The sequence below is a fragment of the Calonectris borealis genome, chromosome 1 (genome assembly GCF_964195595.1).
Source record: "Calonectris borealis chromosome 1, bCalBor7.hap1.2, whole genome shotgun sequence".
NCBI classification, from domain to species: domain Eukaryota; kingdom Metazoa; phylum Chordata; class Aves; order Procellariiformes; family Procellariidae; genus Calonectris; species Calonectris borealis.
The window spans coordinates 110,005,955-110,150,133 of record NC_134312.1 but is presented as its reverse complement, the minus strand read 5'-3'; the positions used below and the strand labels follow the sequence as shown (position 1 = coordinate 110,150,133).

Sequence of the window (144,179 nt, the reverse complement as noted above, 5' to 3'; positions counted from 1 at the left end):
AAGTAGGTTCCAGCTGAAATGTTGTTTCTCACTTCAGTGTGGATACTGAAAGTTTCAAACATGTCTTTCCTGCCTCCCACTGAGTCACAAACATTACTTTAAGAAGAATCTTCCATTTGAATATGGATAGACTTCATAAAGGTCCATCTTCTTCTAATGGGGCAGAATCATCAAACATTGACGGTATACAATGCAGCTTCTAGAAAATATTGTGTCATGAATGGGGTACTCTCCCAAATGAGACCATATACCTCAACAAGAGAACTTGAAGAACATATTCCATACAGTTTTAGTTATGTTTTAATGCTTTTCAGAATCTGGACACCAGGAGTAAGCCTTCACTACATGATCAGACAGTTCTATCTGTATGTACAGCAATTGCTCAGCAGATCATTTGTGTCTCTGGATTACAGTGTGATAAACTTGGAAACAAAATATAACCCCTCATCCATGCCACATCAGAGCAGAGCTTTCAGTTACATTTGCAATGCCACACTGAGGGTTTTGGTAGTGAAGAACTACTACTACATAAGTTTGAGATATCATTTAGGCTTCACCAGTACCATCCCTCATAGCTTTAGATATTTTCATCAGGAAAAAATGCTGGAAAACATTTGACTTTACAATATTATGTATACAGATCTATAGCTGAGCATATGTTAAGATAATTTAAAGAGTCAGGATAATAAAATCGTGTTGGATAGATTATTTCTGCCAGGTGTTTCATATAAATGTTTGATTTTTCTCAAGGCATAATCTTCACATTTCAAGTTCGTGGGTAGCCTCACTTATAGATTTCCACAACAAGGCCAATCATAACCTAAGAAGTAAATATAAATCAACCACACTAACAATCTTCTCACAATCAAGTAAGCAAACAACTCAGCTCCCCGTCTGTTATGAGGAAAGACTATTGAGCTCTTGCAAAAACTCTAAGCTTCCTCTTCCAAGACCGGTTTCCAGTTCAACGCTGTTCCCCTCTTGGATAAAGCTCGTCGGCAAGAAAAAAAAAAGTTAAGCCAAAAAGCTGTCCCAAGTCTAGCCAACTCTATCATGGTATTTCTTGTTATAAACAAACTTTTGGAATCACAGATCAAAACTTGATATCTATATTGCTCTTTTTCTTCCCAAATTAACCTTGTGCTTATCCTTCAAACTCATTCTATACAACTATCTTTGAGGGATAAATTCTAGTTTCCATTATATATACACATACCACCATTGTAATGATGGATAGTATAAATAAACTGTAAGCACACATTCCATCTAGACTTACACTGATGTGCATTTGCTTGTAGCATTTTGTCAAAGACACTGCTGACACACGCTGCCTACTAATTAAAACACCACTCACCTACACGTAAGGATGATGCCTGGCATGCCCAATGGAAATGAAGAATCTTTGTCACACTTGCTCCTCCTTTTGGACTCGCATCCCTGCTTTGAAAGTAAACCTAGTATGAGACCTGGGCTTAGATGAATCCATCTTTTAACAAGAGTCTCTTACACATAGAATTTCCCTAGATTTTAGTCATTCTTGATTAATCTATATTTACATTTTTCAGAAAGACTGGTTCAGTTCTTTTCCCCTTCTTGCTAAAACAATCAAATTCCTCTTGAGATAGGCATAAAAAACAGCATCAATCTCTTACTTTCCTCTGCTGTGTTCTTCCTCTTCCTCACCAGCTGGACAAAGAATCATTAGTAGCATCAATGATGATGATTTTATAGGTAACCAAAGACTGTATTTGTGCTTTCTCTGTTAGGCCAGAAGCCATTCAGCACCTCAAGTTTTCCAGTCCAGCAAAACCTGTATCAGAACTCCCCAGCTCAGCCTCCATAGATTGAATTAATGTTCAGAGGTACATTTAGGTGCTCTTCCAGATACAGGTTTTCACAAGCCTCTTTGCCACTTTCCTTTCCCAGTTTACTCAGCCAGGGTGCATTGGTTCTTTCAATTATTGCTTCTTTAGGGGGAGGGTTTCCATCTCGTCTGACATCACAGGTTGTGACAATCTAGAAGATCCATTGTTGAGAGCCCTTTCCTAACCTTTGCCTATATTATGTTAATCTGCAAAACTCATTAGACTCCTTAGTAAGAGCCAACAAGTCCATAACTACACTAGATTGTATTTAAATTTGTCAAGGGAGAGTTTAACTTATCCTAAGATAACAGCAATTCTCTGAGTTATTAAAATGCCTACCTTCTTCATTTGTATTATCTTTTTGATCCCTTCTGTCTTACATTTTCAGACTTCTATCAAGTATTCTCATAAACAAAATGAATTATTATTTTACGAGTTTTCTAAAATACCTCAAAGTCTGTATTTAATGGAAAAAATAAGTTTGCAAAAAAGCAAACTATTTAAAATAGAGTGTGCCACTACCAATTCCTTATGTTGTCCTGAACTTCCACTAAAAGAAAGTGGAAGAAAAACTAAATAAAATAGGAGGACATTTTCCTTCCTTTTTTCTCCATAATAGAAGATTCAAAGATTAGTATATTCAAGATTCAAAGAACAGTGGAACACATAGTACTTCTGCAGACCTTAACAAAAGCACCTACAGAGAAAAACAACAGTTTTCTGCAGATGATAACTTCTTAGCGGCCAAAGTATTCTGCAGACGAGACCTCTGAACAGGCTGTCGGCAAACTCCTCTTGCTAAAGAACCCTCACACGCAGCTGTACCCACCACCCTCTGTGGAAGGTAATGCTTCCCGCTTCACTCGGCAACCCTTTGATGGTCCAAAACTCAGCACCAAAGTAAGTTCTCCAGACCACAAGAGAGTCACCTGTAGTAAGGGCATGAGCTCATATATAACTGGTGGGTCCACAGATGGGAGTGTGGATGAGGGCCCCACGTGGGGGCTGGTCAGGGCCATTAAGGCCTACTCAGGGCCCTGGTATAGAGTAAATAATAAGCAAATAGAGAATTCAGCCAGAGTCAGAAATTATAATAATGAAACAAAAGACATTACTAGCTTTGCATTAATTTCAAGACAAATGTTTAAAGAAGATCCTTGGGTAAGATACTGTGCTTTGGGAAGTATTAACTGAAGTTCTGAAGACTGTACTTTAATGATTTGAACATGTAAAGCTTGGTGGAAAAGAAAAGCACCTAGAAAAATGCATTAGTTTCAAAAAAACACAGAGAGTATATCTCCACTGGTTTTGGTACGCTATTCTCTAAACTATTCAACCAGTAGCCACAGGCATATCTTCATGTGGCCTAGGAAATATGCTTAGACAAAAGCTTCCAGAAGACCAAAGTCTTTTTCCACCACATCAAGAAGCCATGCAAAAAAGTATGCTGAAATAGAAGAGGAACTCCTAGTACTTGCACAGACCTATTTACTGGTTCAGTGCATATTTGTTCATCTTAGTCTTTAACAAGAAACAGAACACAGGTCACTGGATATTTTTTTCAACTAGGATCCAAATAGTATGACTTCATCTATTTTTTTCCCATACTATGACCCTATCACACAAAAGTTTTCACAGGAGAAAATACTCCAGAGTATTTAGAATAGAGTTGGTAACCAACCACCATATTAAGAAGAAAAGCTGATGATAAGAGCAATCTGACCTCATCCTGGCAACAATGTTAGTTGATCAAAGCAAGTCAGAGATGAAGAACTAACACATGAGACTTGCCAGTATCTTCAACTCCACCTTCATCGGTGGCGAGTGAGTCAACTTCCAGCAAATACGTTACCATATTGGCAGGACCGAAATAACCTTCATATGACTGATAGACTGCCTCTGAAAGGACAGCTGATTCTGATCCCTCGAGTACTTTAGAGGGCTGTGTTCCCCCAGTATCTTGAAGAACATAAAGTTATAAACAAATACATAGTCAGATCACAACATCCCGTATGTTTGTCTGCTTTTTTCAGTACATTCAGGCTATTCAGTAAATAAGCATTTGGAATGTAACAGTTTAAGGGTAGGAAGGGGAAAAAAGGCACCAATAATGACAACCACCAGGGCCATTAATCTCCTCAAAGCTACCTGCCAGATCTTGGCATTAGAAGCAACAGACTTGTTTTTTTGGAAAGGACACAAATACAGTACTGTGGCTGATTACTTCTCCAGATATATTGGTTTGGCTCTACTTATGTAGACCTCACTGGTGCACATTGTTCAGAAAGTAAAGTAAATACTTGAGAAACATGAATTCCTCATGTCAGATAATGGGCCTTTAAAACGATCAACATATTTACATAGAGCTTTTACGTTAGACGTTGTCACAGTTTATGTTGCCCCCAAAGCAATGGAAAAAAGGTAAAGATGAGAAGGGCATGAAATAGCACAGATTAAAAGAAAAACAAAACCCACAAACCTTCTGCAAAAATTAATGGGATGATATAAAACACTTCCAGCCAGTCAACAACCATTGCACCTGGATCTGCTCCTGCAGAATTTCTGATGGTAAGAAGATTAAAGATGATTCTATCCATGGCACCCAGACAGCCTTAAACTAAATGTTCCAGCTCAAAGGAATGTTCAACATGAGAAGGTGAAATAAAAATCCATCAACAACAAATGTCAATGCTTGGCACAGAGCAAAACCACTGCCTGACCTGAGATCAGGGACTGGAGCTCTCAGACATGTGGAGCTATTCAGAATTTAGCAGATATTCCTAGCCTCCTTTCCGTGAGGATTCACAAGGATTTCTTTGGAGGGCCTGGACTCATCTGCACTATTTTCCAGTTCAAGAAGGAGAGAATCAAGGACCTGTTTGAATTCCCTAATGAAATGTAAACTACTTATGAGACTTCCCACAAGACCACATCAGAAGCCAGAACTATCCTTCTAAAGAGCTGATCTTAAAATCTCTCTCTGTGTGTATGCTCCATATGCATGTGCACGTGTGTTTGTGTTTTAGAAATGTTGATTTATAATTTTAAGTTTTAATGTGATTGCCAGACAGAACCAGGATGTGTCGTAAGGTTAGGATAATAAACAAGGCAATTTCAGGAAAAGGTTTTTCCTAGCAGCAGCACGAGCCACGTTCTTATTTAAAACATCAGATTACACCAGATATTTCATTTTGTATGAGATCACCCCTATCAAAACATTACCATTTTCTAAAACAAAATACTGCTTTTCCTATAAGGAAAGGTTTATGTTAAGCTCTATCAACCTGGGCTGATGCAGTGCCTTGTACTATGAGGATCTTGTTCTTCCCTCTGTTGGCAGAGGCCTTTCTTGATTTTGAACTGTCAAACATAGGTACTTCTTGAATTGAATATACAGTCCAATCCCAGAGTACAGCTATCCCATATCTGTCATTTTATAAACGAAATTAATCTGACTTTAAACCTAGACTCTTCAAAATCCCAAAAGAAAGGAACACCCTAATACATCTTACACATAGATATGGAGGCTGAAGGCCTGCGTGGTTTATCTACCATAGGTTTTCTTCTTATTAAATTTTTTCTCACTGTGAAACAAATTATTTCAGCAAATATTAAACTACAATATTACTAAAACTACTAAAATAAAATAACAAAAACTAAATTCCAGTAAGGGGTGAAATAGCAGCAGGTGCTGTTTGCCCATGCATCTCCACTGGCTGCAGTTTAACTAGGAGTTTCTGGCCATGTTGCCCCAAGTCCCATGCTCTTCCAGAGCATTTGTGCAGGACCATCGGAGCATTATCCATGGACACAATGAGCCTGATGTTTCCCCAGCACCCCACCTTCTGCCTGTGCTTTGCAGCAGTCTCCTTACTTAGGTGTGCTGTGCATATCAAAACAGGGTTTGCAAGGGATACAGGTACAAGAACAGCCACTTTGTAGTTCCCAAAGCTGGCCGAGTCGGCTACCTGTTCAACACAGTCAAGACAAGTTCAGAAGCAGAGCTGTAGTCATGTAAACAGCTTTACTGATGAAAATGCAAGCGTGTATAAACTTCCAGCACTTTGAGGCTAGGCATCAGTTTAGTGGATGATTTGAAGATCTGAATTTTAACTCTAGATGTTTCCAGAAACAGTTAGAAGAAGAGCTAGATAACCTGAATCCTGTGGTGGGTTTAGTCCAAAGAGCCTATGCTTCCTCTGTAATTTTGAAAACCTGCCCCTGCTCCTGAAGGATAAGAGGAAGACTTTTTCTTTACTGTCAGAAAAATGTACTACTTCAGAAGGACTCGATAAAGCAACTCCACACTGATAATATCCTGAAAAAGTAAAGTCTTTGCCTCTGCAGCACACATAAGATCTCCCCTGTAATTTTGTTCTGTTTGTTGGATTTTAGTTCGCTTGAAAATAAAACATATAGTTACTCGGGATCTGCATGATACATGTTTGCCTAATTCATTTGCTACTCAGTATTTCCAGTTCAGGAGATTTGCTGAGATTTTTGGCCCTGACAAGTGTCCCTGAAAGGAGTACAGCTTCAGTAAAAGTCCAAATCTTTTCAAAAATCATAGTTTCACAGGCCCATAAGACACTGAGGCTGAATGTGATCATCCTAGACTCCCTTTCAAGGTCTCCCAAAGGAATAGGAAGCTGGTGTGGGGGTGAGCGGGAAAGCCTCCAAAGCACCTTTCCAGCTGCAGGTGGGCTGACGGGTCGCCTGGACATGCCACGTCCCTCTTGCTCGGCCACATGTGGGGCACGTAAGGCTCTCTCCACCCCTGACTTCGGTGCCTGCATAGGCATGGGAAGGGCCCAGACCAGTCTCTCTTTCAAGATGGGGGGGTGTGCTCACATGCTCTCTCTGTCCAGAGGCACAGAAAAATCCAGAGGATGTTGCAGGAGGAGTAAGAAACTCCTTACCAGTCCCATCAAAACAGGTTCGTGTATCCTTTCACTGAGACTCTATTATGTCTCCTTACTTCAGTTATTCCATAACATTATTTAACCAATTTTCATCATTTTAACACCATAAATTTGCATACCAGGAAGAACCAAAATTCAAGAACTTACCAGGCCCACATTCAGAACGGAAGTACAGATTGTTTCTCACCACAGTTAGGGACACACAGCTATTTCTGTGTCAGCCAAATCAACGCTCAGACATCCAAAATAGAAGTCTGAGAGTTTATTTCTATCAGTCAGCAATCCAACAGAGGGTTAACATGGGTTGGTTATAATTATATATTATGTGTATAGTTTATATATATATATATATATATACACACACATATATAAAAACTACATTACACTCTCTATATATAAAAGATACATGCATCTCTTAAAGCAAAGTCAAACCTGTCATCGGCTGAATGCTTAACACAGATATATTACTTTTAAACACACTTGCCTAGAAGAGAATCTGCACTAGGGAGTACTGGTATAAAAGCACACTGTATTTTGTATTTCTGTAGAAGATTACCTCACCTCCCTCCATTTCCTCCAAAATCTTGGTAGAAGAGGAAATTAAGGGAGACAAACTGAGCTGTGATGCTTAGGGAGTCCCTTGAATCTGCCTGTCACAGTTTTAAGCCTGCTCGGGGCCTCAGGGGAGTCTGGCGGTTCTTACTCCTCCTCTGCCAACCAGACAGTAACGGCCCACTGCTTTTATTCATTACCCTGAATGTAATGCACTAAATTTAACAAGTAACACACTCAGCGGGAATTTATTGGCCTTTTGCAGCATGATTGCAAGGTAGGATATGGATATGGATTCCAATTACTGCTGACACCCAGATAAGAGGAACAAAGCCTATAGATGATTGTTATTAATCAAAGGTGATATCTGGTATTACGAAGAAAAGAAAAAACAAACCAAGAATAATTTTAAAATACTTAACTAAGTATTTTTTTCTATCAAAATGTCAGCTGTTCCAAATAAAATTATGCTGGTATTTTCTAGCTAGGAATAATAAAAGGACAGCACATTACACAAAAATGGCCAGAAAGAAAATGTAAATAACAACAGTTATTGATTATAAAATGACATGCAGAAAATTCACATCCCAGGAGATGTAATACACCGTGAAAAGCCTAAAATAAAAATATGCATACGTTCACTGCGATAGAAGTATTTGTGATCACTAAACAAAATAAAAATTCTACGCAATATATTACAGAGAGCTGAGATTCATATTCATCTGACAGTATTAAAAGATGGGATAGGAAGAAATTAATTTTTCTTGTTCACATCTGGAGCTTAAATAAGTACAATATGAATGGGCAAAGACAAGCCAAAGACCACTGCATCAAAATTCCAGAAACCAGCAGATGTGAAACACATGTATACCTCTCGCAAACCTCTCCCAGGTGAGTACAGAAACTAACCACTCAGCTATATGTGATTGCATTAATTTCGTAACACTGCAACCACAGCATATTGAATACTATGGACATTCAGAGCAGTAAGAGGCGAAGAATTCGGAGTCACAGTGTTTAGAATTGCCATTCAGCTTGGACCTAGAAGATGAAAGTCCTTTCCAAGCTATCTAAACCATTGAGGTCAGCAGGGTGTGACTAGAGAGCCTGTGAAGTTTCTGATTACTATCTATTCCCAATATTCAGGCTGAGCACATCAGACGAAGAATATTGTCTGGTAGCGACTCCATTCCCTTTCCAAACCATAAGCAGGATGGATTACTTTTCAAAACCAATGAGTTAAAAAAGATGAAAATTTCCAAAAAGACACAACAGTACAATTTGCTTGAAATTCATTTGGTGTGCTATTCGCAAACAGGCTACCACGTATGCCTACAGATATGACTTATCTACCAGTTAAAAAATTAATCAGAAAAGAGGAAAATGATGTTGCAAATACCACACTGGCCCTTCCTGGTCCAACACTACAACTCCTTCCTGCTTCTTGAGGACCTATTGCCTGTATGCTATTTGTTTCCCAGTCCCTTCAATATTGGTAAAAGCCAATGTATTTGCCCACTGGGAGCAGAACTGACACCAGCAGTCGCCTCAACAAACCACCACGAACTTTTCAGTGAGACTCCCAGAAAGGAATCTGATGCAATGACTTGGAGACCTTAACTTAAAAGAACTTTGGCAATTCTCCTGTCCGTAGTTAAAGACTTTATTCTACAAGGCATTATTATCATGCTATCTGCATAAGACATAGCATATGTATAAAACTTACTGCACATATAACCTGTCTTAGCTTGCCTTTTCTGGGATGCTCTCTCTCACCTGTGAAAAGCCAGAGACCAGTTTGCTGATGTTGAGGATTATTTTTTTCATGTCTCTTGTGAGGAAAAAATGCCATAAGCAGATCAGTGATCATGTCTTACATACACAAGAGAGATAAAATACAAGTTATAAAGATTTACACATCTCATCAAATAAAGAGAGGAGACAAATCTTAATTTTAATGAAGGCAATTACTTAGTGAAAGAGAAAAGAAATCATGTTTTCTCACCTCATTTTTGCCATTTTACCTGGTATATGAAAGTGTTTTGAGACTGGGTACAGCAGGAGAGAGAAGAGAATAAATAGAGAGGAATAACATATTTTTAGGAAAAATTACTTTTTAAACACATCCTATATACATGATATATTGTATATTACATGGTATTTGCTATGTGTGTATGAATGATGGATTGTATGAGAGCATAAAATCATTTTTGCTGCATTTGATGCTGTAAGGTACTACTGATAAATATTTGATTACATATATACATGATTCCAAACTGGGAAACAGTTGGGTCAGTGATGCAGCCTTGGGTATCAAAGAGATCTTTTATTTTTATTAACAGCTCTAGCATTTTCTTGCAATATATGAAGTTTGTCACTGAGGCAGAAATGGAGGCAGCTAAAATTTTGATTCATCAGAGCATGCAGATACGTATATAGTTTTAAGCTTGAGAGTAGTGCTCACCAGAGCTTTGTAAATAAGGACTTTACTAAGTGATGACTTAGTAAACTACACCATTTTCCAAACATTGGCTTTAGAGAGCTTTTGGAGCCCAAAAGAAGGGTTACTTCTCTAGTCCCCTAGCTAAAATGCATGCTGGCCTTTTACAGTCCTTGCTCACAGTAAAATAAATGCACAGAAGCTATGTTTCTGTGATTGTGTACACATTGTTTTGTAGAGAACACGAAACAAATGCTGTTTCCTCATATTGCAACTCGATGCTTATATGGGAAAAAAACCCCAAGGGTGGCTACTGTAGCTTGTCAGTATTGCAACAACTGTTAAAACTCCAGCCTTTTGTTCCCAAATGTTAACGGCAAAAACCCAACATCTTCTGAATAAGATTACAATTTAAAATGGTAATGATACATTTGTCTCAAGAGAATTTGTATTCTGTCTGCAAATCAATCAAGATATGGTGAAACGATTTAGAGAGAAATCACAGCTGAATGCATAAAATCCTGGGAACAAAGAATGGTACCTGCATACAGGAGACAGCTGGCAATATCCATCAATGGACGGAGAAATACATTTCTCCTTAGTCTTGTAAATACAAAACCTCATCAATTCTAGTAGTTTCTGCTATATACGACACAATTTTTGTTTACAGCACACTGTCAGGAAAGATACTGTGCCCTCCATATTTTTGCTAGCACATACTGTGGACGTATATTAGAACCAGACTCTCATGACAGGAATAAAAATCATCGAAATGTGGATCAGGTCGATAACTTTAATGCAAAATATTATCTTCTCTTTTTTTTTTCTGAATTTCTCACAATGCTTTTAACACACTAATCCTTAAAAATCATTTAAGCAATAAGAGTAGGAGAAGGCATTGCGTTGGAAGGGAATAATTTCATGCCTCAGATGTGTTGTGAAGCATGAGAACGAAGAATGAGTGACTTCAGTCACCTGAGAGGTGCAATGATTCCCAGAAACACACTGCCTAAAGTATCTTAGTGCTATTACTGCATGGAAATTATTTTAGAAAAGGTCACACCCATGGAGCTAGTAAGAATGATTAGATATGAGTGATTAAGGTGGCAACCATACAGCCTATAATTCACTGTTTAATAAATAAATGAGTTCTCCCATCGCACTTTTAAAAATATAGTGCACATTTTAAAGATTAAAAAGAACCTCCTTGCTCAGGTGAAGTGCCACCCTGGCCAAGCGTGACTGTCAAAGCTCTGCTACAGCAGCTGAGAAAACTCATTGTTCAAGCTGCTGTATCTATTCCGGAAGACTTCCACGGCGACATTTATCCAAAACCAAAACAAGCGTTCAGGAGAGGCAAAGACGTTTGAGCCGACTAGAAAGGCGACCGCAAAGGTGAGCGTCGCTCTGCCTCACCAGCTCTGGAGTGCAGATGCTGGCCTGAACTCGGTATCAGCTGGGAAGCCATTGGGAAGCGCCCATTTCCCCTTCCCCTGAGGGACGCCTCTGCCCAGGCCCATCCCTGAGAGCAGCCACGGTCTTCCTGGGCTTGAGAGCGCCAAAGCAGTAAAGCTACGTGCCCCACCAGCACACAGGCTGGAGACAGCCGCGCTCTCTGGGCCAAAGATCAGTTTAGGCTGGGAGCAAATGCTTCACGCTTTGTTGTTCGGGTTTTGGAGCTTTTACGTCCATTTTGTTTCTTTTACAATTAAAAATCACTTCCGTTCTGCAGAGCTGAAACAAAACCATGTCTTATTTATGCAGATTTTGTATTTAATAAGAAAGAGGTTTCAGAAAATGTGCAAAAATGAAACTTTAAAAAAACCATCCTTCATTAGCTGGCTAACAGGCTGCAGTTTGGTTTGCTGATGCATCATCTCATGGATTTTACTACGGCATATTATCAACTGTCGAGTGGAAACAACACTCTGATTTTGGAAAAAAGAATCATTTTTCTTTTGAAAAAATTTGAGCCGTAGCTAGTTTCTTAAGTTATATTGTGAATCTAAAGCTTCATCTTTAAAGATCACACTCCTACTCTCGTTCTTGGTATACGTTGTAATTTAACCCTACTAGATACTGTAACAATATTGTCTTCCTTATTCATGTCAATTTATGAATTACATCATGCTTGACCATTAGTTTCAGGAGAGTTTTCTTTAATTTTATGACACTCTTTTTTGCCATTTGCCTGATAATCTAAGCAAAAAAAAAAACCAAACCAAAACAAAACCCCACCCTAGTATAAAATTTAAAGAACCAAAGGGGAAAAAAGTAGTTTCTGATTTTAAACCAGCATATTTTGTACTACTGGTAGTCTGTTATGGATCTGAGGAACTGATCCAAGTGTCTGAAGCACTTTTGACTTTGTTGTCACAATAAAATATTTATATTAAAGGACTTATTTTTTTCCCCTTGAAGTACTATTCAAAGTACCTCATAAGGATAAAAAGTGATAAGAAATCAAAAAGATGAGGCATACTTGAGGAAGTATTCTCACAGCCGACTCAAGGTACATAACTCAGACATGATTCCATACAACTAAGTTTAGCAGCCAACATCCGCCAGAGAGGCAATATGTAGAGGCAGGTTCTGTCAGAGAGTAGTAAAGAACATTTAATTAGGATGTATAAATTTAGAAGGTGCAAAGACTCCCACATTTCCAGCCACATTGTGCTGAAATTTTTTATCAGTAAAAACAAACATTTGCAGGAATGTCACAAAATAAAATTTGGGGAGGTTTTTGTTTGTTTGTTTGTTTCCATTTATTTTTTCTTTTGTGGACATGCTGTAAAGTCGGGCTGGGGGGGAAGTTTTAAACAGCAAAGAAAGTCTCACATTCAGGATAAATTTACAAGGCATTTACTGATTGCCGGAATGCAAGAAATGCTGTAATTTACTCCTTCTAGCTTGAACTTCTTCTGTTGTTCAGTTTTTAGCAATTGTTCTGGGAATAAACAGAAGCAAGTGTGTTGGTCTCAGCACCTGAGAGTAGGCGAGATCCTGCAAGTCTTGTCTTTCACATTAGAGAGCATCAGCTATGGAAGGACTTTGGGGACTCAGAAGGACTTGACAGCTTTGCGCCCTCTGGAAGAGCCTAATTTGCTGCCAGTGGTGGTAAACAGTAGATATTGTGGTGGGGAGTGGGCTTAATTACCTACAGTAAGGGTTCTTGATTTAAGAACTCAAGCTGCTCAAGCTGGAAATCATCAAATGGCAACAATGCAATCTTCCTGGTTTTTTTCCCTTGCTTTTTCTTCCCCCCCCTCCCACCCCTTCTGAGCTGGTTTGCATGCCCTCATTTGCAAATGATGTTGGGACAATGTCAGGTTGCTCTAGGCCAAATATTCAGATTTCTTATCTATATTTTATAAAACTTAATCCCACTGGCAATATTTGCTTGATTTCTCTAAAGGTTCCAATGAAAACACTGTTTCATTTGGCTTTAAACTGTGATCACAGATGAAACATTACAGGACTATGCCAGGATATGAGGGCCAGACTCCGAAACTAACTCTAAACAAAAACTGAAACTACTTAATCTGTTTATTGGTTATAAAATCTGCAAAAAAAAGGAAAATAAACCTAAAAAAAACCATTCAAATTGCTTACACAAAGAAATAAATTTTCAGTGATTATATTTATAATGGAAAATGTTCCCTTACAATGGCTTGGTGGTAAGTTTACTACTTTTTTTTTTTAAAGTAATATACCACTGATATGTTGTAACATGCTGCTGATGTGGTATCAACCAGCTTCCCAGCTCAGAGCTGCGGGGTCCCAGCCGTGGCAATGTTCATTAACACCCAGCAGTTGGATAATTTATCAGCCAGCCGGCACGCGGAGTTTCACATCTCTCTTCTGTAATTCAAGGGGGACCTTCCCCTCTGGCCCACTCCCACTCCGAGTTGAAGCCTTCAGCAAAACTTTTACGCTATCGTTGCGAAGAGGTCTAATCCACACTAAATATGCTAATCAAGAAATACCTCGAGGGCCTTTTTTGATCATTTTGGTTATACATATATGCTAAATCTGCAGCTTTCAGTGTTATCTTCAGTGAGAAGTCACTGTCTCTGGTCTATGAAACGCCATTTGCTTTGTCCTGTATAATAGGCAGGTTTTAAACATACTATTTTTTATCAACAAACACAGGCTGGGAGATTAGTTCAGAAGGACACGTTCCATACAAGCAAGACCGATGCCCCGTCTGAACACTTTGGCCTTCCAACCAAGAGACATCGCCACAAATAATTTGGAGGGGAGAGGGAAGGGAAGCTGAGGAAAAGTGTCCGCCATGCCAGCATCTCCATCCACATGTCCATAGCATGCACAGAGGATACCCCGGGTGCGAGAGCCCTGTGATGGATGACAGTGGAAGTCCATCAATTTTTGCAGCTAGCCTCTTTCTTTTATTGTGAGATTCCCCAGAAAGAACAGTGTCAATAGGAAACACAGATGGGGCGAGTCCCAGCAGCACTATGGTGTGTGCTGCCAGATAGTCAGCGAGAAGACGTAGCCCCAGAGGAACAGGTACATGACTCCTACACCAATGGTCTTGTGCTCCTCTGGAAAACCCTCTGGGATCTGCCGGCTTTGGGAGAGAAACCTCCCTTGCTCTTTTCAGGGTAGGAAAAACCTGCCTCATCCCGTGGACAAATTAAGGAAATTTCTGCTAGCAAAATCTCATGGAATTTCCCTTCAATCGATACCTTTTATTGCAGGTTTTTCCATAGGCAGACGAGGGGTTTATGCCCTGGCTTGAAATTGCTAAAACTGTAAGACCATGTTACCCTGCATACAAACGCTGGAGAAGAGCACGTTTGAGAAGTGCTGAAGAAAATGGTGGATCTTCCTCCTTCTCAGACCTTATTACGCGAGCTCGAGGGTCCGTCTGGTGAGGTGCTGCGCTGCCTGCATCCGCCCCGAGGCCTGGGTGCTGGGTGCTGACGGGCTCCGGTGGCAGGTGCCCAGCAGTCCCCGGGCTGGACCCCCCCTTCTCCCAGAGGAGAAAAGGAAAATCAAGGAGTTGCACGCGGAAACGACATGGCGGTTCCTCGCAGCTTTGCTCCATCACCATGGGTACCAGCCGAAGATGGGGCCCTGTGTGCTAAAACAGACCTCTTGTAAATATTTCATATTCCTGAGTTAAGCGAAAAACGCCTGCCGCCACCCTTTGCATTTCTATTATTTAAAGGGTCACTAATCAAGCAGTGAACTTACCTTTCCGACAAATCTACATACCAGGCAATCAATATTCATCTGGTGCTAGCGATACTCTTTCCCCCACCCGCCCAGCGTGTGCATGCTTGCCGGGCTGTCTCCCTCCTCGCTGGGGATTAGCACAGCCTGGGCAACGAGCCCCGAGGACTGACGAGGGTGTGCTGTGTCCAACACCCCCGAGAAAGTGTTTGCAATCGCCGCCAACCACCGCAGTGGGTACAGTAGTGGCGAGACTAGGAAGGGTTAAAGTTTTGTCTGTGACACTGAAATTGAGGCCAGCTGTAGGTCATATTCACGTCCCAGTCACAGGAAAATGAACCTGTGAGACAGAACCTAATTATCTGCTAAACCAAAAGCCAGTCTCAGTTCAATAACTTACGACAGAGCTGGCAGCCAGATATAGCATTGCCATGGTAACGCCGAAAAAAAATCCACTGCAGTAGAGAACAAGAAGGAAAAGAAGGAGACTGTAACCCTAAATATGCTGTAGCCATTTGATCTTGGACAAGTGGATATGTCTAAAGAGCCAGATTGCTACAACTGTCTATCCACTTTAATATCCTCTATAATTACTGAAATGAAAAATGCAATTACAGCGTGCTCTAAGCTAAAAACCAGGAGTAACTGGCTAACTGGGAATTAATTTTAGAGGGAACAATATCGGCTTCTTTCCCCTCTCAACACACACGGACTGAGAAGTATGTGGGGGCTGGAGAGCAGAGGCGCCTGCTTCCTGCTAGTCCAAAATCACTGCACGCCAATCAAACCCTTGGTTTTCCCTATCACCTTCCCTCCTCCCTCTTCTTCCAGCCACAGGCCATTACACACAAGGGAGAAGTTTAGTAGAGGAAAGCACTAAAGGTCCCACTTTGGTGACCATAATGTCTGAACTACGTGAAGTTATGGGTGACATGAGCTTACAGGTCTCAGCAAAACGTCCTGAGCACAGTCCCTTACACAAGACGTGCAACAGATCACAGGGCATCACAATGGACCCATGCTCCTGGGATCACGGGACGAGGGATCCCATCCTCCCAGCACGCTCCTATTAGGAGCTAAGCACGGCACTCTCAGGCAGCGCCAGTGCTGGATGTGGAGCTTTTCCCAGCTGAACCCCCCAGCAGCAAAACAAAGGACATCGTCCTTGGATGGCTCGCTGAGCTGGACAGGCGGCACACGTGCACACTCCAGCAGCTCGGCTGTGGATTGCCACCACCCTGCTCTTCCAGGTTCCTCGGCACAGCTGCAAAAAAGTTCACAAAACATCAGACACAAGCGCATACCAAACACAAAATCAAACACGTGTTTTGCAATACATAATTCAAAAAGTCATATATGCGCGTGTGTGTGTATATATATATGTGCACATATTGCTTACTGCTGTGAGGACCACAAAACCATGGCTGATCATTTTGGTCAGAGATGTGAATTTGGTGTCAGAAAGATCAGCAGTGATTTCATGAAAGAACATATATCTGTTTATGTGTGTGCATGTTGAAGACAGAGATTTTAAATGAAACGTCATGGTTAGAAAAATACAATTAAACCAAATAAACCACTTATTTCAGTCGGCACTTCTGTATAGGTGTTTCCAGCTTGCTGCCAGAGCTATCCGTGCTATCCAGAGCAGCTTGCTGAACAGCGAGACTTCACCCCCAGATGCTAGAAACTGCATGGTTTCAGGCTCTCACATAGGCATGCTATTCAGACTCAAAATGTTCTTCCCATTACAAATTTTATGAGAGACTTCTAAAAAAATAATAGCATTCTGGGGGGGTTAGGATAGCAAAATTATTTCCAATCTGAGAGTGTGATTAGGAAATATTATTGTCCTCATATTTTTACCCTGCACAGGCTTTTTTCCTTCTGACTGGGTAAATGAAGTCCAGATTTGGCAGTTCTTTTTCAGAAAAAGCTCTCATTCTAGTAATAAAGCTGTCTGAATAAGAAATACTCATTTAGGTATGGTGCCTTCTGAAGTGGGTTATGTATCAATTGCTACTGCACAGTGCTATATAACTAATGAAAAAAAGGAAAATTCATTCAGCAATATGTTATTGGTATTCTAGCTTTTTTTAAAAAAAAAGATGTAAAAAAACCCCAACCAACCAACCCCAAACCCACAAAACTCCACAGGCAACATATTATGTAGATCTCCAGATCTCCATATTGTTGAGACTAGCATCCTGACCTTGTAAATACTTACCATTAGTACTTCATCCAGTGAGTAGTTCGATTGAGGTGGTAGAGGTGTCTGGTATCTATAGAGAATTTGAGCATGTCCTTTCTATACATGCACAGGTTTTGTTAGCAGTAACGTCGATCAAAGGGGGACCACGGTATTATTTTCAATGGGCCAGCCTGACACTTGGCATAAGTGAGGTCTGCTAAAGTCAGTGGGCCTGAACCTGATCATGCTGGTCATGAATTTGGCCTCATTTTCATCAGGGAAAATATAAATGACCTTGTGCTTTTCTTTTGTTGAGCTCTGTATTTCTGAAATGTTAGCAACTTGCTTTTCAATCAGCCCCAGAATGTGCTGAGTCTCTTCAAATTGTGTAAAGGATTTTCAGGAAAATGTCTTCTGAAACTGCTGGAAATTGGCTTTAATGCACTGGGTTTCAGCTTTCAAGGATCTAACTCAGTAAACTGATAACTCATTTTTGAGAGAAATTTTCTAACAATGCCTCTGAATCTTTACTATGAAGAACGTGCTCACAAGAAATTCAGAGGCGTGCAAATAATGCAAAAGAAGAGAAAAACTATTGGGAAAAGGTAACATTCGGTTCAGCACAGGGAACAGAAATTCTGCTTCCATTTAAAAAAGCAAAACAAAAAATAGCCTGGTCTTCACACATAGGATAAGGAACAAAACCTTGACTTTGCTACTCAAATGTATTTGTTTCCCACTTGAGCCTGCAGACACTCTGAGACAATATTGCCCAAAAGGGTGGACTGCCCTTTCCCTCTCAATTACTCGGATCTGCTGCGGAAAGACAGGCTCATGCAGAGGCTGAAGCAAAGGAGAGACTCCGTCTGGGTCTGCGGTACCGCTGCGCAACGGAGCTGCCTCTGTTCGCTGTGCCTCTGATATGGGCACTATTACAGCTGGAGCTTTTTCGGGAAAGGAAGCAACCATCCTCACCTGTGATGTTAGCAGCACATTTATCACTAACAAATCTCTAGACTCGTTGCAGTTATGAAAAGGGTAAACTAGAGTACTGACAGTGTGTTTACACAGCTGAAATCCAACGTGTGCCTCGGTTGTTCTTCTGACGATTGTAGAAAACAGTAGGAAAAGACCAATTAATGAAAAATGAGAGCACCGTTTTGTCATGGCAAAACATTAGAGTCGGCTATTGATTAAAGAGTCTATCTTTTAACACCAACATTAAAAAAATAAAGAAGAAATCGGAAAAAGAGAAATCGTGATCTGACCATTATAGCAGTAACAGTGATCAAATGCTGGCTTGTGACTGCGTATGAAACTGGCTAACATAAACCTGAGCTACACGCAAGTATCCACTGACATATTTCACCACGCTGTGCTTTCATCCAACTTCCCCCTGAAAATATAAACTCCAAAAATGAGACTGGTTGCAATAGTCACACTGGGATATTTTAAGGGAGATGATACCTTTCTGAACAAAATATGTAGTTTGTGAAGTTCATGAGAGTCCGATGGAACGGGACAGGTAACACAGGACTCAGTTCCCTACGTGTAGGTGTCTGTTGCCCTTTGTGATGCCTTGGCGTATCTGAGACATCTATATGAGGCTGGCAGATATGTCACATGGTCCCTATGGACTTGCAATCTTCTGGAATGGCACCAGTAGAATGCCCTAAAGCAAATGGCATGAGACATCTATAGCTTCTCTACGTTTTCTAAACATTTCTAATGACTTATGGATCCTCTGAAGTCCCAAGTACTAAATTTAGCAGTCGCTATCACGAGGACAAGTAAGTTTTACTGGTTCTAACACATGACTGAACAAAAACTACGGGTGAGCCCCAGAGGAGGTGTCCCTCAGACAGAGGCGGAGATGGTCGAGCCCCTGCACTACAAGATGCTCGCAGGGCTGAGCGGACTGATGCCCCGCGCCTCTCCAGAGGGTTTAGTAGCCTGGGCTTGGTGCTGCGCTAACCACCCCACAGCGTAGCCAGGTTAGAAATACGCACTGGGCACAATGGCTACCTAGACCAAAAGCTTATTTGTCTTCTGAGCTGACTATAAAGCAGACAGCTTGCTTTTCCACTGTATTGTGTAGTTATATATCCCAGTATCAAATAGGGGAAAAGTGCTGCCACCCTTATTTTACACAGTTTAAATGAGTAGGCAAAGGGGATAGCAATGGAGTTGTCACCTTCTTTGTCATAGTCATACCGGGTGAACTGGATTTTCTTACATAGAGGGGTCACTACTGTGCTGAACAGCTGACATTAAATTCAAAGGTTCTTACTATGCAGTCAGGTCTGAAAGACATACCAAGTAACCATATGAATCCATTTTGATTGGCCTCATCAACCGTGTAGTATGTCCTAATAAACTGGCATTATACAACAGAGTAGCTTTACTTGATCTAATCTTCCTAAAATCAGCACTTACTATTAGATGTTAAATTTTGGTTATGAAATAAGAAGTCAATGACTGTCTTAAAAATGGGGACTATGAATTACTTCAGATGGAATCTTTAGTAAAATCCTACAATTTACAAATTATGATGCTATAGTTACTTTAAAAAGCTCACGTACAGTCTACATGAATCATCCAATAAAGCTGCTATACTAAAAGCTAAAATCTCTGTTTAAACTAAACAGTTGATATTTAAACTCATGTTCCATTAAAAATATGCCAGGATAGTTTTGCACCATGTTAAATGATACACAGTGAGGCCACTGGATTTATTTCTGCTTTTGTTGCAGTTTTTAGATCCTGAGCAAATTAGCTAAATATTTTTTTTTTTTGCTTAAATCTAAACAGAACCTTTCAGTCTATTAATACAGACGATTTAAAATCTTTTCTGGAGCTAGTATCCTACTTTGATTCAGTCTTCAATGTAAATTTTTCATCTTGTTCTTGAAACCCATGGCTCGGTAGGTATGATGTTCTGACAAGGGCTGCTATGGTGAGAAATGTCCTCCAGCGTGCATTACACTGTCCCCCGTGTAATTTGGGAATATGTTAAGTACAAAAGGATTAAGCTCATAGCATGGTGCTTTTCAGGAGTGGAACTAGTTTAAGTAAGTGTTTTGTAAGGATGGTGGCCACTCTTCAAAATGTTTAAATTTGATGATGACATCCTAATAGCTGAAGCCAATGACAAAAGCTCCCCTTGACTTTAACAAGGCCAAAGCATTCCTTTATGGAAACTACAAGGCTGCAAGATGCCTCTGTATTCCAGGGCATGATTTGCACTGATAAAAACAGTCATGAGAACATCACAGTGCCAAATGTCGCAGTTATGATCTAATCCACCTTAAAATCTCTCCATTGTACAGAACAGTGTGTGGCTGGAAAGGTTTGCCAATAAGCTATATGTATCAGAAAAAAACATTGGCCCCAGGTAAAATCTGTCATATAACTGCATATTACAAATTCTACCTGTCAAGAAAACACTTAGAGAAAACAAATTAAATGAGCATAATGACGCAGGTTGCAGAGAGTTGTTGCGCCTTGGAAGTCCATGCAAACCACTTAGACAGGGCTCCAACATTTTCTCAGTCCTCCTCAGTCACAAATGGATCTGCAGAACATGGAGATATGTGTAATCGAGAAAAGATATCATTGTTACGATACCAAAAGGCTTCATACAATTAAAGCAGAAGTGATTAAACAAATGCACGAAAGAAAGGAAGAAATTCTGCCAAGGGTGCTTAAACAGGTTGGTATCACCTATTAGTCACTGCATTGCAGTCTGCGGGAGACAGGAAAACACCACAGAGAAGTATCGCTATACTTGTCCTGATCTTATCCTTTTCCCTGGGCATGTGCGAGTGGTTATTGTCAGAGAGAAAAGATTCTGGGCTAGATGCTAGTGAATTGCTGGATTGTTAGCATTTCTTTCCACACCAGCACTCTGTCTTTTGCTGCTTCTTAAGATGGACTGCGATAAAGCCGACGGACAGTGTCTTGACAGCACATAGCTATGGCCTTTGAAAGGCGTTTGATGCACTAGGGCTGTGTTATACATGCATGGTTTTAATGAGGTTCTTACAGGTTTTTCAGGAGTATTGTGCAGCAGGCAAGAGAGAGAGAAAGAGAGAAAAATCCTTACCTTTGATTTCACACCTGTTGCTATAGACACCGCTGCATGTTTCACACTATCCTGTTTAAGGGGCTTGAACATGGAATGACCACCAGACATTTTTAATCCTCTGTATGCTAAGGACGTTTTTCCTTTTGCAGCTTCACACAGGAGTGTATCTGTTGGCAAATTTAGGCACAGCTTACTCGTTTGGCTTAGATTCTCATATACGCATTACATTATGCCACCTCCCCCCCTCTTTTTTAACCAAAGTGTCCTCCAGATTGTTTTGTTTTGCCAAGTAAGAAAACTGAAATTTTGCAGAGTGTGGTAGCTCCTCATGCAACAATTGGCAAGAATATTTCAGGGTCATTTTTGGACCTTCAGTCACTGCAGGTCTGATGCCACCACAAAACCTTCAGCTGGGGCAGTGACTACGTGCGCTACCTCGTCTGCGACACGAGGGAGCTGCCCCACAGGCAGCCTTCCTCCAAAAGAGCTGTTATGCTACCCATCAGACAGTTGGAGCAAGGCAAGTCTTGGATTGTATTTACTTACACTTGGTAGTGCAACAGTACCATGGGTGCTACAATCACTAAGCTCATTCCCCTCCCTCCTTGAATGGGGAATATCTTGCCTTTACAGTACATTCTTACAGATCAGGCAAAAGAAAAAAAAAAAAGAGAAAAAGCAAGTTCAATTCCATTCGCATGGGGTTTCTTTTTCCGTATTCAAATAATAAAAAGTGCCGTGGAGATTTTTAGAAATTCTGGGCCATTTTGGGTTCAGAAAGGCAGTTACAAGCATGAAAATTTATTGCACAATGGGAAGTCCTGCTGTACCAGCGCTGCCATGCCTTCAGAGCACCCCACGGGCATTCACGTCCAGGGGAGCAGGGCTGTGATATCACATGCTCTGAGCCGTGCCTTTCCTTCCTTCCAGTGCAGGCTAGCTGCTGCCTGTGGAGGTGGTAAAAAGGTAAGGTAGTTAAAGTTGCACCGTCAGCCAAAGGAGCTGTGCCCATCACCTTCAACAGGCTGTCAGAAAAGGGAGTTTCTTTCCCACGCCTATGTGGAACCAGGTCCCGTGATGCACTGCTTACACGTGCATATTTCTGTAATTTTAAACTGTACGTAGGAAACGAAAGTCATTGTATAACACAACTAATCATTTATCAAGATCATGGAAATTCTGAATAAGACACGAAGAAGAACAAGACCAGGTTTGGAGTAGTATCCCAAGATTTGTGAAATGAAATTGATTTCCATTCAAATCAGGTCTTTTACTCTTCTTGAAAATGTCAAGGTGTCAGCCTTGGCCATTACCAGACTGTGATTTATAGTTGAGACAAAGTGATAATACTCAGGTGACTGTCTGGAACTGTACTGCTGTGTCTGGAAAGGCTACAGATGACAGCCATCTCCTTTCTTAACCAACTTGCATTGCTTATCTAAGATCAGCCTTCCCACACCCCTCCTCCCCAAACCCTTGATAGAAAAATGATAAAACATATAGGCTTGAAGATTTACTGAGATCAGACAAATAAGCCTTGTGAAGGGAGTAGGTTACAGAACATCGGAGAAACACATTAAAAATAATCCTTTAGCTAGCTGTATCCTAGCTGCTTGGATGAATACCTGTAAAATGTGAGACTGATTGCCTGGTTTCAACACATGGGTATGTTTTAATCCATCTGTAGGATCTATTTCTGTAACTCGAGTATACTAGAAGCACAGAAAATGCTGAAACCAAGTAAGTTTTCAAATAGTAAGAATAATACAGCTGCTGTCATTTCCTTCTGAAATTAAACACAATTTATCCAGTAAAAAGATTAATGGAGGTTAAAAATTACCTGGCTAATATTTAATCAAACACTGATGAGCTAATTCTGTTATTTCTCCCATTGACATAAAATTTTTCTTGAATAAAGGCAACAGAAGTACTTAACAGTTTAGGTGCTAACCTCCTACTAATTTTAGATGGAATTAGGCATCTTCAAGTAGCTCAGACAAGCCTTTTTTCAAATCTTTTTTTCTCTTTATTCCTTCAGCTGTACTTGTGGTCTCAGTATAGTGGAGTGAAGGAGACAACAAACAAGATACATGAGTAAGTCAAACAAAAGAAAAGAGGAATCACTAGCACAACTAATAATACCGTTCCTGACATCAGATCTCTCATTCTGGTATTAGTATTCGCAGAGGATCTTGGCAAAATGGGAAGGATTCAAACAAGAGCAAGCCACATGATCTGATCTTCCCAACTTCCAGTAAGACAGTGAAGACAATCTCATTAGTTTTTCAATGAAAATGCTAAGAGGTGAGAGCAAATGACCATTTAAACTGTCAGGAAAAGTTTCAGTAGCTGGAAGCTGATGCTAAACAAATGCCAATTAGAAATAAAGCCTATGTTTTTAATAGTGATGTAATAGACTACTGGGACACTGTTCCTGGGGTTATTATGGATTCTCTGCCATCCCAAATCCTAAATATACACGCTAACCAAACAGAAATTGTTGGTGTTGATGTGGGAGTTACTTGGTGAATGCTTTGGCATGTTTTATGGGGGAAGTCAGACTAGATGATCGAGTTTGCCTTGGCAGCGGACATGTGATATTTCTGCTATGTGTGGGAGACACAAGGGAGGAGAGCAAGAGAGGGGGTAAGGGGGAGGGGAAAGGAGGGACGGGAAGAAGGAGAAGACGTCTGGCTGTCTTCCTTGCCTAGTGCACGTAAGGTGCAAGCCTTGTGTGGGTACCATGGTTCCTGGTTCGGTGAACTGCAGATGGTACCCAGAAGCAGAGAGGGTAGAGAATGGCATTCGGCCACAGGTTTTACCGGAGGACAGGAGAGTCTGAAAGGCCCTGAGAAGACCACTGCAGATATTAAGTTCTGCTGTCACTTCATAATCTGAGCTGGATGCCAGCTGAAGGATTTTTTGGCCATGGTAAAATCATACAGTATTGAGACACATATAAGACTGCTTTATAGAAAAGTGCTGACCCCAGGGACTCTCTTTGGAGCTACTCCTTAACATGTTTTTTTCTTACTAGCTATTGCAGAAGATCATTAGGACCATTAAAAACATTAATCTGAAAAAAAGAAAATGTGGATGCCAAAACAAAGTTGAAGAGTCTCGACGGAGACTAGATGAACACTAGGAGGTGAGATCCCATAGCTTGTTCAGATGTGCTCCTCTCTCTTCCCAGCCACAGCAGTAAGCTACTGCAAACACCCAAAGAACAAATAGCAGAAGGAGGGCTGTAAAAGAAATGTATAAAATGTCCCCTCACACCACCACAGTAAATCATGACCTCCTACTGGCCACTGAATGCTTTACTATTATTTGCATTATACCGTGGCCTCAGAGCTCTAACCCAAGTCAAGGTCCCACCCACCATGCTAGTTACCGTGCTCCCAGTCAGTGAGTGGCGGTCCCCACGCGAAAGAGTCCACAGTCTGCCTAGACAACACAGGGCAAGTGTCAGGGAAGGAAGGTAAAGGTTGACTCACTGAAAGGGAGCTCAAGGGAATTACATGCGTTTATGCTGGGTGCCAGGAAGTGACCCTAAATCTTCAGCCATCAATGCAGGAAAGAAGAGCATGTAGGCGGCAGTTCGGAAACATCTGAAGGGTTTTAAAAAGTGTTAGTTATTACATGTAGTAATTTTGATTTCCCACTAACATTTAGGGAATTATTACCAAATTTCAGAAAGCCAAACTGCAGCCTTTGGGATTTATTAACTCATAAAAGCCTACCAAAGCTCAATGCTTAGATACTGGCAACACCCACAAGAACTCTAACCCTCTGAGTCACTCGGGAGAGGTTTCCAACATTGCATTGGTAACCTGTTTCGCTTTTAGACATCCAGCCATTGTTTTAGAAGTGGGTGCCCCAATGACTCCTAAAACATCAATATTTTGACCATACTCATCTATTTCAGAAAGAGGCATAAGTTTGAGAATTAATATCCAAAATAATATGCTGACATAATAAACACCAGAAGAGCACAGTCTCCTAGGTTTATTTAAAATCTAACAGTAAATCTAACTCCCTGGATACTCCAGTGTGTGTGTATATAAATACGTGAGCAGGAGCTATAAGCACTGTGTACCCTCAGTCTTGTGAGAAATCTTCCCAACAGAGAGATGAACCCTCCACTTGCAGTGAAAAGCTGTAAATCCCACCACAAAATGGCTGCACCAGCCATTTCACACACCAGGCTTGCTAAAACCTGATGCCTGCGCTGTTGGGGCCCCGCACGGATACGGAGGGCGAGGTGCTGTGCACGGCCGGTGCTGCGCCCGGATTAGGCTCGCGCCGGCTGCCTGCATGAGGGCAGGCACCGCGAGCCTGCTGCGAGGGTCTATGGAGCAGAACTGCCTGCCTGCCTGCCCGAAGCAGAACTAGGCTCCTCGAGGATAAGGACCGATTGTCAAAACTTCTGGAAATGTGAGTCCGACTCAAGGCTGGTAGCAAATATTTCATGCACAGCACTAGCAGAAACTACCTCTGCTGAAGAGAGCAGCAGAAAGTTATTCCATACCCCCCCCTTCCCAAATCACAGTTATTAAATCTGATGTTCCACAAATGTTCCTCTGTTCTGACTGTGCGGCGGTCAGGGCTATCATGCCATTCTTCAGAAGAAAATGAACGAGAAGAAGAGCTTTATCTGGAAAACTGCAACTAGCAACCTAATACATAACCTCTGACAACTGGTGGTTTCTGAACAGGGCCGAGGGAGGGGATGCAGATTCTGCAAATTGTTCAGGTAGGGCCAATTTATATGTCCTTCATGTTCAGGATGAAGAACCACAATGGAGACAATGCAAAAAGTGGGAGCAAGGCTAATTCAAACTCTTAGGAGAACGAAGCTGGCATCTTGCAGGGCCTCACAGTGGGGCTGTGGAAGGGCCTGAAGCAAAGAGTTGATTACCGTGGTGGAAGAGAAGAGAAGGTGAGAGGTGACAGCTACTCACTAGTAATATTGTAATTCTATTTCACAGAATAACCTTTAGCAGGAAAAACCAAGTAATTCGTCCAATTCTCTGGCGTACCTATACCAACACGTATATATAAATTTTAGAAGTAGAGAGAAATAGAAATCATGGGAGGATCCCACAATCAAACTTATTTCTAGACGCAGAATTGTTTCTTTCACATCAAAGGCAGTTTGCAGAAGAGAGAAAGTGCAGAGGAACAGACAGTGAACCATGAAGACTTTTCCACTGCTAACTGTCTCACTTGTATGAAAATCAGTGTATAAATCAGGTAAACAGAATCTACTTCTTTATGCATTGAAGATACTCTCTTCATCTGATTTACCTTCATCTGATGGAGATGCTTTGAGTAAAGGGATGTCTTATGAAGAAATGCATTCTGCTAGGAAAGAGTTGAGTTTGAAATTAAATCCTGTGCTAAACTTTCCAAGAACTATCTACCTTCACTGAACTCTTTTCATGGCCCTGCTTATTTCTACTTTAAACTTCTCACTTATTGTACTTTAAGCTCCATCAGCGAATGTAAATGGGGTTTCACTATACGTTTAGTGCATTCAAGCATTCTTTGTTACAGTTCCCACCCTGCCGCATTGTGTGAGCTCTGCCACGGAAGTCCAGCAGTCAGTTTGTTTTCTGCCATTAATAAAAGAACCTACTTTTCCCTACTTCTTTGAAGAAGTTGAAAGGGCTACATGTTAGAGGGGGAGGTGGTGGGGAACGGACTGTGGTGTAATCCCCAAACGCAAATGCTGTCTAGATTAGAAACCTCCCTGAAGAAAATTTATAAATGCTAAGACTGTGCTTTTTGTGTGATGAACACTAGAGCAATAACTTAGCCACATACTGGGTTCTGCCGAATGCTTAAGGAGCCTACTAGGTGAAAGGAATTAAACAAAAAAAAAATCTTCCAGCTGGCTCTGTGCCGATGCCATCCAACACTTTCAGTATCCAGTGACTTACTAGTGCAACTATTTTCATATGTATTTCATCACTGAGGTATCTTAATATAATACTTAGGAATCTGTTAAAATAAAAAAAAAAAACACAAATGGAATTTACACATTGCCAGTGTTTTTACATAGTCCAGGAAAAGCTTAATTAAAGGGGTGGGACGCGTCTCTGCTGAATAGCTGTTTTTCCTTCATACCTTCCCATGCATGACACGCACACATCCAAGAAAAGAAGTTGGGGGGGGAGTGGAACAAAACCACCCAAAACCAAAACCAAAATTACCAGCCCTGAACTACTCAGCACAACCTTGTTGATTTGCTTGGCCGTTTAAATAAATGAATATGCTCCTTGTGGAGAATCACAGCCCCGTTGTAACAGCTAACAAGTAGAAGAAAAGTACAGAATATTATCTGTCTTTTTCCCTATAGGATGCTCATATTGTTCGAACTATCATTACCGTATCTAGTTTATCGTACAATTACGACTAATGCTTAACTCCTAAACAAGCAGGAACAGGAGTAAAGATTGCAATCCTGAAAGCCTACCAGATAAACTTTAGTCTATAATCGACTGGATGATTCTGTGATTAATTTTAAATCCTACTTAATAGGTTAAAGATGTTTATAAAGATGAAATAATTTTATCAGTGTTGATCTTAATAACCTTATGTTCACTTACTCTCTAAGGCTTCCATAGTCCATCCACTTGTTGCTACTCAGGGACTGCAAGTAAAACATAGCTTTGCACACAAATTAATATAGCTAGATTCTGGTCAGAATATAACTCACCAGGTAGGAATAACTCTAGTGTTGCCAAGGAATGGAACGATGCAGCATCCAACAAACTCTGAAGATGCCTATTGTAATCATCAAACAATGAAAAAATGTAACAAGGTGATGAATGTCTCAGATACATTGTTTGGACAAAAATACTTTAAATGAACGTAACAAAATAAATCTACTTTTAATTGAGCGATGCAGTTTCAGCTGGAATTTTTACAGGATCCCAGATTTTTTTTCTATTACACGTATCTGTCTGACTACCCAGCTAGCTATAGACCTCAGGCAGCAGTCTGTCTGTCTTTTTTCTTTCTTTTTTTGTAGGCTACAGCCTGTTCCTAAGAGGAGATGACTGCTTTTCAGTGTGAAATTAAGTACCCAGTCAGGAATTGAGCATAATCATCATATGAGCAAATCAAAATGATGGCTACATTTACTGCCTACAGAAATTTTTGCTGCACTGCATATTAACACACTGAAAATGTTGTGTTAGCTAATCGTGAATGTGCCGATTTTCATTACCCATGGAAATGCATAACATCTTCTGTTAAACTTCATTGACATTTTTCATCAAATGAATAGAGCAATGCCCTGAAATGTGATAACTGTAGATTCTTGTTATACAACTTTGAGTAAAATATTCTTTCCTCTAATTCCAACAGTAATTAACTTGGATTGGAATTCCCCTGACTCATGTAACAGTCTTCAGCACTGTATTAATGGATCCTAGTGTTTATATGGTTTGAAAAGAAATCCTGTCCCATATATGTAATATTATATTAAGGTGCTAAAGACCTTCAGGTTAATGAAAAGAATTGATCAAATCACCCCAGCTTGAGCTATAAGCATTTTTTGAGCTTTAGGTTTAACATGAAATGGTATCTTGCTGAAACTTAAAATGCTTCAAAAATGAAGCTCTGCAAAATAGTTGCATCTCCCATGAAGGCTAAAAATTAAAGTAGACAATTATCATAATAATAACCCAATTGTACAGGGCAGACAAAAGAGAAGCTAATACTTCCCTCTGCTTTTTGACTGATGTTTTGTTGGGCTGTAGCTAAACAGCACTTTAAGTTGACAGTAAATTAGCAAACAATATGAGGGAGGAAAAAAGAAAGAAAATCATGCAGGGGTTAAGATGTTTATGTAAAACAGTGATTTTCCTTTTTAAAATTAAAACGTACAAATAAGCTGGTGTCAGAGACTAGGTGATCCTTCATTTCCACCGCATTGAGCAGGCTCACATCAGCAGCAGACAGCCGTTAATATATGCGTCTGGCTCAGTCTGGTCTACCAACTAGGAATTCATCGAATTGTTAATATCATTCCTTTTTTGTATGCACCACACATCATTTTCACTCTCTCTCTCTCTCTTCCTCCCCCTTTACAAGAGCTTGTGTTTTGGTTTTTTGTTTTTGTTGTAGCACAAGCTGATTACTCGGAAATCACATATTAAAGAGCATTTAAAAGCATTTTGGAATGAAACAGCATAAAGTCATATAGAAATGAGAATATACTGAAATTCTGTACATATATCTAAGCATAGCATACCGAAGATGATGCTTTCTATTCATTTGTTCTAATAGAGACAGCTTTCATATACAGTCGATGTGTAAATAAGACTGCTTTCTGCATGGTGTCTGTAGGCATTGTCACGTAGTCCCAGGACAGGGAAACATCTTGTTCATCTTGGTGGGAATTCTGCCCGAGTGAAGACCGGGATTCTCCCTCCCCTCCATCCACCTCTGCCCCACCACAAGGAGTCAATGTGCACCAGAGGTTGGTTTTGCTGTGTTGAAACTGGGGAAGAAGAGGGAGGAGGGAAAAAGGAAGGCAGTGTACCAACTTTTTCATCTCTGTGGCAAGGGGCAGCAGTGAGTACGATGGGCAAGAGAAGAGCCACTGGAGTTATCCCCATTCAAGCAGTAATGCAGAGGCAGTACTGCATATTTATGGCTTTTGCTGTAGCACCAAATAAGCCAGGTAGGGGTTTCTAATGATTCATTTTCTTCTCCCTCTCACTGCAGAACAGAGCATACTTGAAATCTTCAGACTGACAGAGACAGACGTTTCACACTACAGTTACACCTTCATTGTACGTACAGTATTAAATGCAAAATGAATTCAGAGTGCTGAATGTGAACCATCCACGTTCAAGTAAATTTTGCTGATTCAAGAATAAATGCAATGAAAATCTTTAATGTGTACAGATGTGTGCATCGTATATCTGATTAAATCTATGAGGATTTTTATTTTGATAAATACTATGCATAATTTAAATTGTATATTGACATGTATATACCTACACATAATATAGTTTTATCTAACTATATATCTTGAATGAATAGAATATCTGTTCACTTGATCAGCATCTTAAATAGACTATTTTCAGTACTGAAAACTATTGTACATGATACATGTCAGTTGCTACCAAAGTGCTTCATGAGCATAGCACCTAGCTGGGTACCTTCATCTTTTCTATACAGATTGAGATCTACTTTTCTAATATTGCCTAAATAGAAGTCAATGCTGAATAACACATCTGTGTTAAAAAATTACCTCTGTGTCTGAATGTTTGCAAGTAGCTCTTTTGAGTGTTCTTAGCATGTGGGATTGACAGTTTACGAAGAAAAGAATTGCATATTTACAGGAACTGTATCATCATTGTAATTGCTAAGGTAATATTTTTATGACTATTTAAAGACTAATTATACCTTGAGCAACTTGAAAACTACGTACAGCACATAGTTTCTGTCTCTTAAGAAAACAAGACAACAAGAAAAAAGTATTACACTAACAGATAAGAACAATTTATTTTAACAATAGTGTTGATGTTTACAATAAAACACAATTCCTCCCACACAAGTGGAAAAAATATACTGCAGCCAAAATACCACTTCTGAAATGAACAAATAGTTTAGATGCCTGATCTGTGTGAAGCCTTTGTCTCAGTGAAGCCTGATGTATCAACAAGGTCCTGCAGCATCTTGGGTTAGACAGAGGAAACAGAGAGAAATGACTCAGAACTAACCCACCTATAAAATATTAAGAAATACCAATCAAATTAGGTGTTGCAGATCAGAAGTTCAAGACTAATGAACAGTGCAGAATCACTTGTATGCTTGTGAATCTTCTTATGCAAACTCAGTGAAGTACTTAACACATGAGGGACAACCTAAAGCTCGTCGTTTTTTTGTCAGAGGGGGGAAAAATGCAAAAAGTGATGGAGAGGCTAGAAGTTGAGTCCAGTGCTTAGAGTATTGCTGGCTTAGTTTAAATTGAACAGGTACAAGGAATGTGATTCCATGTGCAAAGTGATTTTAGTGCGTAGTATGATTTTTACACCAATATTCTCTCTCAGATTAAAATGTAAATTAAATGAGAGAATAGTTCAAATGCCGAACTGTGTTCTCACTTAGACAAAGAAAAATGATGGCAACTCACTACAAAATAATCTTTGTCCCATGTTACAGGAAAAGCTAAGCAACAGTTTTCCTATAGACTGAAATCATTATTCAAACAACAATAGAATGAATGTTTTCTAGGCCTCAAACATCACTGTTTATGCTTTATGTTTTAAAAGTTAATTAATGCTGTAACAATACAGTTGAAAATATACTTTGTGGTAATTATCTATCAGAATTGTCTATAATAATATCAATAATAATAATAATAATATGGTTGAAAGCCTTTTGTATATTTCAGTATCTGTTTTGAGTTGGGTTTTGGGTTTTTTTTTGGAGGTGCAAACTGGCATTTAGTTTAAATTTTAATTCTAAATGTTACATGGCATCTAGTCCAGTTTTCTAAACATACAAATACGTAACATCCTAATGTTGCACAAGGGATAACAGTTTTTTTTCTTTTAGGAACAAATCTGCTGCTTAACATTTGAAATAGGTATATTTTCCTTTTTTCCCTTCCAGGGAAGGAAAGCTCCTTTGGTTCTCTAAATTCTGCGGAGAAACAATCACAGTCCAAAGCTGCTGGTTCCCCTCCGCCTAGGTCCCAAGAGCCTGACTTGTGATTGTTGCTAAAAAACCTCACAAGTTAGGGTCTCAGGGACTAGGAAAAGTCCGATATGATCCAGTAGAATTCGTCTTCCAATAAACTGAATTGCTTAGTAGTCATAATCGCTGTCAGTAAAACTTTCACTGCTATTGTGAAAAACCAAAACAAAACCAAAACAAACCCAAAAAACAACGTCCCCCCCAAATCAACAACCCCTCCTTCCCCCCAAATAAACAAACCACAGTTTCAAGTAGGGGGCAGAAAAGATCAAATAAGCAGGCAAGACACATACATACATTCAAACAAGGTATCAGCTGACTGAACAGACTTTTCTTAGAGTATAGTCCTTAACTTTTGAAAAGAAAAAACAAAGAACACAGGAAAAAAATCTTCACTGCCTCGTCTCGCAAGTAGCCATATTATAATGCATCAGAGGGAAGCGTCTAAAAATGGGTTAAAATCTGCTTCCAGCAGATTTGTACAGTAGCAATTTTATTCTATTTCCCTTAGTGCCTGAAAGAAGGATTAAATGCTTGTTAAGGGGTTTCTAATTGAAATATTTCCCCATTATACTTTTAGTCCTACTGTTCAGGTGGGCCCTGGGTTAGAGAGTACTTTAAACCCCTTCACGATGCAAGGATAACCTTTGGGCGTGTATGCACTTTTTGCCTCTTCCCCACGTTCAACATTTAATCCTTCTATAGACTGCTAGCAAAAGCCTCTTCCTTTCCAATGGCAAAACTAGCTTTCACTCCATAAGCTGTAGAAAACATTGACATGCAGAGATTGTTGTCACTTGAACCAGATTACTCAAAGCACACATAACTTTCAAATACTGTCGATATAGTAAGAAGAAATGCTCAGATTTCCCGAATAATTGCGTTCTGAAGCTGAACACTTTTAATGGCACGACCACAATCCCAAATTACTTTCGCATTCATTCTCCTCCGATCTTTAGCCTTGTTTGCAGAACGAAAAAGAAAATTTCTACTTTAGGGACAGGATCCACCGTGGCTTTTTTTTTTTTTTTTTTTTCCTCCATCAGAGCCCAGAGCAAAAGAAACAGCAGCCATAAAGGTCCTAGCCACTGGAGCAGAATCTGGCATAGAAAACTCAGTGCTCTTCGGGAAGCCGTTCAGCTTTAAAAAGGAAAAAAAGAGAAGAGGGGGGGAAGAATTAGAATCTCTGCTGGTCGAACAGGTGAATCATCCATTTACAAGAAAGCTGTACAGAGCGCTCTGCTGAAGAAAAGATTTGCCAGTGCCCCCCACCCCCACCCCTGCCCTTCACCCTCCCCTCCAGAATGATACTTCAGATTTCAGAACATTTTGGATTATTTAAAATATTATTTCAGCTGATGATATAATGCAACATTATATAAGAGCCGTTTCTTTGTCACTGTGCACCATTCAATCAGTTATGCCTCAGACACAAAATAGTTAAACGAAACAAAATATATATATGAGAGAGAGAGAGAGATGTATAGCAGTCCCTAGATTTCATTCAATTTCTTTTTTTAAAGCTGATCATGATTTAACAAACAATTTTGACCACAGCTTTCAAATCAATAATTAGAATGAAAAATCTCTCCCCTCCATAAATATGACATTAACATAATTATACCACCCCCATCACATAGACCCATCCTCTTTAGGGAATACATCTGATGCTCTGAAGATGGAAATCAGTCAGATTTTAGTTGCTCTCAAACGTACCTTTGCTTCTCACTGACTGACTGGCTTTACCTTCCATGCACACACACAGTCACTAGCACACACGCGCGCACACACACACACATACACATGCGCGCGCACACACACACGCACAAAAAGGCAAGGCAAAGCAGCGGATGCTGACTCAGAGCAGTTGTGTGTGGAGGGGGTGGTATCGGCTGGTATTTTCACTGCACTCATCATTAACATTAACTCACTCTCTAGCATCCACCCTCTCTCAGACCTGCTGGACTGCAGCATTTGCATGACGCTGTCACTCTAGCCCCTGTGGGTCAGATGTTAGAAGAAAAAAAAGCCTCAAGGCTCTCATAAGGAATGCCTTCATTTCTTCCAAAGGGTCCCTCTTCTTATTTTTCCACCTTTCTACTTCCTCTGTTGCTGTGTCTCAGTTGTTTGACATCTTTCCGGAAGAAAATGTCTTGAGCTGCAATAAGCCAGTAGTCAGTCGGTCCTCCCCTCACCTCACACTCCTATTCCCACCCCCTTTTTTTCCTAATCAATAAGACAGATCTCCAAATGCAGTTGTGAAAACAGGCTCTGACACACAGACTTTCATCCTCGATCCTCTGCCTCAGGAATAGCAGGCAACCCAGGCTCACACGTGATGTAGAGAGAAATAATGCCAGTAATTCTTGAACAGTCTTAGGAGTTTATTCTACGCCTTCTTCATTTTTTCCTTTGCTCGAACAAATACCAGTGGGAAGGACACACTAGCTCTCAAAAGCTACAAGGATTCATTTCTTCAGAAAAGAATGAAAATTAAAAAGGCTAATATTAATCTTCCTCAAAATTAATGCTATCTTTCCCCCCACACACACTCATTGTGTTCTTTCTAAGTAGGAATTGTCTCATAGCCAAAACACTGCCAGGGTCTGAATAACCATTCACTGTGCTGAAATCGTGAGTTTCTGGACTTCAATCGGTATTTAACCAGACTAAGTAATTTTTTTTCTTAATTTTAGACTTCTTAATTAAAAATAAAATAAAAAAACAGAAGCTGCTTGCGTCAGAGGGAGCACTGCGAGAGAACAATGGCAATACACCCGCACCACCACGCCGAGTACTGAAAATGCATGTTTGAGCTACGCGTGTGTATTTATCTGTATGGTATTTGCTCCGTGTTGGTAGAGCAGTCTGCACACATACACGTACGTCGAATACACACACACACAGAAACTCAAGACGCGTATATAAAATACACAACACAAAACAAAGCAGAAAGGCTGTTAACTGAAACACAGGCACAAGTTGTCTGACAGGCTATGAAAATCCACAGAGCGTAATTATTGTGTGCATTTTTACCTTGTTCCTTTGTTCTTAAGGCAAGGGACTTTAATGACTTACGGTGTTGACAATCTTTCGGCTTTTCCCTTTTTACGCCACCAGTATTTGGGAATTATTTTTCCAGACAATACCACACCACTGTGATTCGCGGTATAAAAATTATTTACCGGGGGGGGGGGACAGGTGATACGCAATTCGCCAGCCAATTCTCAAAGCTGCCTGGTGCCGTAGAAACTCTCAGCGTAGCCGGGCGGGCAGGTCCCAGGATGCAGTGCTACACCGCAGTCCCGGCTCAGGTAGCCATTTGGCAACCTTACGGCAGCAGCAAACGTGAAGGGCACCCGCTCCAAGAAAGGTCCAAAAGACAGTGCGCAGCCCCGAAGTAAAGAAAGGAAGCCAAAACGCCAGGGTACACGCCCTAAGCCCAGTTCGTACGCGCTTATGACCGGTCGTCGTGATGGTAGTTAATTTCTTAGGTAAAGGACGGAGGAACGTAGACAATTAGGAAACAGTTAAGTTTGTAGTCTCGGAGAAAGGGAGAGACGGAGTCAGACACACACCCACAGACAGAGACAGAGAGCGAGCGGAGAACGCCAAGCATGAGACAACAAAAACAAGACCGAAATCAGATTTGGGAAACTGAAAAAATACAGGATTACAGCATTCAGCTTAGCATTTACTGAGGTATAAAAAAAAAATTAACACATGCACAGCATGGCTTAAAATACTTATTGCCATCAATAGTCTGTGACGGATGCCGGCTTCTTACTGCTATACGTACATTAGATTGGTCATCGCCTCTTAATCTCCTTTTGCTCAGACCCATCCATTTTTTGCTGCTCCAGCATCTGTGCCCTTTATGCTTTTTTTCTGTATAGTTACCCACAATACGCTGGATAAATTAATGTCACGACCTCGCTATGGCTATCAGACAGAAAAAAAGTCTACTATTTTAATAATTGAACGTGCGCGTACAGCAAACTGCCTACTGATAGCCCAGCTTTGTGGACTGCCTCCAAAAGCAGCCTTTGCTAGCTCTGCGAATCAGAAACAACAGATGCAAATACTAGCCACATAGCCCCAGCTTTCTGTCTTGCCTTTTTTTTTTTTCAAAACCCACCCTTTTCAGTCTGTGCCATCTCATTTTCCCCGCGTCTGCCCCCCTCAATGGTTAAAAACATTAGCCTGCTGAAATTAGAAGCTTTTGAATAAAAGCATAACGATGAGTGAAAATTATAAATGGCTGCAGATTCTGGAAATTTATATCCAGACGGTGAGTAGGGAAGAGTACCCAGGTTCAAGTGCTGAGCCTCACTCGGGAGCACCTCTGGGGCCAATGGGACTGCAGACTAGATTAAATCAATAGTCGTCTGAAACGAGATGTCGTAATCAATCAGCTCAATTACCACTGTCATAGATCTGGGCTTAAGGTCTTTCCTGATTCCACTCTTCTAATCATTAACCCTTATACACCCTCAAAATAGGAACTCACACTTGCTCTGCTGCCCTACCTTTCAGATCATCAAAGTTTAACTTAGCATTTTCCCCCCTTTTTCCCTTTCCCTATTTACATAATGTAAGAATGGGTCAGCAAGAAACGTTTTAAATGTGAACATGGCAAGGTTAGATGCACTCCTTTAAATGTACCTATTATATATTTGCTGCGTGTGCACTTATATATTATTATTATGCCTCCGGGAGTGGCTGGGTGGATCAAAGACTGCTGTTTAATTAACATTCAACTCAGCTGTTTCCTTGGAGATTAAAAATAGAAGACTAGTTGAATTAAACTGAAGCTATTCACTCCTTTCACTAATCCAATATTATAGAACTCCTCTCCCCACAACCTAGTTACGAACAACTCATTTCTGGTTAATCAACCACTAGGAAAATCCATTTTCAGTTTGAGGGTAAGTGTGAAAAAGTTGGAAAGACATTTTCGTATGCATGTCTGAATTTCACGGAATTGCCCAATCATTTACATTTTGCATCCACAGTACAGTAAATCCCTATGCGATGCAAGGAGAAAAGAACCATCAGGTTTGAATACGAGCAGAGCCACTTTGAAATCTTGCCTGTAATTACTATTGGCTGTATGAAGATTAAATGTCATCCATTTAACTTTTTTTTATTCCTGTGCAGGTCCTGAAAAGATCGAAAAGCTTTTCATAAAAATGCTCCAGCAATTGTCACATATCCTTTTCTCAGTTTCTCAGGGGGAGAGAAAGAATCCAGGTAGCAAGTATGCAGAATTTTGGTCGCCTAAATTTGATTTATTCTGCTGATAGACCTAAATAATAATAGTGAAAGAAAACCCCATTACATTTACAGTTACATCACTGTCTGTACACACTGCCTGTTTCCAAGCACAACCACACCTTTTTTAACCATAGATCTGCTTTTCAGCTGGAGAGAGCGAACGCACAGCCGTAGTCCCCGCAGCCCTGTGAATGCCGAATAGCAGAATTAGCCCCCGTGCCACGGCAATGATATTTTGGGGAGGAATTTGTGCTCCTAGAGGTGCCAGGAGTGGATATGGGACAGGGGCAGCAAAAAGGTGTTTCACGGCAGAGGCCGAGACCGGGGGTCTGGCTGCGGGGAGGGCACCTGCCGGGGCAGGACGCCGCGCTATCCAAGACAGGGTATAATTGGAGATCGATTGCTGGATTTAATGACCCAGCTGTTTTCATTAGTAGACATGTAAAAAATTGGTCTAGAGAACTATTCAGCTGCTAGCATAGGCGCTTTTTAACAGGCTTATACCTCAGCCAGGAGCGACTTTGTTGCAGTAACTGACCCCTCACAGATGGAAAAAAATTACCTCAGCTTTGCATCTTTTCTGGGAAAGATTTAGTTGACAGTGGGATGAGATACAAAAAGGACTTTAATTCTGTCCTTTAGTAATGCTAAATGAATGCAATGCACCAGACACCACCTTAAACTGGATGAAGGGCACTGCTCAGTTTTGCAGCAGCAGTTAAGACTGTAGGCATCATCCACAAGGGGACAGCATTCACATCCACACCAAAAGATGCAGTTTGTGTGCATGAAGAACAGAATGAGAGTAGCAGCCATTGCTGAAACCACCCAAAAATAAAAAAAAAAAAAAAAGAAAAGAAAAAAAAAAGCGTTCCCTGGATTATTACTTATGGACAGAGAGGGAGGAGAGGTGAGGCTGGATGTCAGATGTCAAAACCCATTCAAATACAGGATGAGTCTTTTGTTTCTTGGACAGAAGGTAATTTGCAATATTAATACAAACTTTGTGTGAAATAACTAATAATAATGTTAAGAGAATGTGATGACAAGAATTAGATACTATTGGAGCAAAATCAGAACGTGTCTAACACGAAGGGAAAAATGCACTAATATCAAATCTTATTCTGATTTTACAGTTCTTATCTTCATATTCTCAGCGTGCCCCAACTGGGAGGTAACACCCTCATCCCTCTTCTTTTTCTAGGAGCAAAAGTTTCTTCATCACAGTGCACATGAAAGGGATACCCATTAAAATAAAAGGCTTAGCTTCCTTTAATGTGGCATTTAAATGACTTAGAAGAATGAGACTGTTAGAGTGACCTGTGTCTAAGCATATGCCATAGTTTTGTACGATTGTCCATGAATCCTTCTCACCTCAGTGATGAACAGCAAGGGGATAAAGACTTCAGAAAAATCCCACAGTTACCTAGTCCCAGATCTATCGCAAAAAACTACTCTCTTAATTTCTTGTTTAGAAATGCTACACCCAGACTTTGCCTTATTTCTTAGTAACTTAGCTGAAATTCCCACCTGATCGTGAAGTATTAAAAATATATATATAGCCTACACAATCTATTACAGAAAGGAAATCACACAAACAAAAATACAGAGAAACAGCAATATCATTCTCTCCCTACGCAAACTCCTTCTTGCTCGAGAAATGCTATTATACCATCTCCTTGCTGACTTGTCAATTTACCTGCCCTTTATTAAAACACAGACATATGACAGCAGAAATTATTGCAGTCTGAATTACTTTGAAAGTATATGAATACTATTCAATAGACCTTGATTTCACTGACATTTCCAATTAAAAAAGTAATTATTTGTGAAAACTAACCACTATGATATTTATTCTTTTTTGACCTATGTTTTCTTGAGCTTCAAAAGCATGAAATAAAGAATGAATTAACTTTTCTATTTATGAACACTTTTTATACTTACTTCACTAATTGCTTTGTGTTACTGCTTAATACATCATCAGCACAAAGTGAAGAAAGTGCCTGGTACTAAAATGAAATTCCAACCGTTCATAAACCTGTTTTTGGCTAAACAGTCAAGTTTGCATGTGCAGTCTGTTCAATAAGACGTAAAGTGCCAAGCACTATTTTAAAAATCCCACTTCATACATTTTCCAGTATGACATTTTTACTCTTTCCTTAGTAATTAGGTATACATATATATATATAAAATCGAAAAAACCGCAAGTTTACGCGGAACAAGATCGCCGAAATATGTTGTTTGTTCCCAGAAGGCAGCCCTCCACGCTGGTTTCACAGGATTGCTGCAATCATCAGTGGGCCTGATCCTGCAAATAGGGCAATTCAAGTAACTTCATTCAGATCGATAGTGTCTCTGAAATGATCTGAACTATATTTCTGAGCACCGATTCTTGGATACGTATATGTCAAATAAGAATCGGAGTTCATAACAGGAAATTGAAGGCATTCTGTACATACTGCAAACAGTAACAGAATGTATAGGATTCTGCTATAGAAAAAAACCCTCCTATTTTCTTAACAATGTGATTTGAAGATAAACATTTGTGAGAAACATTCGGACACACCATTTCTACAGCTTTGTTTTAAGAGGTTTCAAAAGTAGGCTGGGGAAAAGCAAAGCATTTCAATACGAAAATACAAAATAGCAGGTTCAATGCCTGCAAAACCAGAATATTTTAAATTTTCTAGACAGTGAAGGTTAAAGCTATCCTGCATTCTCATAGTTCTCTCTCCTTTCAATCAATCTCATTGATTTTTTTTAAGGGTCAGAGGCTATACCTTCATTGATCAAAGAAACAGCCTGACACAGCGAAAGAGTCTGCCAATTCCAGACAGATCAATCACACCTTTGTCTGCTTTTGATACATTATGGTTATTTATTCTGCATCACCACGACTTTCTGTCGCATGGCTCTTAGTGTAATAATGCTGCTCAGGGACAACAATAAAAAAGGGGGGAGGGGAAATATTCTATTTAAAATATTTTAAGCCTCTCTCTGGTATTTCTGAAGGTGGCTTATGATGGAACTTGGCCAACTTGTTTGATTTCATTTTTGCCTTGAAAAAGAACTCCTTTTCTGGTATTTAGCTCTCCTTGGTCAGCGCCTTGTAGGATTTTAAAGGCGATCCTTTGAAAATGATTTGTGCAAACTGTTTTTAAAAAAATAATTAGATCTTGATAGGACAACAGTTATGATCTAATCACAACCATAATTTTCCATGTTTATACACTGTTTTAGAAATGTTTTAATAAATAGAATGTAACTGATACCCTGCTACAGCCACTGACTGCTTTATGACTGTAAAATGAAACTAAATGGTCAGCCTGAAATAATTGCTAGGAAATATTGCTGAATAAACAGATATAAGTGCTGAAAAGCTCCTGGCTTTGCAAACTATTATGCTGAAAGCCAGCTAAAGCTTTAAAAAACGCACTATATGCTCACTGTCTGTCGTGACTGAAAGTTATATGCTGAAGATATAACTGGAAGTTATATATTATTTATCGTTCCGTAGCATCTGCGAGAAGCTTTTAAAATTACTGTTGGTCTAATATCAAATCTTTTGTTCACATTTGGTAGCCTATCGCTTCACAAGCAGTTGCACTACTTAAGAGAAATCACTCGTGGATCTTGTGATATTTGTTATAAGTAAAAGCATTAAAATCCAGTTCTAAAGGTGAAATTGTAGCCTAAGAGAAGTCGGTGGCAAAATGCCCAGTGACATCAGTGGAGTCAGGACTTCACTGCAAGAAGTTACATCTCAACCCCTTCAATCCAAGCTACCTTCAGGAGAAAAGGCAACGCATGGGATGTCACAGGACCATACTCTCATAAAGAATTAAAAAAAAGTTAACACATTTCTTAGCAAAATAGCTAACACAGCTGTGATGAGCTCTATGCACCATGAGGCGCTAGCAAAGACAGTGGAACTTTTCAGTAAAATTAAGCATGTGAATCTTTGCAGGATCAGGATATCAGGTAATAAGACATAATCACCGTCTTGAAGAAATTATTCACCTACATCATTAGAACATTAAAATAAGATATACGATAATCCAAACACTTGGCATTGGTTTCTGATTTCATTGTGCCTGCTCTGTAAATTATTGTGCACCCGATTTACGATTACATCAGCATTATTATGTAGAGCAAAAGGTAAGTGGTATACAAAGCTGAAATATTAAACCCATTAAAAAGTTATGAGTTTGACAGAATCCCCACATGTATTTGTATGCATGCCAAGAAACGCATTTTAAAACCTTTAACTAAAGGAAACTGCCTTCCAGAGATAAACTGTAATGCCTAAAAGGCATTGCTAAAATGCTACCACCACTCTCAAAGGCCAAGAGACCTTAAAAACGGTTGCTGGCTGACAGCATTACACAAAACCATACAGTTTCTTCTGTAAAGAAATAAAGCTGAATGCGCAACATTTCAGAGAAGTTTTGAATAAGTCTATTTGTCCGGTTTACTTTGCAAAGGCTCTGTAGAAAACAGCACCATAAACACTTTCAGTCCCCACACAAGGGCTAAACAAAGAGTCCTCTTTCTAGCCATTTAATCCAGTAATTTATTTTTTCAACCATCACATAAATCGAAACACAGCTGTAACCAATGACTTGCAGATCCAGTTCCCTGCCAGCTGGATCCTGTTCTGCTGAAGCAGCAAGATTTTTACATTGTTCACTTCTGTACATCTGGAGAAACCATTTGGGTTCAAAGGTGACTAGAAAAGCTCTTTAAACAAACTCAACCAACAGTGAAGAGAGGCCTAAGTATCTATAAAAGCTACATGGAGTTCCATTTAAAAAGTTCTTTTTTTCAAATTAGCGCATAGAGCAGTTTGCTTCTTTAAACATTTTATGATTATGACATTTTAATTGAATTATACACTCAAATATGTATTTTGATAATGAAGAAACATTTACTATTTCCCAAGAACTTTCAAACACAGTGTCAATACTCAAAAGTGATCACAGTCAATAGTTTATGTACTTATCACATTTAAACGAATCATCAGAAAAATAGTGATGGAATAAAATAAAATATCAAAAATATACCTCAATTCATACATCTTAGCTGTTGCCTGAAATGCCACTCGACTTTAAATTAAAAAAAAAGCAAACGATAAGAAAGCATATACTGTACTTAGATATGCTGAACCTGAAATCTCTTAGAAGTTAATCCTTAAAATAGCTTTACTTCAAAAAGTCTGCATCATCCCTTACTGCATGAGTCTGCTAGTTAAGTAACAAAAATGTCCCTGACATTTAAAACTGCACACAGTAAATTGATTACAATGCATCATTTCCTTTACAAAAGCAATCACAAAGCAAACCAGCTGAATCTTTCAGAGGTAAATAACAATGAATATTGAAGGCTCATATAATCTGTATCTTTGATTACTTTTCAGACAAAACAGACGCTAAAATACATTTACAATGGAGGGGTTTTGTAAGGCTCAGGCCCCACTAACAAAAATACTTGTAACATTGAAAGTCCCTATGCTAGGTCTTATTTGCAAATTCATAAGCATGCGCTCTTGATCACAAAATAAACCAAAACTTGTCATTGGATGTGTGTTTCTCTTCAAGCAGGTAAGCAGGACACATCCAGAACATGCCCCAATTGCTTAGGTAAAGATGTAGTTCCTTTACTGCACATTATTAAAAGGTGTTTCAAAATTCAATTAGGGTTCGCTACTGTAATTGCTTCTTTTCCTTTTTTAATACTTACTGTTATAGCTGGTTTGAAACGATGCTGATAAAAGTATCCTTTCTGCTTGCCACTCTGGCCACATCTCTGTGCTGGCTTCATGTTATTGCCCGTTATCTCCTCCTCACAGATTAACTGAGTAGCTACCTCACCTTCAGCTCTTGTTCTTGTTGTCTATTCTTGCCTGCGCTTCCCCCCTTCACTCATAATTATAGGAATGCACTGTTAAATATGCTATCTGTGCTCTGTTGTGAAAATAGGAGCATTAAAAAGCATTAAAAATAAAAAAGAAGGAAAATATCATGTCTTTAAAAGCCAGATAAACCAGATAAATCATCTGCAAAAATTAACACGCACAACTCATAACCAGGTAATTACTACATTACTCCAGGGCAAACTTCAGGGTATTTAGACGTGCATTTCTGTCCATTAACATGTATAGATTTACGTAAACACTCTAAAATTAAAAGTATCTAGTTTGCACTTAATTACAATGTTTCTGGAAAGCTTTCTCCCTTCAGTTCCTGATGGGTATTTACCCTTAACTATGGTTGAGTTTTTGCCTGATAACAAATGTATCACAAAAGGGAGTGAATTTTGACAGGACATAAGCTGCCACTGCCCAAGAATTGAGCTTCTGCAGCGTGTCCCATGATCAACTTTGCCAAAATCATCAGCACAGTTCATCAACAGTATAAATCTTCATTTACCATCCATTCACCACAGTTCTTTCGTTTCACCACCAACCGCCCTCTCTAGTTCAGACGCTGTCTTGTCAAAACTATTTGCCTCCATTTTTAATGAACAGGTTAGGATTTATTGTCCAATTCAGACATCACCTATGGCCCATTAGGTAACATTATCTGCCTGCCCGCCTGCCTGCCTAGAGTTTCATGTAAGTTAGATCTGGGTAACTTTGAGTCACAATCTGAAATACACCCTTCAGAGGCCTGGGACAGTCTAGGAAAAGTAAAGTAGCCTGGAGAGAGGTATTGCCTATTTTTGTTAGGTGCCTTTGGTTGCCTAGAAAACCTCGCTTAACTCTCTCACATCGCAGTTGGCAGTACAGATGGTATTCTGATTTATCCAGGAATGTAACTCCCATGGCAGACCCTGAGGCAAAGGCTTTGGTGTTTTTTATGTATCTGGTTTAAAACCTAAGCCCTGCTGAATGAATCTCCCAACTGGAAATCCAACTCACTGAGCTAGAAAGACTGAATCAGAGATTTTTAGATCTGACACGCCAATTCAGAATGTGCTAAGCCAGATCTTCCAATTATCTGAATTTTTGCTTGGCAAATGGTATGGGTGCTTCTACCTAGGGGTTTGGGTAATTATGCTTATCTTCTATAAGGCATTTAGTTATGTCAGTTTACATTGCAGAGAGTCCTTTATGTAACCTGTACCACTGGGTGCTCTGCAGCAGGGATGAACAACTTTCTAAGGCTGGGGTGCCAGACTTCACATACATCTCCTGTATTAAAGACGGAGCTTGTCAATAGAAACAGAACAGGGAGCCAGAAGCTGCTGCCATTTAAAGATGAGTGATGTTGCCAATCACCTTTTTGGCAGAGTCTTGCTCCTACGCAAGGCAGCAGTTCCCATTTGCCAGTTCTCAGAGAGTGTGCAAGCCAGAACCTTCAACCTGTAGCGTGTATCAGGACATCGGCCAAAAGAGGTGGTGCTTTCTGCCCTCCCTCCTGACCTCAGTCATTTGTTCCTTCACCTTGTTTGTGCTGACACTTGCGTCTTACAGCTGCATCGCAAAGCAGATTAGGGAACTGACCCAAAAAGCAAGCGAGAAGAAATACAAGATTAGTTTGCAGCTGGATCAATCCTCAGTCTAGCTCGTTAAACAGCCACATAAACTAAGTGGCAGCACAAAAGGCCAAGTGGAAATGAGTGCCACTGGCAAGAGGATGGAGTTCTCCTTTCGGTGGCAACGTGAACTTAGGCAGAATATAAGTGGCCCTATACCTAGTTGGAACCAGGACCTGTGTGAGCTGTCGCCTCTCAAAGTCACCTCTTTAGGACACTAAGGGTCCCCATCTTCTGTCTGTGCACTAGCCTTACTACACTCCCTGGCATCCATGTTGAACCCTGCAATACAAAATCAAAAATACTGTCTGAAGCAAAGACATGAGACTGTATTACAGCCAGAGAGAAATTAAAAGATACAGCCAGAGGATAAAAGACTAGACACTCCAGGAAGTATCATGTAGAAGGCTGTTCAAGGTGGTCAGAATAGTAAATGAGGTATTAGCAACAGTCAAGTAATACATCAAGGCTATAAATAACTGTGAAATCAGGTATTAACAGTAATTATACAACACACAAAGGAGGTGCTCAGAGATTCCAGTACACTTGAAATGCAAATTACTGCAGAGCTAAGGATAGTTGTGACAACAGATTTAAAACCAAAATTAGATCTCTGATTTTCAGACACTATGAAGAAGTTTATGTGAACTTTGCCAAAAAGGGCTTGCATGTACTATATACATACCATTACTTGTACAGTCTTCTCCTTGCATGTATCTCATTCCACTTATCCAATTTAGAACAGTGTTCTCAGTCAATTATTTACAAAGATAAAATAGACTGGCTTAGGGTTTTCATAAAGTCCATTATAGCCATAAACCATACAGAGAGAATCAATAAATTGTATGTTATCTCCATATAGCAGTCAGCATTTTGCCTTTTTTTTTTTTTTTGGTAAGTAACATGCCTATCACTGACGTAGTCAGTACATTTTTCATTGGATTTTGATCTACAGGCACACACCACAAGGCAAACATATGCCTTTCCCTTCACAAATAAAGTGCCATCAGACACTGCATCCGTGTTTGTAAATCATTTTCGAGATGCTGTGTTCTCACACGTGCAATCTGAGAGCAACAACATAAGACGAAACATATCATTGTGAAACATATCACATCCATTACTTATGAAAAAAAAAAGGTGGAATGGCACGATCCACAGCTAGGTCTATGTTGTGCCCTGAATTCCTAAGCAGAACATCTCATCACAATGACTGAGCATTTCAGCCCAAAAAGGACCATGCCTCTCTAGGGATCACGGTATTTGCAAGCGCCTCGGAAATCCACGCGGCGCGTGCATGTGACAGACTCTGCCTGGGAACCCACCAGCTGGCTGAAAGAGACCAGCAACGTGTGCATCTGGGAAGCTTAAAGAATTAATGCACATACCGAAAGAAACCTTCCCAAGTCCACACGAATTTACCTTTGAAATAGCCCCCAAAACATACTTCTTAATAAAGTAAATTTGACATAAAATGTTAGCTTAAAGCACTTCATTTGCACATCCTCAGGAGGGTATGACCTTGAACATGGACCTGAGGACATGCCGGTATCAGAGAATAAAGGCATCTTTTCTTCATCTTTGATTATTAGGTTGCAATGGCACCTTGAAAGGTACAGCTTCCTTTGTGAAATCTTGCTATGTGAGCCTTGGCCTTGCCTTCCCAGGGTCCCTGCAGCTTAGGATGACAACACAAGGAAATTGAGTAAATCCTTCTTAATACACCTGTTTTCTCCATGAAGAAGTGAAAGCTGCACTACACTTTAAAAGATATGCTTCCATGCCAGCAGGAGAGATGCCTGTAGGATAACCAGCAATAGGAGGACCGTAAATTTTAGTCCATTATGTAGAATAAAAATGGCCATAATAGGTTAGATCCAAGGGCCTCCTTGGATCAACAGGCTCAACACCCTGTCTTCAACACTGCATATAAATGGATGCCAAAGGTCTTCCTTTGATTTAGATAAGCACAGATGATCCCTCTAACAAAAGACTATGAGGTGGCTATAAGGAAAGAGAACTGGTTTGGATATTACTAAGAGAGTTGCCAGGTGGGAAAAATGAAATAGCACAGAATTGTAGTAACATGCTTTCAGGAACTGAAGAAGGACAGAGGGTACATAGGACAGGTAATGGTATAACATGCTGCATGCTGTTCTTCTATACTCACTAAAACTTCCCTGTTTCCCAGTTCCTCTCTGTTTTCCATGGATACTATTACAGTGATTTCAAAGCCTCTTTGCAATTGTTTCATAAGGGTCAAATTCCACACTATGTTCAACATGAGCAGTGGTAACCGCGCTGCCTTTGAACGTAAGTTCTCTGGTGCAAGGACCAATACGTGAACTACTTCGTACAGTCAGCCCCTGAAGTTTGCTGAGTGCAGGTACCCCAGAAAACAAGGAAGCAAAGCCAACACAACCCAACAACAATAACAGCTAGACAATAGTAACGTGTTTTTTAATAATTACTTTTGTTTTCTCTCTCTATCCTGGGATCCTTTGGGATCCATCCTGGGAGCTTTGCAAAGAGGGAAAAGTTTTATAAATACAACTCCTAATGACAAAATCAGGTGTTTCAACTACATCTGGGAAGCTTAGAAAGCCAGTTTGATGATACTTTCTCTAGGTGAGTCTAATAAAACATAGTTAAAAGCTATTATGCCCTACATGTCATAAAATACATAAGTGACTATTGTAAAGAGAAAATTATTCCACTAATAAAATATCCAGGAAGCTAAGCAAATATACTACTACATTACACTACTGGAGCCTTAAAGTTATTCATAAAGCCGTAAGCCAGCAACTGAGAGATTCTTATAGTTTTTCCTTTATTAGACAGAAACATTATAACGCTGTACAGGGTACAGTCACCATAAGCATAGTCATTTGAAAAATGAATTACCAAAATTTTCTGTGGATTTTAGTTAGGTAACAGCAGGCCTTCCCGGGTTGCAAACAAACTCTGATCTAGCCAAATGTGTAAATCCCCAGATTTATAAAGTGGTTCAATGAAATGCAGAAGTGGCAGACTGCGTTGCTAAATCCACCTGGAAGAGAAGTATCACGTGACCCTTTTCCATAGAAAAGTGGCACTATTAAGCCTTGATGATATTAGAATTTTTCAAAAACATGTTGAAGCACAGTATTTTTTCAGCCTGCCAAACAGTGCCATTACACTTGCTTCATTCTTAAAATTCAGCCAATGAGTCAACAAGCATTTTCATTATTCAGTGAGCAGTATCAGAAAGCGTGAGGCAAACAATACATGAGGACAGGTTTATAACTTCTACATCTCCATCAATTCTTACAGATTTCAATTGTTTAAAATTGTCTCCTGCGCTCCTGTCACTGCTTTAGTTAGTGACCTCATAGCAGCAGCTTTCAATTTTAAATACCAGGCATTCACCCCTCAAAAAAATGCACAGCAAGTTACGTTACATCAACACACAGTTTCCCCTTATTCCCAGGGAAAACTACTTCTCGAACTGTCTTAGTATTCATACTCATGTATTCCTGCATTATGAGTGGGATAAATGAGTGCTAAAAATATTCTGTTCATTATTAATCTCATTTCTTACCATTTTTTTGAAAAATAAAAATACAGTATTTTGCATTCCTTTAAAACCAACATCCATTTGGAGGAAAAGAAAAAAGAAAAAAAAGAAGAAAAAAAAAAGTGAGGAAAGACCATAAAGCATCAAGTGGCACTCCACATTTATTCATCTGGAGTCTTGGTACAATTATTAGTGCTCATGATTGTGCGTCCCGGAATCCCCTCACTTTAAGTTCCTCCAGGTTGTATTCTGCTCTTAACAGGCAAAAATTAATTGACTCATTGTCTACTCTGAAGACAGGATTTTTCTTTTGATTTGTAAGAGTTTCAAATATGATGTTAATAGGTGTGGGAGTAAAATCCATAGTACCTATGTACATTTCAGCTTATTTCCCAAAGGGATAAAATAGACTTGATGGAGCAATAACATTTCTTTCACAGACCACCCTTTCACTTCAAAATAAATCAGCTAAAGTGATCTCAAGCAAAGGATTTATCTGTGCAAACCCAGTCATGTCATTCATTAAGGTCTGCTCACTCCTCTATTTCAGGACTACAGTCAGAATTTACCGCAATTGGCATTGAACGTCAGTGCTATTTCCCTGTATCCACAGTAGGAAATAGCAGTACTTGAGATGACACTCAAGCATGGTAAGCATGGATAAATGCCGACTTTTACTGAGGACCACGGTAGGTTAGTGAAAGGAGATGTTGTGGTATCCTTAACGTAAGATTAATGAATCTTACTGTTATTCTAAAGCAGTCTCGAGTAATGGTTTAAAAACAGCATTGAAATAATTAGAATCAAGATTGTCAGCGAAAGCATGAAAATAAAAACATCATCCATTGTTTTACAGAAGATTAATCAAGTTGTGTGAAATTGGGAATATTTTAAGTGACTGTAACTAGTAATTTGTTAAGTGAGCATATGCAGACCGTATATGAAATTCAAATTTTGAAAAGTCTTTCATAGTTGTACAAAACCTGTTTTCTGAATTTAAGTATGTACATAAGGAGTTTGCATTGAAGTGAATTTCATGCAATCAATGCATAAATGACCACCATGCTCTTAGCAGCTCTGAAAAGAGATCAGTGGGAAAAGCAGAATGATAGGTATCAGTGCCAGCTTGGTGAGCAATACCAGTATGCACTTTACAGACTAAATGGGGAAGACACAGCACTGATCAGGAATTAACACAAAATAAATTAATTGGTGGGGTCCTGAATGTCACAATTCTACTTCATGTTTGGGTATACAAACATGATTTGAAAGTGTCTACCTGCAGATAAAGAATATTTGAACTTAATTTTGGATAACAATTAAGTTAATTTTACATTTTGTGGGGAATACCCTGCAATACATGGACTGGATCCAGAAAATACATGGAAAAGGCAATGCTGAAGGAGAAATCATAGGTAACAAAAACCATTTGTACTTCCAGTTTGATATAATAGTAAAGTACTGAGTAGCATATTCAGAAAGTCTTGGGCCAGAAAGCTTGCACTACATATTTTTTTCTATAAATATTTTGTTCATTGAGATAACCTATATACAAACAAACTGTAAGAGAATGTTTTCTTATTTGCCATGGCTACTAAGGTATAGCCAAAATTGCCTAAAATGAGATGTACCAAATGAACTTTCACTAGCTCATCCCATTCTGGCCACCCTGTTATCAGAAACACTGATAATTTGGTGGGATTTCAGAGAAAGAAGAGAGGTGTGATTAGGCAGCTGCCAACATGGACTGGAGAAGAACTGTCAAGAGAGGTAAATATTTTAAATGCTTACAGCCTACAAGTATTTGTTGGGCATTATCTCTACAGCAAAAGCACGGAGTTTTTCCATACAGAGTCATACGTAGGAGAAGTGAGATGGAAATCAGAATAAGAATTTCTATTTGTGTAACAAGGAATTCTTTTTCACAATGAAACATTATTTCAAGATAATGGCTAACTTCCACAAAACTAGCTTGCACCAAACACAAGTATGGACTAATCCTTCACTGGCGCAGTAAGCATAGTGCATCATTCTTACTTCTAGTTCTTATGTACTTTCATATGAAAATAAGGAAGTTAAAGAACCACATCAGCGGTAAGAATCAGTAGAGAGGAGAAACCTCAGAGCATGGCAGCAGTTCAAGGGAAAAGAGAGTTTCGCCTGCCGTGATAGGGATTGAAAGGAGATAGCAATAGCAACATCACAGTGAGAATTCTGCAACCTCCCCATCCAGGGAATAGAGGTTTTTACGAGGATATGAAAATATTGTAAACTGTAGAAGAGAACAGGAAGTATTTAGGGATTAAGAGGACTATTTAATGACAAAAGAATTATGAAAAACTTTTAATCTGGAAAACAGGGAATTTAGGAATTTAGAGGCAGTTTGCAAGTATATGAAAGGACTTAGGGCAAGACACAATTTCCAGAAAGAAGCAAAGAAGGCAAAGAGTAGAATGGTGCATGGACTTGCCTTGGAGTTAAGAGTAACTGTTACAAGGTTTCAACTCATTTCTTTGGTTTGGGGTTTTTCTGAGATTCTTTGCTGTGATTGTGATATGGAACAGCCTGGCAAAAAATGAGACAGCAATGTATGTTTAGGCAAAACCTACACCTTTTCTTTGTGCTGAACAATAGATATACGTGAGCATGTTCCACCTATACCAAGTTCAAAGTAATTTAATAAAAAAGGATGTCAGACCTCTTACCTCCCTGCCCTGCCAAACGTATGCACCAGAAGCTCCAACAACAGACTGAATCATGGCCACCTTAATGAACACCTTTTAATGGATTTCCACAAATCCACTCTTTTTCAAACATTTTGAAAAGTACAGTTGTTTGAGCAACTGCATAATGGACTTTTCTCCTTGAAATCTATTTTAATCAGTTTTGTACATAATACTGAAAAAAGATGCTCATTTTACATTTTCCTTATTCTCCTCTCATGTATTCCACTTGGAGGTATACTGCGTAAAGACCACTGCTATGGTTGTGTGACTGTTCATGGTAAGACTGGTACATTTCTTGTATAACTGTGTAGTTCATTTGTTTATACCATATACGATTTCCTATTATCCTTACCTTTAAACTGTAGGGAGACACATGTAGCATGTGCCTAGCAGATGCAGAAGAGCAACAGTCTGACTAACTACAGGTGTAACTCTGTAAACCTTAGCTGTGCTAAATAATAATTAAAATATAAGCAAGGAACAAGGGCTATCCACAGAAACCCCTCAGCTGGTAAATCTTGTGCCATAGAAGGAACAGCAGGACAGAAGGCTCAACTAAGACCTTCACTGATATATCCTCTCTCTGGATTTCTGAGCCAGAAGAAGAATCTGTATGGGATACTCAGCACCCTGTAATGGTTGATCCCACAAGCACTTAGATTTCAGTTCGGCTTTACACATCTAAATTGCCCTCCCAAATGAAAGCATCTACAAGTTTGGATCTTTCTTGCAGTGACTAGCATTCAGATACTTACTTAATGAAGAAAATATATTCTTTTTACACATGTAAAATTTGCATCTCCTCACTTTCGCTGAATCTTCACTTACTGTTGTACTTCGGAAAGAGGCACAACATATTTATTTGGAAATATATTGGTTTTTTCTCTCCTTTTGCTCATTTCTTCTCTACCACAGCAGTCAGAATAAGAGGTGATGCTGCATTATATGCTATCATCTGTACCGTATGTAGATTAATATTGCACAGATAGGATCTTGTTGCCATTGCTTCTTATTTTGTGGTGAGGGATTTCTTTTATTTGGAGGATTTATAAGGGTAGGGGAAAGGCCGCTGAAACCTTAACAGAAATGATAGGTTTTATTGAGTTGTCCACAATGACTTGATCTCTTTTCCTGGTATTTTTAAATTCATTTGGAACCCAACAGAGGTCATAAATAGGTCAAATTACTTCTTTCAATGCCTGCTAGTTTTCCTACATCACTGCTGAATTTCATTTGACATTGTGTCATCCACTGCTGTAGTTCTGAGAGGTCCCTTTTGAAGTTCCCCACATAGTGTGTTTTGGACTTGAGTAACCTAGCTATTTGTGCCATTTGCAGATGTTGCATTCTCACTGCCTAACTTTCTTTCTAATTCATTAATACATTTATTAAATAACAACCATCCTAGCATGAAGCAGTGGAGCAGCCCACTGTAATCTTTCAGCCATAGAGGAGGATGACTATATATTTTTACTTTAGACTTTGCCATTTAGCCATTTTTACACCATGATGAGGATTTCCCTCTCCCCCAGTGACTACTTAGCTTCCTTAACAGCTGCTCCTGCGGAGAAAGCTTTTTGAAGTCTAAAAAATTATGTTGGCTGATTTTTTTTCCTTCTTTTTTAACGGTTGGTTAAAAAAAAAAGGCGGCACAAAAAAAAAGAGCTAATAGAATAGTGAGGAATGAATTTCTTTTGCAGAAAAAGCCCTGGTAACTACCATATCTGAGTTAGCATTTTACCGTCTTACTCTAAATAGAGCCTCCTCTAATTCCCAGTCCCTTTCTTTTTCTTTCTATTGCCCAGAAATACACTTCACTGGAATAATCTGAAACAGTTTTCTGACAACTTGTCACAGTAGTGTTCAATTCTTCAATACTGAAGAATTGCTGCTATTCGATTTGTCAGTGCAGAAACTAAAACATGACCACATCTACATATGAAATGCTTACATTCTTTATCACATTATTCCAAAAGTAATTTTGCTTAATGCAAGAACTGAGTGGTACTGTCCCTCTCACAGACTACAGAGATCAAAACCTTTTAATTACATTAGTATCCACATACAACAAGCAAAGCAAGTGAGCAACTCCAAGCAGAATCAAAATCCACAGACCTAGACACGTTTTGATTTTAACCCTTCTGAACTTCTACTTTCATATTCTCAAACTGTAAATTTTACAGCTGAACCTTTTCCCATTCGTGTCAAACATTACTCACACAGTTGTGGGGTTCTTGAAATTCATATCTGTATATTGCAATTTGAGATTACCTAGCTTTTTGCCACATACTTTAAAGACTTAAGAGAACACTGCTCATATAAACACTTTAAATTTGTCACTTCTAAGGTGCAGAACGTACAATTCACAGCTTGTGACAAGCTGTGGGAACAAAATGGATTTAAGCCAATTTTGAGCCCTCTTTATCCTGGGCTGCTCTGCATCTCCTCACGTAATTTAGTTGTCTCTTTGGGTCTGCCTAGGTCCTAGCAGGGAGAGCTCAGCTGCCCATGGGCTACAGTAGTGCCTGGCACCTCCCCAGTACGGTCGGCTGGGGTTCCTCCAGCTGTGCCCTGGCACGCTCAGAGTGCCTGCCCTCCCCAGGGCTTGCCTGGAAAACAGCCTAATGGACATTTCCTTGCTTCCCACCACAAGAGAGCTCTGCTCCAGATGGACTTGGAGCTTTTAGGGCTATGTCTGGCAGCTCTGGTGGTCCTTGCCATAGAAAAGGAGCCAGGGCACAGGTGAGGATAAAGAACCGGTGAGGTTACATGCCCTTGGCAAGTGCACTTCTTCACCTTCCTTAATGGAAAGGCAATGCTGCAGATTATTTAAAGAAAAAAGTTTGAATTTTTCCATCACTGTTCACCCTCCTTGTTCATACGCCATATTCCTCTCCTCTTAGACAATTAAGATCAACAAAGGCAATTTTAGTTTTATTTGTACGGTCAGCTTTACTTTCAGGATCCATTGAGCCTCAGCACTTGAATTTCAATCAGTGTTGTTTATTTAAAACACCTTAATTACTGCAGTCTTTATATGTGCATGCATTATGTAGCTTTTAATATTTATGACAATGAAATAGTATTATTAAATGTATGTTATTATTAAATATAAGATATGCATTAATTTAAAGAAGAACTGTGGGGCAAGCTGCATATTACTCCATTACAAAATACAACGTGAAAACATCACACTGATAAAGAAAACACATTCCAGTGTGACACACGACCTCCAAACTGTGAGATGGTGCTTTTTAATTTAGAGCACAGAGGCTAGACCTTTAACGTACTGCGCAGAAAGAACTCTCATAAATACATATTTTGGACAACCATGGTCTTGGCAAATTAAAAGGCTCGTCTCTTGATCCTGATGATGATAATGACATCTAGCATGAGCTCAGACAAACCATTTAATTGTCTGGAGCTTGTGCTTTCCACCATGGATGTCATGCTACAAAAGGATGTCAGACTTCTAGGTACATCCTATTCATTAGAAGCTGTCTGTGGAAAAGTATTAAATAGAGGTATAAAAGGAGAAAGGCACAAGGACATTTGCTCTCAGAGTTACAAATCTGAATGCTTTCCTGAGTACAAACCTCAGTGGGGTTATACAGAGAAGATGATAGACTTCTGAAAGTGTGTGTATTTCTGTGTTTTTCTAACTATTCCCTAATGCTTGATGAATGTATTTGTAAAGCCTTATACATGGATGTATCTCGCTTAGAGATATATCACACTTATTCTATTGAAATGTCCAGTGAATTTTTCATAATTCTGCGAATTGTAGTCCTGATTGATAGTGAATAGTTTTACTTTTCTTCCATATACTGATGACAGTAATATTTTTAAGTGGATGCCGTTGAACTGCTGTATATAAAGCTGACTCATCTTTAAATAATAGACTTTATCCAACAAATGATACAGGTTAGCAAAAAGGCAACAGTTCAGACAGCTAGTCTGCAAACATTATTTGGTGAAAAATTATAAAAAAGATTTACATTATGCTTTTCATTTTATAATTATTCACTTTTCCTTCATAATCATTTGATGATTAACTTTGAACTGTTGTGCAGTTTTGAATGAACACTAATATTTACACTTATTGGATTATGTTATTCAGAAGATGCTAAGACATGGAAGTACTAGGACTTTTAGGATTAGGAGTCAAATATTGTAGGATAATTTTCTTTGTCTAATTGATGGTCATTAATGATTAATTTCTCCTTTGGCCTTGACCATTCCTACTGCTAGCAACAAGGTCCATTTCTCTTGGCAGCCTGTTTTTTTAAAAAACTTTTTTCCATTTATATTTTTTTTTTAAATTAAACAATTATTTTGTCCCTGAAAGAACTTGACTTTGTTAAGCCTTCATTTGTACACTTTATATACTTTCATGTCTCCTCTATCATGGTCTTTATTTAGTCTTCATGTAACTATTTCCTTGTAGCACAGAACTGTTGTCTGGCTACATGCAACTATTTCTTGGTAGCTGGGTGAACTCCTAGCTCCAAGTTTATAAAAAAGCTCTCATAGCTTAAGAAGGGACAAGAATTCACCATGTTCCCTCAATCATTTATCATTTGCCTTACTCTTCTTTGAGTATAGATGAAGAAACTTTTATACTAACAAAGTAATGAACTGGTGAAACTACATTCATGAAAATTTCACCCTGGAACAAAGAAATTGTTTTTTTGTTAAATAGCTTAAAATTCCTAAGAAACACTAATATTCTAAAATATAATACAAATTACATGAATTTGCATCCTTGTAACCAACATGCAAAAAAACCCCTCTAAGGTTACATCTCTTACCACCTTTTTTTTTTTTTTTTTTTGTAAATTCTTCAACAGATCTTCAAGATGAATGAAAGCCACATATATGGAGACAAGGGTTGGGGGAAAAAAAAGCAGATATTAGGTAATGTTCTGGTTCCCTTACATTCCACAGAATTAGAATTGAATGTGCATGCTCTTATTGAGGAACGTTCCTAAGTATTTGTCAAATATATTTACACACATTTACTTCAATCCACAGGTTTACAGTTTAAAGCAGATTTAAAGCTGCTGAAGTCCTCTGCAGCTCTGAGGCCATACAGTAGTTTTTAGAAGAGCAAATATTTTGAAACGCTATTGCATTTAACACAGTTATCTACATTTCCAGTATTTCCAGTACCATGCTATGGACACTACTGATAACTGATGACTGGGCTAGAATTTTATTTGAATATTTTAACTTAACTTCATTAAGGATTTTATTTATTTCTTATACGCAGGTTTTGTGTTTTTTACAGTATTTGGATCTACTCACATTTGAAATGAAAAGTTGAGTTTGCTTGTATTGACTCTGTAGCTGTGAGTGAAAAATTACATTAATAAAAATAATGTGCCTAATACATTTTAGACAATTTGATGTTCTCACTATTTCCTAGTTTCACATATATTAATTGAAATATAGATTTACATTAGTAAATACTTACTTTTCTTTATGCACAGATTCTGTTTTCATTAATACCAGTTCTGAAATAAGTCTTCACTCAGACTTCAGTTAGTGAGAAATGTACTATCAAGCGTTAAAAATGTAACATCACATTTGGGAAGCTATGCTTAAGAGATGCAGTATACAAAATGCACTGATAGAAAGCAACTGTAAATTGGGGGCTGACTGGTATAAGTACAGTTCCATTAAATGGAAAGAAGAGAAACAACTGATAATTGTCAGACTAATCAGTAGAATCTTCCAATGCAATTTTATAAATATTATAAAATATCTGTAATTCTCTCTGATAAGAAATTAGTATCTGGTAAATTAGAATTGTCTCTTAAAAACAATATTATTTGAAAATATTTTTAATATTTTTATTTTCCCTCTCAAAACTGCCTATGAATATGATTCACTTCACTTTGTGTTAATGCTACTCTGTGTGTAAAACAAAAGCTTTGAGGATACTTTACATGAAGATCAAGGCAAAGAATAAATCACTGTTTCACAACCATAGCAAGAGCCTGTTTTGCTGTTAAGCCATTTAACTTAACAAGTAAATAACCTTATAACACAAAACTCTAATTTTGACAATACATAATAACATTATTTGATAACTCATACCATAAATATACATATTTTCTGTTTTTTATGGGATAGAAAAAATAATGTTCATGTATAGAACAGAGATACCCAAATTCTCCTCAAAACAAGAATCTGGGTGTAAACCTTCTAACTCCATTAGATGCTGAATACGCTGATCCCAATAAGAAAAATAGCTAAGGTTAAGATCTTGGTATCTCACAATGTAGATGCTGCTGGTTTAACAAAACATCAAAAGCAGATGTTTTGATAGAGCTCAAAAATTTGAGGCAGCTACATTTTCTTTAGGGAGATGGAAACTTATAATGATTTGACCAGTTTAGTGATATCTAGGGAATTAATGAGATATTCCATTAATATGCATCATGTGGAACTGTTATTACACTCTGGAAGGGACCAATAGACCACCATTCTGTGTCTGGAAGTGATCAGCAGTCAATAACTTCATTCTCTCATAAAGCACTTAATTTTAAAAGGGAAGAAGTTCTGTAACCTCAACAACTCTTCAGTGCATGGTTTGAATCAGAAATATTGCTACTTCTAGCGCCACTGCACATACTGTTCTTATTCACGCAAATGTTTAACATTCTTGATTCTAACTAGGAATTTCCCTAAATTAAGTTTTGTGGTAACAGGCTGCAGATTAATTACAGTTCATATAAAAGCTAGGGTTATCTTATTCTTTTTGATTCAGGCTTTTGAGTGTTTTATATTTCTCATTTACGTAAATAAACAGAGCAGAAGCAAAGGAAGGGCATACACATGAGCTAAATTCTCCCTTATGATGACACTGTGCAGTAATAATATGTCTATAATATAATCATTTAGTGTTTGTTGTCTTAGACTAGACTGAACCAACAAGCATCGTTAGATACATTGCCTAACTGTGTCAGTATTAGGCAGAGTTACAGTTATCTGTGTGCCTTCACACCGGATTTTCAGTTTATCCTTAGCTCTGAATTTTGTGGGTTCCTAATGCTCGAGAGTGTGGGATAATTTTGAGATGGTTTCAATATGTCTGGAATGTGTGCTACCTTCAACTACTACTCCTCAGACTTACCACCCTTCTAATTTAGACTTACAGTGGTTTTCTGCTTATAAAAAAAAGAAATAGAGCAGGCAATACAAAAAACTTATTCCCATGAGGCCTTCTGTTTATTTACAAATATGAAGTTTTGCCTGTAAATCAATCTTTCTTTCCTTCTTTCTTTCTTTCTTTTTAAAATAAATTTAACTTCTATGGTCCAATGCACAAAAGTTAATGTTTTAGAGTTACCAAAATGTACCAAGGTGGATGAAGCAAAACAATGTGAAGCTACAACATCTTCATGTCCTTTCTCGAATGACAGGGGGGTGTTTTTTCCACCTTCCTGAACTCCTCTGTCTACATGCCCAGAGTCCCTTCTCTGAGTACAAATGCACAGCCACTATAGTCCCATTCCTTGTATCCTCTCTCTTATTCTGTGTGCCTCTTCAATTTCCTTCCTCCTCTTACATCCTCTTATGCTTCTTATCACATAAAAAATCTTCCCTATTGCTGCCTTCCTCCCGCACAGATACACTCTGTGCCTCTTGCTGCTTTCTTCATTGATTTGTTCAGGTGCAAAGGTTTGGTTTTGGAAAAGGTAATGAAAAATTACCATTAAGTAATCCCTTGCTAGCTCCTTCCTGTTTAGACCATTCATTTCTAAAATTTATGAACATATTCTGGTAAATATTTAAAAAAGAAGTTTTGTCTTTATGAAATAACTGAGAGACTTCAAAACCGGATAATCTATTTTTCATGCCTTGCAATCTCCGCTTTGAATAAAACATACAGTTTGAAAATAACTAGGAGACTGTGGCAGCTAGTTCTGCAGTACTTGTTCTGTATTTGGTAAATTTCTTACTAATGAATAAAATCACAGATTTCCAGAAGTTACAAGTTACTCATTTTCAGTGAAAGTTTTGCAGTAATAATCTCTGAGATCTCCTCTTTCAAAGCCCATTCTACAAAACTCGAAAAATGAGATCTCTAATTTACCTTTGAATAAATATTGAGTATGAGAGTTTGGGAAAAAAAATCCTCAAGAAAGGAAAGGCATTGCCAATCCATTATTTTAAAAATAAAGTTTAACTAAGAATTTTCTTTCTTAAAATATTTTCACACCGCACCTCGCTGACTTGTTGTTGGAGCATTTGAGTTCAAGTTCTGTCAAAAAATTCCTTACCAAGCTGGTTTTGCAGACTTGCATTAAATCTCTGATGAAGCTTCTGAGTGCAAGTTCAAATAAATTAAAGGCCCAATCAATAAAACTGGAAATCAGCCTTGCAAATCATGTTGCCTACTAAGAACTGTCATTAAATTAGAGTCAAATCAAATTACACAATAACGAACAACCGCCACTCCTCAAGTACGAGAAGGTATCCTTAACACAAACCTCCACCCGCCTGAAGATGTGTGCAGCCCGATGTTTGCTCCAAACTTCCAGGGTCACCCCTTGGTGAGGATTCCCACGTCCTTGGCTCCCGGCTTAGGGAGCTGTGTGGGCCCAGCCCTGTGGCCTTGAATCACAGCCCTTATCCGCTTTGGTATTTCCAGCAGCTCACACAGCTAATAAATAATGCATTCATTAGGCAGACTGCATGTTTACTTCCACAGACCAATACTGGACTTTTTTAGCCAAAAACCCCCAACCTGCCTCATAGCTATGCTCAATTCCTTTCTTTCGGGCACAACACTGCCTGTACCTGTCCTTGGTGGGGCAGTGGGGCAGCAGCAGCCCCCGTGCCTGCGAGAGCCGTCCCTGCCCCAACAGCGCAGCAGGGCTCCCGGGTACGATGGTGGCGGCTGGTGCTAGGGGCAGAGGCACGAGTGCCCAGGCAGCGCTGCCTGCCAGCACTTGCCTTTACAACCGGAGGCTGGGGAGAACACAGCCTCCCACTGCAGACAACTCCTCCCGCAGTGCAGGGCAAGAGGAGCGAAGGAGTCGTATGCCCCCTTCGAGCACCTGCATGGCTGGCAGCAGCACCAATAGGTGTATCAGGTGTGCAAATTGCTTTCTGTTTAAGTTGTTGGCATCAATCTGGACACAGCATAAAGCTTTAAACTGAATTTTAATTTTACTAAATGTTACTGAACACTCAAATTTTTCAAAGCTGCACATGTTGTCTCTAACTACATTGTTCATATTGTCTTGCTTTACAACAGCAAGAAGAGAGAAATTAGGGCACTATTTTCTCATAAAAGTGGCTAAGAATATATTGGCACTCCATGTTTAGGTAAGTGTCTCACATTCAGAAGCACGGCCTAGAGGCAGCACCAACCAGTTTATATGTTTAACATCCTGCAATTGGGTCACTCATTATGAAGCTTATGGCCAAAAAGCTGTAAAAATGCCTTTGCACCTGAGGTTTCTCTTTTAAAACTTGCCCACATGTTGTAAATCAACAGGATGCAGGCTCCTAAATGCCTAAGACATTTTGGGAAAAAGGTAGGATCGCTTCAAAATGTTACATTAAGTATGAGTTAGGTTCTTAGACTTGTCACTAAAATTTACATTTTGGCCATTTTGGTACAGTTATACTTCAAAACTGAAATAATAATAAAGATACCTCTAAATTCTTCTTGTATCAGAAGCTAAACACTTCAGAAGAACAATATACTTTACAATATTTTATAATAATGACTCTCAAAAACCCCTTTATCACCACAGGAATCATGTACTTCACAAGTCACATCCTGAGTAAATGCCATCTAAAGACAAAAATACATTTTTAGCAAAAACCTCCCTGTGGCTGTAGCCAGACTGCCAGCTGTGGCACTTCAGATGGGCTCACGCATGCAGTTTCATCTCCAAGCTTGTGTGGGCCATAACCAATATAGGCTGACTACTACTGAGAGTTTTCAGACACTGCCTTCCTATACAGTGACGAGCCAGTGATGAGACACAAGGGCAATACGTGAATTCGGTCGTCTGAGCTTAGCTCTTTACAATACACAACCTGGAAATAAATATTTGGGCAGTAGGGCTGAAGAAATGAGAAGTGAATATGGTAAGATACATACTGTTGGATAAATCTAGCCTAATTGTAGATCAAAAGTTGTTATCATCTGGACAAAGGAGCAAAGCATATTACTTAGCATAGAGCTGAACAGCTACATTGGTCCACTGCTCCCTGTATTCCAGCTCTCAAAGATGTCCTCACATAGGGACACCAGCTTCGGCAGCAGTCCTCAAACACAAGGATGCTGCTTGCACCAGCTTTGCCATGGAGATTGGTGACCTTGGCACAACGTCCTCAAAACTGCCTTGGGTATCCTTCTGTACAGACCTGCACTCCACTATGAAAAGAAGCCCTTTTCAGCAGCTCAGTTACAATTTAGTTCAACATAGTATAAATCAGACTTTAATAAAAATTCTACATCCCAAAAATCCTCCTCCCCATAAAACGCTCAACTGAATCTGGGGGTTCAAAGAACTTACGGAGTAAATCCCCTTCAGCTGTGTAAACTAAGTGTATTTGGGCTTTTTGAAGAGGCAGAGAGGCTGAGATGGAAATACCCCCAAAAAGTGCAGGATTCGCGGGATGAGCTATGATATAGAATAGCGCTCAAGGATCCTCAACCCAGGACACATGAATATTAGAGGCACATTCAAGCCATGTCACCACCTCTCCTTGTCACAGGCTACTGCGGAATCTACTTCCAGACCCAGACTGAACATCTTTCTTGGGCAACTTTCCAGGAAACCAACTATTCACAGGGATTTATTGCGCTCCAAATGCTATCCCTAGTCTAAAGGGATAGTCTAAAGTTCTTTCAAGTGATGGTGAAGTTATCGTGGGAAAGTTCCCATCTGATGATTTCTTTCTAACATGGGAAGTTAACAAACTTGTCCCAGCAAATTAATTGCAATGAATGAGATGAAGAATTTTGGGGTTGTATTCTTTTTTTCATATCAGTGTAGCGCCATGCAAAAAACCCCAACGGTATACATACATAAACATACACATAAAACATTTCTTTGACTGACAGTCATCTTTTCTCAGATGTGTAAATCTGGTTTGATACTGCAGTCACCACAAGGCTGGGTGCATGTTAGCAAAAAGTGAGCCTTATGGTGCCTTTACTGTCCATGGACTTTGCTTGAAAAAAATTACAATCACACAGAGCTTGAGCAAAGTCAATTCCACGGTCTCAAGCCAGACCTACAAAGGTGGTAGTACCAAACAGCTTATTATCCTTCCTAAATTGGAGAGTCATAACAGAGAGGCCTCAGGGAGGATTTGGTTTGAGTAAGCTTTTGCTTTCTGCTAACCTGATAAATATGACAGTGATCCACGCTTCTCTCAAGCCATCAGGGTATTCCCTGTCCATCCCTGTTGCCAGCATATCTGCAATGCTCTACATTCTTTGCCATGACTATCATGATGTCAGGAAATGACGAATCAAAAAAGGACCAGTGGAGAAATGTGTGTAAACCTAAACTATACAGAGACAGAACAAGAAAAATAAAGGGACCTGCATTTCCCAGATAAACCACAGATAAACCCAGATAAATCACTCTCAGCCATGGAGATAAAGCTTTAACTGAGGAGACTCATAACATTCAGATAAAGGCAATATATGCATAATATATGTATGTTAACTACATACAAGAAAATATAAAATGTACCCCCCGACTTTTCACCCAACCACAAAAGCAAAATAGGCAGTACACAAGGCTGTTCTGACTCTTAGAAAAATGATTAGTCTGCTATTCTGCATCTGTATCCTGTTGCTGAGGCTCTTGGTGCAATGGTTGGAGCGTATCAGCACCAGCCTTACTCAAGCCAGACAACTACATTAGTCAGAAAGCCTCCAAGTACAGTTGTTTAGGGGTGAGATCTTTCTATTCAAAAGGAGGTGCAACAAAGGCAGTAGAGAGCAATGGGATCCATGCCTATTTTTCTGTAAGATCAAGTAACATGTTGATCACATTTGCAAAAGAAAGGATACGGAGACAGGAGCCAGGTATTTCTGAACAAATGAGAATGTCATGCTAGAAAAAGAGAGGTATGATCTTTGACTTTTTATTCAGATTTTGCAAGTATTCTTGAAAAGACTTCATTGATGTGAGGCTTGCTCTTACTGTTTCTAGAAGTAGCATGAAAGAAGAGGTGGAGGGAACAAAACAAAACAAGAATTTGCCTGAAATTTCCATATAAATGATATCATTTACAATAAAATACAGCTGAAATATCCAGAAGCCTTGTACAAAATTAAACTCTACCAAAAAAATCACTCTGATGTAAATATTTTTACTATGTGAGAAAAGACAAAGCTGAAACAATTTAATTCTTCTGTACTATGTAATGCAAAAGCATTAGCTTTTCAATCTTTACAGTATTTAACTGTGCTATAAAAGCAATATTCACATTTAAACAGGGCCTGCCAGACGTATTTAATTTTAGTTTTATTAAAAATGCCAGAAGCTGCTCTTAATAGATAAATGAATGTCATATGAAACCACATCCAAAAAATTTGAAAAATTTCAAGTGCACTTCTATTCCAACTTTATCTGTTAAGCAACCTATCACAGATCTCTTGCTGAAGAGTTTCAATAAACAAGTTTTAGAGATTACTAAGGGCTGTTTGTCATTTTTAAAGGACACATTTGCAAGGAAAACCTTTTCTGGGATTGCTTTTAAATATTTTACCACATTCTTTACCTAAAAATTTCTAAAGAACTTCAACTTATTTGAAGACAAGAGGAAGTTAAATGAAGCATGAGACCAAGTGAAACTCAGCATTTTCTTTTGTTGAAGTGGAATGACAAAACCAGATAGTACATCGGCTACAGAGAAAAAGACATTTTATAATGACTTTCAACTTTCATAATGTAAATCTCTAGGATTATTTATAACAGCTTAAAATATGCCATATCAACTATATTGACCCATATTCACTCATATATTTTTGACTGTTCTGTGCTATTTCAACAGCACAAAATTACTAAAAACTTGTTTTACCTACTCTGGTAAAGTGGATTAATGGCAGCTTTATTCCACGGAAAGGTCTCAAAATGGCTGGGCACAAAACACCCAAGTTCTGTTAGTGCATCTGACCCACGGTTATTAACTCAGATATGTCCCTTTAACTCTGCTTTCTTTGGACGTGCCTCTGGACACAGGCACTGTGGGCTGCAGAAGGAAATCCAAGCTCTCCCCAGCTCTCTGAAGCGACTTAGCTCTTAAGACAAACAGGATCTGGCATTAAAGCAGGTTTTCGCCGTGCTGCAAGTTTCTGTGTTGGGAACCAGGGTTAAGGCCTTGGATCACGCTTAATCTTTACCAAGGAAATTATGGCAAGCAAAAGGGTGTTGAGCAGGTCAGTGTCTCTGCAGCCAGTTTTTCTGTAGGACCAAACTTGTGAAACACTGAGGACCTGTGATCCTAAAGAAACCGCTGGGAGTCGCAGATTGGTTGGATCTCAAGATTTGTCCCAAAATATCCTAACGGATATTTCTTCTATATACAAGAAGCAAAGTAAAGGCACAAGGATGATAACGTTATGGCTTACTTATACGAATAAACACTGTTAGATGGGCCCTAGATTGGAACACATCCATGTGTAGCCATGTTACAAAGTGTATTTCTTACAGAAGCAACATAGCAATATAATGCTGAGTACTACGTGACTGACTAATATTCCAACCGCACTGTAAAGGTAAAAAATGCCAGACTTCGCCTAAAACAGACAATATGTTTTATGACTTTAAAATGAAATCACAGAAGACCTAACTCCATCCAGCTGTTCTTAATAGAGCTTTTTTTCTCCTTTGTTTTTCATTCCCTACCTTAATCCGCTTCAAAATTACCTCACAGTCTCATTCATTTTTGCTCGTAACTTGATAACTCTTACCAAAACAATGTATTGCACATTACAGGGCAAAAAAACTAAATTAAAGAACAGAGAAAGTAATACAGAAAATGTATATTCATTAAAGCTGGTGATGCTGCAGTGAAAATTTGCATAGCAACCTGCAACTATGCCTGATAGAATTACAAATTTATCATGTATTTGAAGGACAGATGAAACATTCCCACATTTTCTGCATCAGTCATTTCTATTCGGTTCAGCTTAGTATAAACAATCCCCCTTATTTTGCAACTAATTGAAGAATTAATATAAAAGGATTGAACACCTGTTGCTCTGTTGGCAGAAAACAGCAATTACAGTGTTTCTTTCCAGTGGACTTAAACTACAAAAGAAAATTTTAAAATAGAAAAGGAAGAAAACATACTGGTGACCAGGGTCCTTTTGAATCCACAGAGGATATTACAGATTTTATTCAGATTGTGAGTGGTCCCTGTTAAGCTTCATCGGTTGATGGAGGTCTCCTCTCTATCCCCCCATTTAGCCGCTGCCCCCTTAAGCCTTTTCCATTAGCTTGGAGTAGCTCCGGTTCACTCAACCTCCTCTGTCCTCTTTCCCACACACTTTAAGACAGGCTTAAAATCCATTGTACATCCACCTAACTGTCATGCAGATCCTCTTTACCAATTTCCTATTACAAACATTAATCACTGAAAATAAATGCTATTAAAAAGAGAGACTAAATCAATTTTCAATTCCTCTTTTTATTCCTTATCTAGGAAAGTGGTTAGGCAAGCCTTAAGCCGAGGTAGAAAGAGTCAAACATAGGGACCTGTAGGCAAGTGATTTTTTGAATAGGTGGAACTGAAAGGAAAGCAAAAACCAAAACACAAGCAAGCATCAAATCCACTTAAAATAAACATTCTTAACTTTCCTTGCTGATGCAAAACCTAAAACAAAACCTAAAACCAAATATTTTGTTATGGTCACCTGCAATAAAAGTAAAGCAAGAGATGCAGGGGTTCAAAAAACCCTGGAGAAAGACCTATTTGCTATTAACTTGGGAGCTCTAAGACCGCAGCCCTCACCCCCACATGGGACAGCCACGTTTCACCCTCTCCTCAGCCCACAGGAGTCTGGGATGCCCACAGCTCACATCAGCAGTGTCCCCTGATCACAGGACCACAGGAGCATGACTCATCTTTTTTGCCTTATATCAACAAACTTTAAATCATTTTCCAGCGAAATTATCACTATTACTATTATTAATATAAATTCTTAAGTTCTACTCCTTTTCACTTCTTATGAAAAAGTACATGGAAACTGATAGTATCAGTTTTTCCCAAATATTTTGGAATGAGCATCACCGTCTGGTCCAGATGCTCTTACTTGGGCAGTAATGCCTTCCACCACACTGAGGAGACCCCATCTTCAAGGTCATTTTCAGAAGCAGGCCTCACTTAAAAGATCATGGTGGATATACAGGCAGTCTTTTTCCCTCTTGTTTCATAGCTGTTTCTGGGAATGGCTAAACTGTGAAAACACTCACTATTTTTTCTCGCTTTGATAAGATACCTGCCTATGGGATGTACACATCTCAAGGGGTTTTTTTCTTTTTCCAAGACAAGGAAGACTGAAAGCCAGCAGGAAATGGCAATGCACAACTTGGGGCATAAACCTCCACAAGGACACCTTCATCTCCCTATTCAGATTGGGATCAAATACATATTTTTTGGCCTTGGTGCATTCTGGTATTGCTTTTTTAAAAAAGGCGTGCCAGACGTTCAGGCGACGCAGGGGTTGAGGAGGGCTAATTCTGTCCGTGGCACCCGACCTGCAGGGTGGAGGCACCCAGCGCTGGGACCTGCCGCTGCCGGCGGTGCCTAGTGCTCTGAGAACCGCTCGCATAGGGAATGTGACTTCTCCAAGTCCTGCTGAGTTAGGAAGATGAGTCAGAACTTCAGTCAGGGCCAAAAAATGACAAGGGCATTGTGGGTCAGGGTCAGGCTGACACACTGTCAGGACACGGAAGCTGAGACCCCAGAGTGGGATTAGGCTGAGCGGCACATGAATCACGACACGGTGGAAACACGGGCAGGGCTGCAGATCATTTAGATCTGTGTTCATAACATTGAGTTGTGCAGGCACAAAGAAAGAGTATCATAAATCCAAGGAAGATCAGGATCAACTTGTGACACTGCCCACCTCTATCCAAGCAGCAGTGTGCAATATTTTTTGGAAAGTATTATAAGGACAGAAAAATTTGTTCTTTTCCCTTTAAAAAGAATGTGCACCTATATAACAAAAGCAACAAAAATCAACTGCATAGAATAAGCTATTTCTATGAAGAAAGAATAAAGCGTTAAATACTTGATATTTTTCTCAATTTATAAATCAGAATAAAGTTTTAAAGCTTTCCTGTTAACGGAATTAAAATCATCATCAGTCCTTCCTTAAATGTCTGCAGTACATAGTCACAGTCCATTAAGACAACATGTTAGCATTGTTCATAACAGGATGTAAATGAAATAATCAAGTAATAAGGACTATTTCAACATCAATAAAGCCTCAGAGTGATTATTATGTACAGCCATGACACAATACCTTTTTGCATACTTTCCCTGATCAGATTAAAGTGGTGATGAATTCCTCGATGGCTCAAGTGTGCTCCAAGGAAAGCTAGAAGGTTGTACAGTTAACTCCCAGGGTGTAACTCTAAACCATACAACCTACTACCTCAACCCGGATGCACACAGCTTCCGACGGTGACCATAAAGTCTTCTTCACTTCTTCAGCCTTTCTTTGAAATGTGACAGCAGCCATAGGCTTATATATTTCCCATGGGGGTAGGCTTTCAACTGCAGTTATTCCCCACTTTTCAGACGATAAGGCATATTCTTAGACAGATTTTTCTACTGCAGAGGTAGAATTTCTGTTCTGTCCTGTTTACATATGTATAAAGATATATACATGTGTGTTTTATGTGTATATATATACACATACATATTTGATAGGAATGATGCAAGTCCAACTACATTTCTGGAAATAAATGACCATTTGGTCTTATTTTACAATAAAAAAAAATATAAACCTCTTCTTGTTTTTTCTACATTTTTTGAATGTAATACCATGTAATGGTATATTTAATAAAGGCAGCAAATGATATATCCTACTCTCCCTCATTGGAAACCCTACAATTCCCTCACATCTCTTTGTAAATTTTAATAAGATATTAAGCCGAAGGTGCTTAAAGCAACCGATAAAAGAACAAATCACTTAATCAAATTTGAAGATAAGGCAATGGACAAGAGAATCATTCCAAAACCGATATATAGTTTTGTACACTCACTCAGGCTTGTTGTCAAATACCACTGCATTGTGTGCTACATAAACTTTTGCCAGATCACCATACTGACACAGACCCATAGAAGCGAGCTTGTGCAGTATGTTTCAACACAAGATCGGATCTACGGGTTTATGCCAATTGGCATCGTTGATTAGCATTTTCCTTTTAAAGTGAGACACAGAAGACTTTAAACAAACAAACATACGAAGCAATGTAAGAACGAGTATTTAAGAGTAAAAATATTACTACCTATTGCAAAGAAAGCTACTTCAAACTTAACTGCATAAATGGTGGGTGCACCAAACAAGCCAAAGACTTGTAACTAGTTTACTTTTGAAAAAGGAAGAAAAAACACTTTTTTTACAGATTGACGGCACAACATTGTTTTGTCTTTAGCAGGAATTAATGTCCTTTTGCATACACTTTGCTTTACCGATGAACTCTCAGCTCCCAACAACTTGCATCTGACTATAGCATGCACACAGCAGGCAAGACTGGAATCCATAATTGGACGTGACATAGAAGTGAACAATACAGGTTTGTCCTTTGTGTCTGAGCTCATATCATGTACTACAAGCCAAAATAAAAATCACCCCACCAAATCTGAAAAGCAATGAGGCACACTGGAGTGCAGCTCCTGTACATTATAAAGACTGACTAGCTATTTCTTCATATTACGGGGCACCTAAGTACTGCTTGACAATTACTTGTTGATTAAACAATGCCTATTAATCAAAGCAAAGAAGTTAATTTGTATATTTTATTCACTAATCCTCCCATCAATGCTATTCCCTAATAATAAGAATGCAAGCAGAAACACAATCTTGCAAAACTTCAGGGTTAACTCCTACAACAAATACTTTCTTCTTGTGACCGGCAAGCAGTACAATACAAATCATGACACACTGAATGTAGGGTGTCCTACGCAACAGACTGAAAACAGGTCCTTTGAAACAGTAACCAGTAATTCAGAAAGGTGAGACACAGATACAGTTTTATAACTTACATATTCTAAATGAAAGCATTGATAAATACTGCATCTTTAAGTATAGTATCTGACACATCAGAATAACTTGTAACAATATAGCCACAAATGCATTTGTAAAACACAGGCACAAGAAGCAGGTATAATTTTAAAACGAGGTGCTACAAAAAGGTGTCTTATGAGTTTAGCGGGTTACTGAAATCTGTATCTGAATAAGATTTTAATGCCTGCTTTCCACTAGTTCCCACTGAAGGCCTAATTCTGCCATCGCTAGTCAGGCAAAACTCCTTTCAAGAGAATGAATGCCAATAACAAAGTTTTTGAATCAGGGCAATGCTTCATTTTCTTGCAACATGTATTTCTACTTCAATAATGACAGCTGAGCATTCATAAATGACCGTTTTTTTTCCTTTCTTTTTTAATTTAGTGGACTAAATCTTGCACGTTCAAGCATACCCTTTTGCATTTTAAAATAATGTTAATTTATTTTCTAGAACATTCTGTTTTAAACCTGCTTTCACTTTATATACAACACTTCAGTATTCAGAAGGAATGATATTTTTATAATTGTTTTCTGCTGACACTGAGGAGATAGAATATGTAAGACAAGCACTCAAACTAGAATAGTTATCTTAGTATCAGAAATAAGAATGCAGACTGCATATATAATGTGCTGAATGGTTGTAATAAGTGCTAGAAATTTGCTTCTCTGATTTTCTTTTTTTTTTTGTGAATAGATGTTCCACATTTCAAAAATAATTGGTCACTGCATTATAGTTATATGCTAGCAAAGAGATATATGTACTATAAATATACTAGTAGATACATATGTGTTATATATTTACTAGGCATAACAAAAGAACAAATTATGTGTTGATCTTTCAATTCATTCTAAAGCTTCATGAAAAGTATACAGTATAAAGGCTACCCAAACTGCAATATTCCCAACAGAAAGTAATCAGAACAGAAGTGTAATACATATCTGTGAAATTATATTTGTAGGTTCTCTTAAGGAAAGAAATTCTTTTAAAGCTAACCTGCTTCATGTTCTTGCCATTAACTTTATTTTCTAACAAAAAAAATACTTAAGATCACTGTATTACCTTCTCTGAATTCTGGTATAATTAACTTCTTCAGTTTCCTTTTTCATTTTAATTGTTTTTCTTTCACTAAAACAAAAAAAAAAGTGAGAGAAAGATTTTGAAATATCTGTTTTATGTAAAGTGTTTTCAGAAAAACAGAAAACATACACAAAATTAGTAATTATGCTTTTAAGATATAAAACTGACACTGCTGACACCCCTCTCGGGGCGATGGGAAGACATGCTGTGAACACGCACACTTTGGCAAAGGGACTATTTCATTTTGTATCTCCTAGACTTTTTTCACCCCACAAATATTTTATTTTTATTAGGAATTTCAGAAGGGAAGGGGCATGCTTAATAAAAATAAATAGTTTTTATCAAATAGTGCATACGATGAGGTAATTTGGTACGGAATTATACTGCGATAAACTAAATGCCTTAAATCAAGAAATGTTTGCAAAACTTTACGGAAAAAAAAAAGAAAATGATGTGATTACTATGATCAGATATAGAAATTTTAAAAGTTCTTTTAAGCTAATGCAAGCCTTGGTTTCTCAACAGACTTAGGTACTAATGACATACGTAATTATTCTAACAAAACTATTGGGGAGGGCAGTATCACCATAAATCTAAGAAACACTTTCTAGTACAAAATGGGTGAATGGAAGTATATGTGTCATATACATAAGGTCTCCATTCAGCACTTTCCCAGAATTCATTGCAGAACAACAAAAATATAAGGTAGCAAAATTAGCATATAATCTTAGAAGTTACTGTCTAATCAGTAATGTATAAAAAGTGAAGCACGCGTTAAAGCAATTCTATTTTTTAAAGTCATATTTATAAAGCTTTTTATTAGAGAAACACCGATCATGAACACTTTGAAAAAAATATCAGAGTTTCTGATGAAAAAGACACTGTAAGTTTCAAAGCAATTTCTAGCTGAGGACATCTGTATTTTTAACATAAATTTAAAAGGCTAGGAAAATATTAAAAAAAAAAATCCAAAATACATAAAACACCGATTTGGCTGAGCTTTTCAAAATCTGTCAGTCAGAATGAATTTTGTTACACGCTCTTCTAATTGCCTAGTAATATGTTACAACAGACAGACAAATGCTTTGAGAAAAAGGCTCTACTAAAGCATCATATGCTCAAAACTTACTTTAGCTCTGCATGCACTTATCACAAACATTCTGAATGGATATCTTAAATACTCTTTTCAGCTATTCCTGGACAAGTGCTGCTTTACCGAACATCTTAAAATAGTCACTGTTACTAGCTGCAAACCAGGCTTGCTTCATGAATGTCCCAATAATGTGCCTTTTATTCCAGTGTTTATTACACTGATTTCTTTGTAATGGATTTAGACACAAATTGTAAGAAACTCATATATGAATTAACTTAATAATAACTTTAATATACTGGCTACAAGAGCAATCCTTTCCTACGGTTTAACACGTTTTTTTTTTTTTCTCTTCCCCTCTTTAGAAACTGAAAGCATGAGTCACACTATAAAAAAAGAATTTACTTTCCTTAGCAACCAGATCTAAATACCCACAACTTTCATAGAGATAACCAAAGCTTAGACTGAATAAATGTAACATTAAGGTCTTTGCATAACTCCAGTGCTTAGCTAAGACAAAATGTGCCTAACCACTTATTTCTATAGACCCTCGATTTTTTGTTTACTTTCTATTTTTAGCAGTATTAGATCAAACACATCCCCAAAAAGTTAGTTTTAGAAAGTGTGAACAGCTGACTACGTTAAAATTAATACACAAGGACTCAGTTTCAAAACAACATGTTTAAAACGGCTTAAAAAAAAGAGGAAAAAAAGAAAAAGAAGCTATACCTGATATGAAAGGTACGTTTTCACCCAGTGCCAAATACTGCTATATGAGCAATAGTGAAAAAAACAAACAAACAAACAAAAAAATCATTCCTTCTTTCTTTTTTTTTGGTTTTTTTTTTACTGAAAGAATCAATCTCCTAGGCTCATTTTGTTACACTGTTTTAAGAAGCTCTAACACATCCTGATGTCTCTGTAGTGAAACATGCCAGATTTTTTTTTTGGAAGCAGGAGAGTCACTTTTTTTTTTCTGCACTCTTGTATGTAGGACAAACTCAGATTTGTTTCTTCTTCTTAGGGCTCCTGTTCTTTCTCGGAAGAAGACCAGGATGCCTGTCTTCTCTCTCTCTCGCTCTTCTCGGAATTCCAGGCACAAAGCACTGCGCAAAAGCTGCACCAATCCTTGCCGCAACTGCCTGCACAGGACTAGAGGTGGGGAGAGACCAGAAAATTCACCTCGCCCCTGCGCTGGTTTTATAAATGGGATTGCACAAATCTGCCGGAGCAAAGGGGTGAAAAGGCAGGGTGCCAGTTTGCTACACTATGCTGCAATGATCTCATGTTCAATGCTGTCGCCCCGTTTGCCCAGTTCAAACGCCTGTTCATTAAACAGGAGGAAGGAAAAAAAAACCCATCAGAAAAATAAAAAACAACTTTTATCCTTCAGACACTCAGGAGGGCTGTTCTAAACTACAGATCAGCAATAAAAAAATAAAACAGGTAGTTTTAAAATGCAGTTATGAAGTATGAATATTCTGCTTATATTTTCTTTCTTTCTTTTTTCTATTTGGAGATAAGAAGCAGAATTTATCAGGCGTGAAAGGGACAGCCTCCTGGTGGTGTGCCAAAAAAGCCAGAATAAAGGCAAAGTTGTGCTTCAAAGCTCAATTGCTTGCTGAGTCTGGCTAAAGTCAAGTATTAAGATCCACCATTTTCTGAGCCATGTAAGAAGAGGAAAAAAGTCAGAACGGGCGCTGCTTTCCAAGTCTCCGTTGGCACCATCACAAAATCTCAGCCGTAAGGTCACATGATGCTCTGCCAAATGTGGAGTGCATTCCCATAAACCATTCTGCTGATACTGCGAAGGCAGCTATTGTCTAGTTTATACCCAAAGTTCAGCCCACTCTTCATTGAATTAGCTGAAAAACGCATCACCTTTGGGGGTTGGGAGCCATGGAAACGTCTACCTGGCAGGCTGCCCACTTTTTCTGCCCATCAACCAGAGATGGAATTGTGCTGCCTAATGTAATGATGACTAGGAATGTGAAGAGTCGTCCAAAGTGAATCTGATTCTTGCAAAGCCTGCTTCATTTGCACAGCAAACTCTGGCTTCTTGTCGTTAAAAAGGGGAGGGGGGGAGGGGGAAAAAAAAAAAAGTGCCTTTCTCCTAAATGTAGCAATTAAAGGTCTAGTAAACATGCCTAGTCTGCAACTTTCCTTCATAGCATACTGAAATGGTTCCCAAAATAAAGCACTTGGTATAACACAAGTTTTCTGATTTAAAGCAGCACTTGCTTTTCCCCGAGTTAATGTGGCATTCCCTGGACATTTTTGCTCCTTAAGGAAAAAAAAAGGAAAAAAAAAAGAAAAAAAAAGGAAAAAAAAAGTACACAGCAGATCTCTCATCTCTTCTTTTTACCTTTCTTTATTACCTCCTGATTTTATCTAGCACAAATTATACGTGTGTGTGGCAATACCCACTACTAACAGTGGGGATGCAATTTTGCTGCAATCTCCCTCAAAGCAGTCTCCTGAGAAAGCTGGTTGTGTTTCCAGCAGCACAAACCCCTTCATCTGAGCCCTCTTATCTTCACTAGTGAGTAGGACAGCTGGTCTGCAAACTTGCAGACCAGCACATTTGAGACCAGTCAGCACCCTCCCTTCTTCAAAATGCATTTAATCTGGATTTCGTGAAAAGAGATGCAATCAGGCAGAATTTATAAAAGATGCAAGTTACTAAACAGACTAAGTAATAGACATAACTCTTCTGTTACAGACCTGAAATTTTGATGTTGCCCACCTATTGTTCTAAAGTAAAATGTCACATAAAATGTCACTTCCAAATGAAAATACCATGTAACCTACGGAGCAACAAGCACACGCTCTCCCAGCACCAAAAAACCTTGTAGAGAAGAATTTTTCTCGGAGCTCAGCGTTGTGAACAAATGAACAAAAATCCACTCACTGTTTCTATACCATGAAGCTTAATAGCTACTGCAAAAGAGATGTTAAAAATGTGGTAATTTCTCTGATCCTCCCATTAATAAAAACGGAGCCATGGGAGGAGCCTCTCTACCTATTAGCATCCGTACAAATGCTCCCGCGAAGAGGAGGTTACATGCTAAAGAGCTTACAGCTAAAAACTGGTAAGGAAGGGCAAACAAAGTGGGAGACAACAGGCTAGAAACCGCAGCGGGAAGACAGGAAAAACCATTCCCAGGGACGCTGCGGGCAGTAACTCTCTAGCTCGGCTACTTTTATGTTTTGTTTTACACTTCTTTCCAGTTTCACTTTATTTACCTGGAGGAAATTGAAGGTTCATTACCGAAGGAAGTGTGAGAACGGGGGCTTTGAAGTGGAGGAAGACAGTTACGACGGCAGCGCAGCCCTTGGAGGGAGGTCCTGGGGCTGTCCACCAGCCAAAGGGCTGCGGGGGCTGGCTGCACCCCTGGCTGGGACTGGGGCGGTGCAGGTGGCAGGCTGGCGGCGAGGGGCAGCCCCTGCCTTGCTCCTGGCGCACCCCGGAGGCCTGCACCCGGGTTTTCAGGAGGACAGGCATTGCTGGGAGGCGGAGAACGCTCGGGCAGCCTCTCTGGAGGACGAAGGGCGATGCCGTTGGGGTCTAGAGGACCAGGAGAAGGAGCAGCCACCACGGCCCAGCAGCAACGAGGGGCAGGGAGGAGGTGCTGGGTACAACATCAGGGGACGGAAGCCACCCTGCTCGGCCTGCCAAACCAGCACAGCTGGGATCGGCCCCACTCAGGTCAACTGGTAGGAGCTGTCTGGCAGAAGAGAAACTTGCTATGGCCCCAGTGAATCGGTCCACGGCTTAGTGCCTCTCTTTTCCTGGTTTGGAGCTTTTCAAGGGCCAGCAGCCAGAGGAAAGCCCTCCGAGGCAGTGACATGGCGTAAGCCCTCTCAAATGGTCTTTCGGAGTGAAATGCCATGCGCATGGTTTTGAAGCCAGAGACCATTTTCTTTTCCCTGTGAGCTAAAGATGGCTGCCTAGGTGCCACCAGCAAGTGGAAATGCTGCTTGTCACTCCGGCTACTTGTCACAATCGTCCCACGGCTTGGACCACAGGGATCGCACTGACTTCCAGGGACCATGAGCAAACTCTGTCTGTCGTTTTGCCTCAGCCATAAAAATGACACACGGATGGATTCTCCCATAAAGTTCTTTGAGATTAAATAATCTCTTTGAGATTATTTAAAACTAAATTCATTTCTCCAGGCTCATGAAACTCAGAAAGCCAATTCAATTGTCTTTAATTAACAATTATGTAGAAACAGAAACTTGAGATTCCATTTTTATCATTTTAGTAGTTTTCTTATTGATTTGATTCAACAGTTCAAAACAGATTTTTATTTTTTTTCTAACGGGGCACATGGGACTCAAGCTCAGTTCATTCCACCTTACATTTTACCATTAACCATAAAAATGTTTAGGCCACAATACATCAGTGTCTTCAAAGGAACCACTCACAAGGGTGCAACCTACAAACCCAGGTGCATTTTGAACCATGGTGAAAAATAATGGCTTCATTAGAATTGAGTTGAAAACTCCAACTAAACAAAAATGAATTCATATCCTCTTCAAATTTACTACTATTATCAGTGATGGTATGTGAAAAGGACAAGGGAACCGCCTGACTTTCAGATCTCAGAAGGGTGTTTGCCACTAATTACAAATAATAGGCAGTCTGAGCTGGGCAAATCTGAGCAGCAGCTTTTGAGGGACGACAGGCATAGAATCCTACACAGTCATTTTTATTTTCCTGTGTGGAAAAACACTTCAACATGTGGCTAGCCCTCAATAATGAGTATTCACTTCACCAATATTCAAGAAGGATGTTAAAAAGCTGTTAAAAAAATCACTTGCATATGTGCCCGGCAACAATTAGAGATGTAGATTAATCTCGGAGTGCTTTGCTTATGAACTAATACATGGGCGATGCAAAAGGAACCAAAAAGACGTATCTGCAGGAGCGCCTGGCCCTGTTCATCTGCAGCTGGAGGAGGCAGGGAGGCCGGGTGGAGGGAGGCTGCACAGGACTGACCTCTCTACGGGAGAAGAGGGGACCGATCCCTCCCCTACCTGGGAAGGCAAAGAGGACAGGAAACCTGGGCTGGGCGGAGGGTTTCTGCTCACAGCCGAATATGATTTCCGTGTCTGTACTCAGCTCTCACAGGACAAGCAGAACCCCAACCTTCTTAGCTTAACGGGCAGTTTGCAAACTAACTGGAAAGGAAAAATCGGAGCCTTTCCTGGGCAATGGCAACCCGCACAAGACGTGAGAGAAAAGCTGAGAGACAACGGGAGGGAAACACAGCAATGCTCTCGGAGTGAAGGGAGAGACGGAGGAAGGAAATCTCTGCTGTTTCATAGGGTTGTTCTTGAACACAAAACCAAAACCAGCAAGTACGCCACTGTAGTTACTACAAGTTAAAAGTTGAAAACACACAAAGTGGAGAGGACATGCAAGCGCTGCATATATTACACTTTTCTGGATAACTTTCGTATACTGTATTGCATGGCCTAACACTTCACAATAAAATGGTCTTGCTCTGCAGACCGCATTCTCAAAGGCTTTAGTATATAAAGGTGACAAAAATTATTTGTAACACGCATGCAAATGAAAAGTTATCATCTACTTGCTACTTTCATTTTACCTTCAAATGGCACTGTGCCTTCTCTTTTTTTCTGCCTTAAGATTAACAGCACCGAATTAAGAGACTTAAGCAAGATGTTCAATGGTGAGAGCCAGAGATGTTATGTATCATAAATTCAACTGTAATCTTCCCCTTTCTGAAATTTTCATGAACAGTCTTGCTTTAAGTTCCTTCTCCTCTAAACTTTTCACTGTGTTACCTGCAACCTACTTAACTTTTGGCTACTTTGGCTGTATGGCTGGGAACCTGAACTTCACAACCTTCTTTCTGCTTTGCTACCGGAGAAAATCCTTAAAAATAAATAGTAACAAAACTGAGTAATGCACAAGAAAAGCCTTCTTCACAGATGTTTTGAGAAGATCAGCTATTCCCTTAAGAGTGCAGATATTCATGAATAGCAAAGTGTGCAAATATAATGAATTGAAACAGCTACTGAAAATTCAGATGAGCCTTTTCCAATAACTATTCCACAGTACAAAGAAATCGCCCACTGCAAACAGGAGCTGCCCTTCTGTTCTTCACAGGGAAGCACAGCTGTGGCAGAATAAGCAGCATGGCTGCAGTGCCAGAGGAGGGCTGGTTCTGAGAGGAGCCCATAGCGAGGCCCAAGCAAAAGCCAGGCTCTATCGCTATTCCCTGTTTCTTAAAAAACTTACGTGTGAACATTCAGGCACAAAAGACGTGACACTTTCTCCACAAACAATGAGACAGTACCTCAGGCAGGTAAAAAATCTGTGGTCTTATAAAATATCAAAGCATACCTGATGATAGGAAGAGCTTTGCCACAGATACTTCCTTCAACATGTTTGTTTCAGCCCCCATTTATTTCACCGCTGTCACTCCGGAAACATTAAATAAGTTCAGAGCAAGAGGTACAACATTCAATCCCCTCACATACACCAAGTCTTAGACATAGAAAAACACTTCTTACATTCTCTTTACCTCATTTGTCTTTTACAGGTCTAAGTGCAAATACAACTGAGCATTATCATCACCATTCATTAGATGAAGAAATCTGAAGCATCTATTTTTTTCCAAATTTAAAAGCTTTTAGCACATCAGTCTTTGAAATGCCTAAATAGCATTTAGATATTTTTTGCAGTTCTAGAGCCAAAGGTACCAAAAATTAACTTGTTTTCATAAACAATTTATCATTACTGTATAAAGCATAGAATACCTGACATTGTTCAGTGTTAAGTACACTGCACTGAATCATAAATACTACCTTGAATTAGATAATTTCTAAATACCACCTACGCAGTTTGCACCAACTTGACCACTACCTTTGAAAACTAAAATCTGAAGATACCTTGATCTAGTTCCCGGTCACTAGAGTAGGAGGACAGTAAACACAGACAATTAGTTAGCAAAGAGAGTAAGCAATAAATAATTCCTTGCACGCCTTCTACCTGTGATAAATAAAACAATGTCAACTTCTTTCCCTAACACCTCTTCAAAACAAGGACCAGTATAGCCAGAATTGAAGCCAGAAACTGTTTTATTAATTCCTGATTTAACAGCATGCTTAGTGCCTAGACCTGCCCCGGTGTAACTCCCATCCCAATGCTCCCCTTCAAAAACTGCTGCAGTGCTTAGTTGAGTTGCACGCCTACATACAGGGAACACCTTCAGGACAGCAATCCTCTCCCAAGCTTCAGAATGAAAAAATCCTCATGGGTCTGGGATCGCACAGACGTAACTCAGCGGAAAGCACAGATGGCTTCCTGTTCCTTACTGTCCAGCAGGTTGTGTAGCAAGGGTCCTCCAGGGCCACTTATTTTTCCTAGGACTCATTCTTGACCTGAATATAAACCGGGAATAAAAAGGATGCCACAAAGGCATTCTTCGTACCATTGATTTTTCAATCAGTGACAAACAGGTTTTATGTTTTTACTGCATACCTTTCCCATACAACCCTTTATGAATCCTGGCTGCTCAGAACTTAAAATCTTATGCAATGTTATTTAAGAAGAGCATTTTGCCTAGCTGTCTTGAGCCAAAAGTAGCCTTCAGTAGAACACATGCTGTGTGTCACCTATCCCCCAGCTGCTATAACTGACTACAGTCTCACACATCAATATGGCACAGTTCACTGCTCATGCACAAAAAGAGAAAATAAGTATTTTTGAAACATTCTTAATTATTTCAGGAGGGAAGTTATATCCGTCTTTAGGTCCTTATATTCCTACAAATCTGGACAGTACTTTCCAAAATATCAGAATGTTTTGCAGGCAGGTATGTATGTACACATATCCAAACACAACCCACACATTTTGGTAATTTAATTACAAAAATATGGGGCCTGTGCATGCACTTTGCTGGGTTACATTCTTAGCAGGTTGAGTTCTGTTAGCCAGAAAAAACCTGGTCAGGTCATAACTCTAAGTTGAAAAGAACGAACATGTGCATTACAGCCCAATGTAAGATGTGTTTTTGATTCAGCAGACTAAAGGATCAATTAGTTTTGAAGCAAAAATGATTAAAACTGGATAGGAAACAGTTTTCTATATCCCACCTTTCAATTTCCCTACTGTGCATTTTTGAGTCTGCAAAATAATCTCAGTCCAAACAGCACAAATCTTCAAATCTAGATTTTTAAGTACTTTTGTATTGGAGCAATTAACACTTCGTACATTAAAATGTTTTAAATATTCATTCTAGATTTTGACTTCTTCAATATTTTTAGTACAAATGGCTACTGTCTCAATTTTTTTAGTTTAAATTGGCATAATTTTGTGAGCAAAAACCTACACTTCAAAATAATCAACATCCTCAGATAACCTGAACAACATAGAGACGGAGGCAGAGGAGATCAAAGGCATGGAGCCTTCTTGGAAGATTGAGCAGGCTATGAGTGATCAAAGGCAAGGGAGAGAGGACTCTGGATCTTAACTCCTGCTTCCACTACACATGTATAATTTACAGGTTATTGAATTGTGGGGAGGGGAACTATTTATACATTAAATATAGGTTGCAGGCCTGAAAAGTTATTTAAAATACAAAAAATGAACCTTGGTTGTTGAAAGTGTCTAGGCAGGATTTTTCACAATGCACTTTTCCAAAGTTTTTTTCCCAAAAGGAAATGGTGTTAATGCAAGCAGCTTTCTTTTCAATGAATCGACATTTTCTGACAAAATTAAACAAATGAAAAGGCACACTATGGCTGGTTGGTGTCATCGCAGAAGAGATATTGTGCTGTTTGGAAGCGATAACTCACAAGAATAATGGAAAACTCATGTTCTGAGTAAAGAGCTACTAATTATATTAGCTTGCTTTTCAGAAGATTTAGAGCACACATAACCCAAAATCTTTATCAAATTACAGTTCCACGCTATCTACGTGAAATTCACATTGTACAATCACATAAGGGCATTTCATTAGTTTTTGTCCTACACATTTTGGTAATATTCCTGTGTACAACCAGACTTCCTTCCATGAGACTTTCCACAGCTTATCAGCACAGGGCACTCAACTCAGCATTGAGAAGAGCTTTCATGCAATCGGTTGAATGTTTTAGCTACCACATCCCTGGTTACTTGGTCACTATTCATCTTTATCAGAATTAAGTTCTGTAATGGAGAAACATCTACAATTAAAATTTTCCTAAAAAGAAAGAATTACTGCCCCAAAGTTTTGATTTGGCAAATCAATTAAGAGCATTTTCTCAGAAAATCCTGAATAGCTACATAGAAAATAACTACCAAACATTATGTGTACATATTCAATAAATGAATTCAGCAATGCACAGATTTAGTAACGATATGTGAATTCATATGATTCGTGACTTCACAGCTCATTGAATTTCATGATATTACATATATCTGCTGTCCCAGTGAATATGTAACACTGTGAATTTCATGTTAACATCGAATTGTTTTCTTGATGGGGAGACAGGAGGCGTGCCACAGCCAATATTACCATAGTGAGCTGAAAACACACTTGAGCTTAAGAGATGGTTCTAGCTCACACTTGACAGCCAAAGCTGCAGACTTGGACAAAGGGTGATGTATTATAAATAAGCACAGAATGATTATTGGAGAACCTGAAATACGCTGAACCATTAAACAAAAGCAGATAGCATAGTCTGTTAGTTACTGGTTTGAAATTCTCAATACTGAATGCCCGAACAGCACAAAGGAGATTTCAGAGGACCAACACGGGTCATGTACCTAGAAGGTGGTTTTATCTTTCCTAGTAATAAGCAGAAGGCCTTCATTTCTTATTGCAAATTGCGAGAAGAATACTTCAGTCCTGTTTCAACATCTTCCTGGGATTCTGAACTACTAGTAAATGTTTACATAGGTTGTATGGACTTAAGGACATTGAAAGGATTTTACTTTAAATTTGTATAATGCCTAGGTCTTTGGGATCAAAGACAAGAATTTGCATTTTTTTATTACAACAACAACATGTAAAGCAACCTTTGAACAAGAGTGATCCAATATGAATATAACGCTTTTTGATCAGTACTGGGCACATCCTGGCTTAATAACTAGGAGGCATTAATTGTTCCAATGGCTCAGAGGTAGAGTATCTAACAGAAACGTGCACAGTCTAGGTGGAGGGAACGGTCTGGTTTGCTTTCCAGAAAGACTTGGTTGTTGAAGAGGGTCAGTTTATAACACTGTCTCAAGACATTCGCAATGAGGTACATGCAAAGGGTAGGCCCCTTTCAGGGTACATAAAGTGATGCTTCTGAAGATATTCTCATGCCCTCTTTTTTATATTTCTCCGACTGTAACAGGAAATTAAAGGTTACTAACCATTTAATCTACAAATACATTACTTTCAATTTGTTAACAGATGGTTCATTCAGCACAACTTCAGTGGACTATATTTGATTACGTATCTGCTTCCTGAAAAGGTATTTTTCTAAAACACTATGGTAACTGATGATTGCAGAGCATGAAACCAAGCAACCGGATTTCTGAAATGCATTTCTGGATAGCTTTTACCAAGCAGGAGAGAAGCAGAATGCAACATGTAGAAAACAGTCCCCTTAGTTAAAATGCAGTTAAGTTCTGCAAACAGAATCTAGTTCTGTCCTCAGAGGATTAATAACATCTATGGGATTGTGAATTTAAGAGAATAAACTTTCACAGGGAATGATAACAATTTGAACAAGATATACTCCATAGAATGTAATGTTGTGCACAAAGCATGCAGTAACCATGTCCTTAATCCAGTATGTCCATGATGAACCTTTTCTTTCCATGCTCTGGGCGAGGAATGGATCTGTATAATGTCTCCAGGCCTTTATCATGCAAACTCTTACACTTGTATTCATCTTTACTACAATTAGCCTTCTCACTGAAATTAGGGGAACCACCCATAACAATATAAGCAAGCATGCAGAACTTTGTTGATTATGGCAGCCTTGAAAACAAAGCCAGCTACAGCAGATGCTGGTTTTAATCATAAAAATTAAACATAACGTGAATTAACGTAATTAAACAAAAATGTAAACATAAAACCCAATTGCAGTAAAACACCTATACCTTATTGAGGTCTTTTGAGATGATCTAAACAGTAACATATAACATGAAGATGAACCAAAACATCCATCAATATGTCATTGTCCACCTCAGATCATTATCTTATGCTGGTATCTATTGACAACGCGTAGCAGTTTCAAATAAATAGCCAAGTGGCTCCTCCTATATATATGTGGGGGGATCTCCTAATAAATTACCTCCTTATCTACCTGGCAAAAAGTTGCTTTCACCATGAATAGTGCCTACTCGTTTCCCTGAACTTCCTCCCCATTTGTGCACTTTCATCTGTCTTCAACGGTATCAGCTATCTTTCTTGTCAGGATATATACGGATGTCTCTATGACTAACAAAGAGCCTGGGATGCCCCAACAATCTAAATAAATAAGCATAAGTACTGCTTTGCTCTCAAAAGATGTGGCAACATACTAGAAGTACCTAATAATGAAAAAGAAAATGAATATAGTATTTGTCAAACAAGACTTTCTACCACAGCACTATTTCATTCAAACCTCCTTTTGTGATTTTCATTCTGAAAACTCTTTTTTTTCTGTGGGAGAAAAATTACACATCTCAAACTCATTTATAATAAACTATTTAATTTCTTTATCTTGGCAACTCTCCCAAAAAGTCAGTACTTTTTGAGTCAATGTGATGTGACCAAGCGCCCTATTTACTTTTGATATTAGGGAGTGAGTTACCAAGAGTAACTCCTATTCTACAGGTGTATGGCCCATCCTGAGCTACCCTGTAGATACTATAGTGTGTGTGTATGCGCAGACACGTGTATGTAGTCAAAGAATCCTTATGAAAATATTGCTTGGCAGTGAAATGCATGTATTACTCTCGTGATTACAGTGTATGACAGAGTAAATGCTTCACCTCTCTCACACCCTTTCTCTTTCTCATGAAGCCCTCCTTGGAATTAGGTTCTGGAGCAGAGGACATAGGAGAAACTAGTATGGATCTGTGGGTGTTATAAAAAATCAGAGTTATTTAGCTGAGAAGTAATCCCTTTATTTCTGCTTGTGGCATTGTCCCCACAGTACTGTAAGAAACTGCTACTGACAGAATACTCACTTCTGGAGAGGAAGGATGATTTATAAGTTGCTTCAAGAAAGCAGATTCTGCTCCTGATGTCAAGTTGTGCAATGTAAATCATGAAGTTTGCAAAAATGTTTAGGAAGTAACCATACAAGTCTCAGGTAGGGTCATACTGTGAGTTTCTGGAGGTACTATTCACATACGATGCTTAACAACAGAGGCATCTGCCTGTTGATAATATGCCCGGATGTGAATACGTTGTCCACCTGTAGTCTGAGTCAAGCTGGACCATCGATATTTTTCCCCTAAAAGTTACAAATTGCTTACTTGAACTCTTAAATATTTCATGTCACTCAAAGCAGTAAATAATGCCTATTATGACTAGGAAAATATGTAGCTTTGCCTTTCCAGGATTTGAGAAAACAAGATTATTCGGCATAAACTGATTTAGGTAAAAATCCAGCACAATTTGTATATGATATTTGGGTCCAAATTCAAGCCCTGCATTGTTTTCTGAATTAAAGTATTTAGTAGGATGAACACTGGGATTTCAAATGCTGGGCTCTTTCTAGTTAAAGAAAAAGTTGCGAAATGAATCATCCATTTGCTGTTTGACATAACTCAGAACTGTGTAATGGCCATGAGAAAGACAATTGCAACATTTACAGAATAACCTGTGACACAAAATAAAAACAATGCAAGGAGATCATGTTCTTAACATGCTTCAGACCCATTTTTGCAGATAACAGAATTGTAATTAGTTAGACACGGACTAAAATTAAATGATTAAGAAATTTTAAAGTCTGATATTGATGAAGAATTGTCCATTTAATTAGTTGGGCATTTCTTTAATACATACTGTGCATAGATATTTTAAATATATATATTTTTTTAAGATTTTCTTCAGAAACTCTTTTGTTCATTTAAACAATTACTTTAAAAACAGAATTTTCTTGGACCTTCCGGCAGAAACTGACACAAAAATACATCAGAATTGCAGAGGTTTTTGAAATATCATAAAATTCCTTTTATATTTGATAGAAAGAGTCCCTTCAATTGTTCTTTGATATTTTTTCACTCCATAGTCTTCTAGCTTGTGTTTGATTATTTTTAGAGGCGTCTCAGCCCCTGACTGTTTATATATTTTCAGCTTCTTGCTTTTTCCATGTACTGAACATAGTTTTATTTTTTAGCTAAATTGTATTTGCCTATTCTGCTTTTAATATCCGCTTTGAGTATATTCGGAATGCAGGTTTTCTAGGTATCGCCCCAGCATCGCTTAATTAGAACACAAGGTCGCAGGTTGCCCAGGTACCAGCAATCTTTGTTGGGTACAGCAGCGTTTACCAAAGGGAGGGCTCTCTAAAACTCCTTCTGCTCTGGGAATAATCTCACAGAAGAGCTATAAAGGTACTATATTTTGGAAACTTTGTTCCTTTCCAAATTAAATATTGGGTTGATTTAAATCCAATACTCAAAAATTCTGGCATTTTTTAGGTTGTTACACCTTTTAATAGCCTGTCAGACATTCTGAACTACTTTTGAAATAGATATCAACCTTCATGGATCAAATGGCAACCCCTTACTAGCCTTAACTTCCAAAAGTCTTTGCATGTCAGCCAAGACACGTAAATGTGTTCTCTTTCATCTAATTGGATACCATTTTCATCATTACTGCTCTTTCCTCCTCTTTTATTTAACATTTCCACATGCAGAATTTGTTAACATTTAAGCAAGTTTTCACAGCCTCCCTATACCTCCTTCCCTCAAGTCTACAGGAATCATCATGCAGTAGCAGAGCACTAAGCAACAGATGCTAATCCCATAGTTTAACGCAACATCAGAAAGTAATCAGATATTATGGAGATATGAGCAGTATAATAACCTATATGGAATAAAGCATTTTCATTGTTCATTTTTATCTTCTCTCCCAATTTGGATTTCTGTGCTTTCAGGGAACTTATTTCCCAGGAGTACATCTATGATGTACTATTTAAATGACAGCATGGTTAACATGAATGCTTTTACTCTGTATAATCAGGTCTATTATACTGATAATATTGTACAACTTTTAGGAATATTTAATTGCTCTTCAAATACTTAACCACACAGATACCTACTGTTTATTTTAAGATAAGATTTAATTAATCTCCTTGTCACTGCTAAAATGCTGTGTGTGAAAAAAAAGATTACTCTATAATCCATGTCATCTGTATTTCATAATTTCTCATCACCAAAATGTTTTATTTGGATTAGACCTGTCCACTTGTTCCTTCTTACTTCAGTTTACCTTTTCCTGTTGGAATATAATCTAATCTAAATATTTTCTTACTCCTTTTCACTGTTCTCTCTTCAAACTGTCAAATGTACTTAATTGTCAAGATTTCTATCAATTTTTAACTTCTCCTGATAACAGTCCCTAAAGAGCCCTACTTCCTAACTGGAGTACAAACATGGAAACCTCAGCAGATGTATAATAAAAAACATTTGCATTTTGCTGAATCAAGATATCAGAAGATAAAGTTTTATCGTAAGTAATAATCTTTTATCCATATCCTACATGTATATTTCTATTAAATTTTTTCCATAAATGCAATAATCTTATATAAGTGTTTTATAATTGTTTGTGAAATAATAATTTTATTTGGTTTTATTCAGAGTTGTGCTTTTCCAGTGCAGCTTGTGGGTGTGTTGTTTTTTTTTTTGGCTAGAGGAATGAGCAGGACCATGAGCTGTACATTTGAAACAAATTTGGATGGAGAAACATTAGAAAATGCAATGCTCCCTAAAATATATTTTGTTCAGTTTAGAGATAAAATTCAATCGTTTCAAGTGCATAAGAGGATACTAATCCTGCTTAAACTGCAAATGTTAACATACCTAACTATGATGTTGTAATGATATTTTCATAATATTGCCATTACAACTACATGCATTATTAGAACAGGCTTATAGCCAAGCCTATTGGTTAATTTATTAAGTCTCCAAGTAACACTTCTGACCTTCACTGCCAGTAGATTTCCTAATTCAATACTTTCTGTCAATGTTTTGTTTTTAGACTATAATTGGGTTTATATGATTTGTCTAAATGAATGCACATGAATTGTAGCCTAGAATGACAGTTTCTGTACGTGTGAATAGAACATGAAGAATAATACACAGTACTTCACAATAAAAGAAATCTAAACGCTTAATTTATACTTATGAAAATAATGGGACTACTCATATGAATAAGTACCTTCACTGGTAAAATTCGCAAGTGGTGCTCAGGCCTTGTGAAGGATGGCAGGAGAAGAGGGAACTGTTTGGTGAAGCATGTTAAACATATGGATCTTCATGTGCCTCTTCTATCCTTTGCAGGTAAGAGATGCTCACAGAGATCATGCCTTTCCTGTGACTACTCACCAAAAAGGCAAGGCTGATATTATAATAGGAGCAGGTTTTCAAATCTTCAGTAAGACTTGGAAACAAAATGTGTAGCTGCTTCCCTATAAAGAAATTACCAAGCCTCTGCACCATCTAACCAACAACATGAAGAAACCAACTTGCCAAAGGCTTTCTTCAAAAAAGTTTTTTTTTCAGTCATTTCTTCAGATGGGGGAAAAGAAATCGTAGTACTTAAGGGCACAGGTACAATGGTATTAATGGACAGCCATGATCAGAAAAATAAAATATTGACTTTCAAATGCTACCAAGATTCAACAAGATCTGTGACTGTTTATAGACTTTGGCAATTCATCTGCTTGTTTAGTTGTCAAGTGCGGAATGCTGGCATTTAAATCCAGGTGTTAAGAACTGAAAATGTTCACAAACTAAGATGAACAGAAAGTACGTATTTGTGTGAGACAGGCAGGGGTGGGGAGTAGGAGGGTATGGCCTAATTATGCTTGACGCTTTTTTTAAATTACCATGGCTACTTTTTTTCAATATGAAACAGCAGAGCTAAAGTTTTAAAGATGCACTGCAAGTGATTAGGGGAGTATCAACTAACTTGCTGATAAAATTCCAGGGAGGAAGAAATCTACGGTTCTTGTTTAACAGTGCTATTAAAATGGTGGTTTAGGTGATTTGTGAGCTAAATATCACCACCAACAAACCCTGAGCACCTAGAATCGCTACCTCCTTTCCAAAGTGAGTGACACCATCGTATGCATAAACCTAAGTCTGAAGTGGGAGTGCAAGCAGGACTTAGTATGAGCCATTAAGCCTTTTTTTTTATATACTGCTTAGGGGCAAAACATAGTAATGCTGTATGCTAGAAACAGCAAAAGCAATTCAGAATCTGCCCCACAGGAAGAAATACTTATTAAAAATATGTCTTTTTGGTACAGTTTGAAATGTATAATCTGTTTTAAAAATGTTGAGCACAATATAAATGCAGATTGTGCAAGGTTCTACTAACCAAAAAGCCTAGTCACAGCGTTATGACAGCTTTATGACATCTAACCATCATAGCAAGTGAAAACATGGAAGAGATGGCAGGTGGGAAGAAGTACTTGATATTCAAGGGAAAATATTAATGGATGTGTCTAAAATGTAACTACCTTTTAACGTGTCATGCTTAGGAATATTTGCATAATATTATCCTTTAAATTGCAGTGTGTACATATTAGTTTTACAGTGTCACTCCCAATAAGTCTGGCATCTGTACATTCAACGGGTCCAACCTAGCACACTTGCATCTCTCTATCACAGACATGTGGAGTCTCAGCTGAGAAAGTGGTTCAAAAACAAGACAACCCAGACAGACATGAAGAAACAACAGTTTGTGGAGAAAAACTGAAAGCCCCCAAACAAATCGTGTCCTAGGAAACTGTGTCGTGCAATTTCCCCACAAATATTCTTTCTAAAGTTATTCTTCTTCCTCTGGATAATGCCTGTTACACACATACTAGAAGTCCATACATAAATATATACATACTAAGAGTCCATGAACAACCTGCAAAAGAGCAGAGAAAGAAAGGCATACAAAACAATTTAGAAATAGGACTGAAGAGTTTAAAAACAAATGAAAAACCTCAATGATGAAGAAATATGAAGCAAAGCATAGCTCCGTATATGTCCTTAGTCCTTGGTGTTATATATTTCCTAGTACATTTTTTACCTCTTCCACTCTGCACTCCCCACTTTTCCCTAAGAAGTACATCATTAGATACATGTGAAATGTTGGCTGTAATTTTTTTCTGTTTTAAAAAGATTATGCTTCTTATTCAACAGAAATAGACCAAAAAACCCCACAAAGCTGTACGTGTCTGGTCTCGTTATCAATAAGTCTTTTCTATTAGATGGTGGCATTTTGGAATTTAGTTTGATGCCCATCTGCAGTGGAAAGCAGGAATTGTACCACGGATCCTGTGAACCCAGGCTGACAAATACATGATGTTTTTGAGCCACCATTAAAGGCAACACCACCTTGCAACAGTTAAGGTTTCTATTCTGTTTACTCTTAAAAGCATGAAGAAAACATTACAATCATTGAGTCTCAAGGAAACTAAGGCACACCTATGAGTATGCATTCAAGCACCGTCATTTTCTAGCAGGCCCCTGACACATTCAGTCTTCAGAGTGATACATGGGGAACAGATTTAGACCTGTAAATCTGCCATTTCCTAGCTTTCATGTATTTCACTTTGTAACATAAGTAACTTTCTTAGAACATAATTTCTTCACAGTGTAGTTTTCTATTCAAGCAGAATTAGATGTGCTTGCTAAAAAGCCTTTTGTTGTTTTGTTTTAAAACCATTGAGTTAATAGGATACAAAACTTTAGAACATATTACTGTCAAAGCAGAATTGGCACACAAAACTCTAGAATTTAACTTCTTTAATTAATTATGGCTGCTCATGTTTCCAGCAGGGCAGTTGTAAAAAGGTTGGAAAATATTTTAACTCATTTTTAGCAAACCTGTCCTCCTCATCCTTTCTACAATTTTCTTCCTGATTATTTGCTTAGTTGCATTCCAGTAGATCAGAAAACAAAGTTGTCAATAGTGTGTAAAAACTATCCCCAGAGAGGATTAGAAAAATGAAACTGTTGAGAAATCACAATTGTAGAACAGCTGTTCATTTTTGCTATATATATTGGGAAAATTAAGCAAATCACTTCAGACATAAAAGATGCAGTAATAAAAATAGCTTCCTGAAGATATCAGTTCAAACTACAAAATAATACTGCTGGTATATTTAGATGAAATTTCCCTTAAATGTTCCAGGAAAAACTACTTAAAACTAAGCCTTTGGACATATGACAGTTTTTAAGATACTGTAAAACACGAAGCAAGTTAGTATCTCATCCAGTTATTCATTTTGAGAAAATGCCAAAGCCACAATAGTTATAGCTCTACTGTTCCAAGATGAGGCTTGTAGTTCACAGCTCTTGTAACTTCTGACATACTACTGTCTGGAGGTACTTGAGCAAAAAATATTTTACATACACTACCCTATTCTTACATGTCTGACAAATTTTTAAAAGTAAATTTGAAGCTCTATAGAAACAAATTGGTGAGATGTTTCTTCTGAAATACTCACATAGTCTACTTCAGGTGACCGATAATTTATCTTTCATTTGGCATCTCCTCATGAAAACAAGAAAATGTAAAATGAAGAACAAAGGCATAATAGGCAATTGCCTGAAATATTTGCTTTAAAATTGTTTAAATTTAGAAAAATTAGGTATGAAACTATTTTTTCAGGCTTCCCTTCTCCTTGTAGTAACAATCGTAAGAATATTGCAAATTATGAGATTTAAGGAAGAAAAAAAGACTTGGTTCTTACTTTTGATATTCTTGCTTTCATAAACACTGTTAGAAATACCCAAGAGTCTGAAGTTCGAACGAGTCTTTGAAAATGTCCTCTGTAACTACTAAGGCTACAAAGTTAAAGAGAGCGTGAAAGGAGGAGTTCTTTCATACTCCCATCCAACAGCTGAAGCATTAACAAAATTATCAAACTTTGCAAGATGGATGGCAGGAGAAAAGAGTTGCCAAGTTTGCTGAGAACCTGACCCTGCAAGTGGCCTCCTGTGCTTTTATGAAGATCTGTCAAAACCTGTCTTGTCTGAAAACAAGGGCTTTCTCTGTTTGGATGTAGCTCCAAGACTGGAGCCTATATATGTATATGCTAACAACTTAGTATGTGAGCTTTGCGCAAAGAGTATTAAAAATATTTTAATTGGTGAGTTAGCTTGAGGCTCTATATTGTTAGACTTTCCTAGGTCTACAGACATAGCACAAAAAGAGACGCTGCGTATTCCACACACATTAGAACCTATTGTTCCAAGGCTTGTATTTCATTTCAAAAGATCACAAAAAATCATATTTTCCTTTAAGAAAGACAAAGAGAATGCTTAGTGGCAGAGCTACTTGAAAGGAGACAGCGTTTTGGATCTTGACTTCTTGAATATACACAGTTGGCTGGGACCACAGTCCTGATCCGCTAATGAAGGCTGGATTTCCCTTCTCTAATCAGCTCTCTCGATGACTGTAGCACACACTGCTTTTATTCTTCGGGGGCAGGTCCTCTCCCTACCAAGGTGAGATCTGCACAGGAAGGGCTTGACCCACCATTACTAAACTTGTGTTTTAACTGTGTGGGCACAGCACCTGACCCAGCATGCACAAAATGTGTGATCAAAGTGAGGGAGAATTTCTGATGATAATCTCCTCTTGGGAAAAGGCAGATATATGTGCTGTCACCCTGAAGAAAGTCAGTCCAGAGTAGCAAAGACATTGGAGGCATTTGCCATCCAAGTCACCCACAGGATTTAGCATAGCTGACCAGTAGCTATTAGTAGATAAGAAGGGAAAACAGGAGTGAATTTAGGACTAGTTAAATAAAAATACCACAAATGAAAATTTATAGACAAAGTTAACAGGAGTTCTAGGGGACTTCCATTACTGACATAAACTGAAGAGAAATACCCTCTTAGCAAACCAAAATGCCATGTTAGTTACAGTGAGACCCACAAGCAATCTTTTTATAATTACTTGTACTGAACTCCTTCATATTCTTGCACACCCAAGCTGAAAAAGAATCAGCCCTTCTAACAAATGGCTTCATTTAAGGCCTCTCTCAAAATGTACACATTCATATATTTGTGTCATCGATTAAAACAAAGGGCCCAGAAGAGCAATTATTTACTGCTGGGCATTATGAGACATATCTCTGAATTAAATTATTTTCAGTAGTGAAAACTATTAGCACATGAATGAAATGGTATTCTTTTAATAACAATACTGCCTTTTAAAGGACATTTTGCACTCGCCCAGAGATACATGGAATTCTGAGTAGGGATGCATGCAAACCCCAACACTTAGCAGAGAATCTGCTTTTGTTTTTCTTCTGGTTGTTAATTATTCAGGGGCAAACTGAAACGATTTCATCTGTATTGATTCTGTATGAAACTCACTCATGTGCACAGAAACAAGCACACAGTTTTATACCATACAAGATTTCAAAATAACAACAATATAGAAACCGCCACGTGGGATGGAACCTAAGGCCAGTACATCCAGTACTGGGTCTCTGAGAGAGGCAGGACCAGGTGTTTCAGAGAAGGTTTAAGTGAAACACAATTAATAGACAGTCATTGGTTTATTTTATTCTAGCTTTTATACCTTTTGGTTTATAGTTTGATAGTGAACAGATCTCTCTATGTATCTGAAACCTGAGCGGAGGGTGATTAGCTGAATCCCGTGGTTTTGTTCAAGCATAACACTGGCAACCAGGTTTCCTGTGTGAAAACTGTGAATCCAATTTTCACTCCCAATGACTGTTTCTTATAATGTGCTCTGTGTCTGCCAGTAACTTGATGAGCTAGAATAGTCCTAACTTGCTAAAATTTTTGAACGTTTCTAAGAGACTCAAACATGAAAAACTTCTGAATGAACTTTCATGCCGGTTACCAGAGCTCTTCTGGCATATACTTTAAAGATTTTTTTTCCCCCCAAATAGCTATTTAGAGCTTTTAATATTTTACAAAGATCCTAAATTCACTCCCTGTAATGAAAATATAAGGTGCCACCAGTAGCTCAAAAGTGCATGAAATGTAGATTTAAAATGAAAGAATGAAAAATTATCTTTTTCAGGTTGCATTTTCTATGTCCGTATAGAAAATGTCTGGTCCACAATCTGTGTACTGTACAGAAATTGTACACTAATAATACACCCATACTTTTAGCAGGCTTTCAATGCCTCTAAGAATACCAGTAGGCTTGCAAACTTTAAAACACAGCTTTTTGTCAGAGAGCTAATTACTGTAAGAATTGTTGTTGACCACATCTACAGAAAATTCCATTATTGCACAGTGTTGCAATAGCAACTCAATGCCTCAGTCACTAGGCAATCATTCAGGCTCACGGCATCCTACCCCGGAAATACCAACAGAATAGGGGGCTCATTAAAAACACGAATAATCTTGAAGATACTTTGTTTCATGTTTTAAGTTGGTAGAGAGATGTGAAAGGTGCCAAATCAGCTCCCATTTCGTTACCAGTAGAAAAGATCAGCACCATCCTCCATGTTGAGCTGCTCATCATCACCTGTATTCAGCCAAACCCCTTATGTCCTCACAGACATGTTCATAAGCCAGGATCCAATTAATTCATGGAAATGTGCAGAATACATACAAAGACATATTATGTCCATGGAGGAGAAGTATCTATCGTAGCTCATTTTTCCTACTTAATGACGGCTACAATCATCACCATTAAGGACAAAAAAGCCCATAAATGAAGCCAGGAAGGAGAGCAAACAGTTCGTAACTACAGAACTTCTTTTGGGGGTCTAATCTCTGTCTTTGGGCTGTTTTTCTTAAAAAATGTCATTGACTGACAGACATATTTTATCCAGAAACATAGACTAGGCAATCTTTGAGAGTGGGGGGCCGGAGTAAGAGGATAAGAAAGTACAGGGAAGAGTTGGGATAAAACAGCTTATTCACTAAAAATGCAGTTTAGATGATCCAGATGAATTTAACTTCATTCTTCTAATAAAAGAAAATTATTTGTTCTGTTAAAGATAGGTCTGGAGAAATCTTACTGAATGATATTGATTTTTGTTTCAGAAAAATGATTAAAGATACTTAAAGAAACAAAGACTCTTAAAAAAATGCAATTAAATTTGTTATTTGAGCCACAATGGTTTCTTTTCTCAGATTTCTCATATTGATGAATAAACCAATTATTATTCCAAATCAATGTAAGCATTATGATTTCATTATAATTTATATCTGAAAGGCAAGCGACATGACAAGCTCTTCAGGAGACATCTTGATATAAGAAGAAGAATAGAAATTGTCAACAGCCATCTTTTTGCTAGAGCTGTTAAAATTGTATTATTGACAGATTTATTTATTGTTGATAATTATATCTTGCAATGTTTTGAACAAAATACCATAAAAATAATTTCAGGCCTGAGTAATGAACTTTGGAGGAATGACTAATTTGGACATGTCGAAGATACAGAAAAAGAGAGCCCAGATTTGGAAAAAAAAAAAAAAAAAGACGCAAATTTTGTTCCTTGATCATTTGTCCCTTGTCACCAATCTTTTGATATGAAATGCTTTTGAGAAGTCCTCAAGATTAACATTTGACATCACTAGGGTTTTTTTAATCCAAGATTTCCCTCCCTCCTTGCAAGACTGATTGCAGACTAATTTGCAAACAAAATCCAGGAATTTCAAACTAGGGGAACCCAAAAGACAGCACTAGCTGAAGTCTACATCTGTTCTTTAAAGGAAATAAAGGTATTGGGAATAGTAGGTTTGAAACGAATTTTCAGGAGAAGATCCAAAGGGAATAAATTTCTCCTTGGTGAACTGAGATCAAGAAAGCTTTCTAGGTGTTGGCAGTATCACAGAAAAACCCAATGATAAGAAGTTAGAATGATGAGAAGATGACAAGAGACCACCTCATCTAAAATAAAGATGAGGTTAACAGGACTGATAAAGCGTTAGAGCTATGGAACATTTCAACAAGAAACAAGAGAAAGGCTTACATAGGAACACCATGTTCTTATTTATCATTTTGTCTCTATTTAGTTATTTCAACCAGGGCTAAGATGAGTCTATTGAAAAGCACAGGAACTTTAAATCTAAGGCAAACCATATCTATATACTGTGAACAAAATATTCCATACAAAATAGTATCTTTAATTCATTTTGTCCACCCTTTTCTCTCCCAACAAGGTATCACATCACTCTATAAGAAGCATCAAAAAATGATCAAATTGGGCGTAGACAATGTTAAAGCTCTACTGCATGCAAATTGTATTGCCCAACTCCCTCATTAAAACACATAACAATAAAAGAGATGGCCAAAAAAGTGTTTTCTGCAAACTGTACCTCCAGCATACAACAGCAGCCAATCAAACTGGAATTCCACAGGTAAAACATACCAGCCAGCCTACCAACCTAAGGACAGTAAGATTGTAAATTGGTGCTTCGCCTTGATTTTTTGGTACCCAGCAAACCAGATCATTAACTGCAATTTCATTCATTTCATAACCGCATCTTATTCATTTCAGATCTGCAGAAATGGTGTTTATAAATTTCCAAAGCCACGTCCACTTCCCAACAGCCACCTAGTGCTGCTGTGCCATTCCTGTGGTGTTAAAACACCATCTCTGGAGTTCTCATCAGACAATCCTGCTTGCAATGCTGATATCCTGGTAGACAGTGGGAGACTGATAGCACCCAGCAAAAAAAAGCTCAACTTGTAAGGCTTTGAAAAAACACAAATATCAAAGCAAAGCGTGAGGAAACTGGACAACGAGATAAGAAGGGAGAGAAAGAATAAAATTAAGCACATCTGGAAAATAAACTCCTTTTCTAATTGAAAATTATAGAACTCTGGAAATTTCAACAGATTTTTTAAATTAGAAACTGACAACAGCGTTTTGAGCGTAATTATAATAGATTTTGCAAATTTTTTCCAGCAACTTAGAACACCAATCTCTCAGAATTAGTTGCCTAATATCTGGAAAACATTTTTATGAAAAAACTGTGACTATGCATATTTGCTTACCTGAACAGTTAAACAAAATTCACTGGCCTGAGCAGAATGCATTGTAAAAGAAATCTGTAAAAGAAAAAAAAAAAGGTGTTTAATTATAATTTATTTCTCTCTCTCCTATTTTTGATGACAAATTAGTAACAATGAGTGGTTACTATTATATAGAAATGGCAAGCAGCAAAATCATACTAAACAAAAAGCTTCTTAAAATCTATTAGGTCACTCTTTTCCCAAAAGAGTTCTGACTGTGTCGCAGGATTACATTTATAAACGATAGTACTAAAACCAACAGACATACTATACCATGCTATTCAAAAAGGATTAAAGATATCTGTTATGCAGTTGGTATCAACTTTTGTGTCTTCTTATTCAAAGACAAATGTATAGCTATCATTATTTCCTTAAAGGATACTCAGATTTATAATAATGTCCATCTGGTAAAAAAAAGCATATATTTCTCATTAAATGTTCTTCAGCGCACTTGAATACACAGAGTTCGTTTACTTTCTATAACATTTCACATAACACAGTATGAAAAGACTGTAATATGATTAATGTAAATATCAGAAAATGCCAAATGTTAGCCTGCCTGTGCAACTTTTATTTCTTCAATGAGTATGGAATATGCTACAGTTGCTAATTGCTTAGTCACATAGTATTCTTCCATGGGAACTCCTCTTCATTCCTTGTATAAACAGTGATTCAAAAGGTTCGAGCACTGATATTTTGTGTTAATTTCATTGCTTAACATGTGGACTGGAGAGACGTTCATGGAGTGGTATTCAAATCCTGATAGAAAAACTGCAATATTTTGCTATGGTCCATACACTCTAATCATGGTTGTTTTGACTGTGTTGCAAACACCTTGCAACTCAAGTTCAGCAAGTTCTTTTGGAGGAATAACATTGTCCCAGATGAGTTCCTTGGTGCTAAGAGACCAAGCTGAAAAGTGAATACTTAATTTGGGTCACATGGGCTCCATTTTTTCAGAGGACTCAGCATTACACAGCACTTTATACATTCAAGGTACTGCTCACAATTTCAATTGGAGACATAAATACCAAGCACGTTGCAAGTTAGGTGACAAACTGAGGTTAGAAAAATAGGGAACACGCAATTGCTGACCAGCTCTAAAAACTTGACGCAATGCACTTCACACCTTGATGTGTGAACTCTTTGGTAAATCTGAGGATTGAATTTTATTCTCCAGGGCTTTAATCAACTTTGTCATGAGACTCCTTTTTCTTGTCCTGAGATGGTCTCAGTCACCAGATACTTTCCACTTTCTGTGTCTGAACAAGACTCTCCCTTATTACAACCAAATTCACCCTCAGGGATGGCCCATCCACTCACTGTCTGGATCATCTGGATCGAGGACAGTATGAAAAAGAAGTGTGTAACCAAGTAAGGAAAGATTCCCACAGCACATTTGCAGAGTATGGTTACATCAAGCTGCACAAGCTACGCTAGTACTGTTTGACTTTACCAATTTACCACTTCAATAACGTTATAACACAGGTTTTCTTGATAAGTAAATGTGTATCCAGGGTGTTGGGAATGCATAAAATCTTCAGAAGCATGATAGCTGCCAACCACAACCACCAACTCCAGTGCTGGAATGTGTAGATGGTCCTTCTTGAGGTCAGGGAATAACTGACAGCATACCATCCTTTCTGCAAAGTGGTATGACAGGAGGGTCATTTGGTAGCATTTCAGTAAATCCTTGTTGACTGCAAGGAAACTGACTAAAGAAACATAGTTTCAATCCTGGACTCTGGAAATAAAGTCTTATAATGGGAAGTGTCATACGATGTCAACGAAAGACTCTTGAAAAAGACTATGGTAACACAGGAAGACAGTTCTGTCACCTCTCTTCCATTCACCTGAGACAGCAGTTTCTGGCATATGGAACATCATTCTATATATGAGTATTTGCCAATGCGTCTTGCATTTTCCACTAAAACAGAAGCCAGTGACCATGATGCTGAGAATTTTGGAATGGACTAATAAACAGCAACGAGGAAGGGTACAGACAAACGGCAAACCCTGTCAGGTGAGCCCAATTATCAGCAAACCCTAGAGTATATGCTGCTAATAAAAAATAGTTTCCTCTTGGTTACATTAGCATCCTTCTGATGTAGCCAGACTAGTTTATCTTAATTTAAAAACTGGGATTTGGGTCAAGCAACTTTGAGCTGAAAAGATCATATCCTCACCATTTCTTTAGCCACCTGCCTGTTTGAGACTTTTGAGAACTTCTGTCTCATTTCAGAAAGATTTATCATGGGACTTATCTTCCTAGTCCAAACTACAGTCCTGTTACTGCATTTGCACCACTGGACTGATGCAACTGCAGGTCACAGATCATAAAACAGTTTCTCTGCTCAGATCTAATAGATGGCAAGTTTTCAGCAGTTTAACAGCAAGAGAGTTTGAGCAAATGCAAAAACAGCGAAAAGATGACTGAGGATAGGATAAAGGATAAACTGAACAGTGGTCACTGTGTTTTTGTAAGATTTGCTGTACATAATCCTTTATTCTGAGGTTCTACACAGAACAGAAGTAGAATGAGTTTTCAGGAAAAAAAAAGAAAAGAAAAAACCAGAAAACATAACCAGAAGCCATACTGCTATGCAATCAATTGGACAAACAGTCCAAATGCGTTCAGAGCGGCAAGAAATTCAGAATACCCATCTCTCTGTGTTTAACTAAAGCCAAGTTTGCCTGAGAAAGACTACCACTTTGTGCACTTAAAGTCAACAGTCTCACCAATGGACTGTTCATCTACCTTTTCCTGACAGTATTGTAAGGAAGCTTTGGATTTGAACTCCAGCCACATCAGTTATATCCCACCATCCTCAATCACTCATGGTTAGGCTCCAGAACCAAGCACATCAGAGATGGCCCTGATGATTACATTTGTTCAGCACTGGAGAGCAAACTCTCTCTCCCTGTTAGACTTTTGGGTTGCCTTTCAGTAACAACATGATATGCATGAAAACTAGCAAGAGTAAGCGGGTTAATGACAGACCCGATGCAATTTGCTTATCTTGGCCACATCTCAAAGCTGTGATGGACACTCATCCCTGCTGATGCAGGCATTGCTGCCAGCACTCCTGTACCAGCCAAAAGCTCTGAACATACGACTCTGCTCTGGGAAAAAAAGGCACATTATGCATCAGCAGCTCCACTTCCTTCATTAATTATGTCACAGCCTCTTTCAGAACAAAAAATATCATTCACCTCCTTAGTCCACTTATCTCTGTATTGCTAAGAGAAAGTAACTTGGATTCTTTACCTTCTAGTGAATCACAAACAGATCGTTATCTCCACTCTCACTGGAGGAACAGGCGTTATGAGGAGTCTGATGGGGGGAGACAGGACTTTTTTACCTGTGATAAAGTCCAAGCAGGAAATGAAGCAAGTTTCCCTTCTAGTTTGCAGAGTCTGCAGACACAGTCACCAACTTCTTGTTTTCAAACCAAGCACATATGATATGATATAAAAAGCATCAAGGTACTGAGACAATTATCATGCAACTCTAAAGATACAATTTTTACAGTCACTTCTCAGAGGAGAACAGTGTTGTTATTCTCTTTTTATCCTTTAAACATTTAATAGTAATCCTATTTTATGTTTATTAATTTTAAGTCACTTACAACGAGATTTGCAAAGGCATTGATTTCAATGGGAGTTAAGGGCTAAATATCTTTATATGGAGCCACAGCCTTCATCCTATTAAATCTCTACATTTATTGTCTGCACACAAATCATTAGAAAGCAGGCATTATTCAAGAAAGAACTCAATAGCAAGAGAAAAGCCCAATTAACCAGGAATTCAATGCAATTATGGAAGTTCGGAAGTTGCCTGGGGTTGTGTTTGCCTGCAAATCATTGGGGAAAGATGAAAAGGGAAGAGTTTGTTTCATCCCCACTTCCAAAGTATTATTTTCACTTCAGCTCTACATTATTAATTTTTAAAACATGAAGTATTAGGACTTCTACAAAGTCACAGGTTAGGAATAAAGATGCCATTAACTGGGCTTCTGGGGGATCTTTATTTTGCAACACTATCGTCAGTGCTGGGGTTAGCCCTGTCAATAGCTAAAAGCAACAGACTGGGGTTCTTGTCTATAGCTCTTGGATGTTTGTAGATAATGAAACTGGCTTTTCTGACCCTAGTCTTCTAGATGTTAAAGTCAGGTCAACACAAATAATGCTGGAATGCACATTTTAATGCTTAAACTTCTTCCCTTCAATTCCACACACATTTATGTGAAAAAAGGAAAAGAAATAAGAACTGAGGGCCAACAGAAATGGACACTGGCTAATTAAGTAAGGATTTTTTAAAGTACTAAAACCTGGTTTATTTTATTATTATAGGCTCAAGTTTTTCCATAAAAAATGGCACTGTAAATCCTCCAGCTAACAATGATAGATTTCTTTTATCTGTTGACTTTACAGTCTCTACGTCTGCCTAAGGGGCACCAAAAAAGTCGGGGAAACAGGGAGAATCACAGTTGAATAGCTTTGTGATAGCGTCAAGGCATTTCAGGACAGCATATATTTCATTGCACAGATTTTTTATAGCTTTTTTAAGTATAATGCTGTGATGGGCTTCATACACCTTCTTAACACCAGCAAAATACTTGGCTGGTTACAAACACAACGATGAATGTGTCCAGTGAACTTTGAGAGCTGCAAATTCCTGCCTTCCAGCATGCAACTGTCTTTACCCCCATGTCAGCTACCCACAGTTCTCCAGCTTGGAATCAGGTTTCTGTTCTCAAGGTGGATTCAGACATATCATGATACCTCACTCTTGTGGGAGTGGAGATGGTTATTTTCTCATTTTTTATCCCTAACATTTTCCCAGAAAGCAACTAGTTGAGCCAAACAAGGGTTCCCAGGGTGACCCCAGTGCTCCTAGGGCACTGATGGCTCTACTCGGCATGCAGTGACACAAGGCAGGGATACTGGTTTCTCCAACTCAGACCTCCTGGGAGGGATAGCTGCCCATACAGACACTGCCAAGGCCGCAGGAAAGATCCACAGTTTGAGATGGACCTTATACTGGCTGTCCTAATTAATGCTCCCGTGAAATAGAAACGTGGCTGAATAAAATGAAGGATGCTTAGTCCTTGCAACGACTGGGGTAGGGCTGGATCTGAACACTACCAACAGTGAGGGGAGACTCCGGCTAGGTGGCTGTGGAGATAGTCCTCACTGTGGCAGCACCTGAGTGCCTAGAAGAGACCACTGCCACCCCAACACCAACGTCCTATCTAAATGCATTCATTTCGCTCAGCGGGCAAAGCTCTGGTAGACTTATTTACACTGTTTACAATAGAAGTAATGCAAAAAACGTGCAAGAGCTTGCACTATTCAGCAGGACACACTCCTACCCTCACAAGTAAATGACAGCAGTTTGTTAAACAAGACTGGTTCTGACCCCATTATGCAGCTAAAATAAAATGAAAGTTATATTACCTGGCTTTATACTTGATAGTATAAAGCAATCTGAAAAAGTGTTAACTCAAATAAAATCATTTGCATTTTTCAAAAACAAAATTATATCTTTCAGGAGGAAAAGACTACTAATATTGGAGATGGTGAGTAATAAATGCATGCATAAATAGCCAACAGAATCCCCTAAATTTTATTGAAAATGTTGGAGTTCTTTGAACTTTAATGTTTAAAAAAATTCCCTTTTTTCGTAATGCGTATTTCCAGCTGGACAGGGTTAATCTGAAAAGACCGAGAAGTCATATTTAATGCAAAAAAACCTGAAGAAGTTATCTACCAGTACCTCAGATACCAATAAAACTGAACTGGAGATTTTTGTGGGGAAAAAAAGGTGTTCATGGTATTTTCTGCATTTAAAGTAAGTACATAAGTACAACCAAACTCTCTTTCTTTCTCATGTGTTTGTGTGAACAAACACAAACTATTTAGAGGGATTTTCTTGATATGGATTTTTAATTTTTTAATAATTTTTATTTTGTGGACAATTCTGTCTCAGAAACATAATATAGAAAATGAAACAAACACTTATTAAATGAATTGAACTCCTTCAAGGTTCTTGCAAATGTTGACTGATTGGGCAGTGAGAACTTAACACTTCTTTCTCCAGCGAGATCTATTCTACTTTGTAAGGCTTCAAGTTCACTTCAGTTCTCAAATTAGGGGTGAAATTACACTCAAATATTGGCTCTGCTAATTGCAGTCAGAATTACAATATGTAAGCAATGATCAATTTATCAAAACAAAGCTTACATAACTATTTTCATTTTGGTAGTTGTAGTTTCACTCACTGCTAAAAAAAGGACAAAGTCTTTTAAGTAAAAGTCCCTTTTCCCCTAAGTACTTAAAACAGGATTAATTTGTATATACTTACGAGGGGTTGGATTGCACTTTAAGCCATTATAGCAGAAAAAGAGAGAAGTAAAAGCTCCACCGTATCTGGAGGAGGATCAGAAGGCACATCCACAACTCCCACACAGCCACCGTCCCCTGCAGCTCACTCCCCATGACAGCTACTTTGTGGGGCAGCTGGAGCAGATCTACAGCCGGGCGACCATCCTGGGAGTCACCAAAAGACACCTCTTTATTCCCCTTCAATAGGCAAACAGCAGATTTCTGCTTTCCTATTACTCCCTGCAGCTTCGCTGCCAGGGTCCAGAGTGTCTCCCTGTGAAGATGAAAGCCCACATCCACATCCGAAGGCTCGCAATAGGCAAAGACATCCTACATACCTCTTCCAGACCCACACTTAGGGACAAGTACAACGTGGTGCTTCACCTTCTGTTTTGCCGAGTGACCGTGAATGCTGTTGTTTGTAAAAAACTTACCATGACACTCACCCCTGTTATGAGCTGTCTTATATGCCAGAGCATTCAAACTCAGCAATATGCTACACTTACAATCCATGCAGCATAAGGCTGAATGCACTGTTGAATACAAAATACTACACAGGAGTAATAGCTCACAAACTTAGATACCTCACTATAGGTGCAGAGCAACTCCATAAAACCATAAAACAGAAAAAAACCACATCCCGCTCAGCTGTGGCTCATTACATTACCATTTCTTTTTGATTAAAAAAAAAAAAAACAGTAAGTATTACACTAGTTATTTATCTAGTAGAATAACTTGTTTAAGATTTTGGCACTATTTCAGTTAAGCTTTGTAATTTGTCTTGTAACATTTTTTAATATACCACATGAATAGGAAACTGTATTTCAAAGAACTGCAAAGCCACAAGTTACATAACAATGGCTGCAAAGTGGAATCCGTTTTAACTCATAATAGGTATAATTAGCACAATAGAAATTAATCACGTTATATTTCAGTGCATCTTTAAAATGTTCCAGATGCTTTATGCTTTCAATACTTCATTTGTATTTACTTAAATTCTTATTAAACAAGGTTTGTACCAGAACAGTACATAGACCTGACAGCTAAACACCAAAATGCTCATTTTTTTTACTAGGGTGACTAAACAGGAGAAAATTATATTCTGTTTGCTGCTCGCCCCCTCAAAGAAACCAAATAAAAACCTCAGCTAACAAACCTATCCAAATATAGCACTATACAGGAGGTGAGATGAGATGACATGTCACTTTCTTCTTTGTTTTTTTCCTGTGAAACTGCACGGTCTTAGCAGACTGAAGAAAATAAAAGCACAAAACAAAGTAAAAACTCTAATCCCTGAGATTCTCAAAGATAGTTTTCTACGAATATTTCATCTTCCAAATCCAGTCTGAAACTCTCTGTGCTTACACTTCATTATGAAGATTATTCTCTACCTTAAAATTTTGGTACCTGTTCCTAGATGAATTCCGGTTCATCCTTCCTGGTACAGCTTCAGTATGCCCACTGCCTTCCCTTTTGTTGACTATCTCATCCCCAAGTATTTTTCCACATAAGTCACGTCTCCCACCCATAACTATTTTTACATCAGGAACCTGTTGCCTACACGGCCAAACACTTACCTACAATGCACTTTTCACTATCACGACTAAGAAAAAAGCCGTGGTTTCATCGCCCATGTGAGAGCCTGGCTCACTGCATGCAGCCAGCCTGAGGTCTCTCTCCTCCTGGGGCCTGACGCAGACAACTGAAGCTAGTGGAATTTACAGCACCACCGTGACCTCTGCCTTTAACCTTGAAAAAGCTATGTTATCTCTATAGCACCCTTCTTTTCTCTGCTAACACAGACAGATTCCTTTCAGAGGTTTTTCAGCTGGAGAGGAGCATTTCAATAATTACTATTCCTCTGACTCTTCTAATACAGAAATCTTCCCACACAAAATGTTTTTCTTAGCTGCAAACTATAAATCTTCTGATTTTTGATCCTTCTGTGATCTCCACTCTCTGCACAGCTTCATCCACAACACTAGTCTTTTACTAGTCAAATACAATAAATTGACATCTCTATTCCAGTGGCCACTACTGCCACTCTCTCCTACTTCTCTTCTCCAACATATTCTCCCTCTCCTTTTCCAACTCCCCAGTTATGTCTGGAGCTATATAATCTACCAAAAGAAAAATCCTTCTGTTGTTATTTCCTATTGCCTCATTTCTCTCCCATTTTTCGTTCCTGTCCCTGTATGTCTGACCTCCATGCAGAATTCTCAATTCTAGAAATATTCCCTCTTATAAAGTACTTGCTTGTGTTGTTCCTCCACTGCCTCCTCTCTCAATGGAGAATTTGGTAAGGCAGCTTGCTCTCATTCCCTGGCATCTCCTTGGACCAAGAATTTTGATTGTTTTCTACTTAGGTCATGTCCAGCCACAGCACAAAGAACTGTCTTCCGCCAAGAAGCGTCTCTTGTTTCTGACACAAGTGCGGTTTAGTACATTGCTGATCTTTGTCAGCAGTGCTCTTAGGTGTGTTGGTTCCTCTGTCTTACAAGCTAAGTGGAGTAAGTTATTAAGAAAGTCCTTGGTGTATGGAGATAGCATATACACATTCCAGACTAAACAGTGCTTCGAGGTACTTAAACAAGCTTCATTACTGAATAATCTGAGCACTTAACAAACTTAAGGTATTTATCCCCACAACAGCCCTGAAAGAGACCCCTATTTTTACCTGATGGGGAACTGAGGCATAGGAAAACTACTTATGCTACTTAACCGCGGGATATCTGTGATAACTCAGGAACCAAAGCTAAGTCTCTGATAACCCAGACTAGAATGCTAATCTACAGGCTATTCCTCCCACTTCCTAAATGATAAGAGTTCAGCAAATCTTATGTATGTAGTTTTTTCCCCTGCTGCCCTTAGAGTGATCTGTGCATAGGTGAGCTATTTTGGCTGGCTTCAGGGCAAAGAAATGGGGTGTCTTTTCCTCCCCCTATACACCTTTAGCCAGAAACTGTTTAGCCATTTGTATTTTGCTGTGGGCAGCACTTCTAATTTTAGTATTTGGTACAATAATAATTGATGTCCCTATAGCTATTACCAGATGCAGTTAAAGAAAAAATAACAGAAGAAGGAGGAGAAGAAAGGAATGTGTTATGTGTGGTTTCTGTACAGAATTCCAAAGCAACTGTGAAATCTATGCTATTTCCAGTACCATCTTGTTTCCTCTAATTCTGAATGTCTTTTGTACTGGTTATAGCTGTGTGGGTTATTTTTATGTGAAAAAGGATTATTATTTTCTATCCTCTATCTTTCCATTTACATTTTACTCACTAAAATATTTGCATTCTACTCATCTCTCTGAACTCAGATTTTTATGTGGAAATGTGGGAGATGTTGGCCTGTCTACTGTGGATCCAAAGTGTATCTCAAACAGCATTTATAAAAACCCATTTTGGGTTATGCTAGCAGAGTTACATTAAATGAACTACAGATCCTGCAGTGGACTTAGGCCAAAATGAACCCATGGTATACCAACACTTTACAGTATCTAGAAATGTTTGCTTCTTTTCAGAAGTCGTCCTCCAGCATGTTCCCTCAGACCTTCCCATCTTCTACCTTCGGACTTCCTCCTGGCAGCTCATGTAATCATTCACCCCACTGCAGCAGCCAGTGTGCCTAACAGCACAAGCTGCACCTCTGTGCCGTGCTTGTAACCTGAGTCGATCAGTCAAGGAGGTTACACCGAGGCTCGGGGGTTTAGTCTCAACGATCTAACTTTCCCCACCACTGAAAATCTTAGATAATATCCAACATGTAGAGCTAAACTAAAATCAAGTTCAAGGTTTAGGATGAACTACAGATCATTAGAAGTTCTTTTCTATGAGGGGGAAAAAAAAAAAGTGGACCATTTTCCTGTGCTATAAAGGCATCTGCCTCAGGAAAGTATGATCCATCACACCATACTACTCAACTACCCTTTGCCAAAGCTTTCATCAAATATGGAGAAAAAAATTCAAAATTCTATGCATTATTCTATTAAGGACAATGATATCTACTTTTTCCACCTTAAAACTTTTCTGAAGACTGGGATTTTGCCCATGCACCAAACAATTCTAGAGCCTGTTACCTATTTTGAAGAGACAGTTCCACTGTATCATGAAGAAACACTGCCTACAGAGCGATAGCAGCCAGAGGTAGACATTATGACTTTGCCAGTACAACTTCTCAGGGACAAAGTTATTACAAATTATTATCTGTATCAGACAGGTAAGTCTGCTGAAGTGGGGGGCAGGGACAGGGGAAAGAAGAGGAAAAGGTGATGAAGAGGAACACTTGTAAATCATGTGCTTAAGGTAGACAAAAATCATAAATAAAAATGATTTCCAGTGGACAGGTAGAACTTTGGGAACTAAAATGTTTTTGTTCCTCATTAAACAAAATTATCGTTTCCTAGGACTAAAACTGTACAACCTCTAGATCTGTGTTTCTGTGAATTTCAAAACAAACCAAATATTCTTTCTAAATACCAGCAAATTTATTAAACAGGCTATCTGCTTCAAACTGAATACTTTCCACACCCCACGATCAAGTCAACCTAAGTCTATTGTTTATATTCTTTAAGTTTCTCAAGGGAAGATGGAAAGAACACCTGATGATGCGAAGTCCATTTAAACAACTTAGACTGCACCCTATACTGCCTGTTTGGTCCTGTCCCTATGACAATGTACAGTTTGTGCGCAGGTGGAAATCTGAACATCTGTTATCTAGTTCACTTTATCATTTATAAACTACTAAACAATGTCAAGAATGTTGAGAATAGCAGCTTAAAATTAAATCACAGGAATGGGAAGAAATGGCCAACTGTGCTCCTGGGAAGAAATAGCCAACTAATAGCCAATGTTCCTAACTCATTTAATATGATCATAAAACTATGTTTGCATAAATGTATGAATATTACTGTAATGATCAAGTAAAAGCAAGTTTTGAGATCAATTAACTTCTGTAAATCCTATAACAGCAAATATTCTACATGAGAAGTTATAAGAGCACTACTGCTACACTGCTGAGGACATGTTACAATGTACAGGCAAGTCAGTTCTACCAATATATATTATCCCTTGTTTCCGTGCTCATATTAAAGCCACAATGCCCATTTGTGTATAAGAATACATCTAGATGAAATTATCCCAACTCATGGTTGTGTCCCAAGCTGGAACTTTTAAACTGGGCCAGACTGAATTAAAAGGGGAAAAAAAAAGACATTCAAAACAAGGCACTGCATGCCATGAAGTTTGGCACAATCTTAAACCATAACAAGGCCATGAATGAGCGTATGGCATTCACAAGTACCAACATGCTAACAGTTAGCTTGATATATCTTACAGATGGCAGTATTTTGCCACAGCAGGGAGAAGATCTTGGCAGGGAAGCACAGAAAACAATAAATACTGAAGTTTTTTAGAACTGGATTTTCAGAAACTGCCCTCCATATTTGTGACATCTGAAGCTGGTCTGGAAATAAAGCCTTTAATTTCCTCTGTAGCTGTTGCCAAGAATGCAAGGAAACCTTGAAAGGAGGAGGAGGAGATGAATGAGGCAGGCTGTGGAAGGTAAGGATTCGCAGCAGCAGCAGCAGCAGCAGGATGCTGATGTATCCTCCCACGACAGTGGAGGAAACACTGAAGATGGGTTTCCTTCTGCAAGTTCAAAAGCTCAGACTACCAAAAGTAAAGCTTAACTACCAAAAAACCCCATTACCCAACATATTTGTGGAGGCTAACCCTCTAGGGTACTCAACCTTGCAACATCCACAAAGGCCTTCTAGCAGTAGAGCTTGCTTCTTTGTGAGTTAGCATTAGCTTTCCCAGACTCTATCACCTACAAAACCATCTTAACATAGCCAAGGAAAAGAAGAGATTGTCTGACTTAGAAAACTAGCACCAATAAAAAGCGGGATCTCAGTTAGCAGAAACCTCGCCTTGCTTCCAGTATGGCCCAAATGTCACTCAGGGCTGCAACAAAGAACCATCTTCTGCATCTCCATCCCTGCTCCACTGGGGATGTGGGACTTCAGGGGCGAGGCTGGGGCCATGGGGCTGCCAGGGCAGTGCGGCACCCTCCTTCTCCACCCAGTCCCTTCCTGCAGCCTCCAGCGAGGTGAGCCAGGCCAGGCTGGGGATGGTGACCAGGGTCAGCAACTGCCCAGCCATCCTCAGTCACTGCTGCAGGCCCTGGGCTTGGCTGAGAAGACAGGCCCCAAAATGGGATGGGACGGGGTTAGGGTCGAGGTGGTGCCCAGCTCAGCAGGGCCCAGGGCTGGGCAGGGGTGTGGTGTGTCAGGGCTAGGGCCTAAATGCAGCTTTGAAGAGGAGGGTGAGCCACGCTGCGGTTCGTCACAGGTCTCTTCAAGACTGGACACCCATGCCCCAAGCCAAGGCAGGCAAACATCAGGTGGAGGTGGGGAAGGGATGTGCTCAGGGCTCTGGCACGTATAATTTGTACTCATAGATATGTATGCACTAGATACTACTGCTCTTCTGAGCGTGCTGGCAGCAAATAAACACAGTGCCGGCTTCATTGCCTCCACACCCTGCCCAGCCTCGCCGAGTCTATGCGGGACACTGGTGCTTCGCTCTCCTCTTCCAGCAGGAGGATTTACTCATTACAGACTCCCACTCCTCCGGGAGAAGAGGAGCCAGAAGGGATGGTGAGTCACCACTGCCTCCCCGCAGTGCCCCTCCAGCCACACCGTTGTGCCTCATCCTCCACACAGGAGAACCCGTAAAATCCCACATGATGCCTGAGAGATTTCCATTTCACAGTCTCTTACTAAAAGCAACACTTACCACCTAGAAGAAAGAGGGCAACTGCGCACAGATCGCTTTACGGTTTGATGTGCAAGACTCCTAACAAACATACGAACCAGGCTTCCAGCCTTCTGTGGTCTTCATAGCAGTGCTCCTCGATCTACTGACTAAAAGCTGCTGGTAAGATATTTCAAGATAATCTCCCAAAATATTGTAGGATTTAAAAACTGAGAAAGAAGACAACGTACGCGCATCCCTGCACGTGCAAGCCAGTACACAAACAAGTGTAAATGAATGGTATTGGTAAATGAAAACCACTGCACTATCACTGAAGAGGAAGGTCTTTGGTTTGCTTGTGTTCTCCGAAAGATTCAGAAGTCCTTTGATTAAATAGGATTGGGAATCACTACTATAAAGCACACATCACTGTAGCAGCTGAGCTCCTCCTGAGTAAATTAGATCTGCACTGTATGGCACCAACTCAATTGAAAGGAGCTATTTGCTCTTCAACCCATTCTTTAATGTTTTAAAAAAAAACTTTGAGAGACTGAAAGAATGTTTTATAACAATCATCCTGCTGCTGGTAGTGGAAATACTTTATCAAGAAGTGCTCTGGAAGATGTGTTGGGAGTTAGTCTTTCATATGAGAGACTCATTTACTGAGGATACTACTTTAGAAAGCCAGCTTGTCGTTTCGCAGCATTTTTCTTTTCATTTCCTTGACCATTTTATGTTTAAATAAAGCCAGTCAAATGATCTCCTCAGCTCCTAGATTTTGATATCTTTAGCTTTTATTTTATATCTTTATCTTTTTGTTCAGTTTCCCAGCTCCTGAAATAACAAGCATTACTGTTACCAAAAGCAAGCTAGTCACTCTGCTACCATGCATAAACAATCTAGTCCCACTTTCCTTGTGACATTTTCCAGGTTAAGGAAGAAAGCTAAAGCTTATACTAACGTCATAAACCAATGGATTTTGTAACCTGAATTTTTCCTCCTCAAGAGCTCTTCCCAACTGCCATGAGACATACCTCCAGCTTCCAGCCTGCAAATCCTTCCAAGCAAACCCTGCCTGAACCCTGCCCATGAGGCAAATGAGCAAAGTAACCATGAGCAGAGTGGCACACATCACCTAGTAGGCTATGCAGGTAACAAAGGGAAAAGTAGCTGCTACTTTTTTGCAACGCACTGTCAAGGTCTACCTTAAAAAACTGCCCAAAGCTCATCAGAGGTGGCTAAAATTCCAATACTTTCTCCAGTGAATTGCTCAATACCTTTTTCCTTAATCTGCACTAGATGAGAGCCTTTTAAAAAATGAGCAGGCATGACTCATTTTTATGACCAATGCACCATTCGCAAAAAGCTTTCCAACCAGATTGCAGTTCAAATAAGACATGTGTATTGTTGCAAAACAAAATATGCTGGCTGAACAGAATGTATTCATCTATATTAGTTTTTCTTTCTAAATCCAGCACACTGGGAGCTAAATTAATCTGCTGAGTGCTAAATTCATCTACAGAGAGCTACTGTAGATTCAGGGAAATGTTTTGAGTGCTGTAGCAAACAAGTCTCACTCACTCAGGAGCCCTCTGTGGGCTGTTGGTGTTTTAACCATTTTGTCTGCTTTCAAGCAAGCAAGCAAGCAGCTGATAGATGAGGAAAACGTTCATTGATTTGCAGTGGCAGCACTACAGCCAATCAGCCCTAGAATGAGGCACAATCATGAATCTCTCCAACTATGCATATTTATATGCAGCTGTCGTACCTCCAAGTCTCCAGTGAATAATACAAAGTGCTTGTGTGGCCACCAAGATGCACAATGCTATCCTGCAGCCTGCTCTCACTTAACTACAGTAGGGGAAGATGGAATATGCAGAAACACATTTTATTTTCCCTAGCTAGGCTACCCCAGTAAAGTACATGTCTAATACGAGTACACTATACTCCCATAAATTCTTAATCCAGAGGCATTTTCAAAGGGCTAAATCATTTAAAGGAAAGAAACATCTTGAAAGAATATATTTTCAGTAGGGTAGGCTGAGCTACAACAATATACAAGGAACACAGACAAGCTGTCTTGCCAACAGTGTCAAAAAGTCCCATGGATTTGAGGAAAGGGTAAGAGAAAGAACCCTCCCTTGTGCTAGCTACAGTGGCGATGCGAGGGCAGCAACAGGGGCGCAAGGTGTATCTTGTGAATGTAACTCCTCAACTCAGAAATGGGGGACGGGCGTTAGGAAGCGTGCCACGGGGTTTTCCTTTTGGCCTAGCAAACTTTAAGAGTTGAAAACATACCAGAAAAGGGAGAGGCCTGTGGAGCGGCAAGAGAGAGGTCCTAGCAGAAACGCAGATAGAGAAACGGCTTTGTGAAAAAGAAAAAAGAGAGATCTGGCACTTGGCAGAAGGCTACTGAAGTAAATGCACTAAGGATTCAGGGGGGCTGGCTAGTCTATTTAATGGTCAAGCCGTTAGGTGTCTACAGAACTAGAATGACATTTTAAGTTGTTTCTTATAGTGTACAGGCCTGATTTCATACAAAGCTTCTGCAGACTTGTATCAGAAGAAAGCCAATGCTGGAACCCAAATTGCGCAACATCCAAAAGGAGTTGAAACAAAGCCTACAGCCTCCACGTACAGGTGAACGTGGCTGCCTCTGGTCAGGCTCCCCACAGCTGGACTCACTGGCACATCCCCTTGAGGAAAGTCCATCCTAGGAGCTCCCTTGGGTTACTAAGTTACACAGAAAACTTACCCTCCCAGGTTACGTTGGACCTTGCTGCTCAGGCAAAGACACACTTGCAAACAAGGGTGCACAGAAAAGGTTGAAATCTAAAATCATTACAATCCAAAACCATAGATAAAAATCATATTTATATATATTCTTAAAACTTCTTCATTGAGTTCCTGGAAATATTTGCATTTGTTACTCCCTTGCATGCAAACCATACCAAGACACAAAGGGGGAAAAAAAGAACAGGATAGAGTATTTTCACATCTGGTTTTTACAATTGAAAAAGACTACAATCAGGTTTTATTTACTGTGGCAATCACATATAAACTTAACTCCTACTATGAAATTATTCTCATATTTTCAGTTTCAAAGAACAATAGAAAAAGACTTCCACTAAATGCCAAAAAGAAATCTCCTACATAGTATATATGTGCTAAATAAAACTGCTAATCTGAGAAAGATTGTTACAGAAATCTACATCATTATAAGATCAAACTCCAAGTGGTATTGTATCAAAATGATGAAAATCTTGTACGGATCAGGAAATGAAGCAAATGGACCTATTTTATCTTCAAGTTTATTACTGAAAATGGGTTTTATGATTTGCTGTGCATAGTTAAAGTGCTAGCCAGACAAATTACAGCTGCTCTTTTAACCTGAACATAAGATGGCACAGTTCCAGCCAATCTGAAGTATGGTTTCTAGGCAGGATGTCAAATCTCAGCCCCCTGGGTTCCAGAATGATGGATTGAACCTTGAAAGTTGCAGCAGAGCAGCATATGTGATTTTGGTACTGTATTTTGATCACTCATGAATATATTAAAGCATGTCCATGCACGTTATTCAAAGTTTCGGTTTATTGTTTTAAACTATCGTTCAGAAAAAAAAAAGTAATTTTTTCCAAAGGTAAACAAACAAATACTAAGAATGCAATACTAATTTAAAAGTAAAAGAACTGCTTATAAATTTGTTTTTTTCTTTGTTTACTGAACAGGACATTAGGTAACGATGCAGCCAAAAGGGCACCATTTTAGAAGCCAGATCTCCTCACACAACTATTGGCGTATACTGCCTACAAATTTAAAAAAAAAAAAAAAAAAAAAAGAAAGAAGCTGTACTTTGCATTATTAACTACTGCAAGTACATAACAACTATTAATCTTTTTTAAAACAGTTTTTGGCATGCAAATACACTGTCCAAATGTTAGACATCAGCCACACTTCTCCACCTGCTCATTCTGATGGTCCAAATGTTGCCATACCACCACTTCCTTAATTTCTTTTCCTCTCTTCTGTGTCCCTTTTACTTTCAAGAACTGTTTCCCTACAAAATCATAATTAAAACAAGGAAAGATATCCCCCAAAATGCCCCTTAGAAAGCTGGGGGAAGGTAGAGGATACTAATACCATACACGGAGACTATCGGGCAGTTCGCTCTGATTACGTGCTCGGGGAGAGGCTCCCGGGGCAGGCACCGTCTCCTGCGGCGTGCTGCGTAGCACCTAGCACAGTGCGGGGCTCTGGGCTCAGCCTGTGAGTACCATCACAGTACAAGAAACAAATATGTTAGCAACATCACCATACTGCACGCTAAACCCCGCTGAAGTCTTTAGCTGGCCAAGATGCACGTAAATATGCACTGTAGAGTTTTCAGAATCAGGGGCAGAGCAAAGAGACTGGGGCAACTTCAAGGGGAACACACACTTTTAGTAAAAGTAAAGACAAAAACAAGGAGTGGAAAGTCAACATACAGAGATCTTATGAATGATTTGCGCAACCCAGCATTTTAAAAGCTCCTAATTTACATATTTTTCAGCTAGTTAACGTCTGCCTCCAGGACATGTTTTTAAACATGGTATTAACATCGTGAATTTTCTGCTTTTTCAGCTTCTGTAGTTTTACCCTTCAGAATCCTCTGGTTTATGATGACATTTAAAAAAATACTTTGATTTTTAATTTAGTAACAGAGTTACCAACTTCTAGCTTAAGAATGGTTTAAAATACTACCCTAAATACATATTATCTCTATATTTTACATCATGGAAGTGCAAATAATACAATTTCAGAATCTGAAATTAATTTAATTAAGTTAATTTGTGTCTCTGTAATCTGAAATTAAGTTAATTTGTGTCTCTGTAAGATTATTAGTTTAAAATAACCTATAGTTTTTGAAGTTCTTACATTGGCCAAGACCATATTATAGACTCACGCAGAAGAGTGAGGCAGGAAGGCACCTCTGGAGATTGCCTGGACCAACTCTGCTTAGAGCAGGGTCAGCCAGAGCAGGCTGCTCAGGGTCATGTCCAGTTGGGTTTTACATATCTCCAAGGATGGAGACTCCAGAGCCTCTCTGAGCACCCTGTTTCAGTGTTGACCACCCCCACAATAAAAAGTTGTGGTTTTTAAAATTATTTTTAAATGGAATTGCCTCTTGTCTTTTCTGAATGCCACTAGGAAGAGTCTTGCTCCATCTTCTGTACTGCATCACACCAGGTTTGTATACACATGCACATAATGTGTTATATTTAAACATAAGAAATTAAAATGGCTAAACTTCATTAGCTTACAAACATGCCTTCCCATCTTTCCAGTTAATTTTTAGCATGTAGTTGAGGGCATGACACCAAGCACAACAAAATAAGGAAACTAATCAAGATGTACTAACTTAAAGAAAAGATGGCAGAAATCCTTATTATCTTAGTGTCCTGATCTTTGCTCATAAGTATGTACAGAGAAACTAGAAATGACTGCGTGAGATTCAGTGTAGATCTGCAGGGTTTAAAAACACTAGATTTTTTTTTTTTAAGTTTCAAAGGAAATTAAGCACTGAGATTACTTTAAAACCTAAGGCATTTCAGGAGTAAAAAGCAACCCCTTTAGTTTTTTCTATGTTCTTTAAACAATGCTGTGGACTACAAAATAGGTTTTTAAAATTTTACTGCATTGAGAGTAAAAAGTAAATAAACATTTAAGTTTCTAACATCATCTTTGCCGCTACTGAACTTTTCATAAGAAAGGCTATGAAGAAACAACTCTTAAATTGAAAGTATAATTACACTGGAGTTAAAAGGAAGTTTCAGTCAATTTCAAAACTAATTAAATAGGTATTTTTAATAAAGGTATGGAAAATTAAGAATTTTTGTCTGACTGTCAGTCATTACTTGGAATTTGCAGGCTTTTGCAAATTTGTATTTTTGAAATTTGATTGACTCTATATGCAAACAAATGGTTACCCGACAAGCTGCATCACTAAGCGGTTCAACTTTTTATTAATGTCATAAATCTATGTATGTTGCTGTGATATACAGCCCATAAATAAATCTACCAACAGAGTTAGGTAAAGCTATTAATTTAGCTATAACATTTGACATGAGGAGCACTATAGTTAATTGATTATAGTCTACATCAAAAATAATTTTGATTGAAATCTGTCTAATGCAAGCTGCTGCTGCTGTTGGCCATTAAACTTCTTCACTCAATGAGTCACCATGAACAAATGACCTCAACGGTTCCCCAGCAATAATATGTATTCATCTTTTATTTGTAATTGGATCATTTGGTATTTTAACTGGCCAGCTTTGCAGGCTTAGGATCCTACACTTTATCATCCTTATGTTTAATTTGGTGCCAAGTGCTGAACATTTGTTTCTTGGTTATTTCATTCTTTGACGTCTTACAAAACTGGGAGACTGAGGTCTTATTTACTAAAAGTTAAAGCAGAGAGGCACGGCACAGCAACTCCCTCAAACTGCGAAACAAAAGCAAACAAAACAAACAAAAGACTACGTACCTTTCTGCCTGTTCAGCCATCAGACAGTCTACTGAGTAAGGTACAAGCTGCAGAGGTTGGATCCCTCTATGATGCAGACACAGGGACTACGAACATTTCCGTCTAAACATGGGCAACCGAGCAGTCGTCACGAGATGGCTTCGGGCCTCCGCCAAGGCAAACCAAACAGGCAGCTTTCCTCTGCTTGCCACAGACTCGGAATCAGCCTTTTGCTTATCACACCCCAGCAATGAAATTCTGATTCTACTGAAGTCAATGGCAAAACTCTTGCTCAACAGGGCCCAAATTCTGCCTAAGTTTATTACTGACTTTATAGCAGTGACAAAATCTGATATCCTATTACCAAACTCTTAAGACACCAGCTGCCTTCCTGCTTAGGATCACGCGTTAACATAATGTTTTTCCAATTATTAAATAGATATTTGTAGCCATAAAAGGGAAACCAAAGAAGAAATAAAAAGGAAAGCAAAAACAAAATAAAGGACAACTGCTAACAGTTAGCATATATGCTCTAAGTACAACAAATGAATTTTCCAATGTAAAGGCACCCATTTATTACCAAAATGCTTCTTTCCTTTGGATGGAAACTAAGTTCTCTTTTGTCTTTTTTTCCTTTCTATTTTATTCTTTGTTACTATTCATTATCATTAAATTTCCTGTAATTAAGACTGCTGAATTAAAAACACATGGCTGCTTGTGAAGCCAATACTTCTCAACATACTGAAATTCCAGAACCATGTTTAGCCATGAAAGAGCAGATCAGTTTTCATTATTGCTATAGGATTTATTAAAACTTAGTATAGTACAGCTACAAGTTCCACCTACTGCCCTATCACACAGTTACCGTACCTGTGAGTATAAGCGCTGCACAACTTGAAAGTCATCTTACAGAGCATGACATTGTAATGTAAAAATCCAATTCCCAAAATGTGTGCTGATTTTACTTCCAACAGACAGTCCGTATAATAAGCTCAGGATATCCATTATTTTAAACTAACTCAAACCCACTGACTTTTATGAGGCAAAATCGAGGAAACACTGCTGAAGCAATATATTTGTAGAGCTCACTGGCTCAATAATTTTCCAAGAATATAGTTTACCTGCCACTTCCACATTTTTATATGGTTTGCTTTATCATTTTACAGTTGTGGTGTATAATGCATTATTTACCCCAACCTGCACCTGTCAGAGCTTTGTTTAGCTTCACCTTCCACCTGCAGACCTAAAGAAAAATCGCTTCTTTAAATAAATTTTTCATATCACAGTAATGAAATACTAGATAATCCTTTTTCAAGTAATATGACAGCTTGTTTCAAAGAAACAGAGAATCATTGTGCCTGGAGAAAGATGCTGTCTAAAGATATTGTAAATACTTGTGCTCACAGCTTCTGAGGAGGCCAACTTGCTGTGAAACGCCGTTCTTCAGCTACACAAGGGCATTTCAGACCATGTCTGTTTTTCACCTCCAGTCCTACTCTCTGATTTCTTCATATGTTATCTGACTGCATTTAGAATAATGCATTACAGTAAGTTTTGCAGGACACCATTTGTGTATTCATAATGAGTAGAAAATAGCAGGAATGAACGTTAAGTACTGTGTGAAGAGCAAAGGACAATCCTTTGAGTACAATCTCCTTTTCAACTCTCTTATTTTATATGCTCAGGTTATTTTTTGAAACAAATTCCCACAAAAATGGCAGCTTTTGCATCCTTCTTACGATGAGCACTGCACTGTGTAAAGGCACCAGTCAACTTCTATATTTAGCTTCGTCCTTCAGATATGATATTGACATTTTCTTAAATTTATAATAAAAGCTATAATGGTTTAAGAGTTGGTCTTCAGGAATAAAACTGACTAAAATGTATCTCCAGATACATAAGTGAGAATTTTGCAACGTACAAACTTTCAGCAAATAACATAGGGCAACATGGTCTCTGTGACACAGAACTTGTTCTTCCCAGCTTAAAATACAGGAGAAGGATCATTGTTTGGAGTCATGTAGCACTGTCCATAATGAAAAACTGATGCAGATTTCAAAGCATAAGAAGACTGGGCACTGCTTCAAACTCTGGAGAAAAGAGTGAGGTGGGAATTTTGAAGTTTGCTTCAGACCAGTTATGAGAATCCTCCTCTGATTTTCCTCAAGCTTACTAACCCACACTACAAGAGCTTAAAACAAAGGGCAATGATTTTCCTGTTCCTTGCCTTCTGGTACCTAACTTATCTCAGTTAAGACAACACAATTCCCATCAATGGAGAGAGGGGGGCTCTTCCAGAGGGAAATTCCAATCGCCTTTTTTTCTGAACTGTCTTTAACTTACTTTAGATGATGGAAATAGCCCCCAAACACTCTAAGAACGGATGCTAAGAAACATATAGCAAAATCAGAGGATTCCAATGAATGATTATTAATTTCTACTTCTGTCTGCCTCCACTGAGGGCACAGTAAGTGGACTCTGTCTCTATCCTAGAAACCATAGGAAATTCTTCGGAAGCTATGACTGAACTATAAGAGTAAGGAATTAATGCAAGCTGTTACGAAATACTGTGCTGCATGGGTAAAGGTAGACCCAGCTGAGCTAAAGCACTGCACTGTAAGAAAAACACACAAGGATCTCATTTAATCACCTGCATAAATATAAACTTGGAATAACTTAATTGAACAGAAGAACCTTATGACATGATGCCACCTTTTTTTTTTTTTTTAAACACTATGCCTCATAACCAGCATTAGCAAAAGTTTACAAAAGCAACAATCAAAGGCTGGTACACAAACAGACAAGTGTCCAGTGTATGTGTGATGCAAAGGCTACCCTGTGTTTCTAACAAGCAAAAAGAGACAGGAGCAACACTGTGAATGAGCAATAGGAAGGGGCTGAGCAGAACTGACCAAGATGAAAGCAGAAGTGACTCTGGGACAAAACTGAGATGCCCCAAAGTGTATTACAGTGAGCACTGGGGAGTTTCAAAATGCAGAAAAGCAACTTCGCGACTGGAATTCAAAATGAAGAGGTAGCCAATGGAGGTAAGCCATGTGTGATACCTGTACAGCTTTCTAGTGTGACAGGCCTATATTGCAGCATTTTGAGCGTCCTCTCCTTTTGAAGGAAGAGCTCTAAGGAAAAACATAAAAGAAGAAAATGCAGTAGCTAAACTAGCAAGTGAGAGAGGAAAACAGAAAAAAAAAATCTTATGGAAAAAAACATGGGAAACCACACGGAAAGCTTTTATTTCAAACCTGAATTCTTAATTTCAGGCCAAAGTCCATTTGAACCTCAGTTAGGATTTTTGTTTGCTTGCTCTTAATAAGGTGGTGAAAATCACTTTGTCATCACTTCGGTGTTCTCAGAGGTAAAGACCAAAGTGTTTCACCATCAGTGGACCCAAATAAATGAAAAGACATCTGTATAACAAGACCACTATTCTTTCCTAACTTCTCAAGTAACGTGTTGGAAATAAATCCTTTGAACTTTATTCTGGTATATTTTCCACCAGGGTATGGTGCACACGATCTTATATAGTCCATTTTGCTAACTTTTGTGATATCACATCAAACTGCTGAGAAGAGATCAGTTGTTACAGAGTCAACAGAACAAAAAATTCAGTCTGTTTTCTTGTTTAACTGTGACGCTTTGAACATGTATAGCTATTAAGAAGAAAAACAGAAAGGAGTGTACATGACTGGAAAATAAATAGAAAACTGCTGAACTAGTACTGTAATTCTAGGATAATGGGCCCTGATGCTTCCCCTTCTCAAAGGTCATTTCCCCTTCTGTTTTGTAGATCTTTTCTCAAGTATTTCCTATATTTCCCATTAAAAGCTGGATTTTCCTGTTCTCAGTTGTACCTCATTAACCATGTTGCGTATAAGGAGGAAAGTGACTTGGTCTGGCTGGAAGATGTTCTGTGAGATTACACATGATTCACTCCAGAACATTTTTAAAATTGTATATGTGCAAGCAATATTGACATTTAACTTGAGATTTGGGAAAAAAGCATATTTGAGGTTCTTAGCATCAAAAATCTTATTTGATAATGTTTTCCAGAAATGCCACCTCACAGATGGGAGTGGCAGCAGCAGTCTCGCATTTAATTTCATCTGTCAGTTATTCTGGTCTGATAGCTGTCCATCGGCAGTGTCCCATGCTACCATAAAACCGTGAGTTCACTTTCTAGACTGCATCATAGATTCCTCACTGCTTACTGGCTCATTACTCATGAACACACTCTACCAAATTATTTCAGCTTAAAACAGATTTTTCAACATACACTTCTCAGCTGGAATGTTGCACTTGTTTGTAACAGGCAAAATGTCAGAGACCACAGAGATTTGCTTTGGATATGTTCTGAAAACTTTGAAATCTCACCCAGGATTATCCACCTCCTTGTGGTGTTCCTTCCTCCTCCCTTTTTCATAACTTCACCTTACAACAGACCCCTATTTGTTTCCTTTTCTGCTCCTCAATTTCCACAATCTCATCACAAGTCTGACATCTATTGTAGAGATATTCTTGTGGAGTTTCCTTCAATTCCCACTGCAAGCTCAGATTTCTAAATTCTGCTTCCTTTGATACTGATCCTCTGTGGGATTTTTGGCAATAACAATTCTCACCAGTTTCTTAATTTTTAAAAGGAATATAAGAATAACTGTTTACCACAAAAATCAGTTGTTTTGTGCTCAGAAGATGAATAATACTTTGAGTGAAATACAAGCCCAGGACAGAAGGGCGGAAGAAAGGCCAGATACTGCTTAATTCCTACGTTGGTCCTATCATTATTTTGACCTCGTTCATCATCTTTGAGGTGTTCAAATAGATGTTCTTTAGCACCTCAGCAGACCAACCACGCACCAGAAAAGATCATGGCACAGACAACATCAAATGCATTGTCTAAAACCTGCAAAAAAACGTGTTGAATTCAGCAGTAAAAAGCTGAAGGTACACCCTGGAAAAACTTGGGAGGACTGTGGCTGATAAGGGATCAAACAATTTACGGAAGGAAATAGGCAACTATGCTCTCCTCTACAATTTAAAAGTGGATGGGATAAACGCTGCAGAAAGAAAAGTTTGTCTGTTTCTAACGCGTGCAAAGATTTGTGTTTTGGGGTTTTTTTCCTTTTTTTTTCCCCTCTCCTTTTTTTTTAAACAAACTCAAGGGAACAGAAACTTTTCTACCTGAGAAGATAAAAAGAGGAGTGGATTTTCAAAGCCCACACCACTCAGGTGGATTACACTGCTTAAAAATAAGCAGTCACTGACTAGAAAATATCTTTTCCAAGATTCTTCTTGACATACTGTGGTACTACTATGAATTTGCAGCCAGATGAATTTTACCAAACTTACCTCCAACTATGGACCAGAAACCATGGTGATCAGTTGGTCATCTTTTAACGTTATCCAGATGCGTCTTTAACTGTAAAGAGTTCCATATGCCTTTGAAAACACTATTTAGTAAGTATGATTTTAGTGCTTGCCTTCTACTTAGTATCCTCACAGTTCCTAGTATTTTTGGATGTATTATGGAAACCTGCTTCTACATAAATTTGCTTTCTAGAATCCTTCCTTGCCCACATCCTTGCTATATTTTCAGACCTCGTGGTTTTTACTCCATCATGAATTATATTCTTGTTTTACTTTAGCACCTTCTTTCCTGTGTTCCACACAGTTGGATTTTCTTTTTCTTCTCTGTATGCAGAACACCACAAATTGGAATTTTCTTCATTTTCTTCAAAGACAACAAACATCTCCAACATGCCTTCTGCTCCCTTACTCCATCTATTTTTGTTGATGTTTTCTATTTGCTCTAACAGACTTGTTTTGGATGTCCTGGTGTATTTTGTCTCCAGCCTATGTTTGCTTTCCAGTTTGAGAGCTTCCTGGCAGACAGGGGCTGTAAGTTTGCCTTGTAGAGCATTGAGGCAAACAGTCAGCGCTTAACCAGTAAGATAACTGGTTGCTCAGGAGGAAACAGACAGGTGTTTTTCACCATGTTATGAGACACATTCTGCCCTACAAACTCCCCAGCTCACATCAAAGGAGAGAATCTGAACATTACTTTTAACACTTTTGACAAGAAATTACCTATCTACCTACCTAATTTTGATGGTACTTGATGCATTTGTCAGTGTCCAATATCCATCATCTTTTAAAGGAAGATACGGTAGTCTACTGCTGCTCTAGCTAGCATAATCAGACTTTGCAGTTTACCATTTTTTAATCAACAGTTTGTCATTCGCGTATTCTCCAAGCTTATTCATAGTACGTTACTGAATCCATTGGCAAAACACAGATTCCATGTAGTCATCTTTTGTATGTGCAAATGGATTTGTTTAGCATTAGACACACATTCTCAGCATTGTACACGTCTGTTTCTTTTAGTGGTAAGAAAAGGCTAAAGTAAAATTGAAACAAAATTACCACAATGTTCAAACCCCAATTTATCTTCAACTATCCTATCAGTAAGGGATCTTCCTTAGCCCTTTAGAGAGCTGCCATCCTGAAGCTGAAATAACTTATAATTTGTTAGGGTTTTGAGTTTTGCGTTGTTTTTTCTTTTTTTTTTAAATCTATCCACAATTTGCTAGTAAGTACTCTCCTTTATTTAACCTTTACTGAAGTGGGGCTTTCCCATTGAATTTTCAGTGGCACATTTTAGATGACTCTGGGGACAATGGACCTAGGGATGGAGGAATGAGCACAGAGAATTTGCTCCTGGACCAAGGGCTCCACGAGGGTTGTTCCTCCTCATTTCAGAAAGCAACGCAGGTATTCAGGCACTGTACCAGGAAATACAACTGCAAAAAGGAGCCATGATAAAGGCTGAAGAGACTTCTTTTCCCAAATGCCATCCACTAAAGTAGCTCTTGCCTTACAAATCAGTTTGCCAGACATGAAATATTATCATAATGAAACAAGTTAAATTTTCTAACCAACTCTTTACAAGCTTAATAACGAGAAGCTCTGTGCACAAATTCTCCCTGAAACATTAAAAAACTTTGTGTATTGGGGGTGGGTGGGGGTCAAGTAATAGGAGACAGGGGAAATTATGGAGGGAATAGGAAGACGGCTTGAAGAGAAGACAAGGGATCATCTAGTCCACCACACTTGCACAAGGTAGCACCAGTTCTTCTTGTTTTTCCTAACACATTTGGCTAATGACTTCACTTCATTCAAACTTTCCTTGTAAATCAGATCTTCAAGACCTCTGATTATCGTCATTGTACTCTGTCTCCTTCTTGCTGTACATTGCCCAAAGCAGGATACCGCACTCCAGACTACCAACACACTCACAACTAAGCAGTGTCTGTCAACAGCAATTGCGCTCACTGTGCAGACGTGCATTTAAACTCAACTACTGACAGAGAGACAAACTCATGCCCTGTTCCTAAATGTCTAAAGCTCGTTTCTCAGAGATATGCCTTTAATCATCTGAACTTGGAAGCCAGTCCTAACAAGAGACTGGATAGCTCAAAATAAAAAGCTCCCTTAGGTGCATAACAGAAAAATGCAAGTAATAAATATTTAGAACATATTTGCTCTTCAGTGTCTCTAGTAGTTGAATCAGCACTGATCAGAAATAATCTCAATTCTGAAGCATTTGATTAGCAAAGAATATAGAAATGGTCTTAGCAAAACAAGTGAGGAGGGGATATATTCATCTTCCGTGCTAGTGCCACAACTGACAACCCTGCACAAGAATAGAAGGCACAGTGCGCACATTCCTGGCTGAGAGCAGGTGTCCCTTCATAAGAAATTTAAAAAGCAATGGTACAATCAGTTTGAATGACAACCCTATTAAGAACTGTGTCTTTCAGCCTTCCTTAAACAACACTGAAACATTTCAACGGGATGATATTAGGAAACAGCAAAATACCAAGGGGTTTCAGCCCAGTGAAATGGAGGGCTCATGCTGGGAGAAGGCAAGTTACCAGAGTCACGCAGCCAGACAGTAGGATATGGGGCTTCCATGGAGACCACCTTTGGTTTCACAAGGACTCTGTCTTGCTGCTAGTCGTGCTGCAGTAGGTAACGCTGCTTTGGCTACAGATGTGTACTGCACAGGTTTCCCAGGCACTGGGGGAAAACCTAAAGGAGATGAAAGCTCAGGGCAGCAACTTACTGCATGGCTGTATTCAAGCTTATTTGCAGCATTATGACCTCTGTGCGGGTCTCTTATAAGGTATATTTATAATGCTGTAACACCTACTGACCTTGAGTAAATCACTAAGCACACAACTTTTGGTGGTTTCAGTGGTCTTATTTACATGAGTAAATGAGGCTTATCCACAGCCAAAGCCTTTGAACTAGACTTTCCATATATTTCTGCTGTCATCTACTTCATTCTCTCTAAAAAGGAACAAGAAAGCTCACGGCTTAAATTGATAATTTGTTAATGTTTCACATTGTACAAAACCACATGCACAAAGTTTAAAGAAGTACAAAATATATAATCTGTTTGTCACATAATACAGTTAGCAGGAAATATTTTAGACAATTTTCCCTCAGAAAAGGCTGGTTCATTAAAAGCAAAGTTATTTGCAAGGAAATATGTCAATTCATTTGCCACTTAAAAAAGCAGAGAGGGTTTGAAATTGCTCAAATATTCCATTTAGATATTTTCAAAAGTTCTGGTTTAAAGTTCAAAATTACCTCCCCCCCCCCCCCCTCGACTAATACAGATATGTAGAAAAACAAACCAAAATGAAATATTTCCCTTAAAAAAGCAGAGTGTGTTTTGAAATTGCTCAAATATTCCATTTAGATATTTTCAAAATTTCTGGTTTAATGTTCAAAATTACCTTCCCTCCCCCCTCCCCGACTAATACAGATATGTAGAAAAACAAACCAAAATGAAATATTTCAAAATTACTCACATTAAATATTTAAATTGACCTGATTCACCTTCCCCCTGACCTTTATTTATAAAATAATTGATATTTCATCTTTTTTTACTATTTCAGAGAGGAGGACGTTCTGAAACGTCAAAAAGTTCTTGACACACATGATTATTTCTGATCCATCTTCAAGTTCTGTAAAGTCATTTCATGAAAATTTTTGAAGAATATTTTTTTGGAAATACTTTGAATGTATCTTTCTTTCTCCTCCCTGAATTTTTTCATCATTAGGGATATATTTTTTTTTAAATAGTCTTTTCTGTGGCTTACTCTTCCCAAGGCCTTACTCAACAATTTCTAACATTATAGACTATTTTCCTATAGCAACTAATAGTGAAGCCACAGACAGAAGTCTTTAACTTACGGTGAAGAACAGGTATCTGGAAGACATAAGAAATGGTGGCAATGATCCTGATTTACAATAAAGTATTAAAATCAACAACTCAAGGCCCAAGGCAAAAAATGTTCTAAATCGAGATAAAATGCAATATAAAGCAGGGGTTTTCAAATTTTTTCTGGGTGAAATAGGGTGCATTGCACTTGTTGAACTCTGGAATACTACCAAAAACAAGGATATAGATGTTCAGAAAAGGATGTCCTTGCAAAATTGGCAATAAATAGCAGCAACGGTATCATATATACATAACACTCACAGTCATCAACTCACTGGCCTCTTACAAAATTGTAGTCACTGTCTGGTGGAGGTTTATACAACAGAATAGTATTGCCTCAGATGTTTCAAGTACACTCGACAGGTTTGTTGCACTTGAGGGGAGATATGTCCTTGGTGGGTTGTCTTCTGCGTCTATCGGTCAAAGCAAGATCTTTGCTGTCCAATAAGCTGCCTTCTTCATGCCCCTTGATGCACAGCCCCAAAAGACTTTTTGACATCTCCCCCAGTCAGGTCAGCATTTTATTTTTAAACTAGTAAGAATACAATTAGTCAACAAGCACTCAAAATTCTGCAGTTACCAAGGATGTAAAACCCCAATATTTAAATAATTTATTTTTTTAGCAAGCTACTTGTTTTGTCTAATCCATCTGAGCTTCTATGAAAATTGACCCTTTACACAAAAAGGTTATGTACAAAACTGCGAGCTATGTTGTGGGTCTGTCCAGGGCTGGTCTCTGACGTGACTAGCCAGTTCAGAGGAGTGACTACTACCAAGTCTTAATTGCAACAGACTGTGAGTTAAGTGCCAAGGTAGTGTTCGCTTTGCACATTTTCACATCTGAATGTCTGTATTTTTGCAGACATTTCTAAGTTTGATGTTGAATGGCATTTTGCCAGAAAAAAAAAAAAGATTTATAACAGTTGGGTGCTAAAATCCTATCTTCTGGGCAAAAAGTGATTTAAATGTGATTTAATATTAAATGTATGTGCCTGTGTTAGTAAATACATACTTGTAAAACAGTCACTGGTAGCACAAATTTGAAGTATTTATATCAAGATAGAACATTTATAATATACCCAGTCATTACAACGTAAAAAACATTGTCTGCTGTACTAGCAGCTAGTATTGCTGAAATCAGCATTTTCACTCTGAAGTTGTTAATATCCTACTTATTGATTATCATCTGTTTCATTGTATCCTCAAGATGCCCCAGGAACAGATCAGATGCCATGTGCTGATCTGGACCCTCTATCTCAGAGACGTGAAAACGTTCAAGCCAGAACACGCTCATTTACCAGGACTAGGACCTTTCCGAGATATTATGTTATTACAGAAAAGAAGAACACATAGGACAGTTTGCTATCTTTACTACCAAGGTTGCATTTTGCATTCCTCACTGTCAATGCCTTTGTAAAAACTTACAATGTTTCATACAGAGAAGTTAATCCAAAAATTTAATTACGGACTACATGTTGTCTTATATTAAAAATTATTTGACCTGAGCAGCTGTTTTTCTGACTAATTCAATCATCTTCTGCAAAGTATTCCAATATTTACACACTTCAAAAGAGGGTTTCAATTCTGCTTAGCCAAGAAAGAGAGATTTAAATGGAAAAAGCAACTTCTATGTGGAAAAGTCCAACTAAGAAGAAACATCCAGAAAACATTTAATTTACTCAGTGTCAGTATTTCCCTAAAATAAAATGTTAAGGACTAGACTCTCACTTGACAAGGAATGCTACGAGTCACATCTGTGAAATTAAGTAAAGGAAATATACGCAAAGGTCAGGCAATATTACACATAGTATCTTAAAAAATCTTCTCTTATTATTTAGCAGCCTGGTCAATAGTCCAAGACCTTCAGGCTAGTAGGTCCCAGCCTGCATTTTTTTCAAAATTAATTGGAAGACATAGGTATCAGTAATTGGTGCAGTGCTAGAAGAAGCGTCGTTAAGAAGATGGCAGGCACAGCATTCTTCCCTTGTGCTTGTTCCAAGAAGCAGCAGTAACTAAAACTTCTGGAGTTGCAAAAACTTTCTTCTGAAACAGGGATTTTATTTTAATAACAACATTTCCAGGGGAAATACTAGTTCTAACAAAATCGAATGGATGTTAGGACAAACAATTTATATTTAGCTAAATCAAAAGATCTGTAATCTCCTCTCAACAATATTTTAAAGCCTAGCACTTTTTGTGAATTTTGTTCTAATTTATTTTTTCCAGATAGTTCAACTAAGGATGCATTATGTAAGCCTATAAGTACAGAGTTTCTTCTGTTTTCTGTTCTGAGACAAATTAAAAGTCAATTTTCAGCACATTATATATTTTTTTCTGACTATTTACACATCTTGAAAATTAGGATAAAGGAACTGAAATCTAATGTTTTAGGGTAGCATTTATTTCACTGCACTGAAAAGAAGCAAACAAACAAAAAAGCGCAAACTTGCTGCATCTATCTGGTAGCAAATAAAATTGTTAGCAAGGAATCACCTCTCATGTTTTCATGAAATAAATGTTAATTTTTGTCCAGATAGATTTTGCATATTTCCCGCAGCTCGGCTATGAACTACTCACAGAAAATCCTAAGAACACAATGTGAACATAAAATGCTACTGTCTGTTGTCTAAAGACACCTCAGTTTTACAGCGCGGGTGTTGATGCTTCCAACCTTTTTATTACCTGAAAACCCATCAACAGCTTTATAAAGATGAATGCAACACAGTTCAATTTCTATTTGCAAAATTCACTTTTAAAAATGGCAGATGTGTGCCAGCACATCTGGAAACCACTTTTAATTATACTTTCCTCAAGTGGGAAAGCAGTAGCTTGTACCATAGTGAAGCTTTTATATCTGACCACACAAATGCTAGCAACCACCTGTGCTTTACACTGATTTTCATTATAGAGTATATCACATTACTACCCTATTATTCCAGAACGACATTTGAAGCTGTTGTGTGACTAAGCTGCAGCAAGTGTGGTCTTGAAAAGGCCTCTACTCTACAAAAATGTAATAAACTTGATTGCAGTTAGGGTACTTACCGCTGAGGATATCACAATATGCATGCTCCTAAAGTCGGCTTCTCTTGCTCTGAAAGTCATAAAAGATATACATTAACAATCATGATTACCAGTCTGGGAATTGGAATTTAGCAAACGAATGTATGCCCCCAAATGAGATACCTTGTAAGTGTTTGGAATTCCTTTCCAGTATTTGTTTCTTTCCTACTATTAATACAGGAGTATTATAGTCAAATACTCTGCTTCTTCAGCCATGCTCTGAGATTACAAAAAGCACTTTCAACTGTGATCTGTCAGCCTAACGGTATTTCAATTCTGTCGTAAATATTTTCATAGGTTGCAAACATCATGAGTTACACGACTAGGTTGGGTTTTCTAAACTTAACCTTCCTCCCCTACTCCCCCCTGCCCCACCCAAATGTAACAGCTTTTTTACATCACTGTTCCTCATTTCTGACAAAAAAAAAAAGATGTTTCAGATGTCTGTGGAATCCTTTTCTTCTTTACAACACTCTTTTGGAAGAGTGTAACGTGACACACAAAATTTTGTATATCATAGTGGAATGCTCAGCCTTTCCACTATATTTATTAACCATTACAAATGCTCAGCCCTTGGGAGACCTGGCATGCCCAGGGACAGACTCGTCAGAAATGGACACCAGTATGTGTAACTTTGCAAAATGTAAAGTACACAACTTCACAGACTATATTTTAGGATCATTTGCTATGCTGACCCGCACAATGTGCGGGTAACTAAAAAGCCCCAAACATCACTTCAACGTAATTTAATCTACTTATCAGTTCTATGCTTGAAAGAAAAGCTTCCACACTGTTATACGTCTGAAAAACCACATTCACCTGTCTCATACTTTCTGCCTTGAATTCAGGACTTAAGTTTTGCGGTAACTCATGAAACCACAGAGGATCCCTCACGGGACTGAGCCCTATCCCAGTGCGCTGCCCACGTAACTTCTCTGTGTGTTGCCACAGGCTCTGGGACTGCAGCTGAAAGAAACTTGTCCCGCTTTGAGAAAGACTCAAAGCAGACCTCAGCCCGGGATCCCGAGACAGCCGCTACGCTCCCTCTGTACCAGGCAGAACAACAACCAATCTGTACAGTCGCAAGTACCTTGGCTTCACTCCTGCCCTCCCACCGGTCTCCCCCCGCCGCTACGCACAGCCGCACTGAGGCGCAGAAGCGTCCCCTTGCCGCTGCCTCACACCACCCAGGAGAGCTGCTGCTTCTGCGGCAGGTAGGACTCTCCAGGTCAGCAGAGAGGGAAGAGCAAGATTTACTTTAATGTACCTTTTTTTGCCATCTCAGAGCCTCCCATGTGACTCTTGGTAGGCATTTAAACGTTCACCCAACTTTATGCATTAAAATAATGTAGGGGGTGTTCACTGGGTCGTATAGGCAACTTTTGCAAAAATGTTCGTAATGTTTTAAGAGATTGAATATGTTAACAGTCCATAATCCCGCTGCTGTAAAAGCATAACCTGATTTCACACCGCAAATACATGCAAAGAAGGCATAATATTCCTCCTCCTATTCTATAATCTGTGGTAACAATTCTAGATTGCTAAAAAAAAGTGTTCATTTCTGTGAATTGCTTAAACCTAAAAGAAAAAATAATAGTGGTCTACTTCAAAATACAGGCACTCTCTGAATATAACTAACTTCTTAAAGGTTTTCCAACTAAATACACTTACAGGGCAAACAAACACTGAAGGACTCTATGGTACTCTACAAAAGATAAAAATATGCTTTTTTTTTGTTTGAAGATGAAGTTAGCCTGAAATCAACCTTACTGAAAGAAAATTATGTCTAATTATCAAAATAATAGACCTAGAATGTAAATTCATTTCATTTTGGACACACACTATCTAATGCAGCATTTAAACAGGGATCCACTAGAAGACAGGTAGCTGCACTTTCTGAACTCTGCTTGAAATAGTGATAGGAATTGATATAACCAAGGTCAGCCACAGAAGTCATTGTTAGAAGGGGAGAAGGACGAGGGAGAAGACTGCAAATGGGCAAAATAAGCACTCGGACATCTGCTTCTTTACCACACAAGGCAGGCATGTTCAAGTCTTACTCAGTAAACCGTAAACCTTCCTCTTCGAGGAGTGCCAATGAAGACAACGAAGCTGCTTGAGGAAGATGGCAATGCCAGTCACGCTAGTCCTGTCAGGAACTGAGGGGCAAGAGGCAGTTTTTGGCATCCTAGAGCACCCAGGTCACAGGGTGCTGGATCCAAAGAGCCGCCAAGTCAGGGGGATTCTCTCTGCTGATTGCAACGGGCCCTAGATCAGCTCCTTGCCCTTATACATCTTTAACTATCCCACTCATAACGCTGTCATCATGAGCTTAAGGATGTGACTGGGAAGAGAGCAGAAATGTCTTTGAAGTCATTAAATATATCCAGGATCCTGGATACCTGCCATTTTAAAACACTGAGCTGAACACACTCGGCCTTAGCAGCAGGTTAACGGTCTGGAAGCAAAGAGCAAACAAATAGAGGAAAAAACCCACCATGGATGCATCCTCCTTGCCTAACTCCCTCTGATTCCAGGCATTTTGGGTGCACTGGAGCCGTAGCCCCATAGCTACCCAGTCAGGCAGACTGCGTGCCTGCAGCCATGCCAGAGCCTGCCCGTCGTGCCGCCGTCCCTGAGACCCGCTGGAAACCCGCTCCAGGGCAAGGGGCTGGTGCTCGGGGCTGCACACATCTGCGAAAGGGAAAACACCTGGGCTTAGGTAGAGAGTGTCGGGGAGGCCAAGCAGGCAGAGGGATTGCTCCTGGGAGCAGGGTACCGCCGACAAAGCCACAGCCGTTTTCCCCAGAGCAGGGTTGGTGTCGTGCCTGTTCTCTCCTATAGCGAACTGACTGAAAATACTAAAAAGTCTTTGCAATCCTATTGGTCCTGCCAAGGGAGCTTGACTGGCAGGACAATGCATCTTTGTTCTCAATTAAAAACATTATTTGGGTGCAGTAATTATTTAAAAGCCAAGAGGAATATGATTTTGTGATTATAACCACAATTTGTCAATTGAAGCAAATGTTTTAAACTGTCAAGGTTTGGTAGAGAAAGAAGAGGGAGAGAGTAATAACAAACACTACTACGACTACATGTAGCCTTCATCCAGCTAGTGCAATTTTACTTGTATTCTACAATCACTATAATCACAAACCAAAATCATAATTGTAGTGAAAAAACACATACGACATGCTGATATAGAGGGATTTCATTAGCATATTACATTACTGGGTACTGCAAGTAGTCTGCCTGCTACATTCTCCTTTTCGTAAGAATACAGAGCAATCGTGGCTATCCTAATACAGAAAAATGGGAAGCAGAGCAAGAAAGAAATGGAGAGAATTTGTGTTAAATTGGATTTTCTTGTCTCCTCCTGTAGTTTTTATCACCCAGATGACAAAATATTATCATTAGCAGTTTATACCAAAAGTTAACATTTGCCCATCGTTTTCTATTTTCTCTAAACCACAAAGGTTGGAGCCTGTTATGCACTCCCCTTATCTTATTCTGTTACTTTAGAATCTAAGAGCACACTGTGCACATTAATCTTTCATGGCAGAATTCACTGAAGTTCTGCCAAAATTCAGTAATTATGTTCCATCCAATGCAGCAATTTATTTATCTCGTTGCTGGAATTTAGAACATATAGAACAAAGTGCTTAGTTTATATGAATGAAATGCTTGCTAACACCCACCCCCCCCAAGACAAAACAAAACAGCCCTGTTTCATTTCTAAAGTTTTAAAACACACAGTAGAATCTATTGAGCAATAAAGCTATTTTTACAAGACCTCATGTTTTCTTGATAAACTGAAAGTGTTCTACAATATATTTAGGGTGAGTTTTTTCATACAAGTGAAAGTATTTTATAAATACATTTGTAACTTTTATTCAAATGTATAACAATATGTACCACTTACACTGCACTACTAAAACATGAAATATTAATGTCTAAACGGTCATTAAAAATGCCAACTACAAAACAAGAATTTGTATTTTGAATGCAGAATAAATTGGTTTACTGCATTGAAATGGGTAACTGGGAGTTCAACAGTTCTATGGAGTAAAATCTAAGATACAAAATTACAACAAAGTTAAGCTTTGTAATTGCACTCTTTCATGATATGTTTGCAAACAAATAGAAAACATAAAGCCCTCCAAGTAGGAAGATTAGAGATACGTTATTCCTGAGGGCTGTTAAAAATAAAAATGGCATAACGGAGAATACTTAATATCCTTCACCTTTTGTAGTCTCAGGAAAAGTAACTAACCAGTTATTTATCGACCTAACTATAAAGAAGAAACATTAATCTACCGGTTTGGGATTTAAAAACAGAATACAGTATCTATATATTTTAAACTTTCTACTTAATACTTATGAATACAGAATGCTGATCTATCTGATGGAAACATTACTTCTTTGTAATGTAACACTACATTTCTTGATGAAGGAAAACGTTAATTTAGTGTCTGCAATCAAAAGCCAATTTTTTAATGTTTTAAGTTTTTAAGCAAAACTCTCTGTTACTTCATATATTAGATTTTACACTTCAGGCATGCTATCAGACAAAATTTGACTCTGGGTTTAGAAACTGCTCACAAAGTTTTTGGAGCATAACTTGCTATGATTTATAACACAACTCTTCACCAACCAAAACAGAAATGAAAACCTCTAGAAGTAGTACACTAGCACGTGTTCATTATTTCACAGTAAAACTTTCTCGGTAGAACTAGAAATATCATAGTAAAACATTTTAAATTAGTTTTGCAATAACTAGATGTGTATATGCATATTTTAAATTAACTGTACCTAATTGAGTAACTCAGGAGAAATTACTTCCATGCACCAGCAAATAAATTCCGTAACGATTTGTGAAAATTCTACTATCACGTTTACTTTTGCACCCAGTATGGTCATTTTCTGGCAATGCTTTACATTAAAATAGGATTCAACTGTGATGTATTTTTCCCTGTTGTAAAACTTTTTAAAAAACCCAGAAAAATGCAATTAAGTCCTATCCATTTTATTTTACTAATGTTCTCCATCTATTTTTTTCAACATGTTAATCTTGTCTGTTTTCTTTTCTTGTAAATACAACGTGTTACAGTTAAACTCGTAGGAGACTTTCGAGTACTGTAACTCAGCCTCCTGCAACGTAACAATGAACAAACTCTCCGAGGCAAGTTATATGAAAGTACAGATACTGAAGAGTCTATAAAGCTCGAGTTTTTTCCCAATCTAGCTATGTCTTGCATTATGTAATAAAGGAAACACAGACACATACACACACAAACACCTTGCAGAAAACGTAGGGTTTAACAGAAGAAAGGCAATACCTGTAAAGCCAATTTTAACAGCAGGAACTACTGCAAAAGGGATCAAATCGGGGGGGGGGGGGGGGGGGGGGGGCAGGGGGCAGGGGAAGGTGCGAAAAGGCTGTTTGTTCCACCATGCTGCTGAAGTATGGTATTGCTTATAAGTAAACAACACAGGACACATCGCTTATAAGTAAACAACAGCGAAAAGGCTGTTACACATCGATATTGCTGCTGAAGTATGGTATTGCTTATAAGTAAACACATACAGGAAGAAACGAGCAACTCCTCAGCTATAGCCACAAGTGCTGTTAGGTAAAATAAAAATACCTAACAAAAATGCTGCCTAACGCATTTTGTCTTTGCATTGAACGCATATGGAAAAGACACTGGGGTAGAGTATACACAGCATGTAATAGGAGGTCCTTAATTTCCAGTTGCTGGGTTGCTTTGTTAAATACAGCTTAAATTCAGAAAACGTTCAAGTGTACAATAATAATGTATTCACTTACAGTGCCAGACTTGTTTATATAATATCAGCGAGGAATAATCACCCATCTATTGCACTGATGATCTCCACAAGTTTTGAAACTCTGAGCACACTTGAAACATGAACTTTCGCAGCTCCTTATTAACGTTTAGACTAACTCCCTTTCCCCCTTTTTAACAACAAAGGACAACCCAGCTCCTGCTCCCTGTCTCACAGATCAGACCTATACCCAGATTTCATGGAATAAATCCAAAGGCACATCCGAGATTTTCCTTGCAAATTTCCCTCCAATGGATCGAGGCATGTATTTTTTAAATGGTTATATCAAAAAGCTTCACTCGCACCATTCAAACAAAGAAACTTCTCGAAAATGTCATTACTTACTGTTCACTGAGCATAATTTACTGAGATTAAAAGTTTAAAGATTCATCTGCTTTACGTCCGCAAGTGTTTTAAGCAACCCCTACTACTGTATCCTGCTTAAATGTGACAATTAGGGCTGCTTTGGCATGTTGAAAAATATAAAGGTACCAACGATCCTCATTATGCCTTAGCTCCCTGTAGCCTGGTTTTTGGAGGTGTGTAAGCTGCGGAAATTTAGAATGATAATAGCAACAATTTGGTACACGAGGAAAAAACAGACCCCCCCCCCCCGAATGCTTCAGATATACTGTATAAAGTCATTTTGACATGCCTACACAACTGGTTGTGGCAGCTTTCAGACATGATTCCTAATCACAAAAAAATGCTTCAGGTTCTTTTAGAGAAAGCTTGCCGTTGGGAAGTTGATTTTGGCCAAGTGCCAAAATCATGTGCAAAAGGGGCCCTCATTACCAATTCATGGCAGCCTTCAGCGCTGACAAAAAATGTGACCCAACAGGCTAAAGCAACAACTAAAATTAAAAAGTATGAGACAAAGACAACTTACTTAATATTCCTTCCATCGCCACATTAAACTTTTCCGTAATTAAACCCTTGTTAGTTCAAAGCAGTTTTCAACTACTTTTAAATGATTGCACAGGCAGTCAGTAACAGTTGAAAGCTTTCCCTGTAAATTCTCCCCAGCCACTCCACTTTTAAGAGCATTTGGGTCCGGCAGCAGAACTTTCTGCCCTGCGCCTCTGCAAGAAACCCCTCTCCAAAAAGAAGCGAGGCGCCCGCACACATTTCAGCGAAAACTAAGCAGATCAGTACAAGATTTTGCAAGCGTTAAAGGCATAGGAGGAGTGAGGAGGGGGGAGGAGAGAAAGAGCTCGATACGCGGGAGCAGCTATTTCCTAAACTTTCTAAAAAGCTTATCAAAATGGGCATGCAAACATTAGCAATCGCAACTAACAGCGCTCGCTGCACCACTATCCCATAAAAACAGATTTGATACACGGCCTTACCTAGATGTCGTCTGGCTTTTCTGTGGATCAAAAAGTTTCCTGCCTAAGCACAGAGATATTCTTTCACAAACCATAAAGGCCCCTTTTATTAATCCAGCACTGTAACAGCCTGCTTTCTACACCACGTTGAGAGCAGGATGCGTCAGCTTTCGAGAGAAAAAACAGTCTTAATACACAATTAGTGGCAGATTGTATAATAGTGGATTTATCTTAAAGAGTGAAAAGGCATTTTTTAAAAAGCAAAGAGGGTGCGGTCAGATGTTAGGCTATCCCTGAGAAAAGGGGCCTAGGCTGCACTAGTACCTAAATACTAGCAGAAGCTTACTGGGAAGGGAGCCAATGGAATGACTTTGTTTGACCCAGCTGCCAATCTCTCCTGAAGCACTGCGCCAGACTAAACACTGACACTATTTTAACTCAAATCAGGCTACAGCAGCTGTTTGCTTTCCGGCTCTCAGCTATGCACCATGGCCATGATGACTCTGCACAGCACATATGATAGAGCTGGGGCACTTCTGCTAAAATATGTTCCATGTTTGGACTGGTGGTATAGGAACGGCGCTGGGGGGGCTGCTGTTTTGGGGGTTTCTTTCTTCCTTTTTTTCTTCTTTTTTTTTTTTTTTAAGCATCCCTGCCTCCATTTTCCCCAAAGTGAGATAAAAATGAGATTTGAGGGCAGCAGAAAATTCAGCATTGTGAGTCAGGTGAAAGGAGAAAAGTTACTGCTTGGGACTGACAAGAACCAGAATACATTGTAAAAGGTGTGCATGTGCATGCATGACTCCAAAATCCTTCTACAACCTGAAATTATTTATTTTCCTCTTGCTAATTGCTCTAAAATTGTTCAGCATAAAAATAATCAACAGATTCTCCCTCTCACTCATTTTTAACTGTAAAATGAAAGTGCGCGTGTATATTTATGCAGGAAAGCAGGCATTACATGTGTGCATACACAGGTAACATACAAATGCACACATTTACATATGCATCCAGATTCTGATCTAAATTACACCAGTGCAAACTGTACTGTGAGCAATGAAGTTATTACAGGTTAAAACTGAGGGTGGAATTCGATAGCCAATTTACATATGAAAGTATACGAGACTGAAAAAAATACATAAGCATTATTAGTAATAGGCATATGGCACAGAGGTTGGCATGCCTTTTCTCATTCAAAAAAAAGTCAAAGAAGAGTTGCAGCAACAGAAACAAAGCACATACACATGTTAAAATCCAATGGAGGCTTCTGAAGTACTGGGCATGCAGCACAGCCCAACACAGCACCTACAGTTTTGCAGCATTTGCACCTAAACTCAGCCACAATACTTAAGACAAAACTTTGTTTCCTCTCACCCCGCCACAGAGGGTTGCTGGCTATTCCCAAAAAGTGCATGTCATGATACTTTCCTTGTTCGGTAAAAAAATCAGAAGAATACCTCCACCTAGAACCAAAAGGCATAGAGAGGGAACCCAACCCTTTTTATTTAATATGAAAGTGTGTGACTTATCTTGACATGGAGTAAAGGACAAGGGGAAAGTTTGGCTCCTGACATCTGAATGCCTTCAGTATGCACTGCTGGGTATCTCAAATTCAATATGTATACTCAACAGAGATAATGGGGGAAAAAAAACCAAAACCAAAATGGAAAACAAAATAAAATAAAACAAAACAAAAAAATCTCAACCATGAAAGCTGAGCCTGTTGCTCTGTCTTAGGTTGTTGTGCACCAACTGATTTCCATGAGCTGTTCAACAGCCTGCTGCCAGAAACCAGCGGAAGTCATTGATATTGCACAAGCTCAAATCTCGCTAAATACCTGCCCCTCTCACTGGTCCTCAAGTATATTAACAGTTGAAGAAAAGATCCTGGAAAAGATCTTAAATAATCCACCATAAAATGAAGAAGTATTACAAATGAAATGAGTAATGGCTAGCACAACGAATGTCCAATGTTCCTATCTAACATAAGTACTGAAATGGAAGAGGAGACCTGCATTATGTCTGAAACGCCAAGAAAGAACGTGCAATTACATTTACTTTAAGGAGGAAGTTACAAGAAAGCAGTTACCTACACCTGAGAAGTCTGAAATCTTAAAATGGCAGACAAGTGAGACAAAGGCAACTGTTTTTACAGTCCATCTCTTCTCTATCTAAGGAGCACAGCAAGCATTTATCATGAGACGAATTTGCAGGCCCCCTAAAGAAAATGCGACTCCTCAGCAAGGAGAATGTGTGCCCTGTGAATTCACACCTCGCATTGCACCAGACAAGAAAGGCAATATTGCAGCAATAGGTCTAGAAAGACATTAACAACACTGAACTTAGCATGGCTGGAAAAGAACAAAAGTACAAGATAAGAAACAAAATATAGGCTGGAGTGAAGCTTTTCCAGCACCTTGAGGCAGAAAAGAAGGTAATACAGCCAGATCAACAGACAATTTAGTAACAAAATTCGAGAATGACAGGAAGGGAACAATGTTGTTCTCAATGGAGCCAGCAAGGAACTTATCCAAGACAGGACAAGATCAGGATGCAGATAAACCATGGAGGATAGGCACTTAAAATACTGACATAGAAAAGACAAGACTATACACTTAGAGGTGGAACACAAAGGCTTTTCATTCAAATACAGTATAATTAGCAGAAAGCTCATGCAACCTTGTCCTTCTTGGAAAGCTAATTGAAAATTTATTCCTGTTTCAGTGTGTGAGGGTGGGTCCTCTTAGCATCATTTTTATTTGTAAGTTAAGTACTCTTGTCATAATTGCTCCAGGGTGGTTGCGGGAGACGGAGGTGGTATCTGGCATTTCTTTCGCCTTTATACAAACTTTTGTGAGCCTTGGGCAATGCATGAAGAAACACAGGGAAGCACTGGAATAGGTAACTAGTAGAGCTTTGCTGACGAATACAAATCTCTTTCCTTCTAGAAAACTGTTTAGAATTCTTATTATCTTATAAATGAAGCATTAGTACAGCTAAGCATATTTGCAGTTCCTGTTGTAGAAAATCTCTGGTTGCTCCTACAAGGGTTCTCTGTTAGAAATAACACATTCATTCTTTTTACCTTGATTCTGAGGTTAGGGAGCTAAGTGTGTATGTGATTACACTGTGTGCATCTATGCCATCTAAAATCTCCTTAAATCATTGGCCAATACTGATCAAATTTAAGATCAGAGGTTTCAGGTGTATTTTTTGAGAAACTCAGTAGCTTTGAGATCTGCATCCCATATCAAATACAGGTCAAATGAATAGAGAAAAGAAATTTTGTTGGCATCCTCATGAGCAAACATGGAAAATCCGTAGAAGAAAAAAACCTTCTAACTGCTTCATTACTTCACGGTAAAAACTTCCATCAGACCCACACACGGTTTTAAATATCAAAGTTCAATTAACCTCAAGAAATGAATCCATAGGAAAGTAGGCTTCACTGGTCATGAACTTGGACATATCGTCCAAAGGCTTTTTTTGTTTGTTTGTTTTGCTTTTTAGTTTCAACTATTCAATTAGAGTGACTTCTTTTTGCCCTCATTTCTTCTATGTTTAGTACCATAATTTTGGCCCACTACTTTATGACCAAATGATTCCTCACTTCAAGTCAATTGTAAAGCCCTAATTGATTTCAGTGGAATCCGGTTTTTATCCTTTTCATCCCCAAGCCATTAGCATATTGCCGGAGGGTCCCAGAAAATGATGCATGTAGGGCACTGTGCAGCTAAGCACTGTGAGGTGATTAATAACTTTCAGCTTCCACTTGTGCAGCAGCCACTTCTGGAAGAGACAATGGCCAAAACTATGACATAACATTGCCACTCTGGCATTGGAGACTCTGAGGTCCTACAATGCTCTGCTGTTCATCTACTGAGCCTTCTACTATCTGAACTTTCAGTAACTATCACTGCTAGGCTGGAAGCTTTTCACCAGTAAGAATCACCGGGGAAAGAGGAAAAAAAAGAAATTAAACATAGAACAAAACTTGCATTTCAGTATTTCAGATACTCCAGGTGAGCAAGTTAGATTTCCAAAACCAAAACTGACTTCAAACAACTTTATTTCCCTATTTACTCCATTAGTACATCACACACCATTAATTTTACTAATACGCTTAATTTATAACATGCTTATTTTAAGCTGGAAGACAATGGTGAAATATGAGGGGAAAAAAGGAAAGAAAAGAAAAAAACCCCAAACAAACCAACGCCCCCCAAGCAGGAATACATGCTACACTTTCTATTAAAAAGTGAGAAACATAAATAAATTCAAGAGACAGACACCTATTCATGGTGAAATGGAACCCAGATGCTAACAGCTGAGAAGAAACTTGCCTCGGAAACTTGATTGCATAAATATCTTTCATAAAGGATTTTCATAATCCTCTGAGTATGCCAGTGCCCACCACACCACTACCAATAGGAGTGCATTAGATTTTTCTGTTCCATTTGGTTGGGAAAATCTGGTATTGCCATAGTCGTAGACATGTTTTAAACAAGAGCACAGAACATGGCAGGGACTTTTGTAGCTGTGGAATTAGTTTAATTCAGCCTCTAAAATTAGTCTTACACAATCTCATCATCTCCAGATGCTCCTTTATACTCATAAATCCACTAAAATGTTTATATTGTCCCATGCAAAGGGGTGAATGCCTGCTGTGGATTGTTGCTCCAAGGCAGCAATAACTTACTATGTCTTTTCTGTAGCAAGTTGCAGTGTTTTTTTGAAGTACAATCTATAGACATTTGCTCTTTCCATCACACCTCCCACATTTCCACAAGCCACAACATATTTATGCTTCAAGACATCTTCTGGAACAAATCAGTTTTAGTTTTGAATTAGAATACAGCATGACATGAGACAGATATAGCTGGGATTTCTCCTTAGAATAAATTTGTGTGCTTTTAGAACAGAGACCAAGCAAACATCAAGCTTGTATATACGCCTTACTTCCAAGCCAAGGAAATAGCTACCATATGTATTAAAAAGTCAGTATCAAACATAATTAGATTAGATATAACATAACTGGGCCCCCAAGGACCACCATCCAACCTCTACTCATTCCATCTTTGGGACCAATTACCATGTTATTATACTGCATAGTGCTGAGAATCCATCAAGGAAGAGGATCCTATTGTGTTGCCAAACAAAAAGGCAATTCTTGCCTCAAACATCATCCTACTATTTTGTCAGTCAAATTCAGCCGTGGTACATAAGATCCCTTCCCTGAGCTCATAAACAAGGTTAGCTCTCTTCTCCCACCACCATAATCTCTTTTGTAGTTCTGACTACTGAAGAAGGAAGACATATTCCAGTTTTTCCTCTGTGGGTAAATATCTTCTATGGATTTACTTTCTATTATTTTCTTTAACAAGAGGTTAAAGAGGATAAGGAAAGAAAAAAAAAACAAGAAAAAGAAAATAATGCAGAAGATTGTTGGTAATGCACCCCTCCAAACATTAAGCAGGCATTAACAACAGTTTCATACTTAGCACTAAATATAAAAATGAGATGGACAGCAAACCAATTCTGTTTACAGTATTACATACTACTAAAATGCTAGCAAGTCTAGGAAGGAATGTGATACAGCAGTTCAAGGTGACTAGAAATCAGGATTCTTGGTGTTTGTTTCTGACCCTGCTCTAGCTCAATGGGAACCTTGGGTATATAACTTAACATCCTCTGTCCCAGATTTCAGCTGATACAAATTCACAAGGCTCAAAAGGCATGTGAAAGGACCTGCACAGTCAAGTCTTCGGACCTCTACGTCCTAGTTTCTCTAAAAGTGAGGCAGATAATATTCATATTAATTTTTAAGTAATTAATAATATATTAATATGAACACTATTAATTTTTGCTAAATGGTTTGAGATCCACCTTTGCAGCAACGGCGGAAGAATCAAAGAAAGCGTTTCATCATAAATTAATGTAAACTGAACTACAATTTCTGATTGCCTGTAATGTTCATCTACAGTAGAAATAAATACTAAACAAGTCTCTATTGAATATCCAGAATAAATTTGTGGTTGGTTGAAGTGCTGTTTTTATGTAAATTGGAGAGACAGGGCATCAGATTCAGTTTTTCACTGCATGCTTCACAAAGATAGTCCTAAGCACTAATGTCTAGAGTTTTAAACTACCTGCTTCACTGCAAAGCCTAAATAACCAATCACTCTGCCAATGCATATGCCTTTAAGTCAGTGCTGTGTTGACTCTTTAAATATTTTCACTTTTTAATATAAACTTTTCAGACAAAAATCTCTCTTAGAGAACAAGGACCCTACACAACCAAAATGGAGAGAAGTTACTACTTTCTGTTTTTTCAGTCTCACCTGTTTAAGTACAGCTGACACAGCACAGATGCATACATTACTCTTGTCTGGGGGATAGCCTGTTTACCAACCTTTTAACGACTTACAGTTGAAATTGCCTCGTTTAGGAATCATGATGGTATTGACTATTAATATGAAGCAGAAGAGCCTACCAGCTACACCAGGAGACTAAAAATCTGTGCCTTGGGTTCTATTCAAAGCTCTGGAGAGGAAAAAAGAGGCAGGTGGGATTTGCATACATTGATAATTTCAAAATCCTGCTCAGCAGCCATTTCCGTTGCTACACACTTAGACACAACCTACACCAAACCTGGCAGTATGGGAGAAATTCTTCAGAACTTTGTGCATCCTACACCAAAATAGCTGGGTTTCCAAACTATTACACCGGAAGGTTTGGAAATGAAAGCCTTTATTTGCATATTATAAATCCACCTATAAATTGCCTGTAGACAAAACATAACATGCAACTGAAATAACATATACAATACTATTACTGCATTCTTCATGCAAAACTGGCCATCTAGAGTTTTCTCCTTTCAAACCCAATACAAGACAAAAGGAACATCTTCAGGATCCTTTATTCTTTGCCAATCAGGCAGGCTACCTAAACAAAGAAGCAATAGATAATGAAGCTTAGTTATTATCTGCTATTATTGCACATCTATGAGGGCCCAAGAGAAAAGACCATCAGCTACAGCCTCTTGACTATGTTAGGTAAAAAATCATAACATTACATGGTTTTGGTTAGGGGTCTGTGATATAGCAGAATAAATTTTACAAGAACACAAAGTAGAGGAAAGCAACATATTTGATCATTTTTTTTCATCAAAACAACAACAAAAAATACTGTTAGAAAATGTACTTAATAAGTTTTGTCATACTATTTTGATGTTCTAAATTTTCATGATTGCCACTGTCAAGTGAAAATTCCATGAAATACAATATCTTGCATAGATTAAGTAGATCCTATTCAATACCTTTCAGTTATTCAGACAAATGTTAACCTCTGGATAGAGACTACCTTTTTGATAAAATACCTCCTTATGTCTAAAACCAGCTTTTATTCCACTCCCAGCTGCATTTTATTAGTTATTTTAGACAGCACTTTACTGTCACTGGAGAAGTTTCAAGTTTAATCTAAGACAACTTCGGCATCCAGCTGAAAAAGTAGCAGCTATGAAAAGTAGTTTTCAGTTAGTCACATCATCACAAGTTGGTTTACATTTACACTATATGAAGTTAAATTACCATTCCAACATGAAACCCAGAAAACTGGAATTCACTTATGGAGAAGGCCTTGCAAAGCAGAAACCTTTTTCAAGTCTTGAGTATGGTCTGTCACATCTGCTTAATACATACGTTTCCATTAGTATTAGAGAGCTGTATGCAAGTACTGATGGGGAACACACACTTATTACCTTAGTTTCATGAGTAATCAAGTATCATGAACAATCAAACATACAGTTTTTGTTTATTACTCTGTGTTTATTTTTAATATAGAATCTTGGTATGTAATAATCCCTACAACATCACAATATTTAAGGAGCAAATATTTGAGGAATGGGTTCAAACTTCAGTGCATGCCAGAACTTTCTCAAACATTGTGTTCTCTAAAAAAACAGAGTAAGAAGAGAAGATAGACAGCAGACTATGATCAGTTTGAATTCACCTGCACTCAGCTTGGTGCTGAAAATGATGGTACCTCTAAATGCATGTGGTTTCTACATATGCTTAGTATATTTAACAAACACTACTTCAAAAGTGTGACAAGTCCATGCAAAAAGCTGAATAGCAAACTGACTCATTTTCTTCAGTTAAATGCTGTTTGAAAAAGCATTAAGTATCCACTGCTCAACTGACTGAGCAGTGGGGAGAATATAGTCAGGAGATAGGACAGAAAGAAAGAAACAGAAAGAAACAAAACTGTTTTCTGGGCTTCAAACAGAAGAATATTAATATTTTCATAGCTTTTTTGGGGGGTATTTGAGTCCCCATAGTCTGGACATGAAGAAGCTGAAATGAAAAGGAGTAATACTTGATCTTTCATCATTTGGTGTGGAAGACTAGCAAAGTGCTATCAAACTTCAGTACAGTGCTCATGGGTTAAAGGACCTAAATTGGGGTGGTGGAGTGGAATGAAAATGTCGAGCAAGAATTGTGGATACATTAGTAATAATACCAAGAAAGTACAGAAAGAAAAACAGAAGGTGGTGGGTTAGAAGGAAAAAAAAGAGGAAGAAAAAATGAAAGGAACTTTTTTTCCTTGCTCATCGAGCTGTAACCATTGGGCAGGACAAACAGAAACTTTGATTCTTTGCTACTTCAAGTTCCATTGTTGGACAGAACTAATGATGGACATCTCACAGGCTCTTCAGCACTAGAAAGAAACCAGTTTGGAAAATCATAGAAAAGCTTTTCTAGACAAAGGCACCTGCCAAATAATAGCAGCAGTTTTGTCACTGGAGATTCACAGATTTCATTAAATTTTGGAATTTCTCTTAGTATTAATACCTAGAGGGCGTGTCAGCACACAGATGCTTTTAGAATTCCTATAAGCAAAGTGACTTCAAATATAGCAGAAAAATGTCTTTGAGTGCAAATTCTGTTCCTCCATAGTTACACTGCGCTCACCCAAATGTTGTATGAAGCTTTACGTGTAAAAAGATTGTCTGCTGTGCCTTATAAATTTTTTTTAAAAAATCTATTGAATGCAGAAAACTATAATAAATTACTCATCACAAGCTTAATGATAACTCAAACATTAGCAAAAATGGACAAAATTACAAACCGTTGATTTTTATTTTGAATCTATGTTAAGCTGAAATATGTTCCTTTAAATCAATCAAGTTTACCTCAGAAATGCAGCTGTAATGTGGAACTGTGGGATATAAGAGTACGTAGCATTTTGTAGAAATC

At 38.7% G+C, this 144,179-nt stretch overlaps 1 long non-coding RNA gene across 1 annotated transcript; it reads right to left on the bottom strand.

Moving 5' to 3' along the window:
- Nucleotides 1–32,995: 32,995 nt before the first annotated feature.
- LOC142091391 (uncharacterized) lies at nucleotides 32,996–103,777 on the bottom strand. Its single transcript, XR_012676786.1, has 4 exons — nucleotides 103,698–103,777; nucleotides 95,716–95,769; nucleotides 70,432–70,497; nucleotides 32,996–33,121 (listed from the first exon to the last, which is right to left on the bottom strand). It is a non-coding gene; the product is annotated as an uncharacterized LOC142091391 (long non-coding RNA).
- Between the last annotated feature and the right edge of the window lie 40,402 nt (nucleotides 103,778–144,179).